Source organism: Megalops cyprinoides, chromosome 20 (genome assembly GCF_013368585.1).
Source record: "Megalops cyprinoides isolate fMegCyp1 chromosome 20, fMegCyp1.pri, whole genome shotgun sequence".
NCBI classification, from domain to species: Eukaryota; Metazoa; Chordata; class Actinopteri; order Elopiformes; family Megalopidae; genus Megalops; species Megalops cyprinoides.
In genome coordinates this window covers 26,791,809-26,935,000 of record NC_050602.1, presented here as the reverse complement: position 1 = coordinate 26,935,000, position 143,192 = coordinate 26,791,809, and the positions used below count along the sequence as shown (strand labels likewise).

General features: G+C 46.5%; 4 protein-coding genes across 4 annotated transcripts; 1 reads left to right on the top strand and 3 right to left on the bottom strand.

Annotated features, from left to right (window-relative positions):
- Positions 1-21,768: 21,768 nt before the first annotated feature.
- Positions 21,769-39,061, bottom strand: LOC118795436 (dual specificity protein phosphatase CDC14AB-like). The gene is made up of 14 exons (XM_036553898.1): positions 38,986-39,061; positions 38,129-38,204; positions 35,428-35,520; positions 33,881-33,960; positions 29,923-29,989; positions 29,083-29,145; positions 28,803-28,890; positions 27,793-28,023; positions 27,523-27,661; positions 24,737-24,899; positions 23,959-24,059; positions 23,804-23,848; positions 23,253-23,372; positions 21,769-21,862 (listed from the first exon to the last, which is right to left on the bottom strand). The coding sequence occupies exons 2-14, from the start codon at positions 38,168-38,170 to the stop codon at positions 21,811-21,813; spliced, it is 1,284 nt and encodes a 427-aa protein (XP_036409791.1). The 5' UTR covers positions 38,171-38,204; positions 38,986-39,061; the 3' UTR covers positions 21,769-21,810.
- A 7,508-nt stretch (positions 39,062-46,569) lies between these two features.
- Positions 46,570-54,141, bottom strand: LOC118795280 (hippocampus abundant transcript 1 protein-like). Its single transcript, XM_036553655.1, has 12 exons — positions 53,880-54,141; positions 53,339-53,434; positions 53,127-53,189; positions 52,600-52,727; positions 51,939-52,053; positions 50,744-50,962; positions 49,146-49,259; positions 48,642-48,713; positions 48,387-48,499; positions 47,619-47,716; positions 47,050-47,204; positions 46,570-46,791 (listed from the first exon to the last, which is right to left on the bottom strand). Exons 1-12 carry the CDS (start codon positions 53,955-53,957, stop codon positions 46,582-46,584), a joined length of 1,461 nt encoding a protein of 486 aa, XP_036409548.1. The 5' UTR covers positions 53,958-54,141; the 3' UTR covers positions 46,570-46,581.
- A 5,662-nt stretch (positions 54,142-59,803) lies between these two features.
- Positions 59,804-94,313, bottom strand: LOC118795792 (xenotropic and polytropic retrovirus receptor 1 homolog). Its single transcript, XM_036554524.1, has 15 exons — positions 93,840-94,313; positions 87,364-87,415; positions 70,669-70,770; positions 69,354-69,574; positions 69,098-69,247; positions 68,781-68,864; positions 68,503-68,584; positions 68,140-68,327; positions 67,540-67,719; positions 65,755-65,920; positions 64,969-65,163; positions 62,377-62,543; positions 60,959-61,092; positions 60,328-60,549; positions 59,804-59,933 (listed from the first exon to the last, which is right to left on the bottom strand). The coding sequence occupies exons 1-15, from the start codon at positions 93,906-93,908 to the stop codon at positions 59,873-59,875; spliced, it is 2,073 nt and encodes a 690-aa protein (XP_036410417.1). The 5' UTR covers positions 93,909-94,313; the 3' UTR covers positions 59,804-59,872.
- A 2,843-nt stretch (positions 94,314-97,156) lies between these two features.
- On the top strand, positions 97,157-107,392 carry acbd6 (acyl-CoA binding domain containing 6). The gene is made up of 8 exons (XM_036554476.1): positions 97,157-97,598; positions 99,121-99,185; positions 99,507-99,603; positions 100,851-100,927; positions 102,441-102,546; positions 103,567-103,656; positions 106,420-106,450; positions 107,069-107,392. Exons 1-8 carry the CDS (start codon positions 97,326-97,328, stop codon positions 107,221-107,223), a joined length of 894 nt encoding a protein of 297 aa, XP_036410369.1. The 5' UTR covers positions 97,157-97,325; the 3' UTR covers positions 107,224-107,392.
- The last annotated feature ends 35,800 nt before the right edge of the window (positions 107,393-143,192 follow it).

Here is a 143,192-nt window from a genome sequence, read left to right as displayed (position 1 = left end):
GAGAGAGAGAGAGAGAGAGAGAGAGAGAGAGAGAGAGAGAGAGAGAGGCGGGGCTGGCAGGTGTGGGGTCTGATGGTCAGGTCCTGCACACCGGGTATGAGGCGGGACATGCCCTGTGAGGTCAGCAGCTGATGCTGCGTGTGTCTGGAACGGTGTACCTCTCCCTGCGTCCACAGGCTCGCCTGCTTCCTGAAGACGGGGCGGGGACGGGGCGGGGAGGGGTGGGGATAGGCCAGGGGGAGGTCGGAAGAGGGTGGGGTCAGGGCAGGGAGAGGCAGGGACGGGGCGGGGACAGCGAAGGGGAAGAGACAGGGCAGAACCAGGGGAGGGTGGGGCAGACAGAGACATCAGGGAAAGAGCAGAAGAGAGTGATGGCATCAGGAGAACAAATTAAAATTCATTTCATCACCCTCTACTTGCACATGGAGTTATGCTAACATGTAACTGCAGCAGAGTGTGGTCCAGGTTTGTGACACAGACACCTCTTCTGTGAGCTCAGGCATCTTCACAGAGGAAATCAGTCTCACGAGGACCAGGACAGCTCTCTTGTTGCTGAAGTTTTGTCATTTATTAAGTCATATTTTGCTTATGTCTAATTACCGAATGATCACTGGTAGAGTTCCATATTTAGATTTTGAGGTGTTTCCCCTTTAAGCTCCTTCACCTGACTTACAAGGGGTAGAGCTGAGAGTTAGCTTGACAGGAGAGAGTTTAAGAGACTTCCTGCAGAACCTGTGTGTTCAGAGACGGAGGACTCCTAAAACATCTGAGGTGTGGATGAGCAGAAGAAGTTCAGTTCAGCTAGACAAGCTGTTGGTTGGGAGAATCGTATCATAAATGCATATTTTACAGAAAAACTAAAAGACAAGCAGAAAAAAAAATAAAAGCACCAAAGACACTTGTTCAGTGAGGTACTGATGAGATAGTTCTGTGAACAGAGAGTGAGGCCTGAGATCGTGTTTGGAAGAGATTTGAGAACGCCGAGACCTCATTCTTAGAAACAACTGGAGCAAAAAGGGGTGGAATGTTTTCAGCACAGATATGAACAATGGAAAGAGGAAATTGCAGAGTTAAAGCCCATGAGAACTCCCACCAAGTAAACTTCCTACTGCTTCCCTACACCAAATATCAGTAATATCAGGTATCACTGTCTGCGCAACGTGTTTGACACGTAATTTTTTATTCCAATCCTGCAGAGTGATATCAGATTCCTGTCTCTGCAGAGTGCTGGGACACTCCAGAAGTCCTGAATGTCACTGAACACAGAGTGTTTATCACATCTGTCTGACGTTGGCCTCGTGGGGACTGTATCTGCTGTTCTGAGACTGATGATAACCAGGGGCCCACAGCTGTGGAGCACATTAGCCATTCTGGGAGTATGCAACAGGCTGCCCCATCAACATCTGATCCTTCCCTCATTTGGTGTTTTGATGATGGTGGTGGAGAGCGCTGTCTAACATGTCAGTCCAAAATCTCTCAAAGGGACTGAGATCTGACGACTGCAAAGGCCATAGCATATGATTCACATCATTTTCATACTCATCAAACCATTCAGTGACCCCTCGTGCCCTATAAATGGGGGCATTGTCAGCCTGGAAGAGACCACTCCCATCAGGATAGAAATATTTCATCATAGGATAAAGGTGATCACTCAGAACAACTTTGTATTGATTTGCAGTGACCCATCCCTCTAAGGGGACAAGTGGACCCAAACCATGCCAGTGAAATGCCCCCAACAGCACAACAGAGCCACCGGACCCCCTCACTGTAGGGGTCAAGCATTCAGGCCTGTACCGTTCTCTTGGTGTACGCCACACATGCACTCGCCCACTCGTCGAGAATATGGTAAAGGCTGACTCATCTGATCATATCACTTTTTTCCACATCTCTGTAAACCAGTGCCTATGGTTTTTGCACCACTGAACTCTCAAATGTGCATTCATCTTTGTAATGAGGGGTTTATGCACTACAATCCTGCTATAATATCCCTCTCTATGTAATTGCTGACAGACTGTTCTTGCTGACACAGTCTGATCACGTCCTGCATTGACATTCATGATATATTTCCTCACATATCGCACTAATGCAGGAGCATCACGGTCATCAAATGCATGCTGTCAACCACAATTTCCCACCCTATTCACTGATGTCTTTCCCACAGATCTAAATGCAATGTCAGTTTAGTCACTGTTCCTACTGAAACACTAGCCAGTTGAGCAGCCTCTGTGACTGAAGCTCCTGCCATCCGTGCCCCAACAACGAACCCTCTTTCAAAGTCACTTAGATCTTTTCCTCTTGCCATCTTGACCCAAAATCGAGATCAGCTGGGCGGGCTCAGTACTTTTATACGTGCCACAGAGCATGATTGGATGTTAACTGCTTAATTGTACCATGCAGTACATCTGTGTGGAAGCATTCGGTATGTTTCTCCACTCATTTATTCAGGGTTTTCCTTTAATTTGTCACCCGTCTGTTTTTTCAGTGACTTGGCTAAAATGTATTAATGGTGCAACTTTACCCTGTTGTCCATGTTTTAGAGGTGACAGGTGACAGGGAGGAGGTTTGAGAGACTCTCTGCCATTGCTGAACGCGTGTTAGTCCTGCCACACTCCAACGCTGCTGCAGAGTGGGTATTTTCTTTGGTGGGACTGAACGGAACAAAACCCTGAAAAAGCCTGGCCCTGGAGGGAACACTGACATCTCCAACGACAATTAAGATGGCAGACTCGGAGCCATGCTTCAGGTGGGAGCCATCCCAATCAATGACCAAGGCTGCAAAATCAGCCACCAGCACTTACAACAGAGCACAGGAGAATTTGTGAACCTGTTCGGGTTAAACTTTCTGGTTGTGGGCTTTAGGGTTTTAGTGGGTTTTAGGACAGTCAACCTCAAAAAGAAATGTGAATTGGACTTTTCATGTTGTCAATACATTTAAGGAAACACTTCAGTTGTCAAATGTTTTGACATTCTCAATCAATGTAAGGGAACACTGTACACTTCTTGTGATGCAAGGTTTCTTTTTTTTGATGGCTAAGCACATCACTGTATATCAAAAATAAGTACTACTACGCGGTGCAAGAAGCCGACAAACACATTTCTGAAAGTGCACGGATGTGGCTGCTGTCACAGCAGAGCTATACGCTACGTCCGAAGTCACTAGAAAATCTCAGGCCAAAATGAGCTGACGACCCACCTACTGTAGTTCTCACATATGGCCACTAGATGTCCCACAAGATTGAGCTGTTAAATGAGTACTGATCTCTATCTGACTTAAATATCTCTATCTGCTGTCCCTTCTCTGTGATAGATATGTGTTGTTTGGAAAGCTTGTATGAACACCAGTGTGGAGATATTTCTATAATTTACTTACATTCATCTGACTTATTTAAACACATCATTAATTCAAACAAATATTCTCCCCAATTGATTTTGAGTACTTAGCCATGCAGTGGACCATACCTAAAGGATATATTTAAATGGGTGTTGCCTGGATGGATAAAATAAAATGTCAGGAATTTGCTGGTGTGCTGGCTGGGGACAGAGGATATGTCTGACGATGGTACCTTATGACACCCTATGCAGACCCACAAACCCTGCAGCAGATTCAATCGCACCCTCACCAAGACCTCGGGTGTACTGCATTGGCTTCCTGGCAGCTGAAGTTTCATTACAACCGCCTGACTCACCTGTACCTGGACTGGCACAGATTGAGGGGATCCAACATGATCCAGTCCAGTCCAGTCCAGTCCAGTCCAGCACAGCCCAGCAGAGAATTTTGGTTAAACGATTCTCTACTTTTTAAAGTTGTGACTTCAGTTGACCTTGAATTCTGTTAACTCTTGTGAGAGTTTGGTTTCATTTTAATGTGATTTCCAGTTGGCTGCTTCCAAAAGCCTTCTGAAATAGAGCATTTGTAGACAGCTCAGGAAGTTGTATTTATTTATTTATTCTGCAGATAATTGTAAGAAACATGTAGGTCCATTATCGTACACAATTAGAGGGTTAGACAACTTCTTATTTCTTCCTCATCATTAGTTTTTTTATATATTTGGATTTCATCTCAGAGATGGTTCCTTTGCATCTCCAAGCATTTCTCGTAAGCCTTTCATACACTTTCAGTCTCCTATAAGGCACTGGTAGAGATATTTAAAACACACAATCATATAAAGAGTGGGCCAGCTTAACTCGCCTGTGGATCTCCTGCCACTGACACACTGGCCTATATATGGATGTAGAGTTTTACTGCGTGTGGAGCCAGAGGAGACATATTTAGTCACGTGAAATCTTCAAAGTCAGTAATGTGTGAAAGTTTGATAAACTTGCCTTTTACATAGGAGCTCCTCACGGACCATCTCCCCTGCAGTCGGCACCCGCCCCTCCATCCGTCTTCATCTCCAGTTTTTAAATATTGGCTGCAGTCCACACACGACCGCGCCTGCGCCGTGGTTTGTTAACCCTGCATTGACTCGATGAGTTGAAGATGGAGCAGCTGTGACGGTGCGGATTCAGCGCGAACTCGTCAGTAGTTTGCGTGTTATTGCGAAAGCTACAATATGAGGTTATTTAATTGACAAGGATGACATTTATCGATTTAATTTCGTTAAATGCTTATAACACATCACAGCTTTTGTGAGGTCTGTGTTCTAAACGTTATTGTTCACTGCACTCAACCTAACCTAAAAGTTTATTCTCAGTAATTTAAATCGATTTAACTAAATTTAGCTCCGTTTTGTAATTTGAATTTTGTAACACAAGAAAGCTATAATGTAAAACGTTTAAGAGAAAGCTTTGGGATTACTTTACACTTAATTATTCAAATTGCCATCCTTGTTAATTAAACAATTTCATGCTGTAGCTTTTGCAACAGCACCCAAATTTCAGACAATCTGCGCTGTTTCTCCAGCATAATCATTTATTTTAATTACGCGACTGGTGTCGATTATTGTGTGATTTATTTGTTTTATTGTTAATCAAGCAGGATACAGGGGAACAGGTTGAAAGTAATGATAGATTTAAAGGTAGTGTTCGGGCTTCCCCTGTTTCCAGCTCACCAGCCGCCACTGCGCTCTGGATAAGAGCGTCTGCTAAATGTCAGTAATGTAAATGTAATGTTTCTTCCTGTGAAGCTGTCTCCAGTGTGGAGCCGTGCTAATGGTAACCCAGTCTGGATACCCTACATCAGCCGCGTGGCCACAATACACGTCGACTTCATATGAAAACTCATTAACGCAGTTGCTAGTTTATGACAGGCATTCGGAGTTTCCTACATAGATTCACTTTTACCTTTAGGAACCCATCAGGAACCCAAGTCCACTGTATGGAATTTTCTGCCATTTTTAATTAACTGTAAAATACTCATTTGACAAGTGTGGCACATGACAGTGCGACTTGCCTCATACAAACAAAAGAGGCATTATTACAGAGCAGTGTTACCCACTGTTTCCTATCTTATTTCAGGTACGTCTGGCTTGTAGATTGTCAGTGGTAAACACATTGTGGGGATACACCATGCACCCTGTTACCGCACCCTCACTGTGGCAGTATTTCCCACGATAGCACTACTTTTCAAGGGGATTCCATACCTGTTCAGCTAATTGCCGAACCCTACTGACTGCACTCTCGATAACTCTCGATTACTCTAATAATACCATCAACCAAATAAAAAAAAGTACGTGAAATTTTAGTATCAAGAACACAGAGTGACTTCTCTAATGTTCTGCGTGCTATGTAGCCATTAGAAAACTATGCATAATTTGCTCTTATCTTATTCATTTGTCTGTTTGGTTATCAGCTATGATTTTTGGGTATCCGTTTCTCAGCGCTGTTAAAGACCTGATGTGACCTCAGAGTAGGCTTAAAATTGCACAGTGTATCAAGCACTACCTTTGTGATTTTAAGCACAGCCTGCAGTGGGGCATTGCTTTGCAGTGGGACAGTGTTTTCAAGTGTAGCATGAAGCTGTTAAATGTGCACTTGCTAAACAATGTGTACCCAGAATGTTTTTTTTTTTTGTATAAACTAACTTTCTGCTTCCTGGGCCTTTTTGTTTTGTTGAAGCTTGGCAATGGCTGCTAGCAGTTGTATCATTTCCTTTTATTTGTTTCAGACTGGATAACAGAAGTGAGTTCAGGTTCTCTCTGCTAATCATTGGGATTGGCTTGGTCTTGCACCTTAGGTCCTTTAGCTAGTTTCTCGGCTTTATTTATGGACAGAAAATGTCTGCCAATGTTTGACAATATTCCCAAAATGGAATGGGAGAAGGATATTCCAGAAAGGTTTTAAGTGTGCATACTTAAAGAAAGATCTGAATTTACAGCAATACTAAGTTTCTTGATAGTCAAATCTGTGGGCTGTTGGAACGCTCGTCTAAATGTAGAGTGAAGTCAATGAGTCTGGAGAAAAATCTTTGCACACTTTTGCTGCCCAGTGTCAAGATCTTTGTTTTATCAGAGATTAGTAGCAGGGCATTAGAGGTCAAATTAGGTTTCTTTTAGAGGGTCCTAATGACGGCCACTATGGGGGACTCTGGAACACTGTATGACGACAAAGACAGCTTGAAAATATGAGATTTTGATTATTGTACCTTAATTCTGGTTATGTACCTCCATGGTAATGCTTTGTTTGCCTGACAGATGACACCATCTTGGCTTTGGGGTTTTAAAGCAGTTGGAAACCCCGCGTTTGGTGGAGAAAATCCTTGCTTGGAGAGAGAGACAGGATGTGGACTCCGTTTGTGAATCCAGCACCTGAATCACTGAACCTGAGAGACACCTGTACAGCAGCATGACCCCTGCTCCTCCCCTGGGCAGTACAGCCCTCTCCCATATCTGCTCTCTGCTCTACCCATGAGGGTTCACCCTCTCCTGAACCTTGGCATGGGAAACCAGGCGGGAAATTCCATCTTTTGGTAGTTATATTTGTGCTACTCTGAAATCTTGTCAAATCTGAGGGGGCTGCGTCTCTATTTATACACGTGAACAGGAAATTAAAGGAAGCAAAGCAACAATATAGCACTGGAAGTTCCAGACGATTGTTCTTTTCGAAGAAAAGTCGGTTCTGTGTCCTCCGTGTGTGGGCCCCGCATGGCTTGGCTGGACATTATATTGCAGGTCCAGGAGAACATGCTTTCCTGTCCAGAGTGACCCTAGCATGCCGTTAACAGCCTATCATCACAAACCCCAGCCTTCTGAGAGCTTGTGCAGTTAAGACTGTTTGTGTTGGCAGGGCGTTTGCACCGCTCCCCTTCTAAAAAAAGTACGCTGTTTAGAGTCGCAGGAGGAAAACTCTGATTTCAGTGTTCTCTGTGCACTTATCTATAACTGTATCAGGGTGTGCGCTACCAAAGACGAAGTTTTAAAAACATGTATTTCTGACCTCTTTGAACTGACTTCAAGCTGATTGAGTTGCCACCTGGCACTTGACATTTTGGCTTTTATTTTGGTGATGCAATCCCTTGATTCTGGATGTTACTCATGTCAAAATGAGGCCACAGTATGAAAACTAGAACACTTACAATAAAAGTTAGGACCATGGGCCAGTAAGGTATTATGTACATAACATATTCCTTAAATTAAGATTGTTTCAAAATCTCTGTCAGGACAAACATTCATTGAATTTGATTAATAAATTTGATGAACAGATTTCTTGTCAAGAAAACAGCATCATAATTTAACATCACTGGTTTACGTCAGGCTGTGATCATATATTTACAAAAGTTAACATATTCGAGACTTGTGGATGCATATACAGTTCTATCTAGAGATGATGCAAAATTACCAATTTTATGTGGAGCCAGAAGAGTTGAGGAAGATGATTATAATTACAGAGCCAGTTTCAAGCCACAGCAGTGATAAACGAAATATGCTTTGGCATAGTCTGGCATTAAAAAAAAAAACTTCTGAAATTGTTCTGAGAGGAAGTGGGGCCTGGAGCCTCCACCAGATGTTTTACCCAAAACCTGTAGGAATCAGCACAAACCACAGGGTACATTGTCCGTCTTCCCCATCCACATCCTCTCTGATTCAAATCTTACATAACAAACAGCCGCATAAGTGTGCAAAGGTTTAGCACACCACATAATATTTCAATCATTTCCTTGACAGGCCTTTTCAAAGGAGAGCACATTTTAACTGCACAGGGTCACAGCAGCAGGAAAGCAGGGCACCAGCCCAGTGGCTGGGTTATCCACACAATGGCTGATGACTGCCACTCTGGGTCGTTTTCACATGGATTGTTGTGGTGAGTCGACCGGATCCTGCTTTCTCCAGCATCACTGTTTCCATTGGTGAGGTAGACAGGACGACACCGAAGCCATTATGCACCGCAACCCTGTTCTAGAAAGCTGACCAATCACACTGTACTCATAACTCCAGCTGACCAATTTCATTGTACTCTCCAGTCAAAAAATGTAATACAATTCCATCAATTTGATTACATTGTTTTTCCTTTTCCAGCCTTATTTTCTCAGACAATTAAAAATGCATATTTTTTTACATTTTTATGAAGAGATTTCCATACCATGTTTACAGAATGGATCTTTCTGCAAACAGGAAGAATATGTTCAAGAAGGGCAGACCTACCTCCAAACCCAGCTCTGGTTCTAATCCAAACCTAATCCAACCAATTTCTAGAGACTAGGCTGAATGATTTCATGTCCATGGATGGGATTGTTTTTCATAAATTTACCTTTGCTATGAAACAGCCTCTGGTGTCAGTAGCCAGCTCCTACCGATGTCCAGACAGAACCACAAAACTCATTCATTCATTCATTCATTCATTCATTCATTCGAACCTTCATTTCCAAACACATTTCCAATAATAATTACATTACAGTCATTTAGCAGACACTCCTAGTCAGAGCAACTTACATAGATTACAATTTTTAAATGTTATCAGTTATCCTTACTGAGGGAAAGCCACCTTGCCCAAGGGAACAGCAACAGTGAGCCAGCAACCTTTCGGCTATGAGGCCTGATCCCTACCACTATACTACACTGCTGCCCAGTTAAAATTACATAGTATAATACCTTTCAACTCAAGACAGCAGTCCAGGATGCAGGCACCTAATGCCCCCCCTTTCTTAAATCTACCCGTTGTCAGATTTGACCTCAAAGGATGAAGTGACACAGAGGTGACTTTCTAACAGCTTAAGATCCCTGTGAATCTTGTGGCTGTTTTTTTGCTGTGAATGACAGCATGTATGAATGACAGCATGAATGAATGACAGGGTGTATGAATGATCTGTGGGTGACAGTGTGTACGGCACTGAGACGCTCACTCCTCTCTGAGCTGTGCTCTCCCTTTCAGCACATGTGGAGGAAAGAGATGCAGACAGCTCTGGCCCCTGCTGTGCTGTTCTGGCGGGGAAATGATCCTGCCAATTATCTGCACATTACAAAACACTTTATTGTGGAGGATTTCCTCTGATTGCCTTGTTCCTGCACACCACTCCCACACCCAGACACAGCTTTCTGCTGCCAGAGAATTATCACACATCCGATGTCTTTTTCAGATAAAAATTAACTGAATGCTTGTGTTTAACAAAGCTAGATTTAGACGAAAAACATCTACAAATGCACATACACACTACAAATACATACAGATAAATTACAACACAGCATAAAACACTTTTCAGTATCCAGCAGAGTTGACATGATATAAAGGTACTCTTACTCTTTTTACAGAATTTCTTTCAAAAATACATCTTCACAAACCTTGAACCTTGCCCCCCTATCCACACCTACTAGTGTGCATGAGATAAATTATTACCCATTTACCACACACCTGTGGAACACAGACACCTTGTCCACAGAAAACAACATCACTGACATTCATATTCTGACTAGCGTATGAAAAACTCACACATTCCTCTCTAACATTTATACTGACCCACTTTGACATGTGCGCTAAACAAGGATCCCAAACTGATCTCTGACTGGACAGATCATTTCATTAACACAACCAATTAATTATTCAATTAGTTAATTAGTTATTTCTGTCAGGCTAGTGGCGTATTTTCATAAATGACTCAACATAATGTTGTACAATTTAACAAAAGGCTTGACTCAATTTATCTTATCTGTCAGTCACAACACAACGTGCTCAACGCTGGACGAAAACTGAAATGGAGAAGACGTTAACATTCTTAAACCTGAAGATAAAGCACTTTGTGCTACGATTGAGGAGTGTTCCTTTTAGTTCCACCCATGGATGAATTTGGGGAAGCTTTTTGGGGAAATTTGGGGAAGGAAAGGAGGGAGGACACCCACCCTGCCTCACCTGCCCCTGACACAGTCTGTGACCTCAGGCTTTGGTATGACGTTTACCTGTTGAAGGTTACACTTGCCAGGGCGTGCCTGGGAGTCCTGCCACACAAGGCCACCTCCCTCCCTCCCTCTCTCTCTGATGTATTCTGTGAAGTCTCTCATACACAGATTTTGGGGGAGGAGACAGTTTGTCGTGTTGCCCTGTGCTGTGATCGTTCGGATGGGTTCTGAGTGGAAGCTGGGCAGAGCTTAGCACACCTACACTGCAGGCAGGGCGTTCATGGCCAGACTGTAAGCATCGGCTCCCTTCGACTTCCTCAGGTAACGGATGATCGCAGCAGCGGCAGCCAGCATAGTTCCTGTACCGACAGTGGGGATGACCACCTTCTTCAGGTCCAGCGTCTCGGAGGGACTGGTAGAGCTCCCTGGAAGCAGAAAAGCTTTTAAAATTGGACTACGCATTAGAACTTAAAATGGCAGATGCTCAGTCATCTGGCCAGCGAGTCAGTCATTCACCACGCAAAAGCCGCACTGTTCCCACTGTCGCACCCTCTCCTGTCCAATGGCAGATCTGAGGACATTCTGCCTGTACCCCAGTGCAGGTTCTACCCCAGCCCGGCTGCACCTCTGTGGGCGCCTGCAGTGGTACGAGCTGCATCTCTGTGGGCGCCTGCAGTGGTACGAGCCGCATCTCTGTGGGTGCCTGCAGTGGTACGAGCTGCATCTCTGTGGGCGCCCACAGTGGTACGAGCCGCATCTCTGTATTCCTCTCTCTCTGTGTTGCCTCTGTCTGTGTCACTCACCCATGACACTGAGCTCGAACTCCTCTGTGTGGAAGCCCAGTTCGTTGGAGACGTTGACCTGGTAGCGGCCAGCATCGGACAGCTGCAGGTGGATCAGGTGGAAGGTGCCGTCCAGGGAGCGGAGCTCACTGCCGTTGGCCAGCTTCTTGAGGGCGGTGATGGCCTTGGGGAAGCTCATGGTGCTGCAGGAGATGGTGACGTTCTGGCCCTCCTGCACACTCCAGGACGGGTGTGAGGTGACCGTGATGTCCCGGGGGGGTGCTGCAAGCAGGGGCGAAGGACACAGCATCGGTCAGCGGGCGGGGTTACCCAGGGTGCACTGCGTCAGCCACCGCAAACCTAACCCCATCCACGCCTGCGTTCAACACTAGCTTTGGAGCTACACACAAGAATCGTAACATGTTGGCTAACGACAAAAAAGGCTGTGTGTACGAGCCAGATTCCGCAGCAGTAGCAGGAATGTTAGTGCTCTGAAGTTTAACAGCAGCTGAGTGCAGCTTCAAGCAACACTATGAACCTGCAATGTAGCACTGAGGTGAATTCACATAGGACTGCAGGGAGAGATAGAGAATGCAGGGGTGTGCATGTATGTGAGAGCACGTGTTCCTGTACATTTACATTTACATTTACATTTATTTATTTAGCAGACGCTTTTATCCAAAGCGACTTACAAAAGTGCATACAGTAGGTACAGCGACAGTACGGGGACAGGATGTGTACAGTTCCACAATGAGACAGTTCTCAGCTGAGAGCAAGGTCTGTTTGAGGACGCAGTACTATCAGATTTTTACAATTACAGCCTAAAGGGCAACTAGTACGATATACTTTCGAACGGCAAACTTCAACAACTTCAAAACGGCACAATGAGCGTCAGGGTTAAGGCGGTAACAAGAGACAAAATTTAAAAGCACAATTTAAAAAGCACAGCAATTTTTTTCCTGTATTTTGAGTGCTGTGATTTGGGGCAGAGCTTACCGAGTACCCGAACCTGCGCGCTGGCTGTCTGATTCCCCGCCTGGTTGGCAGCCACACACTGGTACAGCCCTGAGTCTGTGAGCTGGACGGAGGGGAGTTTGTAGGTGAGGTTGGCGGGGATGTCGAGGCTGCGGTTCAGACGGGTCTCCTGCCCCTCTCTCACTCTGCGCAGCTCCAAGCTGCCGTCCACCCCCCCATGAGAGACACAGGAGATGGACACAGAGACCCCCTCCTTCACCTCCTCTGCTGGGCTCACTGTGATGGAAACGTTCCTGGGAGGAGCTGTGGGAGAAACATCTTAATACACCCCTCAGACCAGACAGGACAGAGCAGAAGGCACAGTTTAGGCAACTATGGCAGCAAACTTTGTGTGACAATGTGTGTCGGTATATTTGACTGGTATATGGGTGTGGCAGTGAGTATATTTTAGTGGTGTGTGCTTATGTTTGTGTAAGGATGTTTGAGTCCTGGCATATGTGTGTGTGTGTGTGTTTGTGCGCATGTGATAGTGTGTTATTATCTTTAAGTGGTGTATGTGTTAGTGTGTAAGTGTGTGCCAGTGTGTATCTGTGTCTACATGCATCTGTCCGTTCCTGTGTGAGTGGTTTGTGCATGTATCTGTATGTGTGTATGCAAGTATCTTTTTGTGCCAGTTTGTGTGTGTGTTTGAATGACTGTGTAGTTGCCCTAATCTTTGAGAGAGAGTGCTGTGATTTGGGGAAAAGCTTACCGAGTCCGCGAACCTGCGTGTTGGCTGTTTGATTCCCTGGCTGGTTCCCTGAGTCTGTGGGCTGGACGGAGGGGGGTTTGTAGGTGAGCGAGGTGGGGGGGCTGGACTGCAGACGGGTCTCCAGCCCCTCCCTCACACTGTTCAGCTCCAAGCTGTTGTCCGACCCCCTGTCAGAGACATGGGAGGTGGACACAGAGCCCCCCTTCACCTCCACTGCTGGGCTCACTGTGGTGGAGACGGTCCTGGGAGGAGCTGTGGGAGAAACATCATGAGTTAAGTATACTCATAGGGTGGCAGTGTAGCATAGCAGTTAAGGAGCAGGACTTGTAACCAAAAGATTGCCTGTTCAATCCTGCTGCTGCTGTACCCTTGGGCAAGGTACTTAACCCAGAATTGCAGTAAATATAAGTAAATATCTAGTAATATAGTAAATATCCAGCTGTATAAATGCATAACGTAAAAAAACTGTAAATGATGTAAGTCACTCTGGATAAGAGCATCTGTTAAATGTCAATAATGTAATGTAATAATGTAATCACCTCTGTGCTGTTGTGTGAACTTTTCAACATCTGACAAACAAGTCAAGCAAAAGGATCCACCCTGAACCAGCTCAATCATTTACTGCCTTCATTTAAGACACTCCAGTTTTTTTGTAGTCTGTTTTCCACCCTATTTCTGTATGCAGCCCTGATGCTGTGACAATCCACACAATACAGTCCAAATCAGTCCAAACCAGTCTAACTCGCTACTCCCATGCACCGCTAAGACAGAAACATGGTGCAATCATGGGCTCAGTTTGACTCAGCTGCCAAATAAAGCAGTCTTTAGTCTTTAATCTTTACACTGCATCGCTCTCTATTTAATGGTCTACCAGAGAAGCTCTGGCTTTTCTGATTGCAGTTTAGAGCATCAGCATGAAAAGGTACGTGCTTAAGTGTTGTGGGGATGGAGGTTGCTGGTGGGCACAGCGAGGTACTCAACCCAGATCACTTTTGTAAATATGCAGCTGCGTAACTGGATGATATCAAAATGAATGATATGGTCGGCAGTGTGGTGTAGTGGTAATGCGTTGGGTTCCTAAATATGCAGCTGCGTAACTGGATGATATCAAAATGAATGATATGGTCGGCAGTGTGGTGTAGTGGTAATGCGTTGGGTTCCTAAACAAAGGGTTACTGGTTCGATTCCCGGCTGGGGCACTGCCGTTCCCTTGGGCAAGTATCTAACCCAGAACTGTCTCAGATAACATCCAGATGTATAAATGGATAACATGTAAAGCAGGTAAAAGTACCTGTGTAATTTTACTTGCTTTATATCTGCTAACATACAGTAATGTAATATACCTAATATGTATCCCAAGTTGTTCTCGATAAGAGTGTGTACTAATCAAATAATATAATATGACAATGTGACTGTGGGCAATTGACTGCAAGGCTATTTAAATGGAGAATGTTGAGCTGAACAGGTGAGAGCATTGATGGACTGTATTATTAAAAGGCAGTGCTGGGCTAATCCACTGAACACTTAAAGTAACTTTTCATATTGAAGCTGATGTAATTCTCTATAGGATCATTCAAGTACATTATCACAACTGCTATATTTTCAGTGTTATTACTATATGATAAATGGATGCTATGGAAATGTTCTGCTCTCATGCAGAAAAAAAAGCTTTGTTCAATATGAACTTTAACACTCACCTTCTAAGTACACCCAAATGTCTGTTCTACAGTGGATGTTGAAACAATATAGTGTCTGTTTATAAAGTCACTCAGATACAAAATAGTCAGAATAGGACTGGACAGATGATGCAGGTAGAACTGAGATTACATAACACCCTTCCCTGTGTCCACTCCAGTGAAAGTATGATGGGTACTCACTCAACACAGTCAGAGCCACCGTGGTTTCCTTCTTTATATGTCTGCCCTTTTCTGTCTTCACATTTAGCGTGGCTCTGCAGGTGATGTTCTCCCCGTTATTTTCAGGTGGCAATGAGTAGACGGAGGACACTCCCTGAGGTTTAGCAGACCATTCTCCATCATCCGTCTTCAGAACGCTTCCTCCCTGTATCCACTCAATCTGTAGATCCTGCGCTGGGTAGACGTCACTGACCCGACAGGTAAGATCATTTTCCACACCTGGCAGTAAACGGTCGTTCCCGGAAACCACAGGGTTGTCTGGAAAAGCTGAAATTGCAAATAAACCAATTTTCTAGCTTTGGGACACTTAATAGAGCGCATTTTCGGTTAGAAGAAATCTGCATACAAGTGCAATGCCTTCACTGCAATCTTATAACCTACTGATAAATTATGTACGTGGCTATGCAGACATTTTAAACTATATGTTATTGTCTGTCACCCTTAGTTAGTGCACTTTCGAACATGCTAAACAAAGCCAGAGTAGAAGTGTAAGTTCAACAGTAAGGAAACACATGATGGGGAAAAAAAAGAACTTACAATACACCTTCACACTCGTCGATTTTTGTCGCTCTTCTGTCCCACAAGATGCTTTGCACAAAAACCTGGCTTCGTGTGCGAGCGTCACATTGCTAATAACCAAGAGGGTCACTGTTGGTGAAATGTATCTCTGCGATTCTGCGCCCAGAGGCGCGTCGCCGAGGATGCTCCAAGACACCGAGGAATCCTCGCTGCAGTCTACCAAGCTGCAGGTCAGGTTGAGTTTTTCGCCGACCTGATACTCCAGCTTTTCCGAATTCACTTCCACATGAAGTGAACACGCTGCAAGGAAATTGAAATCAATGAGTGCATATATATTGCGCCACACATCCGAAGGTTCCGCAAATTCAGACTCAGTGAATGAAAAACTGATTCAGACAAAAGAAGTGTTACCTGCAGGAAGAAAGAACATCCAGAGCATCCTCGCTGCCATTGTTTGGAAATTAAGTGGACTATAATTTTAGTATTGTGAAGAACGGTTAGCTCGCACGCTGAAATGAGCTAGCCAGTACCAGTGCCGCAAAATTTATAAGAGAGAGTGGCTTCCGCCGGTAGCTCTCCAAAAAATATCCTAGAATTCCCCCACTGAAACCCCAGTGGGCTGTTCCTATTGTACAAAGCACTTCCCAAGTTCTGTAATAACACTGTGGTGCTCAAACATTATTTGCGCCATCAGGACAGAGTGATAGAACACCAGAAAGGAGACAGTCCCCAGCAGAGATCCCGTTCATAAATCAGTATAAAATGCGAGAACATCTGTGATGCCCAGCTCTGTCTGTGGGTCTTTGGAAAGCACGATTCAAGATTAACATACACTAAAAGGCAGGAAATGTGGTGCAAAAAACAAGTAGTCTTCTATAAATGAAGTTTTATTTTCAGGCAATCACAGACTTAACCGTTCTTGGGAGGTCTGTAGTTATTTTACCAAAAGACTCTGAATGCAGGACTTGTTATCAGGTTTAATCCCTACAATCCTAAAACATACAAACCGATAAACTGTGTACAAGCAAATAAATACTGCAGATGATTTAATCTAATAATCCTAGAAAAACTAGAATCATCATTCATCTACTTGGGAAACGTATGCATGGTAATGAACCATGTATGTAAGGACTTCAGAGATGCATTGAAGTGACCTGTTTCTGTGAATGTTGGTACTCTGCAAGTATGCCTTTTAGCCGGTCTGGTTTTACAGTAACAGCAGAATTGCAGAATCTATGGAGGGATTCTTTCCTGTGGCCCCTGCTCCATTGTACTATATATGTATTATGTATTGTGGATATTCTGATCTAGTGGCATTGAGATATATGGCAGTTTATGTACATGACTTCCCATAGGTTTCTAGGCTGTCCAGTTTCAGGTTAGCAATGGTGTTGCAATGGTGTTGAATTGGTCTGGGAGAGTTGTTAGCCTGGTCTAACACTGTTACTCATTTAACTTGCTGTTGCCTTAGTGAGCAATGGCTTCACCAAAACAGGCCACCCCACCTACAGAGACACAGCCGAGGCGGGTTACATCTCCACTCTGTCATTTAACAGACCCCTTTATCCAGAGTGACTTACGAAAGCACACAGGAAAAGACTGTACTGTCAGCATGAGATGCAGTTTGTACAGGATTTACAGATGCTCTGTATTTACACCAGAGCCGTAAATGCTCACGATACATCCAGGAAGTGGATAAGGTGATCCGGACCAGGTTTGCATGGGCAGAAATGGCCAGCCCACTGCCGGGCACTGGCAAGCTTCACAGAGAAAAAGAGAGGGAAGATGAAAAACCCTCCAGGTTTAATCCATTACATTACATTACTGTTGTTTAAGAGATGCTCTTATCCACAGTGATTTCCATAGGTTACAAATTTTACATGTTATCCATTTATACAACTGGATATTTACTGAGGAAATTCTGGCTTAAGTACCTTGCCCAGGAGTACAGCAGCTGTGCCCCAGAGAGGAATCAAACCCTCAACCTTTTGGTTACGGGCTTGATCCTTACCGCTATGCAACACTGCTGTCCCCTACAAAGATCCAGGAAGACAAGCTCCTTATGTACACATTACACTGTCACCTGAATGACTGGGCTTTCTTTTCAGCAGGATTTATGAACAAGCCCACACAGAAGCGGAGCGTGTTTTAAGCTACTGCAGGTACCTTGTGTTACATTACATTACATTACAACCACTTAGCAGACGCAGACGCTCTTATCCAGAGCTGCTTCCAGCACAAAAGAACAGAAGCATATTCATTCAGCTGAAACAGCAACAATGTCAGACCAGGCTAACGACACTCCGGGACCGGGGAGTGTGGGCAAAAAAAAGCTTGTAGACTCTAGGCTGAGGAAGAGGTCTTGAAACAGGGAGGGATAGAAAAGCTTGCACTTGTCTACCTTTTAATACTGAGTGATGAAGGGCCCAGTACTGAAACCAGAGAGCTGTCGAACATCCACAGCCTGTTTCAAGAAACTACAAGACTGACAAGATTGTAGAAAAAATGGTAGATAAATTAGAATCTTCAAACAAGTGAACCCGGTGACAGAGTGAACTTGTATACCCATCGCCTTGCAGCATATCTTAGGCTGGTGTCCTGAAAACAGCATTTGGAAGGAAAACTATGAGAGTGAACAGTAGATTTCAGATTAAACGGATCGCAGCGTGGCTCCTTAGGGGAGACTGATGTCTGTAATGGTCACGAAGGGCTGCTTTTTCCTCTCCCTGCAGACCATCTATGCCGAGTCCTTATGACCTGCAGCCCTTCTCCAGAGAGGAAACGTGTGGTGTAGCCACTGCAGATCTGGAGCTGGATACATTATTACACCGTGTTGTTTCTTGCTCTCATTCTTCTTGCTAATAACAGAAAAAAAATCTGAATTAAAAAAAATGCATGCAAAACTCGGAGCACCCCCACAAACACCTCTGTTCCTTTCTAAGACAGAACCGAGGGCTTATGTTCACTCAGTCATGCATGTCTGCTGACTTGAAAGTGCATTTCTTATTTTTCTCCCAGTTTTTGCAAGTCTCCTTCCCAATGTAAATCAAACTGCCAGTTTTCAAACTAAGACCCCTACTATCTGCTTTTTTTCTGTACTTTGAACTGGTGCTATGTTTTTAGTGCATTGCTATATCGAAGTGTTTTTGAAAACTGCATTTTTATGTTGGTTTGAGTGCACTAAACTGTCAATTTAAGCTCACATTTTCTGGCCTTTGAAATAGAAACCTTTGACGCTGAAAAATGTGGATGAGATGAATAATTCCTGAAGAAGATGAGCGGCTCTAGGGAAAAGTTTGCTTTCGTGGAAGGTGGGGATTTTGCAGACCATGCTTAGATCTTGGAGCAGTTACACTGGAAACTCCCATAAAGAGAAAGAAAAACAGCAAATGACACCAAACCAAACTACACCGTCCACAGTCAGGGGCATTCCCCTGGAAATGCCACACTGTTCTGTGCTGTCCTGCCATGAGCTCTTATAAAAACAGAAATTCATCTGTTTATCTGGCTGAAAGTTGAAAGATTTAAACCGAAAGGTGATAATCATCGCAATGGTCTTATTTTCCAGCAGAAAAACACAGTACTTCAGGAAGAGATTAAGAAATACACAAAATAAATGAGGGAAAAAAGGCCGTGGGGCTTTCTCAAATGCAAACACCTGATTTCAACACACTGTGGCGTGCAGGAAGGCCTGTCTCACCATGACTGCACAGTATTCATTCTCAGTGTCTTATGCTAATTTTGCAAACCAATATCCTAAGATATTGGTTTGCAAAATTATTGCAGTGTCTTCCCTTTATTGTGATACATAGATAGACTGTGTACAAGGAAATGACTATTGTTCTGGAGAGTTCAAAGAGAGTAAAACAAACCATCTGATGAGCGCTGGCACCATCATTCATCCAGTTAGGAAACGCTCAGGCAGTTTGAAGAATGTGAGCAGGAGAGATTCCGCTGATGCACTCAAATAACCTGTTCTTTGTGAATTTCGACCCTGCAAGTATCTACTAACTTATCTGGTCTTGTTATGCATTAATGCTGCAGATGATTTAATTTTAGAGGTTGCAAGCGAGAATCTTTGAGACCCGGTTTGCTACCAGGGGGCCAACAGGAAAAGAGTGTTTCCCAGCACATAACGAATTACATTATGAGGATTACTCCTGTGGACACTGTAGTGTGCAGAAATCCATGGCCAAAAAATACATTGGATAAATAAAAAGAAAATAATGTCTATGATGCATTCATGAACAATACAATGTATATATACAGCACAAAGGGCCTCCTAATATATGCGGACTCAAATGTGTACTGTATTTTGGTACTTTTAGACCTTAGAGTAATAGTACTTACTGAATTCTGCATCTGAACAAACACAAAAATTATTTTTCAATCTAAAAACCGGTGAACACATTCAGTTTATTTCTTTTGTACTAATGCTTCCAGAAGCCTTCAAAAAGGGGCTTGTCAAAAACCGATTCAAACCAATTCACATTTCTCCAAATTATTTATCTGAATTTAGCCCAGAAATTTAAGTCAACGAAACACTGACAGCCAAAGAGATTTACTGTGTCAACTTGCAAATAAACAATGTACCCAAATCACAAGCAATGTATTTTAAACTAATTTGTGATCTACTTATGTTCTACTGCACAGAAAAAATATATAGTGCATGTGGATTTTGCTATGTATACATTCTGTATGTGTTTAAAGACAGAAGAATACTTGTCTACAGTGATATGGTTATTGTCCATGGGCAGAGAAAAAATGGATACACCAATTTTTAGATGAATTCTCTGAAGAGGTAGCACACCCTTAACAAAACAATCATGGTTTACAATTGGAAAAACAATCGCATTGTCCATATTGTAGGTAATGCTTGAGGTACAAGTCTAATCAATAAAACATTTCTTTCTCAGTCTGCATGAGTCCCTACCTTTGAAAATATGTGAAATCGACAGACAATAGGTAAAGTCCAAATAAAATTAAAATTAAAGTAACAAATGAATGACATGTTTAAGGACCTCAGTTTGTTCATTTTTGAGGCATATCAGCAATGAACTCAGAATGTGGACCATTGTCTCCTGTGGGGTCCAGCTGGGGCCACTGACTGTAAAAGGTGTTTTTCATAATTCATAATGATATGCCCTCTAAAAGTAAACATCCTAAAATAGATTTATTTTGTAAAAAAAGAAAAAATAAATGTCAACAAAGACAATACTCCCATTTCCTTGTGAGCACAAAGTTCATCTACTCCCTTGAATGTAAGAGCTTTGCTCTTTTAACGTTTTTCCGGCACTCAAAACACCACTACTGCCACCATCTCCTCTGACAGGTTCTTTACTGAAATGTATAGCCTGAAAATTTTAACAAACTTTATTTTTTTATAACATTATTTCTAGTAAGAATGTAAGTTGGAATCATTCTACCACAATCACTCCCATGGACAAGAAAGTGCATCACTGCTGCCATGGCAACACTGAATGATGCTTGTAAAAAAAAAAAAGGATGAAAACAGTTCTTTTAGAAATGAATATTACATTCTGCAACAGTCCACTGATGGGGGTGTCACAGAGTGGTGTCCAGGAGAGCACACCAGAACATGCGCCAACTAACTGCAAGAGCTGAAAATACAAAAAAAAAAACTGCCTTAGAAAATAAATTTGGTCCATCATCTTCCAGTCAATCAGAAAAAATTCCCTTCTTATAGAAAAAATACAGAACATATTCAAATGAAACCTTATTCAAACTAAAATACAAAAAATTGTACAAACTGCAGTCAAGACTTGTCCTTGCAAGAGTATGACTTACCAAACAATGACTGTAAGGTAACGGTGTCTGAGAAAGACACATCCACACACTTTCAGGGCAAAGACGTGCATTTAGACTAAGCTGATATTAATGCATTCTGCCTCTCCCATGATCAAACAGTCAAATAATGACAATCCACCTTCCCCTCCAAGCACTGTCCTAAACTTTCTTGTAATAAAATTTAGTTCTGCTTAAACAATAACTGAGAGAAAAGCGATCTGCAATCACACACACACACACACACACACGCACACGCACACACACACACACACAGGCATAAAAATTAACATCAATGAAAAATATGAATTAGTCATTTTAAACAGTTTTTCTTCATGAGCACTGATGAGGAAGAATGACACCGGACGTTTGTTTGGTGTTAACACTGGTCTGAGGACAGTGCCGTGTGGACGTCCCCAAAGCTGCAGAGCAGGACCTGGCCTTTCATCGCTCCAGTCAAACTGTACCCCCTGGAACCTGGGCGACTTGAATTTTAGTCCAGAGAATTTTAGAGAGGAAAATCCAAGGCAGGAAGAGGACGGCACACCCACTATTGTGCACCTCCCTGAGACACCCCCCCCCCCCCCCCCAAACCCCATGCCTGAATCCGGTGTGAGGACTGTTCTGGGAACGGGGTTGTACAGACACCCAGACTGTGCCCTGTGGTCCTGTTGCCTCCTCTGTGGTCGCCTCGTTTCCCTCCTTCGGGAGATGGGAGGTGGTGTCCCGGCCTGGCCGGTGGGGCGGGGCGAGGGGCGGATCTGCGGATCAGACTCCACCCATGTTGCAGGCTGGCATCAGTGCAGAAGAGCTGCTCTGGTACTGAAGGCGTTCAGACTGAAGGGACCACTGGGGACAGAGAGAGGGAAAATACGCAAAAACATCAAAAACAACCGAGATTAAAGGTGATAAATGCCGAAAGAACTCTTACACATACAGGCAAAAGGCTGGCGGTGGTCAGTAGTTACGTAGGCAGAGAGAAGCCAGCACGGACAGAATGGAATTTTCCCTGCACTCTCCCCACACCTCCTGGCTCAGGGCCTGATATCCTCCTGATTACTGTGCCAGAAGGCGGCCTGTGTGCAGCCCTCAGACAGGTCACCAGTCTGCCGCAGAGCCACCACCCACAATCCATCTCTCTGCCTAACAGCGAGGCACAGCGGGGCTTTTGTTTGATGTGGCTGAAGACTGAAACCCCACCCAACATTTTGGAGTCAGGATGTCGTATCAGAGCAGGGCTGCAGGACTGAAAGCCTGGTCCTCAGAGATGCAGGTAACGGGTCGTCCTCTGGAGGAGGCGCCAGGCAGGGGAAATCGGAGGGACAGCCAGTTCCCATGGGCCCACCCGAAATCAGTGATAAGCAAAGGGGGAATTTCCCTCCATTCTGCTGTTAAATCTCAGGAACACACACACACACACACACACACACACACACACACACACACACACACACACACACACACACGCGCGCACAAACACACACACACACACGCACAAACGCACACACACAAACGCACACACACACGCACACGCACACGCACACACAAACACAAACGCGCACGCACACACACACACACACACACACCCGCGCACACACACACACACACACACACACACACACACACACACACACACCCGCGCACACACACACACACACACACACACACACACCCGCGCACACACACACACACACACACACACACACCCACGCGCACACACACACCCGCGCGCACACACACACACACACACCCGCGCGCACACACACACACACGCACGCACGCACACACACACACACACACACACACACACACACACACACACACACACACAGACAGTGTGGTGGGTTTTATTTTTGGGTGGATTGGGCAGCGAGGAACAGAGGGAGGAAATGTGCTGTGCCCCCCCCCCCCCCCCCCCCCAATCAACCCAAAAAACACGCCGTGGTGGACATTAGCCTTATCACATCTGTTATGTTTATTTTCAGATTCGGCCCTCTCTGTGACACATGGCTGTTTAGCCATAAAACACAACAGCCCGTGTTACTTCTACCTGCCTCCGGCTGTCTGCAAAAACAGCTTACACCTGAGTGAAGAGAATTAAAGAAGGAGAGGACTGCGGACAGCGTGTGTGTTATCAGCAGAGTCATCTAATTCCACTCAAAGAGGAAGAGATGGGGTGGTGTTGGGGGGTGGGGTATAGCACCAGAGGAAGGGGGCAGAGAGGCGATAGATGGCCTACCTCCGGAGGCTGGGGGCGGAGGTGGAGGAGCGCGTCTCCCAGGGGCAGGCGTGCGGAGACGCTCGAGAGGACCTGGGGGCAGAGCTGAGCGCCTGACCGTTTCCCCCGCAGTCCGTCTGACTGGAGAGCACACGAAAACACCAGACTGCCCTTACCAGCCCACACAGGAACTGCCCCTCGGTGTGCAGACAGAGAGATAATCTGCGTGTAACTGCACTGATTACTCTGCTAGACCCCTGTCACTCCTCAGCTTTTTTACTTATTAAATGTGATTCACCTTTATAGATACGCAACAGCAAAAGCCGATAGTGTTACATTGATCTGTACAGCTGGAACAGACCACTCACAACAACCACTCAGAATCACATCAGTTTGGCCCACGGTGACTGAGTCTCATTCTGCAAGGTAAGTCACAGAGCGAGTGCTGCTTTTAGCAGCTGTATCACCAGGACCCATAGTAAGTGCACACTGGCATCCAGACAGCAGTGATTCCCCACACACACATCCATACACACAGGTGCACACCCAGAGAGGGGTACAGGTGAGATTACCTGGAGAAGACCTGGCCCCTGCTGTGCACCTTCTCCTCCTCCGGCCTGAAAGTGAACGGACGTGTGATCATTCAGCTGCTCCATCACACACTCCCAGCTGCACCCGAGCAGCACACAGCAGGTGCCCTGCGCTGAGGGCGGGGCGGTGACGGTACCTGTGGGCTCTGCTGGCCGCTGCCCTGGGCTGCCGGCTGCCCTTCAGCGCCCGCAGTTTGTCTCCCTGAGTGAGAAGCAGCCTGTCGCGCCCACTCTCATCCTGCAGGCGGCGACAGAGAGACAGAGACAGAGACAGAGAGAGACAGAGACAGAGAGACAGAGAGAGAGAGAGAGAGAGAGAGAGAGAGAGAGAGAAAGAGAGAGAGAGAGAGAGAGAGAGAGAGAGAGAGGAGGTGTCAGAAGCTGTCTGAGGATGCAGAAATCCATCAGATCCACTTATCATAATGTTATTAAACCTGGGCCATAGAGGCCCTGCCTCATTCTTAACTGTTTAAGTCAGGTCAGGTAACTCACCTGCTAGCACCTGCTGCTAGTATTACGTGTCGCTTATTAACTTGTGGTATCACTAGGTGTTACCGATACTGTGATGTTGTGACACTGAGATATACAGTAGTGCATGTACTTGACTTCCTTTAGTTCTCTGGGCTATCTAGTTTCAGGTTAGCACAAGTTAACTTGTGGTAGTGCTTGAATGGTCTTGTGCTCACACTCACTGGTCTGACACTGTTGCTCAATTAATTTGAATGAATCCACTTCTGTTCTCTTGCAGAGGAAGTTGCTCTGGATGATACTGTATGTTAAATGAATGCAATGTGATGACTTGCCTCACCTTCTATTCCAGAGACAATCAGTTGCAGAAGGTAAGGTCAGTAAACCTTGCCTAAGACCCCATTTTAGCACACCTGTCCAGCAAAGGTGCTCGGGGCGAGCCCTCACCTCCTCGGCGTGCTCCGCTCTGCGGGGCTGGCAGGTGTGGGGTCTGATAGTCAGGTCCTGCACGCCGGATACGAGGCGGGACACGCCCTGTGAGGTCAACAGCTGATGCTGTGCGTGTCTGGAACGGTGTACCTCTCCCTGCGTCCACAGGCTTGCCTGCTTCCTGAAGACGGGGCGGGTCAGGGCGGGGAGAGGCGGGGACGGGGCGGGGAGAGGGTGGAGACAGGGTGGAGATGGGGCGGGGTCAGGGCAGGGAGAGGCAGGGACGGGGCAGGAAGGGGCGGGGATAGGCCAGGGAGAGGGTGGAGACGGGGCGGGTCAGGGCGGGGAGAGGCGGGGACAGGACAAGGAGAAGGTGGAGATAGGACGGGGAGAGGCGGGGAGAGGTCGGAAGAGGGTGGAGTCAGGGCAGGGAGAAGGTGGAGACAGGGTGGAGACGGGGCAGGGACAGCGAAGGGGAAGAGACAGGGCAGAAGCAGGGGAGGGTGGGGCAGACAGAGACATCAGGGAAAGAGCAGAAGAGAGTGATGGCATCAGGAGAACAAATTAAAATTCATTTCATCACCTTCTACTTGCACATGGAGTTATGCTAACATGTAACTGCAGCAGAGTGTGGTCCAGGTTTGTGACACAGACACCTCTTCTGTGAGCTCAGGCATCTTCACAGAGGAAATCAGTCTCACGAGGACCAGGACAGCTCTCTTGTTGCTGAAGTTTTGTCATTTATTAAGTCATATTTTGCTTATGTCTAATTACCGAATGATCACTGGTAGAGTTCCATATTTAGATTTTGAGGTGTTTCCCCTTTAAGCTCCTTCACCTGACTTACAAGGGGTAGAGCTGAGAGTTAGCTTGACAGGAGAGAGTTTAAGAGCCTTCCTGCAGAACCTGTGTGTCCAGAGACGGAGGACTCCTAAAACATCTGAGGTGTGGATGAGCAGAAGAAGTTCAGTTCAGCTAGACAAGCTGTTGGTTGGGAGAATCATATCATAAGTGCATATTTTACAGAAAAACTAAAAGACGAGTGGAAAAAAAATAAAAGCACCAAAGATTTTTGTTCAGTGAGGTACTGATGAGACAGTTCTGTGAACAGAGAGTGAGGCCTGAGATCGTGTTTGGAAGAGATTTTAGAACGCTAAGGCCTCATTCTTAGAAACAACTGGAGCAAGAAGGGGTGGAATGTTTTCAGCACAGATATGAACAATGGAAAGAGGAAATTGAGTCAAAGCCCATGAGAACCAAGTAAACTTCCTACTGCTTCCCTACACCAAATATCAGTAATATCAGATATCACTGTCTGCGCAACGTGTTTGACACGTAATTTTTTATTCCAATCCTGCAGAGTGATATCAGATTCCTGTCTCTGCAGAGTGCTTAGATACTCCAGAAGTCCTGAATGTCACTGACATTTCACACCGACCGTGGTGTGAAAAGAACACGTCTTTTGGCGAAAAAGCATGTTTGTCTGCTCTCTCTACAATGAGTGGCATGAGGTGACTGAGAAGAAAAAGGACAAGCAAACACTGGAAATTCCAGCCTAAAAAAACTGCACTGAGGGGCCAAGTATGGAGCTGGTGGATGACCTAAAGGACCCAAGCCCGCAACTGGATGGAATTTAAGAACACCTTCCTCACAGATTGCTTACGCACTGACAATTTAACTGAGGGGGAAGAACAATTCAAATTCAAGGTCCAGGCTCCTGATCAAGCCTCATTTGTGAACTGTGTTCATAAACAGAGGGCTTTGTGCCTAAAACAGAAGACAGGCATCACCGAAAGCCAACCAGTGCGAACAATAATGAACAGCCGTGTACCTGGCATTTCTGTGCCGTGACTCCAACAGGCCCTTTGGCAATGCATTCATTACAAAATGTTGTACTTTGTTGACAATAGCAGGTGGTTCTGGTTTGTGCTGCACAGTGATAAGGAAAAAGGGGAAATCTGTCATGGAAAGAGGAATGAACTCCCATTTCCACAGGGCTACTGCTCCCAGTGCCAGCAGAGTCTGAGAGACCGTGCTCCTGAGGGATTTTCCCTACTGCATAAATGGAGTTGAGTGTTCAAACTATGTGGGACGGGTGTGTAGCACAGTGGGAAGGAGCTTGTATCCGAGAGGTTGCTGGTTTGATTCTCCACTGGGGCGCTGCTGCTCTGCAAGGCATGTAAAGCGTTTTTCTCACAGGAAAGAAACTGTTTCTGTTAGAAAGTAATTAAAACAAACTGTACTGTGTAGCAGAAACACAGCTTTTGGTCTCAGCATTAACAGAGGATGTGTTTCATTTTTAGCACAGAGGTTCCTGGCTGTTCACCATCGGTGCAGATGGTACCTTTGTGTGACTGCACTCTGGGGAGGACAGAGGTGTCCAGCTGAATAACAGTGCTCCCTGGGGGGCGGTCAGTTCAGGGGCTGTGGTCTCACACCCCACAGCTACCTGTGAAGTAAAACTCCCCTCTTCCCTCTTGAACACCAGGTCCATCCCTTATGAAACACGAATATCTTGTATTCCATTGATTTTGGTGTTTACCAACAGTTTCTGGTTGAAACTGCACATCATATAAAATCACAGATTTGGAAATGATTTCTCCTTTCAGCTAATTTCAATGTACAACACAAAGGCTCATTTCGTGAGATGATTTCAGTGCTGCATAATCAGGGAGGCACTGCTGCTGTGTTACGACTGGATTTACTTCTGTTCCACCTCACAGAACCAAGCCACATCCTGTCAGGCTCTCAGAGCTGCCCGACCCCTGACCCCCGTTTCAGAGCAGGGCTCTTCCTCCACTTACTCCTCCAGAAAGTTCTGCTGTGGTCCGATGATGGATCCTGGTCTGCAGATCCGTACCCAGGCAATGGCCTCCCCCGCCGAGAATCGGTAGTGCTTCATCAGGTAACAGCCAATCAGAGTCCCTGTTCGGCCCAGCCCAGCTGCTCGCACCAGAGGGAAAAACAGCGGGCACACACACATTAGCTCACACTGCCTGGACCCCCACAGCTGCTGAGTTATGAGTGAACACGGCCCTCGTGTGGCAGCCTGTGGGCACTGCGGCCGGCCTCACCTTTGCAGTGCACGGCCACCGCGCCGGCCGAACTCTCGCACACGTGCAGGAAGCGGCGGGTGATGAGCTCGCTGGGCGTGCTGCCGTCCTCGAAAAACAGGTCGTAGTGGTCGAACCCGCGCTCGGTGAAGCGCCTGGCGTCGTACACCTTCTTGTTGAGGCGGACGACGGTGGTCACGTTGTGCTTTCGAAAGTAAGGGAAGTAGGCCTCTGGGGCGTGCAGGGGGTACCCTGGAGGGAAGGGGGAGCCGTCACATTTGGGTGATTATTACATGCGCCCAAAAAGAGGAATTTAATAAAGACATCCAGGATACACACAGTGAATCAACCCTGTCCAGTGTTCTTTCTACTATCCACTGTTAGCAAAATAAACCATTTGTATTCCAATCCTGCCAACTCTAGCAGCTTCTTAGATATTCCTTTAAAATCCTGTGCAAAGCTTTTACACATTTTATTGTACAAAAATCAAGTCCTCACAACAGCAGCTCACATAATTTCCTGTTTGAGGAGCTTGAGCATCTCTCCTCTCCCAATGACCCACCCAAGCTGAAGACATTCCACTCTGGCTGACACAGCCATGATGCGACCCGTTATAGAGCCAGAAATTAAGACTGGAATCAGGGTTATAACGGCAACAAAACAGAAAAGTATAAGTGAGGACAGCCTTTATGGAACAGCTAGTGTATCAGAGACACAAGAGCAAAACAGCTGATGACTTTCAACACCGAACAGAAAACACAAACCGTATGCAGGTTCACGCATGTCAGGCAGTGACTGAGCTGCTATGCCAACATTATTAGTTTCCCAAACGCAAAACTTCTGCGAACCAACACGCAAACACTTGGCCCTGTGTGTTGTGTATCTGCAATACCCGAGCACGCTGGCACACAGCCTTCCCACAATGCAGCAGGGCTGACTGAGTAAATGCTGCACTTATTTCCCCGACAGACTTCGGCACAAAACCATACAGCCTGTCCTTATTGGCTGGAGAAACTGAAAATCTCCCTCACCGTTTTCTATTTTGCTTTTGGAATGGGGTCCACTGAAGGCCAGCAACCGCCCTGGTACGATCCAGTTAAAGTCACCATTCTCCACACGCTAAGGAATAAACACAGAGAGAGGAAACATATTAACATTTTATGTTTTGAGGATGTTTGGTAAGTATGAGGCTTTTCTCATGTAAGCCCCCTTACTTTTAAAAGATGGCCTCTTAGGCAGATCTTCGCTGAACTGGTGTGTCACCAGCAGTCTGACCGTAATTTCCACAGAACGGTTCTGTACTGCACTCACCTCGTAATGTTCATACTCGTCTACATCAAACGTCTCGAAGTCAAAGAAGCCATACTGCAGTGCCTGTGATAGAGAGGAGGAAGGGCAGGTCTGAAATGGGGGCTTTATCAAGGTATATATATATCGTACATAATATAATTTATCATATAACTATATAATATAATTTATCACATCCAAGTGTTCTTAACAGGCTTAAGTGCACAGAGATGTGCAAACTGAGCACTGTGCACAGCGTCAGAAATGACTGCAGCTTACAGCATCTCGAAGCAGGCTTCAAGCAGGGATCACAAATTTTTGCATTTCTAAAAATTTTGCCTTGGTATCTGTTGGTTGATGGCTTAGTCTTTGTCTTGTTGATGGCTTTCTCCTTGTTACCTGTGTGGTCTTGTTCTCTTTGACCTGTTTCTCTTCCTGTCAACTGGGTGGTCTGGCTGGTGTGAGGGTGGGTGTATGATGTGGGGTCTATTAAAATGAATTTAGGTGTAAGGTGGACCCTTAAACTCAAATATCTGTGACTTTGACTCCTATCTGCCAGTAGTAACTGTCTCCTACTGGCCAGCTGTGAGTCAGTGACAGACAAACCCCGTGTGTTTTTCCCTCAGAAAACATCTGTGTGGGAACAAAGTGCTTTTGCTAATGATTCCACTCATCTCCACTCAGAACTGCTCATCTCCACTAACGATGAGGGATACATACAGGAGTTTTTCCCCTCTGTGAGCAAGTTTGCCCTAGCAGACAGCCAGGTGATACAGGTGCCGCACACAAACCGCTCTACCATTTCATAACTTAAAACACAGCCAACAGGAAACGATGCCGCTTCATTGGTTCAGCATCTCTTACCTTACGGATCCCCTGTAAACAGTCCAGAATGGTCAGGTTGTATGTGCTGTTTCCAACAGAGGCATCCCTGACAGACAGAGAGGGGGACAGAGAAGGAGAGAGAGGGGGAGAGAGAGAGGGGGATGTTTGTTAGTCAGGCTTTTGCAGGGTGTCCTCGATGGCCGAGTCCCTCGCCCTGGATACACGGTCGGCTCCCATTGCTGCCTGCGTCTCGGCAGATACTTTACATTCTGTCCACACTCACACTCTCAGCTCACCCCAAAACGCCACTTACTGAATTACACGCTGCTCTCAGCGACTGCATAATGGATGGGCTTAATTAAACAAAACGAGGTCAAACACTCTCCGCTCACTTCTCCACAACCTTTCTCTCAGCTGTCTGTGATGGTGACACAAACATGACTGTGAATGTTGGACTGGACCTGTGAATCCCTCTGTAACTGTGAGACTGGCCCTGTGAATCCCTCTGTGAATGTGGGACTGGACCTGTGAATCCCTCTGTGAATGTAAGACTGGACCTGTGAATCCCTCTGTGAATGTGGGACTGGACCTGTGAATCCCTCTGTGAATGTGGGACTGGACCTGTGAATCCCTCTGTGAATGTGGGACTGGACCTGTGAATCCCTCTGTGAATGTAGGACTGGACCTGTGAATCCCTCTGTGAATGCACAACAGAGGTAGTCTCCCAGGCCGGTGAACACTCAGACATAGACAGCCGCACTCGGCCTCGTTCAGAGTCTGACAGAGACATTTCTCAGTGGCCACTAGCTGTACGGCAACATATGGACCGTTTTAAAAAGCCAAAAAGAGGTGTATTTAAAGAGGGATAGTAAAAACGATGTAGTGAGAATGACTTTAAATGACTTTAAAAAGAGCCACATTAATGCACTACAGCTTACTTCACTCCTCCTCAACAGAAAACAGATAAAAGGTGAGCAGCTTCGTTTTATTGCACAGAAATCAAAAACCAAAAAATGGTTTGACCACAGAATCCTGGCCTGATTGGAAGACGTTTTAAAACCTTTCTGCATGAGAGGTCAAATCCCGTGCCCTCTCACCACATACGCCATTCTAATGGTCACTGTTATCCGTGATTATCTGTGCAGAATGCGTGTGTCTGAGCTCCATTAAACACCACGTGTGCACTAAACCTTCAAGTTTGCTGCTCCAGATTATATCTTCTTATCCCCTACAAGACAGCTGTTGAACTCTTCCTCTGGTCTTCTTTCTAGACGCTATACAGACACATCACACATCTTCAGCAGTGGGAGGGCGCACAGATATGTGGCACATATACAGAAAGGAGGAATTTCAACAGCCAAGAGAGGGGGAAAGGATATTCCAGAAACACATGCTGCACTTCAGATGCACTGGAATCTGCCTCACTCTGCCTGGCTCAGAGCTACAGATCCTGGAGCCTGACTATTTACATTTACATTTATTTATTTAGCAGACGCTTTTATCCAAAGCGACTTACAAAAGTGCATACAGTAGGTACAGCGACAGTACGGGGACAGGATGTGTACAGTTCCACAATGAGACAGTTCTCAGCTGAGAGCAAGGTCTGTTTGAGGACGCACTACTATTTCCACCAGCCAGGTTTTTTGCTTTTTTTCCACCCATTTTAGAAATTGCCATTTCTGCATTTTAGGCCCGTCAGCACCGCAACGACAACCACTGCACCCACGTAGGAGTGGGGCGAGGTGCCTGCACTGCTCCAATGCACACGCATGCCAACCACAGCTGTATTTCACACTACAAGTCCCACAATGCACCAGGAGGCACAGCCACCCCTACCCCCTGCAGAATGAAGCAGTTTGTCCCACTGATGTGGGCTGCCGCTGAGTAACGGAAAATGACTTGGCCGTGGGGCTCAGCCTACACTGGAGCAGGAGCGCCCCCTGGGGGCCAGGCTGGCCAGTGGCTTGATGGCCCCAAACGTCTAAAAAAATAACATGTGTTGCTTACCAGGATCTTGTGGTGCAACATAGGAGGGGGAGAGAGAGAGAGAGAGAGAGGGAGAGAGAGAGAGAGGGGGGGAGGGAGAGAGAGCGAGAGAGAGAGGAGCATGGAAGGTAAGGCTTTTTTCTACTCCAGCTTGGTAAGCTAATTATTGTGTATCTTCAGCACAAGCACACTATCGGCAGTTAGCAGACATACAAATGTACTCATACATGTCTTCTGGCTTGCTTTTGTCTGTGGTTTTTTTTTGTTCTCCTATGGCACGTTGCCACAACAAAAAACCAAAACAGCAGCAAAGTGGTCATGAATATGTGTGTGTTTTAATCAGGCTGCAGAGCGAATCATTTACAGGAAGCGTTTGAGGCTGTCTGAGTGTTTCTGTCTCTCCTCAGGGATCTGGCAGTGCCACACAGACGCTCTTCAGAGCAGGGACTGGAGATGGGCCGCACAGCTGGGCTGGCCACTGTGCTGCAGGACTCACTCATCCACAAGAGCTGGATGAAAGGATCTGTTCTTCCACCCACCACGTCAGCACATCCTCTCCTCTCTCCGTCTCCCCTCCCTCTCTCCTTCATCTCTTTCTACTCCAGTCCACTCCCTTTCTCCTTCTCCCTCTCACCCCCTCTCCCTCCATCTCTCTTTCTGTTCCTCCCACCATGCCAGCACATTGTCTCCTTTCTCTCTCTCCCTCCCTCTTCTAGTCTTTCTTTCTTTTCCACTTCCTCTCTTCCTCTCTGTCTCTCTCCCTCTCTCTCTTCCTAATCTGTCTTTCTACTCTTGTGTTCCTTTTCCATTTCCACTCACACACACACATGCTACCAAAAGATTCAAGACAGACTAAGGACTGAAATCGAAGTAACATCGTGTGTCCCTAAACCATCCCCCACAAAATGTGCATGCACGCACACATGCGTGCACATATATGTGCAAGCACACACACCCACAGATGATTCAGCACAATCCCCTCACAATGCAGCACCAATATTTGAACATTTTTTTGTTTATTTTCCGAAAGCAGGCCTATCCGTTTAAGCATCTGCTGAGTCACAGAGGGGACAGGCTTTAAATGCCACCCAGTGGGCCAGGATTACGCTGGGGTCGTTTGGGGGCAGAGTCCGCCATGCCCTGTGGAAGGTGGGGCCGTGCTCGCGCAGTCAGGACAGCAGTCACAGCCTGTCCTGACAGCCAGCAGAGCGTTCTACTAACGCAGGGACAGCCAGCCTCCTGTCACCTCCTCAACCAACTGTCACATACAGCAACAGAGAGGAAGCAGGAAGCATACAACTTGCGCACTTTAAAAACAAACATCAGTAATTACACATGATTTGATTTTAAAGGCAACACGTGCTCTCATTTTCCCACTGATCACATAAACTTTATGACATCACAATGTTCAAATGAGTATATATCATTTTACAGTTCTTACACATCTCCACTCACATAAAACTCAGAGACATTTCTTACTCACATATCCCCTCTCTATTCCTAACACACGCACGCACGCGCACACGCGCACACACACACACATGCACACGCACGCACGCATGCACGCACGCGCACACACACACACACGCATACACACACACACACACACACGCACGCACACACACACATTCTGGTGAATAAAAGTACAGAATCTGAAGATACCATGACATAAGGCAGCACAGCTACACACACTGTAAACTCTAACCCAAGGGAACTATACGCAACCTCATACAGTCTGTGTACAATTTTAATTTAATATATACCCTCAACTATTTCCCTCTCTTTTTCAAAACTCATTTAATCTCCTGTTGTACGTTTAAAGATTTAGGTTAGTTTGCCGAGCTAGTCTTCACAGCTGTGCATGTGGCAGCCAGTGACTCCTGACACACAAAATGCAGACAAATCCAGGCAAAAATGCAGATAAAATCACACACTCCAATCAGACCGAACACCCTCACCTGAATATTAAACACACAGGTGTGTGAAAGGAGAAACTGTGCACCCCTCTCACCTGAACGGAGGATATGTTGAAGCTGACTCTGACATCAGAGCTCTGTTAGCTTCCTCTGGTGTTTTCTTCAGGTAGATCACCTGAAACACAGAACAGGCTTTAGAACCCCTGACAGATCCGATCAGGCCATTTGCTGACACTGACTGACATTTCAACAGAACGGTCAGTACGTTCCCTCTGTGCTACAGGAATGCTGTGTGTGTGTGTTTGTGTGTGTGTGTGTGTGTGTGTGTGTGTGTGAGTGTGCGTGTGTGTGAGTGTGTGTGTGTGTGTGTGTGTGTGTGTGTGTGTGTGTGGTGCTACCCTCTGTGGATGGGCTATGAGTCACAGACCTGCTTTAGCCTCTTAGATGCTGTGCCATTTCATCGGAACAAGGTATTTCACAACACAGGTGTGGCTAACAGCATCCGGTCTCCAATCTCTCCACCAAACCTCAGGGCCACACCCACTGTCACACCCCTGCCCCATATTTCAGGAGACAACAGTGTGACATCAGGGTTTATGGTAAGCCTTTGAAGCAAAGCACGAAATGGGCCTAATCCAGTGACTAATGACACCCTGGTGCTCAGACAGGCCCCTCCACAGTGTGAGGGAGCAGGATGAATGGATGTGTTCAGAAATGGCCGGTGGCGTTCTGCTGAAAAGGACCATTGTGACAGCACAACAGAAGCCTTTATCTGTCACCTCTTACACCACGCACTTCTGAGGGAGAGGGGGGGAGACAGAGAGAGAGAGGGAAAGAAAGAAAGAGAGAAACAGAGAAAGCAAGGGAGAGGAGGAAGGGGAGGAGAGGGAAGAGAGAGGAAGAAGAGATGAGAGCAGAGAGGGAGAGGAGCACAGAGAGAGAGAGAGAGAGAGAGAGAGAGAGGGAGCAGAGAGATGAGCGGAGAGAGAGAGCAGAGAGATGAGCGGAGAGAGAGAGATGAGTGGAGAGGTGAGTGGTATAGACAGAGGGACAGCACAAAGGAAAACGGTAAATGATTTCATACCCGCTGCCAGGCCACACGTCAAAAATCAGTTTAGCAATACTTTAGCACATTGATTAAATGGAATTCCGAAGGCATAAGCACTGTAAAAGGGAAAATGTGTCTGTCAGCACCTGTTCCTTTTCACCTATTTTGGAACGTTTGCTCCACCTCTGCAAGGAAAGCATGAGGGGGTGAGAAAAATGTGGAATTCTGGGAAGCTACATTACATTCCTTACATTATGACATCACAACACAAAATCATCACCTTTTCCCTGTTTCAACTCCGCTGCATGCTGTATGAGAGCAGTATGCTCTCTCCTTACCTACAATACAATACAATACAATACCTATCTATCTCTTTTTTCATCTCAAATTCTTATGCACAATTTTTTGGTCATTAAAGCAACTGGCAAACTTTTATTGTTGTTGCAGGAGAGTACAACTGTATTTGCTTAAGTTTGCAACTCAAAACTCAGGAAAAAAACACAAAGCACACACTGTGGTGAGACCAAAAAGAGGCCAAAGGTCCATGCAGGTCAGACAGAGGGGGAGAGATTACAGACACAGACACATACTCACCGCATAGGCACCGATTAAAAACGCAGCATTTGCTCTCTTGTGCTGATCAAAGCTGGTATAATGAACAATCCTCTTTCTCGACAGTGAAAACGACTGCAGGAAACAAGAGCAAAACTATTACTAAAGACAGTCCATGCGCAGCAGTCAAATCAACAAATAATAATTAATCCGTGTTTTAAAAATCACACACTGACACTGGTAGCATCAAAATCCATTTGCTCCCTTCTCTGGTGATGCTGACCTAGAATCAAAGGAAACACAACCACTTCCCATTTGTAGCTGTGAACACACACATCATGCCAACAGTGATTATCTAACTGGTGCAATAATGTGGAGTTAGTACTGAGGAATCTTGGCTGAATGGACACTGTTGTAGTAACCGTCAGGGCAGTAATTGACCTGTGTGCCTCAGCAAATATCCAGCTGTATAAATGGATATTCAAAGCTCTGTGTATCATGCTGGATACATGCACAATTCCGCACAAAATTATGAATTTAATAAGAATGGAGAGCCATGGATCTCAGAGCGTTTTACAGTACAGGGAGGCAGCTCACCTCAACCAGAGCACTCTCCACATAGCAGCGAGGGATTTATTTAGCCAATTAAAGCGAGGCACGATTAGACAGGCGGCTTGGGAGAGCCAGATTGGGAATTTGGCCAGGACACAAACAAACCCTCTGCTCTCAGTGAGCAGTCCGCAAACACATCCCACGAAAAATGCCATCTCCCACAGTGCCGCCACTCCACTGCTGGGTCACAGAGGAAGGCAGATGCCTGCTGAGCCACAAGGCCCACCACCAGCGGCGGCCTGGTTCCTCCAGGAGTGTCTCCCATCCACATACTAACCAACCCCCGAGCCACTTAACTTCAGCCATCACACAGGGCAGAGTTACTGGGTGGTTTGGCTGCCTGGTAAAACCCTCACCTACTTGACCGATGCTCATGGTGACATCATGCGGGTTATTATTTTCTATAATACGGTTCTTTACATCTGTATTTATTCAGGCAATTCAGGTAAGCACCTGCTGTGTGTGTAAGGCACCTCTCAAATTAGAAACTGTAGACACAGACTGCCACTTTAGTTAGGGAATTCTCACCAAATTAACAGCAAACAATCTCCAGCAGACCTCAAACCAAACAGAGGCACCGAAATCCGTTTCCAAGGGCGACTCGGCTAATCAAAGTTTAAAGGTCAACAGTGAATGCTGACGAGTGAAGGTAACCATGCACACGGACAGTGCGGACACACTGACGCGAGAATTACAAAGCCTGAAATTCACTCACAGACCAGGCTGCTTCCAGCCCCACTGCCCTCTAAACTGTCTGCACTGCTCTGTGGGCTGCTACAAGTTCAAAGGAATTCAGTCCCCATGGCAACCCACAGTAAACACTGCAGACAAGGGGGGGGGGGGTAAATAAGACATGGCTGTAGAACATTGAGCTTTTTTCGAAAAGATAAGCGCTCCGCCCTGTTCATCGCCTCCCTACAACAACAGCGACTTTGAACTTGAATGCATGAAAGAGGCTTAGAGCACAGCAGCCACACTCCAGCTTTACACACAGTCTGTGAGACTGCATAATACCTTTCCCACTTCCTCCGCACCTCAGCGCTCTGCTCCACACAACGGCAGCAGCCTCCCTGCCGAGGCTACCGCAAAACACGCTAATCGCATCCTCCACCGGCCTGTGCTACTGTAACTGCATGCTACAGGTGCTATTAAAGGAAGATAACAGGCCAGCAGTGAACACCTGAGTGTAGGACGGTCACTGCTTCTACCTGAGGTCACTCTGAACTGCCGTGGAATTAAAGCTGTCAGGTTGTGTGGTGCAGGGATCAGGTGCAAGGGCAGAAACCTATGCTGCCCTGGCTTTGACAGGGCCAAAGCAAAGAGAGATTCAAAGTAAAACCCTTCCTCTAAGCATTCATCTGATTCAATGTTATGTATTAAGTTATTTACAGGGAACTTCCCAAAACATGACCTGAAGAGTACCTCCCCAAAATGTGCAGAAGAATAACAAAGAGATGTATCCATGTAGTACAATCTACCTCAAAGAAATGTAGACACTTTTCTCAGCCAAAAACTAAAAACTAAAACACAGGCTATATGTAAAATGTTACGCTGATAACATACATGTGTGCAAACCATTAGTGCATGTTATATCAAAACCCAACTTGTGTTTTGTGTAGTACTCTTTACAGAGCACTAATAACAGACAGAATAAAAAAACAGAATGAGAATAAACAAGACAAATAAAAAATAATTCCCCTTGACCCTTGCAAAAAGTGATTGAGATAAACCCTTGGAAATAAATGTGAAATTCTGTTACATATGTGCAGTATAACTCATTCTCTCACACTTCAACAATTGCAAGGCTTCAACTGAAATGGTAAATATCCTCATTACTTCGTTAATGCAGTAAGATCTACTGAAGGGGAATACTGTTGTATTATTTACATTTATTCATTTAGCAGACGCTTTTATCCAAAGCGACTTACATAGGTTACAGTTCATTATTATTATTATTATATTATTATGTGTCATTTTAAACCTGGGCATTACGTCAAAAAGCGGTGTAATGAGGCAATCGTGAGTGGCGCTCTTTATGAACTGGTGTGACACAATAGCCCAAAAACACTCTCTTAGTGCAAGTGACTAGTGACTCTGACCGGCAAGAAAGACACAAACAGACAGAACTTACTTTGAGCTTTTTGTTGAGTTTACAGCAGTACCTGTACAACATGGCCAGGTTGAGAGGTCCAAAATCTGCATAAAAGCTGAAACACGGGAATCAAACCGGTTCAGTTAGACAAGACGGAGAACAGAGAGAGGGCTACAAAAATGATTAAATCAATGTTAATCAACACTAACAGCTCCTGCATGCAGCTGTAGAACCAAAGTGAACACATCAAAATGTTCGATTATTTGACAACATACACGACTTGTTTAATTCCTTATATTTGCATAAATAGGTAAAACGGTTAAGAAAATATCCAGCGTTCAAGATTTACAAGATAAAAACACGTGCTTAAGCACCGGGGAATCTTACTGCTCTTTCATAAGCTCTCAAAACACTCAATGTCCACTGCCCTTTAAGAAAAACCGATCACGTAAGAGCAATGTGCCTCTCTGAGCCAAACTGAGATGACTTCCTTTCACTTCGTTTTGTTAGCCAACTTCTACAGCATCTGCTGATGTTACTGCCCGACCGCGGCACAGAAACTCTTCCGAGCAGAAAGTCGCCAGCCTGCCCCACAGAAGTCGCCGAAATCGGGCTGCGAAGGAACATACTTTTGCGTGTTCCAACATTCCTGGACATTAGTTTATCAGACACACTGGTGTGATGAACACATTAACTAGATGTCTGTTTGCAGAAAGCATGTAGAGTAATGTTTTATCTAAGCAGCTAGCGAGTGACGTCTGTGAAAATGTCATCTGAACGTTTAAATGTCTCTAAAATTGCTAAATTGACAAAACTGCAGCAGCCCCCCCGGTCGCGCACGACCGAGTGTTATCGAAAAGCGGAGAAAAGTGAGGGGAGAAAGACAAGAAACTTACTTTTCATACACAAATTCGTCATCTGTGCAGAAATAATGCGTGTTTGTCGTGCTTTTTGGTTTGCTTTTCAGAGTAGTAAAGTACAATCGATCTGTAAAAAAAAAGAAAAAAAGAATTATGGGTGACAAATAACTGATAGCTAATAAAACGAGGGTAGCTACCTAGAAAAATGATCAGCTAACGGTAATTCTGTATTTATTGTCACCTGTTTATTAACTGCTTAGCCACACTCTTGAATGCGGTGCATAGACTGGCGTCTTATAGTGCTAGTTAGCGAGCTGCTGTCATTAGCTAATATCCTAGCTATCATTATCTATTTAGGAAAGGGCACGAATTTGGCACTGACTAGAAGCTTGTCATTTAAATAGCTAGTGCATCTAGCTAACTTACTGGCTAAACATTCCAGACTGGTTAGTTAATATTTACACTAGCAGGCTACCAACGGTAGCTACCATTACTGCTGTTTCGTTCAACTTACCTTTTATAAATTCGGAGGCTCCTGTCAGACTATTGTCTGACATTTTAAAAAAAGTCGACATAAGTGTGAAATGTTCTGATAGCGAATGCTATCGCGGTTCATCGACAATCGTGGGAGCTAACATAATAATATGAGCATTCCTAAAGAAACTTCCACCTTGGAGAACTGAGATAAGCCGCGGAACGCGTCTCTCCTCTCTCCACCGGCGGTGATTCATGCAGTTTTGACGAACTTCGTGTCCCTGGGGGATTTGCAAAGGCGAATCCTTCTTCTCACTTCTCACTCATGCATAAGTTCTCGGATCAAACCCGTTCCCTGCCATAGCCGCAGCGGACATCACAAAAAATCTTTAAAGGGACGTGGATTGGTAACCATGCGCCCAATCGCTACACAAGGGCACGTTGCTAAGGCTTGGGCTCTCTCCACCAATCAGTAATCCAGACGCTGTCTACAATCTAAACATTAATTCTTTGCGGCGCACATGGACAAACATCTTAATTTCCAGGCGTTTGTACGCGTGTGCAACACGTGATTACCGATACGGATTCCATTCCATTTCCGTATCATGACAGTAATCAAAAAAGATTTAGGTGCCAAATCTGGATTTCATTCCCCATGCTTGCTTTGGACAGTCGATCCGTGGTAGGCGGGGGTTACTGAAGCTCCAAGTACAAACTTTCGCATTGAAAGATTTTATGTCAAGGGTTCGATCGTGTTAACTGCCTGGCCGGTGAACCCGCGCACGATGCGAGTACCGACCTGTTTAAACAGGAAATGGTACTGCGAACCATACAGATTGTAAGAGATGCCAGTACTTTGGAGAGGGACATTCCGGCACCTGTCCCTGATGTCTCAAGCGTCACTCCACAGCTCCTGCACGTGCTCGAAAGATCCTTAACGGATCCGTTGAACAGTCATCATGACCACTGCCAAATCACGTTTCACCCAATCCCAAACACGCCTTTAACCATCTGGCAGGCAGGTGTTAATAAAATAAATAAAATAATCAAAACACACAGTCTGACATTGGAAATGGAGAGGCTCCACTTGTGCTCAAAAGTTTTACAGACCACTGACCTTTATTTTCCTCTCATTCCTTCTTTTCTGCTGAGGACATACTAACTTTGTTCTGCTCGACTCTACACTAAACTCCACCTTATATGACTCCATCATTAGTTTATTTGTTAACAGTGACTTGGAAAATTAGTTGTGAAACAAAACCACTTCCCACACATAACTATAAACCCATAAAAATTAGTAAATTGTATCCTAGTGTCCATGAATATGCATTATGCTCATAAAGTGAGATGTTGTAAACATGCTGTTCTCAGGAGTAAGAGGACAGTGAGGGGTCCTTTCTTACCTGTGAAAAGGGAGATTCTCTGGGCTAACAAGGTCAGACAGCTCTGCCCGCTACCCCTCCGCAGAACATCTGTCAAGCCTTCCTGGAGTTGTGGGTGTGGAGCCTGAAGGCAGCGGGGCTCAGGTCCTCTGGGACCTCCCTGCTCATCCCTCTGGGTTCCCATCCCCAGCAGTTCAGAGTGTGGTGTGGGTGGAGAGGATGAGCATGCTGCTCGGTGCCTCCCGGGCCCCTGGGACGGCTGCTGGCCAGGCTCGGACCGAGACGCCACTGACTCAGGTGACAGATTTGGGTTACCTCCCTGACGGACAGGCTGCTACAGGGGCGTCCGGTTACACCTCCCCTGATCAGGTAAGATAGTGATGCTTCAGGCAGTATGCACTCTGATTCACTGTGTAGCTTTAGTAATGTGTGGCTTTCTTGTTTTAGGAAACTGGTACCAGCAACAGAGCTGATATAAATTTGTTCATAGGTATGCTGCACATACAATGTGCTGTTTTAGGTCCCCCTCACTTTTGTTGACATGGTCTTCCCACCTTATCTCCTCCCCATTTCACAATTATTTCGCAGTTTTTGCATAAAACACTATTTAATTACCAAATATTGCATTATTGTTGCATGGTTATGCACTATGGACAAAGAGACTCTCTACCCGAGGTCAGAGGAGGTAAAGCTGTGTGTGTGTGTGTGTGTGTGTGTGTGTGTGTGTGTGTGTGTGTGCGTGTGTGTGTGGGGGGGGGGGGGGGGGGGGGGGGGGGGGGGGTGCTCAGAGGATTAAAGCTTGTTCCCATTTTTGTGGCCTGAAGCATCCAGTGTACACATACACCCCCTGGAGAGGGCACCAGCCCCTCATGTCCCATCACCAATCCATCTAATACTGAGTGCCAAACAGGAAGTCTCCGGGAAGACCGACGACTGAACCCACAACCTTCTGGTGTCAGGGTAGGCTTTCTAACAACACAGGCAGTCAACAAAAGATGACAGTGCCTTTATTTTGTTTATTTATTAATTTATTTATCTATCTATCTATCTATAGTTGCTTGTAATCACCAGTTAATGTTCCTGAAATCCCCATGTCATTTTTCTCATAATTTTGCACAGAGACAGAGACTAAACCAACCGGAGAACGTCCTCCACAGCAGGAAGTGTGTCTGTCCCGTAGAAGTGTCAGACCTTCTCCCAGCCCTGCTGCCTGACTGCCTGTCAGCGTGGCTATTCCTGGCTCCGAGTTGGGCTTTAATTAGCACGCTAAGCGTCTCCTGACGAAGCAGCGGAAAGCTGGCTCTCTCCTCAGCCTCTGCGCTAATCCACTCACTGACCCAGGGTCAGAGCCGGACGGTCGATCTGTGGAAGTAAGACTCGCTTAGGTGGCTTTCTCAGGTGTAACTTTTTGTGAAGTTTATTACAACACTTCAAGGCAAACTTTAAATGCTTTCACTGCCAGAGCGATAGAAAGTGTTAGCAGTGTATATAACAACAAAAGCAGATGCAGTGATGCATTCAGTGACTCGAAAACATCACGTGACCTTCCACCATCCAATCATTCTACACTACTTCATTTCATTTGCATGGTGGAAGCCATTATCCAGGACGACATCTTATTTTTATGTATCTGACATACTGTACATAACCCCGACTAATAGAGCTGGATATTTATGGGCAGTTAAGATCCGTCTGGATTTTCCATTATTTGTTTCTGTAATCTCAGACATTGGTTTTCAGACAGGTCAAGTTATATGGAAAACACCGGGACAATAGAAAAATGGACGTACTGTCCATTTTCAGTGCACTCCTTTATTCTATCACTCTACTCCTGTCGGCATTTCCCTTATGAGCAACGCACGGCCATATTTTCATTGCTCGTGTTTCAGGAAACTTTGCTTATGTAACAGAGCAGATTAGTGCTGAGATCTTACCGTGCATCTGACAGTAAGACTGAGAACAAAACCCCTGCACAGCCCTTCTCATCGGCCCCACAGCTGCCGTCCTTCTGCCTCAGTTTGAACCAAATGCAAAAGCGCACGACCCCGATGCTCCCCGTATCGAGGATGACCCGACCACACAGGCATTACGCATGTAATCTCTGCAAAGCGGCAGAATCTCCACAGCATCTCTGTTTTTCTCACCAGCCACAATGCGGATTTACAGATTCACAGACCTGCGATTGCAGTTACTCCTCTAGATAAAAATAAACCTTAACACACATATGAATGAAATGAGACTTAAGCAGACTATTTTCAGAGAATTTTTTATTATCTGCTATGCTTGCCCTTTCAACAAGGTGATGCTTACAGCTGGGGTAGCTAAGGCGGCACTCATTTCTAAAATATAATACTCCAGACATGTATTTTTCTGGTGTTGTGTTAATCAAAAATAGCAAGAGTTATTTGAGAGCTTACAGTGGAATTAAATATCTAGAAATAAGCACTAATTCCCTAATCATAGATGTTCACAACAGATGGAGGGGTAGAGAGCATAAATATTCCCAAGCGAAAATGTGATAATTCTGGTATTGCTATGGATTGAGAGGGAACACATTCTTCTGCCCAACATGTTCGCGGTGTCCTGTATTGCTGGCAGAGAAACCTGTATTCACCCTAATAAAGCTGTGATTCAATCACAAGATCACAGGCTGTGGAGGAATTAAAAACCTCACCATATTTTCCTTATGGGTAAGAATCAAAAAACCTCCTGCCTTGATGGCCCTGAGTTCCTTTTGCTGTTGATCTGAAGCTTCGGTCATGAGAAATAAACTGAAACTTTGAGAGGATGATGATTTTACAGCCTGAGGAAATGGCCCGAGCTGTAGCAGCTGGGAGGGAATGGCTCTTAATTCAAGGACGGTAGGGGTGGGTGATTTTTGAGGGTGACTTTTTGGAAAAACCTTGATTCCTCCAGCAAGTGTGGAATTGCCATCAGTCACCACATCTAAAGTCACCTGCAATCAGCAGGCTGGTCGCTGTTCTGATAAGTTAATCCCAGCCTTGGGTTTACGCTAGCACTGACCTTTCACCTAAAGATCTGACCGTATCTGGGTATGCCATTTGGGAACGTGGGTGGCAGTTTGTGGGCAGGGTGAGTGGATTCACCTGCACTCTCGTTGTACCTGGAGGTGCCCTTTGGCAGCAGCATGAGGGCGGGGTCTCCAGCTCAGGGCATTGGGTGTGCGGGCAGGTGTGTTTGGGGGTGCAGTAGGTACCCCCACATTCAGCCACTGTGTCTGAAGCCTCCCTGCATCAGCAGCTCAGACTCTGCCCCTCAGCCTCTCAGATCAGGAATGTTAGACCAGCTCAGGAACAAACGCACGGTTCAAACAGCTGATCTCAGCAGAAAGGAGCAACAACAGCTCTAACATCAAACACACCTGATCCCCCTGGAGTAATACAAGCATCAGACCAACCACCACAGCCCTGCCTCACCTGACCCCAGGGGAGCAGAGCAGGGTCAGACACGATAATCACTCCACTACACATTTACATCATGTTATTTATCATTATATTATCATATTATAAGTGGTGTTTTCATATTATATATGATTATATTATCTTTTTTTTGTTCAGCAGATTAGTTTTAATATTTTAATGCATGCATATTGATAGTTACATTTTTATGTGCTCAGACCTTTAATGGTGAGCTCACTCTTATTCACACCTGCTGCTCCTTCAGTGTTGTTTGGAGAGGACACCTAAGATGCATAAACTGTATGTACTGTACCATGTAGTCATACTGAGTGGCCAGCAGATGGCATCCTAACTTATGGACCAATGGTGTTGTACAGTGATCCTTTCAGGCAACTGGTTGAGAGGGAGAATGTATCCTAATGGTGTTAACTGCCTTTGTTCAGTGAAAAAGTTAATACGCATTAGTTCTGTTTCTTAAATCACTGCTCTACCTGCTCTCCTCAGCTCTGGAGTTTGAAAAAGGGTGAAAGGTGTCCTCGCTGCTTTCAATGTCCTGTGTGGATAGGAAATTTTTTTTTGAAAAGGAATCATTCATGTAGACTTTTCTTCAAGGTTCTTTTAGAACAGTGATCAGTGTTAAAGTGTGTTTTGGTAAGGCTGTATTTTACTTATATAGTGTGATATTTTTCAGAGCTTCAGTCCTAACAAGGACTACCATCTCAAAGGACTGCTGAATGTTCTGTGCAAAAAGGGCAAGGTTTCAACAGAACTGTGTGTACAAGCTTTTGACATTTTTTGGTCACACAATTTAAGCACCAAATGATGGCAAACTGGAACAGAGCATCACCTGAAGTTTGTGCTTGTTTAATGTGTGCAGAACCTTGAAAAGGTAAACGTGTACCGTTCCAATTAAAATATGCTCTAATATCTAATGTCTCCATACGTCATCACCTTCTGATTCTGTAGTAGTATACACTCGCTTGCAGTATTGAAAGCCATCATCAGTGGACCTGATTTAAAAGCAAGTCTGAAAGGCCGAGTCCCCCACTCCTGGTTGGTTATATGATTGTTAATTTTTAACAAAATGGAAAACATGTGTTGTGCCTGTACAGGCTGACTTGGTCTTTTCATGGTATTAAAGTCCAGAAAATGCCAGCAATCGCACCGTAAACCAAAGAAATACATGAATGTTAAAATATTTACTTTATTGAACTGCACATTTTTATACATATTTACAACAATTACAGTTGCTGCTTGAAGTTTACAACAAAAGGCAACAATGACCACAGTACAAGAGAACCGCATACAGTACTCTACAGTACACAATCAGTTTCACTATATTCTAGTGTATGAGGTATTTCGCTGACCAGCGTGTTTTTAACAGGACTTTTTTCAGTGAAAATCCTTTAAGAAGGCCTCTTGATAAAGTCAGTAATCTTCCACCTCCAAGGCAGAAAAGCTCGCTCCAGCCTCTGAGGTCTTTGATGTCAACATAAATACGATTGAAAAGGCGAAAACACTAAAAAAATCATGTCTGTAGACACCCCACATTGAGCAGACCCATAAGGCTCTGGTGCTTCACAGACAGCTTCGTACCCCTCTCCACACTGACTCAGACTGGGGGGGTCTCTGGGACGACCTAAAACTGCAGCGATGGGTTTTTCTGAAATGACGACAGGAAGTCACTCATGGGCAGCCTGAAGGCAGACCGAAGCCTGAGGAGAAGGGAAATCCGAGGGCGTTCGTCTTCATGAAGATCACATTCTGGAACCTGAAGAGTCATCAGTTAAGGCTTCTCTTTAAAAGATGGGGAGGCTTTGACTTCCTTGTCTGGGCCCTCCTGTCCCTTGTTGCTGTGCCAGCAGACAGCAGTGCAGAAACACAGGGGTTCAGTCCTGTCCCTGCGGGCCTGGGTCCCTGAATGGGCCACGCCCACGCACCATCACATCACTAGTGAAATGAAAGCCAAAAAAACAACAAAAAAGCAGACCAAATCCAATCTTAAACAACCTTAAAAGGAATACATACGAACTGCTGCAATAGTGCCTTTCGACATATCTTTAAATATATATTCATTTGCATAAAAACTGAAATAATTTCTGTACTTTCACATTTTATCCTTGTGTTGAAAATTTTAATTGTTGCTGTTACAGATACCAGATATCTCCTCGAATAAATCCTGGGAGGTGCATGGCAGCTGGCCTGGGTACTGTCCACCTCTAGCAACTGATCCTGGATCTGCTCACCCGCCCGGTAGTTAAGCCCTGCCACTGCTGGCGTGAAATGTGAATACTGGTCTGGGATCAGAGGGCAGATTCTCATTCAGACTCTGACACCCCTGAGGGTGTGTGTGTGTGTCACACGCCGGTGTCCTGCAGCAGGGGCTCTTTGGCCTCCCCGGGGGGGTGCTGGGGGCTGTGGGGGTGCTCGTGTGGCGAGTCGTGCTTCTTCCAGCTGCCGGAGCGGGGGGGCAGGTAGGGGTGGTCCGGGATGAAGAGCGCCACCAGCAGGGCGAGGAGCACGGAGCACGCTCCGAACAGGAAGGGTGGGCCCGGGATTCCTGCAGCCTGCGGGGACACAGGAAGAGGAGGAGCCTCAGCATCCTGTAACTGCACACGCAGGAACACAATGGCATCGCGGGTAAGGAGGCTCCATTCCCGGCTGGGACACCTCGAACATAACACACATTATTTTATATAACAGAAAAAAGCATAATCTACGCGAGTCACGCTATAAACAGCTGATTAACACACACTGCAGTCTGCAGCAGGAATGACGCAGTGAATGTGGGCGTGTGATTGGCCACTGGGAGAGGCGGGTCCCACCTCCTGCTGGAGCAGAGAGCGGACTGTCGTCACGGTTTCAGTGACAGGCGCTTCCTCCAGCTCCACGTGGAAGATGTAGAAGACGAAGCCGTAGAAAGCAGGACCCAGGCCGTTACAGAGGCCGCGAATCCCGGTGATCATGCCCTGTCCCACGCCTGCACACAAACATTACAGTTCATTACATTCATTCATTTAGCAGACGCTCTTATCCAGAGCGACTTCCATCACAGAGGAACAGAAGTGTATCCATCCAACTTGAATGAGCAACAGCGTCAGATCAGGCTAACATCAGTGAGTATGAGCACAACACCATTCAAGCGCTTTCACAGGTTAACTTGTGAAAACTAAGGGAAGCCTAGTCCACACACTACCATACACCACAGTCACTAGATCAGGCGTGGAAGGCGCACTTATAATAAAAGCTCAGTGACATGGACCCTGCATTGCATAGACACCCCATCTGTGAACACGCCCAACAGAGCGGAAGTGAACAGACAGCCACGCACGTTCCCAGCCAATCAGAGATCCCCGCTGCAGAGCGAGGGCAGGACGGCAGTGGGCGGGGTTACCTTGCTGATCCGGGTCTGCGGTGCGGGACACCAGCGCACTGACTGCTGGGAAGGTGATGCTGGACATGGCTGCCACCGCCCCCGCCGCCCACATCATCCTGCGGAGGGACCGCCCACCTGTCACTCAAACGGTCCGCTGCACACGCCCCTCACAGCAGGCCCACTGCGTTACTCCACCCATAACCCCCTCACCCAGAGCCACTTACACATCTCACTATTCATAAATGTTATCCAAATGTTGCCCACTCAATCTAGGCTTTAAAATCCTCAGCAATAAAAAAATCTAGGCAATAAAATCAAGCAAGCAAAACCAATGAAAAAAAAAAACACAATTAATATAATGAGATTTGCTAACTAAATTAAAATTTATAGGTGGCAGTGCAGCATAGCACTAAGGAACAGCGTTTGTAACCATAAGGTTGCTGATTCAATTCCCCGCTGGGGCACTGCTGTTGTACCCTTGGGCAGGGTACTTAACCTAGAATTACCTCAGTAAATATCCAGTTGTATAAATGGGTATCATGTAAAAACTGTAACCTATGGAAGTCACTCTGGATAAGAACGTCTGCTAAATGGCAATAATGTAATGTAATGTAATTTATACAGCCAAGGCATTTCCGGTTAAGTACTTTGCCAAAGGGAACAACAGCAGTGGCCCATCTGGGAATCAAACCAGCAACCTCTGGGTCAAAAGTCCTACTCATTAACTACTCTGCCTTACTGCTACCCCAGTCGCCCAATCAGCGCCGCTGTGAACACGCTACCCACCATGGTTCTGATCCGAAGCCGTACCAGGCCAGCTGCAGGATCTGAAAGCCCAGGCCCAGTAAAATGGTGTTCTTGTTCCCGATGGAGCGCATGAGAAAACTCAGCACCACAGTCTGCAAGAGAGCAGAGGCCCACCGAATCAGCTGTTAATCTGTAACGGATTCCCTCTGAACAAAGGAAAGGCATTCATTCAGAAATCAGAGGGACAGATCTCTGGTCTGCAGACAGGAGAGTGCCAGCAAGCCGCCGACTGACCTGAGCGACGATGGAAAGCAGCCCAAGGACAGCGATAAAAGCTGCAACACTCTCAGGGGAGAAGCCCATTATCTGCAACAAAACAAGCAACTCAGCTCACCAGAGGTACCAAGAGTGCAGGACAGGGTGTCTGGGGGACAGGGGAAGGGGATTAGGTCTGTTTCAGCACCGTGTGAACTCTACATCAGGATCACAGACAAAAACACACATCAAATCAGTGTGAGGTGCAAGCAGCCCCCCAGTGGAGTGCTGACTGGAGCGAGGCTATGATGACAGCTGCACTTGGGCGTTTCTATTGGTCAATAATCGTCAAGCAAAAACCCCAAAAAAGGAACATGAGCAACCAAGGACAAACTATTCAAGGTTTTAATCAATGCTGCAGTCATGTTGGGTACCAATGAGGTGAGAACATGCAGTACCACTCTGGAGTCTAAGTTACTCCTGGAGGGGGTGTGATGTCCAACTGTAACAACGCAGAGGGGCGTGGCCACGCAGCACACTCACCTGCCTCAGGTAGAGGAAGAAGCTGGAGTACTGGCCTGCCTCAGGCAGGTAGGACAGGAATACTGTGATGCAGATGAGAAGGACTGTGGGGTCCTGGCCGACCTTCCTCAGAGACTACGGAGAGAGACCGACAGCATCGCACAGTCAGCCACGGGCACATCAGTGGAGGACCGCTGGCTCGATATGACCGAGAGGAGGGTGGAGTGTAGGGAGGGATTACAGTAATACCAGACAGAGAAACAAAGAAAGAGTCTATATTTCAAAATCAATTCCATCATCCAAAGCCATGTTCAAATTAACACGAAAATCAGTGGAACCTGAACAGGACCGAGTTCGGTCTGTGTACCTGAAGGCAGACATCTGAGTTACTGCTACCTTATTGTACAACTGCTGCTGACACCTTAAGTATTTCCTAAGGAAATGTAAACGTTCATGCCTTTTTCCTTGTTCGCATCATGGCCCACACTCCTGCGTTCTCTTTAAAGCCGATGTTTGGCCTGCACACTCAGGCCCGTCTCTGGCCCGTCTCTGGCCCGTCTCTGGCCCGTCTCAGGCCCGTCTCAGGCCCGTCTCAGGCTCGTCAGGCGTGCCTTAGGGATGGACCCGCCCCGACAGCAGTGCAGCTGAGGTGAGGCCGGTGTGAGCACATCCAGTACAGGCCTCTGCAAGGCTGCGCCAGGTAAAACACTCAACCTAACCTGAGGCACATAGCACACGCCTTTCAGAGAGAAACCTGAGGCACATAGCACACGCCTTTCAGAGGGAAACCTGAGGCACATAGCACACGCCTTTCAGAGAGAAACCTGAGGCACATAGCACACGCCTTTCAGAGAGAAACCTGAGGCACATAGCACACGCCTTTCAGAGAGAACACCAACGGGAGCGACCTGAGAGCGAGACCAGGTGCGATCCCAGTGACACACCCTGCAGTGCGGCATGCGCAGTGAGGCTGTGAGCGCTCGGACGTGGCCAGCGTGACGGCTGTGCAAACGCGTGGAAACCGCGGCGGGTAGAGCGGCAGTGGCAGCATTACGCCACATCTGTCCCCTGCTCATTCTGCACTAAGCCTCACTGTTCCTCAAACGACACGCAACACCGCCCCCAAAACACACCACAGCCAGCAGCAGCGTGGGGCCCCAAACAGCTCAGTATGATCATCTGGATCAGCTGGTTCTGCAGGTGAGTGAACCATTACTGATCTGCCTATTAACACACCTGCTGATAACCACGCTCTAATCAAAGGTGATACATGCATGCAGCCACGGAGAATGCTTGCATGAAGAATGCATGTCTCACCACATGCAGAACAAGTGTGTACCAAACAGGGCTGCCCTCTGCGGCCTGGGCACACTAATCTCCATTAACTGCACTGCTGCGACCCATCATATCAGGGCTGGTCCGACACATGGCTGAGGCTACTTCCCAATCAGATGCACCATTCAGCTATGTATACAAATAACCCCTCCCCCTAGCTTTGACTCCTCCCCTTCCACAGCCCTGTCCCGTCCCTCTCCCACCTCTGACTCCTCCCAATCCCCTCCCCTCACAGCTCAGCTCCCCAGCCCAACACCGCCCCTGGCCCCGCCCACTGCACTCACAGCGAATGGGTCGGCCTGCTCCCAGGAGATTGGCGCGCCCCACGAGGCGGGCCTCATCTTCTCGGGCAGTGACTCGGGCACCGCCACCAGGATGAAGCAGATGTCCAGCATAGCGATGGCCGAGGCCAGCACCACCACCAGGCTGTCGCCGTACGCCCGGCCCAGGTAGGCCCCGATCGCGGGGCTCGTCACCAGGCTGCCCGCAAAGGTGGCCGAGACCTGCAGCGGCCGCCAGGGGGCCAGAGAGAGGACAGTCACTCCAGGGAAAGAGTACTAACCGCAACTGGCGCATAAACAGTGCCACACTGACTCATTATTATCAGCATTTGTTAATAAATATGATTATACACCAGCCTGTTTAGCACATGACCTTACTGAGGGCAATTTGCATTTGATCCAGGGGCAGCAGTGTGGCGTAGTGGTAAGATGAAGGGCTCGTAACCAAAAACTTGCACGTTCAATTCCCTGCTGGGACACTGCTGCTGTACCCTTGAATTTAACCCAGAGCTGCCTCAGCAAATATCCAGCTGTATAAATGGGCAACATGTAAAAATGAAACCTGTGTAACTCCCTCTAGATAAGAGCATCTGCTAAATGACACTAATGAAATGTAATATAGCTGAATACTTACTGATTCAAGTCAGGTTAAGCGCACAGGTGCAACAGCAGGGCCCCACCGGGGGACTGCACCTGCAACCTACAGGCTATCAGACCTGCTCTTTAGCCACTGTGCCACCGTGCTGCCCATGACAGACACAAGCTGCAGAGCAGACTGAGCAACCACTTCTGATGAATCAACACTTTAGAAAAACACATGATAAGAACCTGTTAGGAATGAAACTGGTCTGACAGGCACATTACAGACCCAGCAGCAAAAGTGAAAGAGAGGCACAACTCAGCAGGGTAGTTCTGAGAAACGTTACAAACCACGCTTGTTCCCTGCTTAAGTAAATAAGACATTTGTACTGGCTGGAGAAGAACGGGCTAACAAACTAAAATAGCAATCATAATTTTAAACTGTGGGCAAAGAGGAATGCTTACATCCAGACTGTGGAAAACTGCCAGCACTAACGTTTCTGAGCTTATTTTTCTGCAGTGACTTAGTTCACCATATGTGTCATGATATGCACCTTACTGTGACCCCCAAGACACATCCTGCATCATAAAGAACATTCCGGCAACAGAGAGCACATACCAGCCCATAGGCCATACTGCGCTCATGTTCCTGGGTGATGTCAGCTACGTAAGCAAACACGACCGAGAAGGTGACAGCGAAGACGCCAGACACGGAGATCACCGCAAAGTACCACCTAAAACACGGGGGGGGGGGGGGGGGGGAAGAGAGAGAGAGAGAGAGAAAGAGAGAGAGAGAGAGACGGTGTCATGCATTATGTTTCCACAGGTTAGGGCAGAACACAAGCAGGATATTCAAAGTCTTCGGGAAACACCTCCACACCCCCAGGGTCTAATCAGATGGTTCCTAAAAGGCTGCAGAGGGAGTCCTTCAGAGGGAGTCCTTCAGCAGGGAGACACAGCTAACAGAGCCAGGCTTGCGTTAATGACTCTCACTCAGGTTCCACTACAGCAATGCACATCACATGTTTATCTAGACCTGTCACTTCTCCCTGGTAAAAGGTGAGAGCCTTGTGAGTGATTATTAGTACAGTCAACCCCAGATGCCTCCGCATGCCTGGGCTGACGTGCACTTAACCAGAGTATGCATATCACAGGAGCAGATAAAGTGAGTGTGTCAGAAAGTGGCCCGGCTGCATACTCTGCATAGACACACAGGTGGAGGTCGGGCAGAGTCCGTGTGTCAGGTGTGTCAGGTGTGCCAGGTGTGCGGGCTCACTCACCAGGGGCTGATCTTCATCAGCGGAATGGGGGCGCAGGTGAAGAAGACTGTGAGCAAGAGGAAGGACTTCCGTCCCCACACGTCTGACAGAGCCCCGATTAACGGGGCACTCAGGAAGGACAGCAGACCCTGAGGACAAAACCAAAAAACATAAAAACACTCTCCCCTACAGTTCAGCTGCTCTGTCACTGACATCACGGTTTCCATTCATGTGAGCAGAGACAGTTAATGGCAGATGAGACCCCAGATTCTGTGCTTCCTCTGACAGCAGAGGAGTTCCAGGAAGAGCCTCTCTGAGGGTATTCCTACAGATGTTGGATCCAAGTGTTTGCCTTACAGATACACTTTTCCCAGGCTTGTATTTGAGGTGATCATGATCAGCACTAAACCCTCCTACTCCTCATAAAATAGGCTATTTAAATGCACCTGTGCTCATTTAAGAACTCTGGGCTCCACAGCACCGGGACACACGCAGTGCGTAACACACGCAGTGCGTAACACACGCAGTGAAATGGGTTCTGCAGTTACCTTTACTCCCTGGATGAGACCGTTCATCAGGAAGGTGTGTTTCGGGAACGTTTCATGCAAAACCTGGGCAGAAAGGTGACAAAGAAAAGCAGCGATGACGCAATCTGAGGAGGTAGGCAAACAAAACGGTGCTACATGGGAGTTTTGTTTTAGTTTTTTTTTTTTTAACCAAACGTCACGTAGGGTAGAAGATTACAAAAACGAATCCTTACCACTAAGGTAGGTGCTGTCAGCAGACCCCAGGCGAAGAATTCCAAAAATATGACGATTACAGCGTGGTAAACGCTCGGAGACCCGATGCCTTGTGGCTGCGCAGACAGAGAGATGCGCCTTTGGCTGCTTTCATGTAGCACACATAATGTCAAAGTGAATTTTGTCATTTCGAGAATGCTGTACAGCTAACCAGGTTAGTTACGATCATGTGGATAAACTGCATTGCTGTCAGCGTTTCAAAAAGGCGATTACGTGCAATTATAGTTAAGTAGCAACCTACAGCCAGCCCCTGTAAACTACAGTGTCGGGGTGCGAGCCGAGGTGACAGCTCTGCACTCATTTCCACTTAGCGTGGGGTTACCTAGCCAGCTAAAAATACACACTGACGGACCGTTAAAAGGTAAACAAGGCTTGCTAACTAACAAGCTGGCGCTTCCTGACTGCATAAGGGACACTACATTCTTTACACAGGTAACCGACCAGTGAGATATCATGCTACTTGTCAATCTCTGAGCAAAACATATTTATCCAGGCACTCACCGTTCCTCCATCCTTAATAATTATTTTTTTCACAAGCAACAGACTGCGATTCGGCCGTTTCTTTTTACCCTGTGTCATATTACCATCCTAATTCTTCTTTTTGTTAATAAATGTCAGGCGAGCTAACGTATATTATACCGACAAAGAAGTAAGGAGAAAAGAGAAGAGTAAGAAGCAAGAAAAACAGGAGAGATGAGCGGCCAGCCTGGACTTCCTGTATGCGCAGGACTCCTCTCAGCGCGCCGCGGCCATCTTTGCGTCAGCAGAGCGTCACACCGTCACCTCAGGAGCGCGTCAGCTACACACAAACCCGGCGTGGGAATGTGCAAAAAGCCATGCGTAGTTGTAATTCAGATGTAATTTGGCAATTTTTGGCCACGCAACCTTGCCTTGCACGCTACAGACTTTAAGTGGTAGGCTATTTCTGATACTGTCCTTTCTAGATTACTTAAAGATGTCAATACATTTGACCCTGTGGCATATTTCACTATTTGTGAAGGATATACAATATGGCTCTGCTCTGTGCTGTAATATTGAGATAACAGTACAACAAAATGTTATAAAATGTTATATTTTTGTTCTTATTCCTAATAAATACAGATATAAACAATTTATGATTTTCATGTGGTTATGCATGTGGTCTCCATGAAATGATTCCGTTCCTTGAACAATTGAAATAAAAACCCAGAGTCAGGTCTAGACTTTCGTAAATCACTGTGGTTTATAAAACCAAGATATAACAGGATCACCAACATGTATACACAAAGACAACTCCATCAGTAAAGTCTTAAGATTACAGCATGGTACACTTAATACACTTATGTAAAAAGGAGATTAGGCCAGTATCCCCCCCCCCCCCCCCCCCCCCCCATCTCTCTTTGCGTCTTCTTAAACACCCAGCCAAACAGGCTTCTGTTGTTTTATTAAAATAACTTATTTGAAGTATAAGCTACTATCTATAAACTAGACACAATCATTTTAGAAAAAAAGAGGAGTACATCAGAAAGAAAAACAGAGGTAATGAGCACTTAGCCTCAGGGGAATAACAACAAAATCACTTTTTCCCACCAAATGAAAATGGTGCATTAGCACGTCTGTGTAAGAAGTAAGAAATGTGCATCAATGATCTTCAGTCTGAAAGCATGTAATCTCACTCCTGGCCTCATCTGTTCAGTTAGTTTCAGCCTGCACTGATTTCCGTTTTTCTGTGTCTCTGTTTCGACCTACAAGCTTTCTGGAGGCCACTGGAGACCTGAGAAGACTGATCATCTTCCATATTTATTGCCATTTTTTGTTTAAGTAACAGTGTTTCTGCTCCAGGAAGAATTCAGGATGAACAACCAGAATGCTGCTCCTTCAAAAAAAAAAAAAAAAAAATCATGATATATACGTGTGGCAACAGAGATTACTACAGGCACATACTTATTTTTAATGACATATCCATATAATTTAAAAATACTTTAAGGTCATTACAGGTGAAAATAAAAACAGCTTGGAGACCCACATCAGTAATGGATGGGGTTATGGGCAGCAATTGGTTGTGTTTTTGGGCGGGGTGAGAGTTTGTTGAAGGCAGGAAGTGTGTGATGGGAGACAGCGTATGACAACCAGGCTGAACCGGCTTGGCCACAAAGCTAAAACGCTGCCTGACACCTCTCCCAAAGGAATGGAGGCCGACTGTCCCCTGGCACGGTACCACCATGAGACGTTAACCACAATTCCGGCAAGCAGGGCGATTGGGCAAACAGGGGAATGTTGCCTGGCAACAGCGGGCACGGTGTAGAAGACACCACTGACTACAATGGAACGCAAGAGTGAATCAGTGGATTTCCAGCGAAAGTCGGCTCCTGCTGCAGAGTCTGCTCACCCCATTCAGAGCTCTGCAGGGAGAGCAGGCTCTGCGTGTCTGCACAGGTTTACCATGCATTCAAAAATAAAACAAAAACCTCCATTTCTCAAGCAAGAGGCAAGGAACAGATACTATCTGCACACATCTCTGGTGTATGTTTGAGCAACTGGAAGAAATAAAATTTCATATTTCAAAATGCAGTACAAAATTAACCAGGAATCAAACATCTAGTTGGAACATTAAGAGGAAAAAAAACAAGTCATAGCTGATCAACAATTATTTAAACAACAGAAGGAAAATAACAATCAAACTGGAATGTGAAATTCAATGCTCTATTATTTAAAGAAAAACAAAATCAGGAGACCTATAAAGGGTCGGGTTTGTTGAGGAAGGGGAGGAGTCTGAAAGGAGCCAATGGCACTGTGCTCACACATCTCCCTCAGACTGCCATCGCCTGTCATACACACTTTCACCAGGGTGTGGCAGCAGTCACACCTCTTCAACACCTCTCATACAATTCAATGTGCACTCATTATTTTAAACAAAACATTCCAACACATGCAGACATCAGGGTTTTAGGCAGGAAATCGCCTCGGTAATGATGCGGAGGGGAGTGGTGTCCACAGCGAGGTGTGACTGCTTTTCACTTTGTCCTCCATCCACAACAGCACAGGAACATCTTCATCTGACCGCTTCCGCAGGGAACCCCCACGAAGTTCGTCCTTTCACTCAAAACGGGAAGACGGCAGAGGCCACACAGCCGCAAAGCCTTTGTGAAGGAGGAAATGCACACTGACCAACGACACACCTCCAACAAGCCGGAACGCTAAAACCATGAGGGTAACAGCCAAAACGTCCTGGGACCGCCCCGTAAAATCCACACTCAGTGATCTCCAGAGAGACGATCCTTCAGAGTCAGGGAAAGTCCTCTTCCTCCTCAGTCTCTGGTGCTGTCTGTGCTTTCTGGGAGTGAAGGGGCTGGGCTGCTGGGGTTAGGGGGGCATGACAGGTTCCGAAGAACCCCTCCAGTTTAGTCTCACACTGGATCCAGGAGCACTGCCTCCCTCACGTTACTGCGCGGGGAACACACATCCTACCCGTGTGCACGGATCAGACTGTTCTCATTAAAGAAAAATAAGCATAATATTTCTGGTGTGAGACGCCAGCATGAACCACCCCCTTCCCCTGGAAGACAGAGCCAATCACTGACAGCCTCTCATGGCAGGCAGCGTTTACTGGGGCCAATCCGTCTTTTGGGGCGGGGTTTCTTCAATGGGCCAAAATTTCACCTCTAACCTCACAATACATTACTGACACAGAGGAAGAAAATAAATGTGGTCTCTCCTTCACTGCCACACCCACCCTCTTTCAAATACACCAATGGAGCGGTTCTCTTTTTGAAGTTAAGAAGTCCATCATCAGGCCCTCTTTCACAAAGAAGCGGGGCGGGGCGGGGCGGGGCGGGGCGGGGCAGGGCGACATCACCTGTCTGTCACAGCCCATCAGCACACATGCACGGCAGATACCTCGGTTAACAAAGCCTCCAAGAACAAAGCGTAACTATAACATCTTTGTTACATAGTCATGTCATGTTTGAAAACCTGAAATCATACATTGCCAATTAATGCGATGGATGGCCACCTATGCGAGTGGCCATCCTGACTAGAGGAAAAACACTAACCTGACTCTGAATTGCATTAAATAATGAGGGTAGAAAGCCATATGGTGCATTTATCTGAGTTACAGCTGCAGTCAGCAATAAAAACCTTTTAAAATCAAATTTAAATTAAAGGTGAAGACTTCAGTGCAACATTTTACTCACATTAACAGTTGTGAATAAAATATGACTGTTAATGCATGCTAAGATTTGTTCAATACACACCTATTAAATTAATTTAAACAATTTTCTAACTACCCTCATTTTCTGAAGTGGTAGAGTGCCATATTCTTTATGTCTCTGGCAATGAGATCCGATAGCAACGTTACCTCATGGTATAAACTGACTTTGCTAACCGAGGTGTACCTGTACATTGATATGAATAATATTACAACAGCAGTGATTTACATGACCTCATTGAATAGCTTTAGAGGGTAACGACCCAAAGGAATGTCTCTGAATTCTGAGACACTGTGGTGTGTCATATCCCAACAGTGTAGCTACAGAACCCACAATCTCTCCAAAAAGGGATTCATTTATTTTTTCCTTTCATGCATTTCTGGATTTCTTTTGTCTCATGTTTATGACATCATGACCAACACACCCCCACTACACCCCAAATCGGAAAAATGAAAAAACTAAAGAGGCAGCTTAACAGGTCATAACAAACACATTTCACCCCCTGTGAACAATTAATCCAGACCAAGCAGCTGACAACAGCCAAGTCTTAAGAAAGACCACTACTGCTTAACACAAACCATATCAGTGGCTAGGAACATATCCCATTTCCCTGGCTGCCCTGTAATAACCCACCCTGAGAGCCTGCCCTGGAAGGCCACCTGTGGACCTGCTCTCCCCCCCCTCACCCCCACCACCAGGACGTTTGGTCCCAATTTAATTTGACAAACTACACTTTCAAAACACAAGATAAGAAATGCTAATACACCTGCCATCCAGACAGGTTAAAATGCCCATTGCACAGAAATATGACTCTGTCATATCCACACTTACCTGTGACAGACAGACAGACAGACAGACAGGCAGGCAGACAGACAGACGATGGCTCTTATGGTCCCGGTCACAATGCTATCTGACAGGTTTCATACACAACTAAAAAAAAAAACTCGAAGTTTACATACTCAATCAGAAAATAAGAGCTGGAGTTAAAAAAGAATGCTTCGGTTAGCAGGGAACGCCACGGGACTAAAACTCCACGGTTACACTGTGAGCAGCTGCGTACAGGGGCAGAACCAGGGAGGACCGGGCAGATCCGGGGAGAACCGGGCAGAACCAGGGAGACCCGGGCAGATCCGGGGAAGAGGCCTTCAAGTACAATCAACAAAGTCAAGGCAACTGGCAACTGATGGACCTGCAGATCCACAGCCTCCCTCACAGACATACGGAAGCGTTGGGTTTGTAACACAGTGACACACGCCAGGGCAGGGCAAGGACCAGCTCAGCGGACAAGGAGCTCGACCAGCTGACTGGGAACGTTTCACACAGGACTGTTAACAATTCAAGCATGAACCTTTTTTGTTCCACTGTACTCAACAAAGATAAAGCATTTATGCTACTGTCAATAACAAACTCAGACATTAATGACAACAATGATCAGAAAACATTGCATTTTTCATCAAAGGTTTGGCAGTACAAAGTGTCACATACTGTTGGCTATGCCCGGGTGGATTTTGGCTTCTTGATCCTGCTTTGGAAAGGAGATCTGTGTGGGAGGGGCTTCTCCTCTGCGGTTGAACCTAATCCATGCCACCCGAGATTTGTGAAATCCTTTAAAGGAGCCCAGGTTAGGAATGCAGAGACCTAACAACTTCCCAGGTGTCCAAAAAAAAAACTTCATTGCACAGACGTTCAAGCCATTCTCATCTTCATAAATAACAATGGAGAGAAACCTTTGAAACGTACATACAAAAATAAAGTTACTCACAAATAAAGAATGTGTACATATATAGCAAGGCCTGTTTACGGAATCACATAGCAAATGAAGAACATCATCAAAAACGATTCATAGGAAAATAAACCACCAGTTATAGCAGTTCCTGGTAATGGTCCATTTGGGAGTCTTTCCTCTTTGTTTGGATTATTTTTTGATCATCAGTTTTTCTTCTCCCTGCTGAGCCTGATATATACACACACGTTTGTTCAAAGTCATCTGCTTTCTGCTTGATTTCTTCTTCTTCTTCAAAAATCATGATTTAAACTCAAGATCAAATATACAAACCATAAAAAATGAAAATGTGTGAGAATAAAACATAAAGAAAACATAAAGGGTGGAAAATAACCCCAGGAGGCTGTTCTTTGTGCGCGGGCATGTGTGTGTGAGAGACTGTGAGAGTGTGCGCGCGTGAGTGTGTGTGCGCGTGTGTGTGTGTGTGCGCGTGTGCATGTATGTGTGTGTGCATGTATGCGCGTGTGCGTGTAGGCAGCTCTGTGACGGACTGTGGCTGGAAGCAGGTGAGAGGGCTCCGGGTCTCAGGTGTATGCCTCGTCGTCTGTGTCCTCGATCAGCACCTTGGTGTCCCGGGTCTTGGACCTGTGACAGAGAAGCAGACACTTCAGCCCTGAACACCTTCCAGAGAGGACAGTGTGAGAGACAGAGAGGACAGTGTGAGAGACAGAGAGGACAGTGTGTGTGTGAGAGAGCGGACAGCGTGAGAGGACAGCGTGGGAGGACAGTGTGGGAGGACAGTGTGTGTGAGAGAGAGGACAGTGTGAGTGAGAGAGAGGACAGTGTGAGTGAGAGAGAGGACAGTGTGAGAGACAGAGAGAGGACAGTGTGAGAGACAGAGAGGACAGTGTGAGAGACAGAGAGAGGACAGTGTGAGAGACAGAGAGGACAGTGTGTGTGTGAGAGAGCGGACAGCGTGAGAGGACAGCGTGGGAGGACAGCGTGGGAGGACAGCGTGGGAGGACAGCGCGGGGCGTACTGTGAGGCGAGCCGGGGCCGTCTCAGGGACATGCTGTAGCTGCGTTTCCAGCTCTTCTTGCCCTGGCGGTTCCTCACTCCGTCCTCCTGGTCCATCATCTGCTCCAGCAGGGTCTGGTCGTCGGCGTTGAGCGGAGCCACGGAGATGTCCCTCACCGCACGGAACTCACCGCAGTTATTCAGGTGCTCGTTCTCCAGCCGAAAGAAGTTCCACACAAAGCGCCTGTGGGAGGGCAGGCCATGCAGATCTCACCTCTCACACACCAGCTGTGATGACCAGCTGCACCACACGCCAGCACCCTGATAACAGCCTGGCCACACTCAGAATGACAGTCATAACTAAACCCTAAAAAGAACAAACTATCATACAAAGCCACACACAACACCATCTTTCTACTCAACAAACCTATCAATCAATTTCTTTCAAGCTCCCTGGAGCCCTCTGATGTGCTCTCATCATTTTTTAAACCAGAAATGACAAAGTGTAGCACATGCTATAATACTATAATATTGTACAAAATATGTCATTAGATCGTTCTGTTAAAACACTCTATGATTAATCCTACTGATAACTGTCCGTATCATCTGCGGTCACTTTTCCCAGTTAGGCTCCCCGGAGCTCTGGGTCTCACCTGAACACCTCCAGCGGGGCCAGGACCGTGGCCAGGATGTCGGAGGCCTTGATGTCGATGGCGCTGAGGGAGATGGGGATGGTCCAGGCGAAGCGTAGGATGGCATCCTCCACTATGGCACAGTAGTAGTAGGCCTGGAGGACAGGGACAGCAGTGAGTACGGGGGACAGCACAGGGTGGAGGGGACAGCACAGGGTGGGAGACAGCACAGAGGACAGCACAGGGTGGGAGACAGCACAGGGTGGAGGGGACAGCACAGGGTGGGAGACAGCACAGGGTGGAGGGGACAGCACAGGGGACAGCACAGGGTGGAGGGGACAGCACAGGGTGGAGGGGACAGCACAGGGGACAGCACAGGGTGGGAGACAGCACAGGGTGGAGGGGACAGCACAGGGTGGGAGACAGCACAGGGTGGAGGGGACAGCACAGGGTGGAGGGGACAGCACAGGGGACAGCACAGGGTGGGAGACAGCACAGGGTGGAGGGGACAGCACAGGGTGGAGGGGACAGCACAGGGGACAGCACAGGGTGGAGGGGGCAGCACAGGGTGGAGGGGACAGCACAGGGTAGAGGGGAGAGCACAGGGGACAGCACAGGGTGGAGGGGACAGCACAGGGGACAGCACAGGGTGGAGGGGACAGCACAGGGTGGGAGACAGCACAGGGTGGAGGGGACAGCACAGGGGACAGCACAGGGTGGAGGGGACAGCACAGGGTGGAGGGGACAGCACAGGGTGGGAGACAGCACAGGGTGGAGGGGACAGCACAGGGTGGGAGACAGCACAGGGTGGAGGGGACAGCACAGGGGACAGCACAGGGTGGGAGACAGCACAGGGTGGAGGGGACACCACAGGGGACAGCACAGGGTGGGGGACAGCACAGGGTGGAGGGGACAGCACAGGGTGGAGGGGACAGCACAGGGTGGGGGACAGCACAGGGTGGAGGGGATAAAGCTCATGATGAGCAGGGCTTGTAACCCTAAGGTTGATTCCCAGGTGGGCCAGTGCTGTGCTACCCTTGGGTAAGGTCAGGAAATATATATAAAATATATAAAATATATAAAGCGATAATATGCAGAAATGATAAGCTATGCATGATGCTATGGATAAGTAAAAGTAGAGTAACGTATTGCAATTCCCTCATTTCCTTCTGGCTCAAACTAAGAAAACTTCTGGGTTCAGATATTACAGACATTCATGTTCCTCTCTGAAAATAAACCCTCTGCTGTATTCTGTAAGCCGTTTATGTAAATTCCACTGCGAAGAGGGCTATACAGAATGAGCCACCTGCAGGGCTTGGAGAAAGGAGGAGGGAACCAGCTTGGTAGGATATGATTGGTCCAGAGGCAGCAGAGAGGTGGGTCTAGCGGTATGGCTGTGATATGATTGGTTCAGTGGCACTGAAGGGGTGGGATCTCACTTTCTGTGGGTAGACAATCTCCTCCCTCAGGAAGGTGTTCTCGCCAGCATTGCGGTCAAACAGCCCCCAGTCCATTTTCAGATCCCAGATGAGCGTATAGCACGAGCTGATCACCGAGAACGCGATCAGCAGGTAGAAGAACACCTGAGTGTCACTGTGGCTCTTGGCTGAAGAACAGAGAGAGTGACAGGCAGAGAGACAGAGAGAGAGACAGACAGGGACAAAAATAAATGCTTTAATCATTGAAACAACACTGAGTATCACCACATTCATCTTAGATGTTTGAATAATCTGAAGCTTCTTTGGGTATGAGAATAGAGAGGATCAGCTGCATCAGTCACACCTGCTCCTCCTGCACACACGAGAGGGAGACATTCTGCCACACCCGGCTCAGCAGCCTTTACTGATGACAGCAACGGGAACCAATCAGCCCGGCCTGATTTTTACTTACCGATACTATATGCCGATACTAATTAGCTCAATCCTAACTTGTAATAAATAGGTTGTCAAATGCTTGCCAAAATAAACTCAGGGCATTTGCTTTTATTAGCAGAAATGATGTTGGCAAATATAAACCCCTCCCATATGAGAGGTAAATTCCCAGCAAACAGATGGAGTCTCAGGCTAACAGTAAGGTGTTCCTCAGCTTTGTGAGGGTGTTACTGACTGTGGAAAAGCTCCTGGCATTCCGCTCCTGTCTGTCTGCCTCTCCTTCTCACACAGAGAAGAAGCACTGGCACCTTGTATCACTCACACACACACACACACACACACACACACACACACACACACACACACACACACACACACACACGGGCATGCACACACACACACACACACACACGGGAGCGCACACACACACACACACACGGGCACGCACACACACACACACAAACATGGGCACGCACATGCACACACACAGGGGTGCGCGCGTGCACACACACGCACACACACAAGCGCGCGCACACACACGCACACACACAAGCGCGCGCACACACACACACACACACAAGCGCACACACACACAAGCGCACACACACACAAGCACACACACACACAAGCACACACACACACACACACACACAAGCACACACACACACGTTCACGCACGCACACAGAGCACACTGAACAAACACATTCAGCACGCCATCCTGCCACAACGCTGGGTGTGAAACGTTGCTCTGCGCTCCAGTGTGGGCCGTTCCCTGGAGCGATCTGGATCTGTTCCTTTGTTCTTCGCTGCTCCGGCTCCCGTCAGACACGTCCAGGCACTTTATAAAGCCAACTGCCCGAGGGCGCTGCCTGGCAGTTCTGCTGGCTCTCCCGGCTCTGACTCTGAGCGTGTCGGCAAGTTCCGACCCAGCCAGTACAAGACAGCAGCGTTACCGCCACGCCACCAGCAGGAGGCAGCACGCTCTCGAACCCACAGCCCAGCCCACTGCTCACATCACACAGCTACTACAGTGATCTGAGATACTCCGCCTCCTTTCAGCGCTACACTGGCAGCCTTTATCTACCACCGTATTCATTTTTCTCTCCAACGTTTTTCTATTCGAGGTAAGCATTCAGGCACGCAGGCTAGAATACCGGCATGAAGAAGAGAACCATGCAAAAATTATTCAGTTGAAATTTGTGGGAGATTCTTAAAAATGTCCCAATCGAGTTAGTGAAGAAATACCATGAATAACACACCCACACCCCCGTGCTCACCTGCAGCCACACGCTCACCTGCAGCCACACGCTCACCTGCAGCCACACGCTCACCCACACCCCCGTGCTCACCTGCAGCCACACGCTCACCTGCAGCCACACGCTCACCTGCAGCCACACGCTCACCTGCAGCCACACGCTGAGGTGGGCTGTGGCTCCTCCCACTGTGTCTGCCTGAAGCGTCTGCTGAGCTCTGATTGGACAGGGGACTAACAGACCAAACACTGGTGGGAGCATCCACTAACACATGACGTCAACAGCAGTATTAATTTACTGCAAAGCTCCCTGAAGGGCGTGTGTGTGTGTGTGTGTGTGTGTGTGTGTGTGTGTGTGTGTGTGTAACACCATTTTAACCTCCATCAGGATGCCTGCAGGTTCACCTCTTCCTCTGACATGAGGACCATGCTGCCTCTGTGTGATCTGGGGGGCTTACAGCTAATGGGCTCAGAAAGGACCTAAAGTGGCCAGACTTTCGCAGGATGAGTGTGGGACTGTAGGCAGGAGATCAGCGTGGTGAGATCAGCGTGGTGAGATCAGCGTGGTGAGATCAGCGTGGTGAGATCAGCGTGGTGAGATCAGCGTGGGACTGTCTGCTCTACTGTTTGCTGATGTTGGAATGGTGCAGTCCTGAAGCTGCTCAGACTTAGCAATCATTTCAGGGAGCCTGAGGACCAGCTGGCTGAAGGGACTCTTATCTGAGCTTAGTAAGATAAGAAGGCCTTGTGGCGGTATGATTCAGAGCCGCGATCTTTTTAAGCATCTCCCAAACTGAATTCGCTCTTTTACATTTTTAGTTAGTAATGAGCTGGCCTACTTCTGCCCTGCTTGCGTTGTTTGCTGTTTTTCGGGGTGCAGTGTGTGCACCTCCCGCCTGCTCCTTACCTTTGTGGGTGCTGTAGAGGGCGGAGAAGGTCACCACGAAGAAGGTGGTGGAGTACTTGCCCGCGTTGACCAGGTGTGGGAACGCGCGCTTGGTGTCACGGTAACGGCGCAGGCACTGCACGAAGCGGAACCAGGCCGGCAGGCACTGGATCACCGCCCGCACACCGTACGAGTAGCTGTGGCACACCCCCTTACCTGGCGGCAAAACCAACGAACCCGTCAATCACCACAATCATTCACTAACCAATCACCACACTGTTTAACACGCTTTTCCTTCAACTCTGGAAATCTGAGCTGGAGCTTGAATTGCTCAGAAAGGTAAGGATGTGTGACTTGATTTAATTTTTTGACAGGATCAACAGAAGTCAGAGAAACCCAACAGTGAACCGTGAGGTCACACAGTGGATCTGGGGATACATATGTACTCTAACGGAGAAACTTATCATATTTCATACCAACATGTTTGTTATTGTGCTCTGCAACACTTTTCAGGGGCGACAAGAAACAGCTGAGACAGCAACAGATATGAAGCAAGAGGTCAAAGGTCAGGCTGAGATGGCATTGAAAGACATTGTGCTCAAACATCAAGCTGACAGACAGACCCAGAGTTCAGTGTTTCCTTTATCCTTCTCTGTCTCTGTCTTACTCTCATCCCCACGGATCATCCACACATCTCCATTCCATGATATATATCTGTTTATGACGTCTGTGTTTAGGTGCTTCAGCTTTGTGTTACAGGTGTGGGATATGAATATGTTTATTTTAATGTGTGTGAGTCTCACTTACTATGTTCAGGCATCAGACCCTTCTGCTCTGTCCAGTTGAGCTCGAAGCTGTAGAAACAGACCAGGTACTCCAGGTCCATCAGCACCATGCCCAAGGAGTTGAGCTGGTCAGCCAGCCAGAAGTCGGCAAACCCCACCCTGTGGAACGGAGCGGTGAAGACCCGGAACTGGAGTGGCAGACAGAGGGAGCGGGGCAGGGAGAGAGAGACAGGCATATTCACTCAGTCAGCTTCTTATGACATGTGACAGACTGAGGAGCAGGCTTTGGAGACAGAACCTGACCCCACACAGACAAATGTGTGCGCATGCATGTGCATGGGTGTGTGTGTCTGTGTGTGTGTCTGTCTCTCTGTCTGTCTGTGTGTGTGTGTGTGTGTGTGTGTGTGTGTGTGTGTGTGTGTGTGTGTGTGTGTGTGTGTGTGTGTGTGTGTGTGTGTGTGCGCGCGCATGCATGTGCATGGGTGTGTGTGTCTGTGTGTGTAGTGCAGTGCAGTGGTAAGGGGCAGGGCTTGTAACTGAAAGGTTGCTGGTTCAATTCAAGGCTGGGGCACTGCTGCTGTACCCCTTGGCAACGTACCTAACCCAGGATTGTAAATATCCAGCTGTATAAATGGATAACATTGCAAGCTATGAAAGTTGCTCTGGGCAACAACATCTGCTAAATGACAGTAATGTAATGTAATGTCATGTAATGTCATGCAATGTAATGTGTGCATTTGTTTCTGGTCAATCATGGCAGATGAAATTTGGCAACACTGTTCTGTTGCTCAAAGTACTTGAATACACCTCTGTTCTTTTCTACTGGAAGTTTCTCAGTGTAAGAGCATCTGCTAAATTAATGTAATGTGATGGGTGTGTGCATACGCGTATGTGTGTATGTGTGCGCGCGCATGTGTGTGTGAGTGTAAGTTCATTATGACTGGCTGTCAATCAGTCTTTCTATTTATGTGCCTTACCTTTACTTAAAGACACAAGAAACTCCCAGGCAATCAGCTAGGGGGCCGTGGCTGGGAGATTGCTCTGGGGGTTTGGGGAATAAGAGGCACAGGGGGAAGGACACTGCTCTGCCCCCAGCTCCATACACAGAGACAGCTGTGTCAGCAACAAAGAGAATCTAATCTAATGGAGATGAGAGAGGAACCACATCTGACTCAGAGCAATATCATAAACAGCCTGCTAAAGCAATTGAGTTCTATTTGGCCGGGTCTTGACTGGTCTGTAATTGAAATGTCATATGGGTTCGGTGGAAGCAGACTCAGGCTAAATTGCGATCTGACGCGGCAGAGGTGTGAAAGTGCGGTATTAAGAGAGCCGTATGAAAGTGTCGGCCGTCCTGAGGGAACTCTAACCTCATTCAGGGAAGGAGTCTGCAGAGCATCTCTCCCTCTATCTAATCACTTCTTCATTACTGTGGGTAACAGCAACAGAGTGACAGCAGATGTGTAGCAGCCTGTGCACCGGCGACCTCCGATGACCTCTGGCGTCCTGTGAGACTCGGCCACACTGTGGCTGCAGGCAACCGGTACCAGCTTTCACCGTGTTTAACAGGGTGTGTTTGGTCACTGCCTGGGGCAGCTGGTGGTCCCTCACCCCCGCCCCGAAAAGAATTCCTTAATCAGGACTGACTACAGCCATGTCACACTCATCCAGCTGGTACTGATATCTAGAGTGACACTATGGCTCAAAGACTCAAAGCAACACTCAGTGATGAACTTTTTAAGCATAAACACTCACTCAAAAAGGGAAAACACAGCCACTGCTCATGAGAGCTGCACCAGACTCTTACCAGCAGTTTGAGTAGCCAGAAGCGGGACTTGTAGTAGCAGGTCTTAAAGGGGTTGATGAGGAAGAGGAGCATGAACCCGTACAGGATGAGCGGATTAGCCTGCATGGGCAGCAGGATGGACTCCGAGTACAGGCAGGCCAGGATACTGACACACCACAACACCCCCAAAAACCCCGCAATCTGGAGGGAGAGAGAGAGGGAGAGAGAGAGGGAGGGAGGGGAAAGAGAGGGGGAGAGAGAGAGAGAGAGAGAGAGAGAGAGAGGAGAGAGAGAGAGAGAGAGAGAGAGAGAGAGAGAGAGACAGAGCGGAGGGAAGGAGAAAAGCAGACAGAGAGGGAGGGAACGAGGGAAGAGAGAAGGGAAGAGACAGGGGGAGAGAGCAAGGCATGGGGGGGACAAGGCAGACAAAAATAGAAATGTTAATATCATCAATGGTAAATTCTGCTGCACATGAGAAAAATGAATATGTGTGCTTTGGATTTATAAACAAAGCCACTGTTGGTCCAGAGCCTGAAGTGTCTCAGGATGCTCTTGGCCTTTCATAAAGCCCTGCTTGCTCCTGCTAATGCACTGCAGGCCCTGCCAGTGGCTGTGGCTCACCTCAAACAGATGCTGGTGGGACAGGTTGTTGCGGGGGTTCAGCTCAAAGATGAGCACGTGGTTCACGCCCGCCTGGCGCCAGCCGTATGTGTTAATGCCCAGCAGGAAGAGGAACTGGATGAGCAGGAAGCCGCCGCGATAGATCCGCACCATCGGCCACATCCTGTTCTTCTCATCCAACAGGAAGCCTGCAAAGAATCAAGCGAATGATTTTCACTGTCATCACCATTGTCCCTCAAGACACCGCATGCTGCAGGATTAAAACCCAGTATAAACATGGTGAAGGAGATGTGAAGAACTGAGTGTGATTCAGGTTAACAGCGTGGGATGACTGTCCCCAGGCCAGGGCTCTGCCGGACGTACTGCTCAGGAGGAAGGCGACGGTGAGGACGATGAAGACTCCACAGTACAGTCCCACCCGGAAAGTGGTCCAGGCCGGCGCTGGCTGGAGAATCGACAGAACAGAACAACATAAAACAAAAATATAAAACCTGACATTCAATCAATGTATCGATTAATAAGAAACCAACATTTCATTCTGAAAATAAAATCTTTATAGGCTTACCATAAATGCCCATCATTTTTGTGGACTTTAATTTAATGTGTGTAAGAGTTTCTTTGTGTGTGTGTGTGTGTCTCACCTGTGCTGCACCCAGGGGGGGCACTCTCAGTCTCTTCATGGCTTTCTGTCTGTCCCCTCCCTCCAGCTCTGTTGTCACCAGAGCCTGCAGACAGACAGACAGAGACAGACAGACAGACAGACACAGTCAGGCATGTGTGTACGGGCTGACGGTGGGCCCTGGTGGGGCGGGCCCTGGTGGGGCGGGCCCTGGTGGGGCGGGCCCTGGTGAGGCGGGCCCTGGTGGGGCGGGCCCTGGTGGGGTGGGCCCTGGTGGGGCGGGCCCTGGTGGGGTTGGCCCTGGGGCTGGTGTCTGCCAGCAGGCACTGGGCTCGGTACCTCGGTCTCAGAGATGAGCTGGGTGATCTTCTTGCAGGTGTAGAAGGGGGCCACCTCCACATGTGCCACCCGCCAGTCCGCCCCGCGGGGGGTCTCCAGGATCTTGTCATGCTTTTTCAGAATCTTCCGGAAACCGGTGAAATTCAGATTCTGGGAGAAAATCAGATTTCAGGAAATCAGATCAGCAGAAACAGAGAGAGAAAGAGAGGGAGAGAGAGAACAGAAAGGGAAAGGCAGACGGAGAGAAAGGGCTCACCTGGTAGTTCTGCAGCAGGATGAGGCTGAGGTAGAACTCGCTGTAGGCCAGCTGCAGGTCCTTGATGTTGCGGTGTTTGACGCGCTCCTCGTGCGACAGGTGGAACACCGTTTTGTGGCGTCGACGCAGGCCTGGCGCGCTGCTCTCCCGCTGCGCGTCCAGCGACGACTGCAGCTCATTCTGCAGCGTGGCGAACCGCCGCTGGGCTTCAGCCAGCTTCTCTGTGTGAGAGAAGAGAAAAAAACACTGAAGCTGGAAACCATCACAGCCAGTCAGAGTTTCCACCACAGACACAGACACTCCCATTGTCCATTAAAGCACACAGAGGCTAATTCACTGAGGCAAATGTGTATGAGTGCAGTGAGTGTGTAAGGCCTCCTCACAGCCTGGATCAGCCCGGGATCAGCCCGGGATCAGGCCCTCAGGGCTCAGTGAGGGATCAGCGCTGTGATCAGTGAGGGATCAGCCTGGGACCAGGCCCTCGGGGCTCAGTGAGGGATCAGCGCTGTGACCAGGCCCTCGGGGCTGACCGGGGCCTGTTTACCCTACGCTCTCCTGCAGAAGGACAGAGACACTCTTAAATCTGCCTGAGTCAGCACACGTTCCTGACACAAAACGCAGCACTGCAGCCAGCGCTTCTGCCTCTGCGCTGAGGGGGAACAGGGGAGGGGGAGGTTAGCGCTAATCTGGCTCAAAGCCCACGGCTCTTTTGGGGGGTGGGGAAAGGTTTACAGCCCAGTGCTCTTTTTTTGGGGATGGAGTGTTCTTCGGCTGCCTTCAGCGTTGTTCAGCCAGTTTATTTTGGTGTAGCTTGCAAACAAACTACTTGAAAGGAAAGAGGTGATTCAGTGCTGTGAGAAGCACAGATGTGAGGTGGGCTTTGGTGAAGGTAGAGTCTGCAGCACAAGGCCTGAGCCTAGAGCCACCTTCAACAGATACAAGACAATAAAAACGCTAGAGGAAAGAAATTCACTCACAGGAGGGTTTGACTTTGTACTCTTTTTATTTATTTATTTTAGAAAGAACCTTAAAAAAACATGGGTACCATAAGCTCCACTCATCAAATGTGGGCAAAAGATGACTTTCTGCACTTAATGTGTCCTTTCACAATGTGAGAAAATAACCGTCTCTTATTCAAGTTTTTTTATGACCAACTCCATGTGGTCTGTTTTTTCAGCATTAAAATGCCTTTACATAACCTTCTGTTGTGCTGGTAACAGAGGGAACTGGATGTACTACGGTACAGTACAGTAACACTGTGTACTCACTGCCTGTACACATATGCACCCAGTGTGAATTATTAGAACACACTTACCTGAATAGAATGTGTTGATTTTGGCAAGTTCCTTCTCGCATGACTGGAAGAACTTCTCCTCAAACTTGGCGTAATATCGCTTGACTGTGTCTTCATCCGTAACTGGAGAGCGATGAAGGGGGAGAGAGAGAGAGAGAGAGAGAGACAGGTCAGCCTCACATGAATTGACCAGCAGTACAGTATAACTGCTGGACATACTGTACATGAGGCAGAAGGATTCAGACTGGAGATTCCCCTGTACTGAAGCCCCAGTGGACACTGTTGCAGTGGTGTATACAAACCCTATGTTAAAAGGGTCCAGCCAGAAGCTTACCCCGGGGAGGAGAGGAGGGAATGGGCCATCTGCTTGTGGAGGAGAACTCATTAGTCACTCTAAGCTGTGTGCACTGCCACCTGCCTCACAGTCCCTGGGGAGGGGCCCCACCCCTGAGGTCCTCCAGCAGCCCAGAATTCCCCCACACTCACAACCAAGTGATTATTTCTCACAGCTCTGTATCCATGTACATCCCAACCTGTGGTGATCCTTACACTGCCATGACTCATACTCTGTAACTAGCCAAATCCCTCTGGGAAATGCTGGGGAAAAACGACCATGAAGATGGTGCTGGGGGGTGAGAGAGACAGAAAGGAAGACAGAGAAAAAGGAAGACAGAGAGGGGGAAAGAGTAAATAAGAGACAGAAAGGAAGAGAGAGGAAGAAGAGAGTAGAGAGACTGAGAGAAAGAGGGGGATGACTGCAGAGGGCCAGTGTGCTGGGTAAGCCACAAAGCACTGCAAAAAAAACCCACAATATTAAATTTAACAAAATGCACACTACAGATGCCCCCCCTAGGCTTTATTAATTTAGCATAGGAGCTTAGTAGGTGGGTGGGGGGGGGTGTGGTGGGGTGTGTGTGTGTGTGTGTGTGTGCGCGCGCGCTTGCATGTGTGTGAGTGTGTATGCTCTGTGTGTGTATCCTTTGTGGCTTTTTAAAATGCACAGCTGTGTGGATTCTGCATACCCAGCTAGCGCAGTAAGCACAGCCGAATCCCCTCGTAATGAGGCCGGTTATTAGGCCGCCTGCGTCAGCGTGGCGGTCCCAGGCGTGCCCTCCATCATGTGCTGAGTGGGACTGTGCTGATGGAGCGGGTCTGGCAGCCTCCAGCACCACGGACAGCTGAAGACTGACCCTGGGTCAGTGCAGACACAGAGATTCAGAACCCTGGACAGCTCCGTTTGGCTCTGAATGCCAGTCTGCTGGTGTTTTCTCTGTGTTGAAGAGGGGTGGCACGAGCATGTTCATATTTCCAAAGCAAACCCAACTCCACTGGGATGCATCCTGGCCAGTTCTTCCCTATGACAGGAAAACCCCCTCCACAACAGCCCACTTCCATCCCTGGTGGAAGTGTTACCCTTGCAGCTGCAGCAGGGTATGAATGCTCAGTATAATGTGCACGCCACATTTCAGCAGCTCGGAGGGAAGACTCAGATAACAGTATTTGTGTTCTCTTCATCACCCACCGACAGACTGATTTTAATCACAGCAGAGTTTCTAATCCTGACATAATTATATCCCCAGTGGGGTCTGTCTCAATCAGCCAGCTCTGTGCTGATTGGCTCCCAGGCTCATTCAGTGGCTCATTGAAAACTCCACCTTGTTTCCTTACTCTCTCTGCATCTCCCTGTTCCTCTGTGTCTCTCTCCATCTCTGTCTCTCTGCATCCCTCTCTATCCCTCATTTCTTTCTCTGCTTCACCGTTCATCACTCCAGACAACAGCTGCCCTTGTACTGCTCACCAAACGCACAGGCGGAGACTGAGAGACACAGGGAGAGAAAGTGAGTGAGAGAGAGAGAGGGCAGAGAGAACACGAGGCAGAGACATGGTGAGCCGCCAAAGCGACAGAGCCTCACTGCTGTCCTCAAACTGAAAGGGTTTGCTGAGGGAGACGGACGGGGACCGTCTGTGAGAGTGAGAAATACAGCGAGGGCATCAGAGGCAGTTACAGACACAGGGAGGGAATTAAGGGCAGCATGTAGGTGAGAATCAGAAGAAGGCACCAGCCTTACTCAGAGACTGAGAGGAGAGACTGTGTCACACGTAACTCCAAGCATCCACCACAGATCTGATTTTTAATGAGAGCAAGGGAAAAGACCACAACGAGCTGGTAGTAAGAGTATGGAGTTGTCACTGTGGTGTTTAGAGAGGCCGTACTCTCTGCCGTATTGAGCCAGACCCTGCTGTGTCCTTCCTGTGGACCCGGGACCCTGGGCCTCTGCATTCTCAGCTGCTCTGACTGCAGGACAGTACACACACAACTGCAGGCGTTCTGTAATCAGGGGTTTGGTTTGGGAAAGACCCTCAGCTGTTAGAGGTGAATCCTCTGTGAGTCGCCCACGTGACAGTGGCCTGCCTTTGAGACAGCAGCCTTTCTATCCAGGTGTCAATACGGACCGTTTTCTCCTGTGCTGTGCAGCCATGACGGCAAACCCTACTTCCTTTACAGCAGGGCTTGCTCATTCATGCCAATGAACTGTGTGTGTGTGTGTGTGTGTGTGTGTGTGTGTGTGTGTGTATGTGCGTGCATATGTGTGTGTGTTTATGCGTGTGTGTGTGTGTATGTGTGTGTATATGTGTGTGTGCATGTGTGTGCGTGTGTGTATGTGTGTGTGTATGTGCGTGCATATGTGTGTGTGTGTCCGTACGTGTATGTGCGTGTGTGTGTTCGTATGTGCGTGTGCGTGTGTGTGTGTGTTCGTACGTGTATGTGCGTGTGTGTGTGTATGTGTGCGTGTGCGTGTGTGTGTGTGTTCGTACGTGTATGTGCGTGTGTGTATGTGCGTGTGTGTATGTGTGTTCGTGCGTGTATGTGCGTGTGTGTGTGTGTGTGTTCGTATGTGTGTGTGTGTGTGTTCGTATGTGCGTGTGTATGTGTGTTCGTACGTGTACGTGCGTGTGTGTGTGTGTATTCGTACGTGTATGTGCGTGTGTGTGTGTGTGTGTTCGTATGTGCGTGTGTATGTGTGTTCGTACGTGTACGTGCGTGCGTGTGTGTTTGCGAGGCCCATGTAACCATTTTTCCATTTGTGATCTCCTATGGAAAACATAACAAGCCGCAGCGGATCTGTTAATTACAGTGTAATATAAAGCTGCACTCAGAGCTCTGAAGCCTCCTGCTGTGTGCCAGCGCTAACGGCCACACTGCACACCATGACCCAGAGCAGCGCTATCAATACCGCTCTAATCAGAGGCCCAGCCACACAATCAATGCTGACCTCTTTCACGTGGCTCTGATTACAGACGGTGCCAGAGCAGCGCTCAGAACCGGCCGCACCCTAAAATAACACCCACAGCCGATAACAGACACAGGCACGCTATTGTTGGTTGTTTGTTTTATTTATCGTTTCATATTTTGAACAAAAACTAAGCTGAGCTTTTTATTAGACACACCACACTTAAACAGTTATGCACATTTAGTGGAACAATCTACAGTGCAGAGTGTCTGGCACTGAGCTGAGTTGTGCTGTGCTACAGCCATGGTCGGGGGGGGGGGTACGGACGGACGAGCGCTCTCAACTCCCCACTCCTCGTTCACAGCACACTCCTCACAGCTGTCCTGTAACACCAGCACACCACTGAGGGGTCACTGACACACATTACACAACAGGGCAGAAACCCTGCTGTGAAGGATGTGTGGGTTCAAACTCCACAGGACACAACGCTGAAATCAATAACTCCATAACCCACAGAACGCTGAGTGTGAGGCAGGCACCCACATCTCCACCTCAGCCTCACATCCACAGCCCTGCCAGCACATGCCATCTTGTAGTGAAACAAGTGAGAAAGTGAGCTTTGCAATTGTGTTGTATGGAGAGGATTTATTGTAAATGTAAATGTAAATGTAAATGTAATGTAATGTAATGTAATGTAATGTAATGTAAATGTAATGTAATGTAAATGTAATGTAAATGTAATGTAATGTAATGTAATGTAATGTAATGTAAATGTAATGTAATGTAATGTAATGTAATGTAATGTAATGTAAATGTAATGTAATGTAAATGTAATGTAATGTAATGTAATGTAAATGTAATGTAATGTAAATGTAATGTAATGTAATGTAATGTAATGTAATGTAAATGTAATGTAATGTAAATGTAAATGTAATGTAAATGTAATGTAAATGTAATGTAATGTAAATGTAATGTAATGTAATGTAAATGTATTGTTCTGGGCTCCTTTCACTCCTTTTCCCTCCTCTATTCTGTGTTAACAGGAAGATCAGACACACCAGATGACTTTGGTATGTTGCCAGGAAACAACATTTATGAATACATACTGCCACTTCACAGGTGTTTAATTTTAAAGAATCAGTAGTTGACAAGAAAATCCTCTGCACTTCAGTGGAGAAAGGGCAGAATCTCCAGTCATCACAGTGATGGGCCTGAGAGGGAGTGTCTGCCAGTGACTCAGGCAGATGGCCTAACAGGCTTTGTTTCGATTTGTCATCTGAAATCACTTACACCAACTATTCTTAGGTTAAAGTCACATTCGAGTGCAATTTTACACCTGTTTTGCTGGCTAAAATATTGGAATGGTGTTCACTTGAAAGCAATATATGGATTCTTGCTGAAAAATGAGTACACTGTAAACCAAAAAAAGCTTTTAAAAAGCTTCTGGCTTAAAATATTAACCGTCACATAATGCTGTAAGAATATTAGGTCTCTGTACATTCTCGTGGAGAGTACAGCGGGCATAACAGTTTGGTTCTGTCACAGCGGGGGTGAATGGGGTGGATGTGAGGGAGAGGGTGGGTATCAGACACAGGCAGGCTGCTGAAATGCCCTATCCTTTCATTCATCTTTATCTCTAACTGTTTTAGCTTGTTTTATTCAGAGAAATTGTGACAAGGAATCGCTGAAGATGATTTGATTTATTTGGTCTTGTCTGAAACAGATGCCTGTGATAAGACTCTAAAGTGCCCAGGCACATCACTCCTGTGGTCTCACATCAACACCCACCAATATTGTGAGGTCTATTTTCATGCATTATTAAAAAATAACGGAATGCTAACCCTCCAATATATTTAAGAGGGCATACCCAAAAAATGTATCGGATCAAAACGTTTGATTTTCACTGGAGTCTGGCTTTAAGAGGCAATTCTTCCATTTTTGGAGTTCCCCTGTGAATCAATTTGTCTGCACACTAATTCATTTCTTTAAATGAGCTCATCTCACATCCCACTGATCTGGTCATGCTGTGGTCAGTCATTTTTTTACAGCTAGATGTACAGGGTCTGAGACCATGATTTCCTGAATGATCTGAGCATTTTCAACATTCACAGAGAGTACCATGTACCATGGGTTTGAGTGCCATATTGCTTTAGTAAAATGGATCCATACTTGGCTGAACTCTACATAACCCTACTTAATGACACAGCCAGACAAGAGTGTATGCTAGATGACTAACAAACTAAGAGAGACCAGAATTAAAGAATTGTATTGATTACTTGAAACCACAAAACAAAGTAATCTCTAGCTTGTTACTATACTTTTCTGACAATATCTAAATGCTGCTGCGGCATTTGCTAGCTAGCCAGTGAACAACCTAACAAGCTGGCTTTTGACACAGCTTTGCTTATTTCATATTAATGCTACACAATACACTTCAGGTGCCGACATATTAAAAGAACTACGTCTCGAAAGACACGGCAAATGTTTCCATCTTCTGTAACTTAACTTTGAGTGCCAAGACCTGGATCCGTTACAATATTAACGTTTAGCAGTGCAAAATAATATTAAAACAATGCATTAGAATTCCATTTACCTGTAGTACATTGGTGAATTCTGTCACAAATGGACTGCAAACTGACCAATGAAACAATGGATCACAACTAATTGTTTCATAAAGTACTCCCTGTGACAGCACTGCTGAGTAATGGGAATGAGTACTGAGAATGGACAGAAACAAAAATTCCCATGACAGGATATTTTTGGGGAAAAAAACGATTCTCATTTTTGCGAAATCTGAAATTGTGATATTTTGTCTCACGCCTGGCACACACTGTTACAGTGTAATGTTATGCTCTCAGCAATGTTCTGCTTGGAGGCAAATTCTTTGAACAGAAGTGATGTCACGGTTTTTCCCCACTGTGAGCAACTCTACTGGGGTCAGCGGGCTTAGGGAACAGGGGGCAGAGTGACCTCTGAGCTGGGGTCAGCAGTGTGACCTCTGAGCTGGGGTCAGCAGTGTGACCTCTGAGCTGGGGTCAGCAGTGTGACCTCTGAGCTGGGGTCAGCAGGTTTAGGGAACAGGGGGCAGAGTGACCTCTGAGCTGGGGTCAGCAGGTGAAGGCAGAGTGACCTCTGAGCTGGGGTCAGCAGTGTGACCTCTGAGCTGGGGTCAGCAGTGTGAAGGCAGTGTGACCTCTGAGCTGGGGTCAGCAGTGTGAAGGCAGTGTGACCTCTGAGCTGGGGTCAGCAGGTGAAGGCAGTGTGACCTCTGAGCTGGGGTCAGCAGTGTGACCTCTGAGCTGGGGTCAGCAGGTGAAGGCAGAGTGACCTCTGAGCTGGGGTCAGCAGTGTGACCTCTGAGCTGGGGTCAGCAGTGTGAAGGCAGTGTGACCTCTGAGCTGGGGTCAGCAGTGTGAAGGCAGTGTGACCTCTGAGCTGGGGTCAGCAGGTGAAGGCAGTGTGACCTCTGAGCTGGGGTCAGCAGTGTGACCTCTGAGCTGGGGTCAGCAGGCTTAGGGAACAGGGGGCAGTGTGACGTGTCTCCCGGCTCCTGTGATTATGATCCAGTGCTGCTGGCCGGCAGCATCCTGTGACCTGCTCACAGGGCGTGTGACAGGTGACAAACATAACATCAATCACAGTTACAGAGCTCATATACAACATTCTGAACTCACACATGCAAACATAACATCAATCACAGTTACAGAGCTCATATACAACATTCTGAACTCACACATGCAAACCTAAACAACCAGACCCAGCCAACGCCGCACCCAAACAAAGCCAGGCCTACCCAGCACTGTGGCCTCTCTGCAGAGACACCCCGGCAGCTGGGCCAGGTCTGCACGACAGAGTGTCTGACTGCACTCAAGACACTCAGATAAGTGCCTAATTATACCACAGTGACCACGGTAGTGACCTCATAGCTCATTCTGACAGTTCCCCCAGATTTAAACGCTGGGAGTCGTGACAGGAGAGCCCTAAAACCACACACAAACGGAGCAACACTGACACAAACACGCTATAAGAAGCAGAGCAACCGTCCACTTCATTCTGAAACATTAAAAAGAGATAAAAGAAACCTCGAATAGAATAACAGATAAAATGAAAACGCTCTCTCTCTCTCACACATGCCCCGCTGTGCTCTCTCTCTCCAAATGCTAAAGCAGAACAGAGCACGGCTACAGGGTAAGGCCACAGCGACAGCGTAACAGAGAAGCAGCCAATGAACAGACAATAGATAGAGGGGAACAGAGATAAAGGGTAGGGTACAGCTGAACCCGCAAAGCAGAGCTTCTGTGAGCCATCTGGCAGCAGATATAGCAAAATCATGTGGCAGTCAAAGGAGCATACCAGGAGCTGAAGCCATGAAACGTGTCACACTTTGGCAGAGTTTGGCACTGGAGCCATTAAATGTGTCACACTTTGGCAGAGTTTGGCACTGGAGCCATGAAACGTGTCACACTTTGGCAGAGTTTGGCACTGGAGCCATTAAATGTGTCATACTTTCTCAGAGTTTGGTACTGGAGCCATTTTGTCTGGTTTCATGTGTCCCTTCAGAGCACTGCACTGCACTGTACACAGTGTGTCCCACAGAGACAGAGTTTTTTCACCTAACAATCCCAGGCTGGTCTTCTCTTTCATGTGACCGTAGCTGTTCTGAGCAAGTGGCACTCAGACCGGCAGCAGACATTAACAGGACACCAGCAGATCCGTGCCAAGGTTTCCACAGGGACACAAACAGCGCATGACTCAGTGTCTGAGACTCTGTGAGTCAGAACCACACACCCGACTCTGTGGCACCCAGTCTCAAGTGAATCTGTGTGACAATTTATGAATAAGGAGTGTTACAATTTACTCATTTCTGACATAGACCATCTGAACATTTCACAGCAAGTGACCACTATTAGACAGAAAGCGCTAATATTCACAATTTATTTTCAAAAACGCAATGTCTGGCTCTGTACACCGGGTGGCCACTACAGCCTGAAATCTGCAAGAAATCCCTGCAAATGTAGAAGCCCTCGCTGCAGTGTCACGGGTAAAAATCTGCATTTACTGTGAGCCAAAAAGGTGGAGAGAGAGGTGTAGTGCAAAAGACAGGGGGTCCATGTTTCACTCATCACCGGGGGTGCTCCCGTCACCACATCATCTGCCCATTAATCCCCGCATGGATTTATTCATCCATTAATCTATGCAGTCCGCAGTGCTGTCAGCTCATCCATCAGCTCTCCTGCCACCTGAGATGCAGATAGCTCATCGCATTACATTTCTCCACAGGCTGGCTCTCTGGGCTCGGGAGGCCCGTCCACACAGGTAGGGAAGCAGATGGAAGCATCTCCAGCTGTCTCACGCTCCCACCCTGACAGCACGCTGTTCCAGGGACGTCCCTGCACAGCACAGGGAGCACCTGCACTTCACAGATCTGCAGATTCACTACGGAAACAACAAGAGCAACTGAAATCCTCAGGTCACACCTGGCTGTGTTCAGATTGCTTTCCTCCCAGTCTGGGACGGAGTGTGAAAGGGCCCTTCTGACATGGTGTGAGACTGGGGACGATGGGCTGGGCTGCGTTCAGAGCAGGTGTGACATGCAGCTTTTAATAAACCCGCATTAGAGGTTTTTAAACTGCAATAACTGCATGCCAGAGCTGGGTCTGATCACTTCCCCTGAACCCAAGATGACAGGGGATGGATCATAAAGGTTGTTAAATGCAATCTGCAGGAGGTTTAAAACCAGCAGTGAAGCAGGAAAACGCACTCCGGTTATTACCCTGCAGAAAGCAGAGGGAGTTCTTCCTGCTGCAGCCACACGACAGGCAGGAAATGTGCTGTAACTGCTGCAGACAGTACAGCCTCCAGCTGCCCTCTCCAGCCAAGGCCTGCTCATTCACCCTTTCACTCACTCATTCTTACACGCAGACATATCCGCAGATACTGCTCCTACACTCGGCCTCACAGACAGTGGATGATTCTAATGTGTCCCTGTAATCCTGAGGGTAAAAGGAGGAGGCGCAGATGCAGTCCCTCACTCCTGCAGGTGGCCCAGTCAATCGCTTCACTTGTGCGCTACCAGACTCAGACAGCAGGGGGAGCACTCTCGGATCCTGTCTCTCAGGATCACAGTGAGGGCAATATACACAGGTGCACACATACACAGGTGCACACACACCTCAGCTGGCCTGTGTGCAGGATATACTCAGATGAGGGAGCTTCCTCACAGACTGCGGTATCATTAGGCCTCCTCAACCAAAAATCAGCCTTAAGAGGTTAGGGGGCGTCGATCAAACTTACAGCAATGCCAAACATAATATGTAACTGAAGTCTGAAGAGAAACCCTTTTTAACTGAAGCATGAAAAGAACTTTAAAAACATTATCCTATCTGTCATAATACACTACAGAACTCGTGCTACTGACACAGCATGGAAACTTCTTTTTACAGCATCTCTCTTATGAAGAGAGATTAAAATTTCCATGAGTAATGTTTTATTCACCTTCCAAAGCACAGAAATAGAATCCTAATCATGAAACACTCGCTGTTCTAATCCCTGTGAGCATGGCATGCATGTGTGTTCACACACACACACACACACACACACACACACACACACACACACACACACTTTTCCACAGGAATCCAATCGCCAGTGTGGCTCAGCTCCACAGACTCCTGTGTCACACAGCAGCGGAAACATGGAATTATGATATAATAATCACGCACAGCACACACATGGACATGCTGCTGCCTGAATCTCACCCGCGGAGACACCCCAGCACCCACTCCTTCACTCACACCTTCCCCAGGGACACGCCAGCACCCACCCCTTCACTCACACCTTCCCCAGGGACACCCCAACACCCACTCCTTCACTCACACCTTCCCCAGGGACACCCCAACACCCACTCCTTCACTCACACCTTCCCCAGGGACACCCCAACACCCACTCCTTCACTCACACCTTCCCCAGGGACACCCCAACACCCACTCCTTCACTCACACCTTCCCCAGGGACACGCCAGCACCCACACATGACAGCTAATCAGAGGGTAAATTAGCTGGAAAACTGGAAATAGCTGGAAGGGGAAGAGGGAGCACATCCATAAATAGCCGTGAGACTTCTCCTTCAGCTGAGGGCATTTATGGACTCGGAGTTCCACTTTCCAGCTCTACCTCCTGATGACTTACCCCATGATTGGCTTATCTCCTTCAGTGACTTCTCATTCATATCCGTATGGAAAGAGGCCAATGAATCACACACTCTACCTCTGCCAGCATTACCAAAGACCGCGACTCCACATACTCTTCAGAGCACCTCACAAATGAGCATGCTAATAACTCTAATAACATAACTAATAACTGGTAACTAATAACCATCAATACCAGGTCCAAAATAAAATGTGTGTAAATCTTAACATGCCTGAAGGTATGATCTAAATGAAAGGCTAGCTGCACTTGTCTTATGAAGGTAGCAAAATTAAGTAGCAGCTCGATTAACTGTCACAAGGGAAGACAATACAGATGAATTAGCTTAATCAGAACTGCACCATGACATTGCTACAGTCGGCTCGATCAAGCATCAGAGAGCAACAACAACCATGGGGGGAGGGTGGCTTCCTAAGCCGAGTACACACAGCGAGGAGCGGGCGTGAGATTTGGCAGGGGGGAAGAGAGGGGCGCACTGTGGCCTGTCCTGTCTGTCAGGAGGAACCTCTGCTCCTCACACATGCTACCCAGATAAAGCCGCTCATTCATGTGGAGGGGAAAACCGCGCTGGAAGGAAGGTGTGAGCCTGGTGGCACATACATTCGAACCCGCTCCTGACAGAGGGGGAGAGAGAGGGTGGGACTGACAGGGCCTCAGCGGTGAGGTCTACGCTATGGCTCAGGGCTGCAGTGAGGGAGAGCCAGCAAGCTGCCTGTGTTAATCCTGTCTGTATATATGATCCTGATCCTCTCAGCCAGGACTGTGTGGCATTAAACAGCTGCTGACAGGCAGCTGGCTGTGTGTGTCACTGCTGTGGGGACGGAGAGGCAGACCACAGAGCAGAAGAAACAGGCATCAGTCCCGCTCAAGGGAGGGCTCTCTGGTCCCGTTCAGGGGACGGCTCTCCGGTCCCGCTCAGGGGCCACTCAGGGGACGGCTCTCTGGTCCCGCTCAGGGGCCGGCTCTCTGGTCCCGCTCAGGGGACGGCTCTCTGGTCCCGCTCAGGGGCCGCTCAGGGGACGGCTCTCTGGTCCCACTCAGGGGCCGGCTCTCTGGTCCCCCTCAGGGGACACTCAGGGGCCACTCAGGGGACGGCTCTCTGGTCCCGCTCAGGGGACGGCTCTCTGGTCCCGCTCAGGGGACGGCTCTCTGGTCCCGCTCAGGGGACGGCTCTCTGGTCCCGCTCAGGGGACGGCTCTCTGGTCCCGCTCAGGGGACGGCTCTCCGGGCCCGCTCAGGGGCCGCTCAGGGGACGGCTCTCCGGTCCCGCTCAGGGGCCGCTCAGGCACAAGAGGTGCGGAGGGAAGGGGAGAGGGGGGTGAAGCTGTTTACTGACAGAGAGCTGAGAAGGAAGCGGGCAGGATGTGGGTGGGGATGGACTGGCTTCTGTAGCCCACACTAACAGAGAGAAAGAAAGAGAGAGAGGGAGAGAGAGAGAGAGAGAGAGAGGGATAGGAATGGGCTGCTAACCCAAAACTGTGGTGTGACAAACCCCAGAGGGCTTGTCAAAGGCGGTCCCGATTTCTGGGTGGGCGCACTTGCCATCCATGAAATTTGATACTGAACGGGAATGGATCCCACCCCATGGTTGTGGGCCAGTCGCTCCCAGCGAATCATATCAGTTTGAGCGTGCCAAACTGTGTATTTTTGCGCTTAATTACCTCTCCTGTTGCATTCTGCCAGCTAGCCTTCCCCTAGCAATCATCTCTGCTTAGCACCTGTACATCAGGGAATGGAGGCTTAACTCTGGAGCCACAGACAGTGTGAATCATATCATCTGAGGTGAAGCAGGTTATACAGCGGGAGGAGGAGGCAGACGTTTAGCAGTGATTATTATCCATCTCAGATCTGCTAATTCAGCTGCTTCGCAGGTAGCATTTGAGCCTGTTCAGACTGGAGAGAAGGGACGTGAAGAAGCGTCAGCAGGGAGAATGATAGAGGCCTGCTACTTCTGTGCTGAGGATGCCACATACTCACTGCACTGAGGAAATGCTCACTTTGCTGCACAAATATGGGCTGCTCTTTCCTTCCTTCCTAAGCTCATCTAGACTAATATTTAGGGGAAAACACTGTTTTTAGTGCTGAATATAAACACAGGCTGTACAATACATCAGTAGCTCCGCATGTGGCTGACTGATCATTAAACTTTAGTTACCCCCTCAGCACGTGGTCAGAGCTCCGCAGTGGATTACAGGAGACAGTATCTCCACTCACTGCTACTGGAGGAGCTGCTTTATGTGGCTGGAAAAAGCAAGCAGGGGGGTCCCAGGTGGCTCAGTCTGCAAGGTGCTCAGTCTGTGCACTGTGGCCAGGGTTCCAAACCCACGGTGTCACCGGCACACACCAACCGAGAGCCGACACCAGTGAGACAAACTGTCTCCGTTTCACCAATTAGGCCTTTCTGCTTTCAAACTATGCTGTACCAACTGGCCAATCGATCTACGGTACCATCACCAGAAAATGAACTGCAAAGTAAAACGTTGTAAAACAGCCATAATGGGAGAATGGATCATGAAGCAGGCCTACGGCACAGGCAGCACAGGCAGTGAGAGGAATGGGGATTCAACCAGGAAACCTAAGTGAAGTTGGCCCCACGTGGGTTATGAGCAGGAATATTCACAATGAATACATTAATCAGGCTGTACATGGCATGAAATATGCACAGCCAGATGACCAATGGCTTCTACAAAGCGTCCAGGATTTGGGCAGCGAGACTGCCCTGGTGCAACCTGATCATGTGGATATAAAGGACTGTCTTGCAAACGGATAGGCAATGATTATTCATTCATCTGATTTCAATACCCCTCAGCCAAACCCTTTGTCTGCTGGGAACACGGCTTTGAACCAAATCACGCAGGCAGTAATCACTGGCAGCTACTGTCTCCTTGGTGACCGTGCCTATTATAATATCAATGAAAAGTATATCAGTGGGAGACTCCTCCCCCCAGAGAATAAGGCCAGCCAATAAGCAGCCAGCCTGGTGGGATTTGTAACAGGAGGACTGTGAAGGACAGCAATCCATCTGTTCACAGCGCTACACACTGCAGCTGGTACCATCATATGGCAATACCATAAAACACCGCCCTCCACTTCCCCATTCCAGTAACACACAGCCACATGCTGCTTAATTCCTTTCCAATGTCTGTAAATGAGGGCCACAGTTATGACTATCATCCACTTCCAAACCATGAACACATTACAGCAGCTAATATTCTTGGCCAAGAGTCCATGACACTCTGCTTCAAAACCAGTTTTGTTAATCCTGAAAATAATCTGACTGGACAATCTGCACCTGTACAGAACGGGGGATAAATATATCAATGATTTCACAGATCTTGAGAAAATGAGAAGGTCTGGAAATGTCTCAACAGATGGCATCTACAGCAGCAAGCTAACACCCCTCCCCTCTGTGAGACCATTCCCAGCATCGATCATTTAATCTGTGGGGGAAAATCACAGGATTATGAAAACCTTGAATGAGTAAAACGTGACTTCCTTCGCCCTCAGCTCCCTGTTACTGCCACAGCACATACACGCCTGGACTTTTTACACTAACACGTTCTAATACCAAGGATTCACTGAAGAAACATGACACTTGCTTTATGGTGCATTGCTTCATGGGCCTGCTTGCCTTTTGCCTGGTTAGGCGTAAAGAAAAAACTGACGTGAACTCAGCACGTCCAAATCTCCCCAGGTGAATTTATCTGGAAAAATTTGAGTCGGGCAACATAGCAACCCATGCACCTGACATAGCCTGACCCACACATACCGTACACTTCTTTAATATTTAAAGTTTTTCACTGTTCTCATTTTGGGATAACTGCTGATGAAATACACTGCTGTAAGACAGACCAACAGACTCTAGGGGAAACTGTCCATTAAAACCCTCTTTCTCAAAGACCACACTTCAATAAAACATTGATTAAGCAAGACTGAATTCAGTGTGACTGAGAGTAACCTGCACCACCTCTGTCATCCAAAACAAAGAGACAAGCCTTGCTCCAGTTACTTCCCCTTCCTCTGTCCAAGAAACTAATAAAAGCTCAAAGGTCAGAGGTCAAAGGTGAGAGATACATAAATTCCATTAGAAAGGCCTGCTGAGCCAGCAGTGTTTTCTTTTCGAAAAAAGGCCTTGACCTTTCACCCCTAATGTTACACAACCCCTGCTCATTTGCTTAACAGATGCTCTTCTCCAGCTTTAATACAGCTGGATATTTTAAAGGAAGCGAGGTGCAGAATCTCACTGGTTGAGCAACGATGCCTGACGGCTGAGTGGGCGGGGCCTGGGAGTGGCCACAGAGCGACGGCAGAATGACCTCACGTCTGAAGCAATTCCATGCAGACGCACAGCGCCTGCTCGTACAGGCCAAAAAACACCTTCTCTTGTAAATTATGAAAATTCCCTCAGCGATAGAGAATTTCAATTTTAGTGTGAAACACACAAACGGTTCTGTACACCCCCCCCCCCCCCCAACAGCGGGCAAACTTTGCCCTTTTTATAATGCAAGAGATGAAAAGCAGGGAGCATTCAGGACCCATGGTTCCCTCAGACACACATACAAATCACTGCACACATTACACATACACCGCCTCAATACCTATTGCTGGAAGAAAAAATATATTATATATATATATATATATATATGTGTGTGTGTGTGTGTGTGTGTAAAACCATCCCTGGCCAACAAAGACTGATTCTATTCCTGATTCTAAACTCAAGGAAACACTGAAATGGCAACCATCTCAGAGTGGTACAGGAATTCCAGTTCTCTCTTGCGATTTATCAATTTTCACCTTATCATCATCTCAGCAAACCCACTGCAGATATGAGTACCACCTGTCACTCGGCTGCAGAACGTGTGTGTGTGTGTGTGTGTGTGTGTGTGTGCGCGCGGACGCTGTGCACATGCAGTACACGCCTTCAAAATGCCAGAAGGGCGTTTATGACCATTTGTATTGCGATGCAATATGATGCCCGGCTGTGTTTGCTCATTTGCATATTTCACGCCCCCGCCTGAGAAAGCGGCCGATGGGCTGACACACGCCGGCCGGCTGTTTGGAACCAAACACAGGAGCCTTTCCAGGGACACACCAAGTACTCAAAAATGCTCCATTTATCAGCCGTTATTGTTTCTAAATCTCTCCTAATCACTGGATTTATGTATTTTAATCTAACTGAATTTTCCCAGAGAGCCTTTCGGGGCCTGCAGAGCCAGCAGGTGCTTCCTGCTCCAGCTCCCAGCTTCACACTAAATTCTCTTTTAATGAAAGCTGAGGTGGGGAAACAAAAGGCCTTCATGTGCGGTTAAGCATCATGGGAGAGGCAGCGGGGGGGGGGCTGTTGTGTGTAATCAGAGCAGGCATGATTAATGGGATTTCTCCCTGTGAGCCATTACATGCCGACTTTAAAATGGAAGACTGAATCAAGGACAATTAAGATGTTTTTGGCAAATTCTTCTACCATAATTTTTGAAAAGACCCCAAACAGTGGCTTTTTGGGATACAGCTGAGAAACACCCCACCTAAAGGCAAACTCGGCTGCAGGTGGACTTTTCCCACCCTTCCAAGACACAAACAGTCAGGGCAGAAAAACATGAAAACTTTCTGTAGAAAACAAACTCCCAGTGAATGATTAAGACCTGCTGTGTGTGACACACCCACGGTGTGCAGTCTCTGGATCTGCAGTGTGCTTCTCCTGCCACCCACATCTCCATCGGGAGCTTGAACACCGCAGATCAGTACGCTCAGCTGGGATCGGCACCGACCTCGCCTTGCAGGCCACTCTAAACCACACTGATGCACATCACACCACTGGCTGTCTGTGTGATGAGCACTTCCGCTGGGTCGGCTGACCCCTGGGTATGTGTGCAGGCCTGAGTACTCCTGCTGACTGCAGAGTCCTGCACCTGGCCTCTGGATTGCAGCACTCCACCAGGACGAGACCAGAGAATGGGACACCCAGCAAGACACAGTAATGACCACATGAATGACCCCTTTGGGTGAATACCAAACCGTCCCCCCAGCCACCACTGCCAGCTGCTCCTGCAAACTTCACCATCCTACTCCTGTAAAAGGGATCTCATAGTGGCTGTGACCACTCTGCTGGCACTTTCTCTCCTGGTGTTTCGAGTGGTACAATGTTAAAGCAGCAGACCCAGTCAGATGCTCAGTGAATGAGGGATGGCCCTGACCATTTCCAGGCCTGGGTTTTCCGGCGGCAGATGACAGTAAATGGCAGCAGTGTGGTTGTTGATATGCGAGCAGGAGATCAGTCTCACCTTCTGTGGATGGAGCCTGGTCCTGAGCAGCGTACAGCATCTCCTTAAACGCCTGCAGCGGAGAGAGACATACAGAGTTTGCACACTTTCACTGGACAGACAGAGACATCATCATCTTCTCCATGACAAACATCTCAGGGGGCTCCCTGATCTCATTTAAAGACCCCCTGGGGTGCGTTTCTGGATATGTCAAAGGGGTGAAGTCGTGTCATTTTCCCACGGACAGAGCATACTGGCTCCGCCCTGCAGGGCCCGCCCACTTGGCATGTGCTTGGTGTGTCTTACCAAACATGTTCCCCGAACTGTAATTTCAGGAAGAGCTTTGCTGGCCCAGCAATAGTCTGTATGACACAACATACAGAACACCTAAGTCACTAAAACTGCAGTGCAGCACCAAGACGCTTGAGAGGAAAGGGAACATTTGCCTTCTAACATGTTCCTTTTCTATGCAAATTAATTTAGAGTTGCTGAATAATTCATATTTTAATCCAACATTTATAATCAAAGCAGCCCTGCAGCAATCAGGCAGGAAGGTCGGGGAAAAAAGACAAATTAGAAAAACAAAGTAAAACAGAAAGCATCTGGCAGAGAGAGAGAGAGAGAGAGAGAGAGAGAGAGAGAGAGAGAGAGAGAGAGAGAGAGAGAGAGAGAGAGAGAGAGGGAGAGGGAGGGAGAGAGAGAGAGAGAGAGAGAGAGAGAGATAGAGTGAGAGAGAGAGAGTGAGAGAGAGAGAGAGAGAGAGAGAGAGAGAGAGAGACAGAGAGAGAGAGAGAGAGGGAGACAGAGAGAGAGAGAGAGAGAGAGAGAGAGAGAGAGAGATTGCTCTGTAAGAGGCAGACAGCAGCGATGGGAACAGTGCAGCGCGTTCACCTGAAGCCCTGCTGACCTTCACACCGCCGTGCAACAACCTTCCCGTACATCCCTCACAATGACCTCACTCAGTTACACAAGTATCGTTTAAAATAAAGACTCCAGCAGGTAGGCCCTGAGACCTGAGGCTTGTCAGCAGAGTCTTTAGGCCTGTTTCATCATATGGCTGCAATATTTTACATTATAACTCACAGAAATCCCTAATTTATCATAACACAACATGGTTTTATATTCTGTGGGAAGTGGATAATTCTTGCAAAGATAGCTTCTGTGGGAATAATTATGATAGGATGCAACCTTCCTCTATCCTTTCATTACCAATGTGGGGACAGGTGAACAGAGTCAGAAGAGCGAGAGCCCCCACACAGGAAACCCTAACCCTAACCCCAGCCAGTCTCCCCACATTATTCTGCTCTGTGTGTGTGTGCGTCTAGCCTATGCATTTACACATGTCTAGGTGTTTCAGTGTGTTTGCCTGTTAAGCACTTCTTCAGATCAATAGATTCATTCAGCTGTTGGATGCGTCACAAGCAGGAACACTTCCAATTCAGAATGCTCTTACGAGCACCAGCAGGGAGGTCACTATGCCACTCAGAGTAACAATTACTCACATGGCAACATCTAATTAAGTATTTTAAGATGCACAAGACATGGAGTAAAACTCCTTAAAGTAAACACAGCTGCCTTCAGAGAGCAGATGCAGCAATAAGGGGAAGGACACTCCAGCCCCCGCTGCAGACCGCCTGCCTCTCCTCCCGGTGGCCCGCAGTAAGGGCTGTGATTTTACACTGCTGCGGGGCCAGCCCCCGGCCCCTCGGTCATGGGAGAGAGGAGTCACGGGCGCTGCACAGTGCACGGTCCAGCGGCTTCACCCCACACGTCCCGTCTGACTGCAGCCAGACGCAGAGAGGGAGCGTGCAGAGAGGACACGCAGAGCGGTGAAGCACGGCGGGATAACGCGGCTCGGGAGGGGGGCTGCGGGATGGGGGAGCACGGCTCATGCAGGTGCGCTTATTCTCAGGGGCTCGCCCTCGTTCCCACACTCAGCACTGTGTTTCCAAAACAAGCGCTTGGGGAAGAGCAGCTGCTCCAAAATCACGCTTTCCCTTTTTTCTTCACCCGTTTCGTAGCGTCTCTGCCGGCAGGACTCATGGGTGAAGCAGGGACTCTCCGCCGTAAACACGAGATCCGCCCTGTGAACAGAAACACCGCGTTCCCTCTCCTGACCTCGCTCACCGTGTCTGCTCGGCTGGAGGCCCAACACCCCAACACACTGAGACTGATACTTAAATATGAGCCCCACATCAATGCCATCCACAAAAGCTATTGCTGAACGTTAGTCTGTACAATCCAAACATTTGATGGCTGCTACACACGGGAGGAAAACCACACAGATGACTGTAACTGTCCCACCCAGGCAAGCACACCAGCGCCAGTGGCCCCCTCTGTTCCTCAGGCCTTTCACCCCAGCGCAGGCCTAAAATACACACCCCAAAACCTGCCATACATCACCACGCTGCCCTTCAAAGGCACTGGGTGCGGTCACTCAGAGGGAGGGTTCTTCAGCGGAGCCCAGAATGACAGCTGGAATAGAGCAGCTGGCTAATGATCACACTCCATGCTTACACCATGCAGCCCACTGCTGCTGTCCTAACTCTGAGCTGCTGAACTGCAATAATCTCCAGGAAGGGGGCATTCAAACGCCCGCAGACCCTGACATGCACAGGAGGAGTAAACTGAGCCCATTCCATGCTGGGGAAGTCCAGCTCCTGCTTTTCCACACAGCTCTCACCACTCTGCAAACACCCACAGGAGCTGCAGTAACACTGCGTCTATGGTGCATGTTAGCAGCTGATTAGTCAGTGAGTGAGGGGCGGTGTAGGAGATCTGGATTTTTCCCTCCTGCTAACACTGAGTTCTTAAAGCACTGCTGACACATAGCAGCACTCAGTGAAACTCAGAGAAACATTCCCTCCACCAATAAACCGCCTGCAGGGGCGGGCAGTGACCGCCACTCTTCTTTGCATCCATTACAGGAGGATTCATATCCAGCTCAGCCGCTGAGTGCACTGCGATTACCTGTGCGTCACCCCGCTGTGTAGACAGTATGAGCCCCCTTACAGCAGCACACAGCCACCCGGCCACCCGCTCACCCGGCAACACGGCCCCATGCCTGCAGATACCTGTGCTCTGAGATACTGCCCACACCGTGCAGCCTATGATCTGCCAAAACTTCACTCAGCAGCTTCTACCCAATATGTGAGGGACATGTGACTAAAACGCTCCTCACAGTGCCTGCACCTCACTGCTCTCACACACAGAATGTGGCTCCCGATTCCTGGCCGGGGTGGAGAAAACTCCCCCTTCCACTGCAGTCATGGACTCGGCTCAGACCGGGCTGTGTCACGCTGTACAGCACGAGGTCCTGAAGGTTTCTGCTTTGTCTAGTGCATGTAAAGTAACCAAGAGTATGCATTTTCTGTAGCACCACTTCTCATTTCAACTTGCTTTGTGACGCTTACGCTTTTACAGATGGACAAAGTCATCTTCATGACACTCACGCAAAGGACTCACTCTGTGAGTCAAACAATCCGCCATGACTCAGCTTTGGGGTCCTACTCATGATCACGGTCAACCAAGTCAACCTGATATTTTAATATCATAAGTTCTTCTAATTCAGTCACATGTGATAGTGCACTCCAGTCAACAGCACTTCCGGCTTTCTTAAATCCCCTTGCATCAGCGACTTCAGAGCTCTGTTGCAAAACAACAGATTGCAGCTTCTTTTTTTCACTTAAGTTGTGGTTTACCGACAGAGTCAATGACAAAACCCAGTCCAATGAAAGCACATACCCTTGCTCTTCCTCCAAATCTGTGTCTAAATAAAGGTTTTGTCCACTGAATCAGCAAATGATAGCCTGACCGTCAGTGTGCTGCAGCTTTGGTTTAAAACACAATGGAAGGTGAGCTGAGAGGAGCCAGCCGAGGCCTGAGCCATGGTAAACACTCGGGCAGCACAGGTGTGATGAAACCAACTTACTAGCTGAAACCAGGTAATTGTACATGCCCTAAACTTGTCTTTTCTTAAGCAGGCACATTATCAAAACTATTCACAAAGCCCAGGCCCCGTTTTTACACATTACGTGGATGAGAGTCTCCTGTTTTCATTCTGGATGTCTCTACAGTTAAGCCACTGACCACACATCAGTGGGTTTAGTCGTCTCCGCCCATAGCTCAAAGAGTCATGGGTCATCAGGTTCACCCCCTTGCTGCAAGGCCAGCACTTTTGCAGACTCATCCAGAGGGGGCAGTTTGGGGGGAACAAACCCTCTCACCTCTTACAGAACTGGGACAGTCTCAGTATGATGGCTGAAACGGTCCTGTGCGAGGCCAGTGTGAGGATGAGGGTGTAAGAGACAACCTGGAACACAGCCAGGAAAAGCAGCCCTTCTGAAGCTCTGTCACTTCTGAGCCCCAGTACCATGGGGACCCTGTGCAGCCCTGAGCACAATCACATACAGACTCCAACAAGCACGGCCCTTTATATTCCTATAGCTCTTCATTTTCTGCCAGAGAGACTGCAGTCTGCGTCTGACTGCTCTACAAGACTACAACACCTTTTAAAACATGTCAGATTCATAAGACCCCGTTTGACTAACTGTTATCATAGCATTGATTTTCTGCAAGTCTGCACACACAGACATGCAGGCATGCACGCTGTATGCTCAACCACACACACATTCATTTCGTAGGGGAACAGCCTCACCCTGTTCTGTTGCTGCAATCAAAGGAGAGTCTGGCCTAATATTAAAACTGTATTAAACTGTAAGGCCAATAAACCTTGGAAAGACGATTCAGTCCTACAGTTATGTGTTTCAATTAAACAGCCTCGTTTTCTAGCCTGAATAGAAGGGAAATGTTTGGGCATAGAGCCATTAGAACCCACTCTAGTTAAGGATGACAGATTGTAATGTAAATTACATTTTGCTGTAAACTACATTCTCGAAGTACAATGGACAACAACTAGAATGTTAAAGTACAACATAATATCTAGTCATATCATTGAAATGCACCATTTATACTTTATTTGCACTGCTGGGTGAGCTATTATATGATATGGTGAGGTAGGTTTTGAAGTCCTTCCTGCTTCCTACTGCAGGAGGAAAAGCACAGTAGGCTGGGTCTGGTAGGCATTGCATGGTAAGCTGGAAAGTGTATGTACAGGAAGTGGACAGATTCTTCCCATTGTCGTTAGCCTGGTATTGGATCAGTATCTGCAAACAGATTGGGCTTTATTAATAAAGACAGGTAAACTGACCTTAGATTGTTGTCAGGTTCAGGGTAAAAAAACACTATCGTTGTATTAACCAAAAATTAATCACTTATAAAATTTGTTTTAAAGTCTCCGTTAGGCTTACAACATTTTTTCAGGTTGCATCTTGTCATTGCAATGATTCATTCAACCTGTTCTGACCTGCTCTTAATCAACAAAAGGGATATTTGGAGCTGTTCCCTCGAAGAAAGCAGACGAAAAACATTAATTTAGGTTCATCATAATGAAAAATGATAATTAAAGATACAAAAAATGTTTGCCATCATAATTACTACTCATACTACTCATTTCAGAGAAGCCCGTCTCTTTTAAACAACGGGGATGCTAATATCATGCCTGCACCCTGAACAATGGCCAACGGTATAGGCACACTAAAAGCGTACGTTCACAAAGTAAAAATAGTAACATTATGATTAATATCGAAAAATTAACAGAGGAGGCTAATATCCTCCTGCAGTTGTGTACATAATGGCTATCAATATGATATTGATATTTGGGCAAAATATCATCCACCGTCACTACGATGGACAAAAACACTTATCTTCCGACAAGCTTTAACAATCAAGCTAGCTGACATTAGCTGGTCCCTTCCGCTGCCTGTCCTCTCGGCACACCGTGATCTCCCCGAGAAGGACTTCAGGGCAAAGCAAAGCGCGTTGGTGCCGCAGTGTTATTGGTAAATGATACAATATTTAATAATGTCTTGGTTCAGAAATGAAGTGCAGATAACTGATCATGAAGAAAAATATCGCTGGTCCTTCTTCTACTGCTGGTTCTCAACTCCCTACATTGAAAATACTGTTGGCTAACAGCTAGCTAATTAAACTATTGACCGTGAAACTGGCCAGCTGGCAAAGTCACCGCTGGCGACTGTTCTGAGATCGCGTTTACTGTAAACCTGAGAAATTAAGCAGCAGCAAGACCTGGCACATCCCAGTGCCCTGGAGAGAGCTAGCCAGTTACCTAGATCAGCTACTGTACTGCAGGTAGCAGGGTTACTTAGCTAGCTAGCCAGGCGCATCACAGCTAGCAAGACAGCTAGCTACACTCCATCACCTCCTTCGGCTGTCCTGTAACACTATTACTCGTAACCAGCTATTCAGCCCTCCTATCTGGCGGTCTTCACATTAAACTGAATAGCTAACTACGAGTGATAACTATCGAACTATTTAAAATTTTGGCAGTTATCTTTCTAGCCAGGTTCCCTGTGCGCATCGGCCGCTGCGCTGCTGCTGGTTCCCCATTAACTTTCACTGTAAACCGTGTAATTTACCTCATACTGAATGTACTGTTTCCTCCACTCCGGAGTGATGTGAGCCGAAAGGTGCTCCGTAAATTTCATCCTCAGCAGCCTCCCCTCCTCCTAAATTTCAGCCAGTTCGTTTCGTCTTGACTCTTTGTCACCTTGTGGCTGCTGTAGCTAAGCCCGCAGGCGCGGTGTAGCCGCAGGCACGGCGCTCTGCTAGCCAGCCGGCTAACGTTAGCTTTGCGGGTGAGAGTCCGCACTGTCTTCTGCCTGGTCCCGACGATCGCTGCGCTGCGAAGATCCGCCGTCCCGCATATTACTGCCCGGAGAGGGGACGGCATTCACCGCACACACACGCCGACTGACCCCCCCTCCCTGGGTCCGAGTGACTCAATTATGTTAGCTGTGCCGTTAACGAAGCAGCGGTTAGCAACGGACGTCTCGGGCTCCTTTCCCTTCTTCGTTTCGGATCGGTTCTGAGAGTTGCTCCAACCGCCATAACGCTCGGTAAACAACGCTGTGACGTCACCACGTAACAAAAGACGGTCCCTCGCGGTGACGTCACTGCGCATCAGCAGCCGGCGCGCTCGGGGTCTGGATCGCAGAGATAACCCATCAGAGACGCAGCAGGGGACCGACTGATAGATAAATACACCACAGCAACACTGAGGAACACGTCCACACGAAGTGCACTTACAGTGACTCGCATCGGGAGCCTTCAAACAAACGCTATACTTTTATTAAATCTACCTTCGGTTAATTTCAGATCAGGGAGTAGGTATAATTAGCATGAAGTAGCCTAATTGGAAAATCAGTTCGTTCGTTTAGTCTATATCCTGATAGACGCGTATAACACCAGAATTCTGTTGTTTTCATGTATAAATACCCCGGGTTTCCTGCTGACATTTTTGGACTGATGGAAATTCCCGAGGGAGTGAAGATGCAGATATAATTCATTAAACGGTTGCGTCACGTGCTCTGAATGCATTTGTTTTTATAATGCACACATTCTTGGTGAACCAAAGTTAGAAACACACGAGTTACGTTCCAAACAGTCAGAGACCACCAGAGATAAGTCTGACGTCGCAATTACTACCGCAAATTTGACTTGCTATAGCGGCAAACAACCAGAGCGCACTTTTATTCGACTCGAACAGTCACGGCGTGAAACGGCCTGGAAAATCACGTGATCTTCTGACGCTCGCGTTTAAATGACTCATAATTGTAGGCTTACGTTGTGTCCATTATGATGACAAACGGATAGTCTTGCTGACTGAGAAATATACATTAGTAAAAAAATATAAATCGTCATTTTTTCCATTTTAAATAGATTATTATGTTTATCGGAATTCAGTTTTCATACTAATTGTCTTAGTAGTGTTCGTCCCCATACACCATTGCGTGTACCCTCCCTCTAAAAAGACACACAACCGCAGCAACAACAGCCTTATTGTTGTGCTTTATTTATGAAATTGGATCAGTATAACTGACCTATTTCACAGTGTGTCCATATCTGAACTGTTCGTGTTTATCTGTCTCACGACAACTGTCATCAGAGCTCATCCTACGACTTTAGTACTCAGTGTTTTCGACGCTTATCATGGTCTGAACTCTTGGCTGTACTGTCACAGCGTGGAGCAGTAACAGACCTACAACGAAGGCCTTTTTTGAGACAGAAAGCACGAATGACTGCCGATTACCTCTGATTCAATTGCACAATGACCTGGTTTTTGCGTCACTACTCTTTGCAGTTGTTTTTGTTTTCCTCCATCTCCATTGTTCTCTGGTTCGTTTACATCTTGTTCCTTGTGTTTCCAGTATATGCAGACTGATACTTCACTTTGGTGTTCAGAAGCTCCATCTGCCATTCTGATGAAGCTGTGACAGAAATGCTAAAGCAGAGATGTGCTAGTCCTTGTATTCACAAACGTGTTGCCGGTGGCGTGCTCGTGCCAGCGAATGAGCAAACATCGGTCTGTCCTGACTGACACTCTGTGTGAGACTCGCACAAACTCGCTATGCCAGGCAATCTTTGGTACACTGTCAGACTGCAGTGTTGTATTTAACAACAGGGCTTCAGTGTTTCTAAGGGCCCCAGTCTATTTAACACCGGGCCACCATGGATAACAACGCCTGCAAAAAGCATTCCAGCATTATGAAACAACACTGAAAAGTTATAAATGCTTCATGATCCCGAGTCTAAATCATTGTCACTCACCCAAATTGAGATTGTTATGATTATTATTATATTCTCAATAACAGTCAACTGTATGATTGATTATAGTTTTCCATGCACTGAATTTTAGTCAGTTTATTTACTCTGCATATTAAGAGAAACATTTGTATCATCGATTGATATAAGGCCTGTGTGTCAGGCATATAGTTATATTTGTAGTGCTGTAGTATTTTGGTAATGACTACCACTTAGTAAAGAAGCCTTTAGTCATGAGAAAGACAGCCATTATGAATAAGTAATGGACATTATGTCTAACAATATGAAATAAACATACAATATACATTTTCCATATATGCATGAAATGTGTAATACTGCTACAACATAGGCTTGGGGGTTAACATACTTGCATTTATTAACATGTATAAAAATGCCATGTGTAAAAATGCCAAATGTTTCACTCCACAGTACGGCATGCGTGCTTATAATATTGTAAATATTATAAATTTAGGTCTTTTAATTAAATTTTAATGATTAATGTTAGCCTATATTTAATCGTCACGCACACTATAGTTCCCAGCCCATAGGAGCTTATAAAACACGATTATACAGCAGTACATTCAGTTTTGTTTGATGTTGTCCTACATAATCATTATTTTTTTCGGACCAGATATTACAGGTGTATTCTTTTTAGTAGCAGCAAAACAAATTCACCCACAACGGTCCCAGTCAGCATTTTGTTACTTCGTAAATATTGCCCCCTGCTGGAACATCTTAAAATTAAAATGAAAGAGAAACGATAAATGGTAAAGATACCTTTACTGTCGTCATCTCAAGTTAGCTGGTTAAATGTTGCTTTAATAATGACACTGACCCACGCAAAATTTGTGTCACATAAATAAATTCTTTAAAATACCAAAATAAATGAATAATTTCCACTTTCATACATTTCATAATATTTCTACATTTGGAAATGTATTGTAGTGTCTTATATGCTACAATATATTTCGTGATGTGATTATTACGGGATGAAGTTGTATTTTTACTTTTAGTTTTAAACGATAAGCTTTAAAAGTCAAAATGTATTCCAAACTGTAGTATGGTTACTATCGGAACCATTCTCTTCCAGGCGTGGTTTCGACTAATGCGTTTTATAGCAGCGTACCAAGGACGGACCATATTTACAACGCGTCCGACTGTAACGCGGAACATTACATCCCCTCGATGACAGTTCGGGGACTGTCTGTTTGTGAGATATCGTGTAAAGCAATCTACCAAGGCACCTCTGAGAGGAGCAAGATCGAGCAACCACTTTATATACACTCATCAAAGTACTAAATATGGCGTCCCGATCTCCATCGTCTTCCCCTGACTCTGCCACCGGCTCAGGTACAGACCCAGCTCGGCCCGACACAGGAGAGCCGCTCGGTGGATCGGATTCCGATTCGGATTTAGGTCTGCGGGGTATGGATTGCGGGGCTGTGGATTTGGGACATCGACTTGAAGGGGCTGAGCTGGAAGCTGAGTTCGAGGCTGCGGCCGATCGGGTCCCTAGTCTGGTCCAGACGGCCAGTAGAGAACAGTTGCTGTACCTGTACGCCAGGTATAAACAGGTAACCAGATACACGGACGCATTTTTCATTGATTGTTTCAAAGGTGCACGGACTTGTCGGTTTGATTCACTACAACGTTTACTCAGCAGCTAGCTAGCAATGTGCCATAACGTTAGCGAGCTAGCTGGTTACCTAGCCACCTAGCTACTTGACCACCGTGAGGCTAGTGTTAGTGTTAAAACGGCCCAAGGGGCCCTCTGGAACAGACTCTTGTCAACTTCCTCAATTCCACAGCCTCCTAGATGGCTATCTAGTTATAGATAACTACCCAGGGAGGGTGTCATAGTACACAGTATCTTAGGTAGTGCATATTTTGGTCTCTCACATAGTTACCTATCACTGATTTATTTATTTATTTATTTTTCACATTGATCGCTATAGTTAGTGAGCTGTGTCATGACGCATATCTCAAAGAACAGCACGCGCAATTCTGGAGAGGGTAAGATGAGCTGCTCGCTGAATTAGTCCTAGTATAGTTAAAGAAATTATTCACTGTCCACAAAATGTGTACGATGTGGACAATGCAACCAACAGCATGTCCGTTGCAGTCTTCTGCAAACGGTATGTAGTTAGAGTTACTTGGTGACTTGTCAAGAATCTTAAAAAATCTTAGTAAACCCAGTCAAATTCGACTCCATTCCCACATCGTGTACGCTCTTTCCTCTGATTGGTGTAAATCCGGTGTTCTCCTCGTCAATCATAGGCGAGAGGGCGTGGAACACAAATGCACAATCAGAACGCCTACTCCGAAATTAGAGCGATGATCCAGCGAGAAAGTGGTGACCAGTTACAGTTATTGTTTGTTTTTCGATAATATTTAACAGTGGTCAGTAGTCAAGAGGGCTCTGTACCGCTTGTCAGTGACAGTACATAGCCCACCGGTCCGCAGATCTGTTCGTGGCTTGACAATTACTAAAATACATGTTATTTGTTATTAGTGAAAATAGAAAAAATAAAGTGATACATTTTAACATTATGTTGGTAGACGAGGAGATTTATGAAACATGTTAGTATGTAAGTACATATGCACAGGACCAACAACACTAAACAGAAACACTACAAAATAAAATAAATATTACAAAAAATATAATAATACACATAACCAAGCAATCTTAGAGTTTTGTGGTTTTCCATCTTGAGGATTATGTTCATGCGTAACTTAATTTTTCTGCCTTTGTTGACATGAGCTTTAAAAAAATGAGCACCACTGATTGTCATAATAAACAAAATATTGCATGCAGGCTTTAAATCTTTCAGAGTAAAGAGCTGAAGACATATCAGTCACAGCTCAGTCCTTTCCATTTCTGTATGGCTTTGCCTTTTCCTGGGCACTGTCTCTTAATAGTCCCAGTGTAGTCAGTATTAACATGCAGGGCCATTCTGAAGCCACTTCCTGAGAAAAAAGATATGTTGTACCCATTACTGTCATATGTATCCGTTTGGCTCAAAGGTGTGTTTGTCAAATACTGATAACAGGCTGATTTTATAGGAGCAACAGAGTTTCACTCATCTTTTCTTCCAGGTGAAGGTTGGAAAGTGCAACACGCCAAAGCCTGGATTTTTTGACTTTGAAGGTCAGAGGAAATGGTACGTATTCAGGCATCTTCAGTTTCAAACTATACCCTCACAAATTCTTTTGAACGTGAAAAACGTTCTTTATGATAGGAAAATAACACAAATCGGAATGTACAATAGCTAAGATATTGGCTTGTAAAACGAGGTCAAGATGTCTGTAGTCAAGTGTATAATCAGAAAGCCCTCGAGTTGCCATGGGTGGTTTACAGCAAAGTACATCTTTGTGTTTGCACCATCTGGATCCAACTAGGGAGTGATTTCTGCCGGGATGTCAAAATGCATTGAATGGAGCAGGTCTGTGCAGCTGTGATGGTGGTGTGTGCTCTGTCACAGGCAGGCCTGGAGGCAGCTGGGGGACATGAGTGCAGAGCAGGCCATGCAGGAGTATGTATCCTGTGTCCACGCCCTGGACCCAGAAGGCAGCCAGAAGGTAAATCTGCCTCTGCCGGTGGGGTCAGAAGTCATGTTTTAAAGGCAACAACTCAAATTTTAATTGATACCTTCACCAGGAGTCAACATTTACATGTTTAAACCATTGTTTATTGTTTATTGCATTCTGTAAGAAATGGATTGATGGATTGATGATTGATGGATTTCCCACTCAGAACTTCCCTTTGATTTGCAGTAACTCCAGATTTGGTTCATGAGCGGTTTAGGACAAACTTTTCGGGACCTACAGAGAAATTAGCTATGTTTACATAAATGCTACTGTAAAGGAAGACTTAACACTGAGTATTTTACTGGTGTAAAAAAAGTATCACCCGCTTCCTTATGTCCTTCCTTTCTGTGAACACACATCACTGAATATGGCAAATAGAGCATTTGTTGACATGCAAAGTCATGATTGAAGATCTCCTTTAAAAGAGAGCTTCCCCGTGTCAGTCTGTTTCCCGAAAAGAGTCGAGAGTACTGTCTCAACCAGCCGACTCCACCCTTCTCAGTGTAAGATCTGTGTGATTCTCATCACACACAAACCTTCAGGCCCTCTGTACCCCTCTGTGGCCGCTGTGTCATGCTGCTAATGCTGCTAATGCTGACACGGCCTGAAACTGCACAGAAGGGTGGGGGAGGGGCAGACCTTTACCGTGTAAACAGAAACGTTTGCGTAACACAGCGCTTTGTCACAACTGTGAGCAGATCCCAGACAGAACAAGGACAAACATAATAGTGAGCTGCTTGACCTCTTGTGAGTGAATTGTTAGGCTTATCGGCAGCCCTTTGATAACAGGAAGTGCATCAGCAAACCTTCAGCTTAAGTTAGAAACTCTAAACGGAATTATGAAACTGTACCTTGCCAGTTTTTCCTCTGCTGTGATGCATGTTCGAAAGCAGGCCTTTTTCAGTGGCTTCACAGGGTATTATAAAGATGGTGCCTGAACTTAAGGAGCGTTTTAAACTCCTTCTCATCTAGGCTGTTCACGCTGTTACAAAATTTTGAGAAAATGATTTTAACTGAGAAAATTTCCTCAATACACTTTTAACAAGGCAACATTCAGCTAAAAAACAAAAAACAAAAAAACAGGCAACTTTCTGAATGAACAGCTGTGGTCCAGGACTAAAGCACTCGGTGGGACAGGGTGTCTTCTGGGTGTGTTGTTTGATCCTGCATGTGTTAAATGACGGACAGTCTGATGGTTTATCATGAATGATGGCTTTTGTTGTGGTCTCCTGTTGCAGCTCTCCGACAGAAGGGGGCGTCGGACGGGGTTTGGAGGTGCGGCAGTCAGCTCTCTCTTCCAGGAGGAGACCATCAGGTGACAGATGATAGATATTTATCATAAAGCTTTGATAATAAGGAAATGTAGTATCGCAGCCGTGAAATTTTCTTAGTAGAAAATGTTTGTTGAAGAGTTTTGAACAGTTATGCAAGTGGTAGTGTTCTGTCTTCAGGTAAGTTGAAGAGAACATCTTGCCTGCTATTTTTGAGAATCTAACAAAAGCAGAATTGCCAAGGTTTCCATAATTATACACAGTTATGGGCTCCCTAGTGGCTCAGTCAGTAAAAGTGCCTGATGTTCTTGTCGCCACCTTTACCCTGACGCTCATTGCGCCGTTTGAAAGTGTATCGTATTAGTTGCCCTATACGCTGTAGTTGTACAAACCTGATAGTACTGCGTCCTCAAACAGACCTTGCTCTCAGCTGAGAACTGTCTCATTGTGGAACTGTACACATCCTGTCCCCATACTGTTGCTATACTTACTGTATGCACTTTGGATAAAAGCGTCTGCTAAATAAATAAATGTAAATTAAAAATGTAAAATGTTCAAGTGGAAGGCTGAGTCCTACGGCCCGGGTTTATCAGCTGATGATGACCCTAACCCACAGTGACGCAACAAAACTGCCGCTGTTCCACTAGATAGAGGCAAGGGTAGGTGGGCCAGGGGCTTGTCTGTGTCATTGCTCATTAGCGACCCCTGCTGGTCGCTCAGGTGCCCGCAGTCTGCCTGCATAAAGCCACGTATGAAGAGTCCTCCTCATGCCTGTCCATGCTTGGCATGAGGACTGTTGTGTGTGTAGAAATGGTGGCGACATCATGTGTTTTGGAGCAGAGCACGTGCTTGTCTCACTCTGTCGGTGTGGGTTGCATCTGCGAAGCGCCTTCTGTGACACAGCTGGTCATTCCAGACTGAGAGAAAATGGGGAACGAGCATTAGGCATCCCATATTAAAAATATGGATCATCATTATGTGCATGCTGCAGGAGAGGATTTCTGTTAAGGTGCTGGGATTTACTGACTTTTCAGTGGACAAACTAAAACATACTGGGAACCATGTAAGTCATAGCTCTTCCTGTCTCACTCACCCTCTTGTTAATTGCTGTTGTGTTCCTGTTCTGAGCTCTTCAGCAGTGAGAGCTCCTCCCTGTCTCTCCTCCCTCCTCTTCTCCTCTCTTGCCCTCTCCTCCCCTCTCCTCCTCTCTTCTCCTCTCTCCTCCTCTCCTTCCTGCTCCTGTGTGACACAAGGGAAACTTTTTCCACAACACAAGTCCAGACCTCTTCACTGCTAGACGGATAAGAGTACTGAATACTCCTGTCTAAAGCACTGGTTTCACTGAGGTCAATGCTGATAACTGTTACAATGAAAATAAGAACATTGCTCAATCAAATGAACAGAGCGAGTCTCACCACAATCCTGACTACAAGAATGACCCTGTACGACAGCAGTAACCGTAAGAGACAGGAAGCTGTGGAGCGTCAGCCTCCTGTCTGCTGTGTCGTGTATCGACTGCTCGCGTCACTCCAGTGTCGCTTTTCCCTCATTCTCAAGGGAAGAGGACAAGAACATATTCGACTACTGCAGAGAGAACAACATCGAGCACGTCACCAAGGCCATCGACTCAAAGAAGGTGGACGTGAATCTGAAGGACGAGGAGGTACGCTCAGCTTCACAAAACACGTGCAGTTACACAAGCACAACACCTCAGCCCAATGCAGCTGTGAAGGGCTCTTACGACAGCCAAGGTTTCTGCTAGGACACGTTTTCATTCATCACAATGGCCGAAGGGGCTGAAAATTTTCTGCCATCATGAAATTTTGCCCATTGTTGTTATGTTATTAGTAGGCCTATCAAATAAAGTACTACCAGGTGAACGACGTGATACAGATGTATTTTACAATCGTTGGTAATTCCTCTAAATTGGCACACATTATGGCTCTAAAATGCATGAAACAATAAATCAACAACAATAAATGAATTGAAAAAAATTCATTTTGAACATCAATACTTGAATAGTAATACAACTTTAAAAAGAAACACTAATGGTTTGGAAAGTTGGGATTTTGTCTGACAGATGACTCGTGAACATGGATACAGACCTATAGTACACTGGGCCCACAGTCAGCCCATCCACACACCATTCAGATCAGCGAACCTGCTGAGAATATTCAGCAGGATAGTGCTTTCAGACACAACCAGCAAAATTAGATTTCCTCTTTGTTTTGACTCATCGTTATTTTAATCAAAGCGCTCGTGTGTCATTGCAGCCCCTTGTCTGTGTCAGCAGGCATTTCCTGATGGTTTATTAATTATACTATTCATGCACAGGAAAGCAGTATTTCCATGTTTCTCTCTGTAGAGCCCCATTTCACTTGTTTGTTCATATTTTGTAAATATGCACCCCTGGGATGTGGACATGCTTAGGTGTTTATGCATGTTGGTCACATGCAGGATCACATGCAAGTGTGATCTTTTGTAAACTGTGATCTTTCACTCCCCTTATGTATAATTATGCATATGGAATTGTGCAGGGGCACAGTGTGGCCGGTCTGTGCAGACTGACTCCAGTTTTCGGGGCAGGGGCACAGTGTGGCCGGTCTGTGCAGACTGACTCCAGTTTTCGGGGCAGGGGCACAGTGTGGCCGGTCTGTCAGTGTGTATGCGGCGTGTGTTTCAGGGACGGGCCCTGCTGCACTGGGCGTGTGATCGGGGGCACAAGGAGCTGGTGTCCGTACTGCTGCAGAACAACGCCGACATCAACAGCCAGGTGAGTCACAGGCCACGCCCACATTGCCCAGGTCAGAGGTCAGGGAATGACTGAGCAAGAGTCAGAGAGAGCTGCCTTGTAGTGTGTGCATTTACCGTGTGTGAATCTCCAGGGACCAGACTTGACTCCTGCACTTTAATTTCATTTAGCCAGGGCGCAAAGCCTGTCTATACTCATGAATATTAAATGCAGATTGATGTACAACAATAAGCCAGAACTGATTATCAGACTCCTGCAGATAGACTCCCAGGGTGTTTGTGTCTGGAGGTCTTTGAGGGCTAAACCACAGGTGTGTTCATCAGGGCTTCATTAAGGGATTTGTCTACGAGGAAACACCCAGCAGATGGACAAATCAGGGGAAGCCATTTCAGTCAAAATCACTCAAACAACATTACTGCCATTAAAAATGTACAAATGATGGTGTATGAAGAGTACTTTTGGGAGTGTAAGACTCTGTATACCAAGATCAGGGTACACAGTAGGTTCCTCTTTCCACAGATCACCTTAGAGACGTTAAGTCGCCTTTTCTGTTTGCATTTCTTAGTGTATGCCCATTTTCTGTATGTGAGTGTGTGTGTGTGAGCGTGTGTGAGCGTGTGTGAGTGTGAGTGTGTGTGTGAGAGTGTGTGTGTGTGTGTGTGAGTGTGAGTGTGTGTGTGAGTGTGAGTGTGTGTGAGTGTGTGTGAGTGTGTGTGAGTGTGTGTGAGTGTGTGTGTGTGAGTGTGTGTGTGTGTGTGTGTGTGAGTGTGTGTGTGTGAGTGTGTGTGTGTGAGTGTGTGTGTGAGTGTGTGTGTGAGTGTGTGTGAGTGTGTGTGAGCGTGTGTGAGCGTGTGTGAGTGTGTGTGAGTGTGTGTGCTGCTGTGTATGCAGTGGATCTATTCCCCGTGTGTTGTGTTGCTAGACGGTGTTGTTTCAGTTGCTATGCTGTGTGCAGTTTGTGCTGGTGAACTCCTGTCTTTGTTCCTCTTCCTTGTGGTTCTCGTGCACCGTGTTCACCCTGGCCTCCCACGTTACTGAGAGGAGACTAAAAGCACTGAGCCCTCGCTCTTTTCCATTATCCCCATACGTTTGTGTGCATGAAACACCTGCCCTCCACCATTTCATCAGACACTTCAGTTATGAAATTATATTTCTGGAAGCCTTACACGCAGCAGCCGATGTTGCTGCTCTGGGGCCGTCTGTGGCGTGGCGGTGAAAGAACTGGGCTTATAATCATGAGGTCTCGGGTTCGATTCGCTGGTGTGGTTGCTGTGCCCTCACATGGTTATAAGGTCCGACTCGATTCACAGCTGCCAGAAAGAGGAGCCAAAGATCAGCCCAGGTGTGGGCGTTTCTGCTGCTTTGATCATAATACTCTCCATTCTTCAAAGAGAATGAGGTCCGCATGGGTTGGATCAGTGTGGTGTGTAATGGGTAGGTCTATTATGAGTTTTTAATAAGTATAAAGAACCGTCGCTATGACTAATGATATTTCGTAACTGACATTTTACGGTAGTTCACACTGTGGCTGGTGACTGGCAGCTTTGCCTGTCTGTAATGATTACTGGGGCCAAATATAATATCTACCTGAAGATGTATCAGTCATAAACCTCCCCCACCCCACACCCCAGAGCGTGCAGGAGCATGCACAGGGCCTCCACGCTATAGCCTGCTGAAGTTAAAAATCAGGCAGTACTAACAGACCAGCCTGAAATCCCTTCCATTACATGATTCAGGTAAGACTGGACAGGGAAAATCTCAGCTGTGGCTAAATGAATTGTTGCATGCAAAGCTTGGAAGAATCTAAGGAAGAAACGTTGGACACGCCATTGGCCAGGGTCTTAAATTGAGTTTTTCCTCATATGTCTGTTGTCGCAGACTCTGTGCCTGAATGTTTTTGTCTGTTGTTGTCCCTGTGTGGGTCATGTTGGCTCCTTTTGCATGACTGACACAGTGTGGTGAGGTAAAAATGGTGATAGTGCATTATGCATACTGTTTGCTTACAGCTGGGGTTTAAAAACATAGATCCCATCAGCCCCCCCACCCCGCCCCCACGATGCTGATTTCCTTCAGGAAGCAGATGATATCTGATTTAAATGGATACTGACCTGAATAATGCATTATGTGACTGACAAGAATCTCATAAACACTCTGAGATATAGATAATAAATGTCAGAGTAAAGGAACAGTGTGCAGGTTTGTGAAACTGCACCTTCACTGTGTAGCAGTCTGAGCCATTCCACTTCTTACCAGGAGCTGTTTAGTGTACCTCCAACAGGCAGGTTCCCCTCTACACAAGTAAAACCCGGAACAGGTCACACCACTATGCACTGGGAGTGCTATTTCTGTCCCTGGGTGCTGACTGTACATCTGTACCCTGCTGTCATCAGTCAGATGCTAATGGATGGAGCCATGTTTGCTTAAATGTCCGACACAGCAGTTGTGAGGTTTGACTGGCAGCAAATGAATGGCATCCAAATGTCAACCCTTCCGGAGGGGAGGAAGATAATCCTAATTCAGCTTCCCTTTCTTTCCTCCCATGGCGAATGACTGATGTCTCAGAACAGGCTGCCGATAATCTACTGTAATTGCCAACAATAATGTCATTGTTCCCCTGTAGCAGAGTGGAGATGAGTCATTAAGTAGGACTGAAATGTTTGTGCTGCTCTTTTTTTAATGTATACTTAAAAATGAAGGATTTTTTATATACAGGAATGTCTATTCTCAGACTATGGAGAAATGTTTTGTTTATTTATTTGGTTCTTTTTTTGTTCTTTCTGGCAGGATGATGAAGGTCAGACAGCATTACACTACGGTAAGACTGGTTTTAATGATTATTCTAGAGTATTGTTTCATGAGCTATTCTACAGAATGATTTACACCACCAGTGTGTATTTGTTCTGGAGTTGTCATTGAGCTGCACCCCAAAGTTTCCAGAATTTAAAACTTAGAGCCAGCATTATGGGTTCCAGCAACCTATATTAAGAGTACATAGAGCTACTTAAAGCAGTCATAGAGCTACATAAAGCAGTTGCAAGGCTTCATAAAGCAGTCACAAGGCTACATTAAGCAGCCTCAGAGCTACATAGTGATTGCAGAGCTTCATAAAGCAGTTGCAGAGCTACGCTAAGCACTCCCAAAATGTTGAGAGCTACAGGACGTGGTTACAAAGAGAACATGCCCCTGAGATGTGACCTGTTCCTTCACCCGCAGTGTAGCATAGTGGTAAGGTGCAGGGTTTGTAAACAAAAGGTTGCCGCTTTGATTCCCTGCTGGGGCACTGCTTGGGCAAGGTACTTAACCCACCATTGGCTCAGTAAATGTCCAGCTGTATAAATGGATAACATGTAACAACTGTAATCTATGTAAGTCACTTGATAAGACCATCTGCTAAATGACAATATATTTTTTTAATTACTCTCATCTCGTACAGCTTCGGCCTGTGAGTTCGCGGACATAGTGGAGCTGCTCCTACAGGCAGGAGCTGACCCCTCCATCAAGGACCAGGAGGGCTCTCTCCCTGAGGAGGTCACAGAATCAGGAGACATCTCCTCTCTCCTGTGCCAGTACGCAGCCTCCAAAGGCTAGGCCCCGCCCCCAACACCAGCCCCTCCCCCTTCCCTGAACTCACTGCAGCAACAGCAACGAGACCATCATCCACACCATCGGCTGATCTTTATATTAATTATATACATAAATATATATATGAACCAGAAGCCCATTATAAACGTCAGGAAGACGTAGACAGTATGACCCCCCCCCCCCCTTCTCTCGTGAGCCTGTGTATTGTCACATTCCATGGAATGCATTTGTTATTCTTATTAAAAAGTAAAAAAGGAGAGAAGTATAGTCCGTCCTTTTCCATGCACTGCTGCGGTGCTTCAGAATACTGTGTGCTCACAGATCAGCTCCTGAAGTGCAGTGATATTTATTTAGATACACACATATATAATATATAGGTTTAATTTTTAATATGTTTTGTTTTTTTTTTTTTTTTGTCCTTTCCTGTCAGCTTTCAGCTTCTGCTTCTATGGTTTATGAGACACCTGACAGGTGTTAACGTTTAAGGATTACTCTTGATTTTTTTTTTGTGTAGTTGGTATATTTCGTTTAAGGTTTTCAAGTTTTCAAAGGGATTTAGGTTTTCAAATGGAGGGACAGAATTGAGTGAGACAGACACTAATGCTCAAGTGGTCTCTAAACCGAAGCGTGATCAGTGCATCATCCTGTGTGAATCTTGGTGGCTCCATTGCATGCAGCTTAGCATTCTTCGCTATGCGGAATAAAAAGAGTTGATGTTACATCCTGTTTCGCATAGAGCTTGTGAGTGGGCATTCCCTTCGTCTGCTGAAACTGTAAGGGAAGACCAGGTAAGTCAAGGAGAATTTTGAGTTCGTAACACTCCTGAAGAGTGCCAGTTTGGCGTTTACCCCCAAACACATACACACACACACATATCACATAGTGTCCATTTCTTTAAAGAATACAAAAATGACAACATGTATATCAACAGATATAATATGAATCAGCAGAAATGTGAGGAGTGAATTTTTATGTGACCTTTAAAAAGGTGGTGGTGGTGTGCAGGTATGAGTGGTTGTAGGTGGGTGTGGTTGTGTATGTGTGTGTGAGTGTGAGTGCGTGGGTGAGTGTAGGTGGGGGGTGGGGGTGGTCCTAATCCTCTTCCCCACTGATTCTCTGAGCACGGCCTCTCTGCTGTGGAAGACAGGTGTGGAAGATGCATCATGCACCCCTCAGGTGTGCCAACCTGTGGCCTGCAGAACAGGGCGTGGCTCACCTCCCCCAACCAGGAGGCGGAGCTGCTGCTGAAGGTGAGTGCCCCCAATCGCCAGCCCAGAGAATTGCCCAAAATACACGCTTTCCTAGATTTCCTAGATCTATTGTGGTTTCTGTTGCAAAGGAACAAAAGGTCAAGAAAGGACGGCAGGAGAGGCAACTCTCTTGTTAAATAAAGTGCACGTTCCCCACCCACGAGATACACCTGTCAGCATGGCGCGACGGTCGGCATACTTCAGACACGTAGAGCCGGCACCTGCACAACGCGTCGAAAATCGACGTTTCTCTGTGGGGCATATGCAAATAGTGCATTAATGTCGGCGGGGAAATGTTACAACGAGAAGTTATCAAATATTTATAAAAATTAGCTGCAGGACTAACTGCAGCACTGAGCAGTAGAAATACGCTTTGTGCAAAATAATCTTTGCACAATGTTTTCCCTTTAATAAAGCAACATCGGTCTGGGGGCGTTTTTGCAGCAATGATTTCTTTAATAGCTTTATCCTATAAGTTATAATAATAGGCTAGATTTTACCTTTTCGGTGTAATTATGTATATATACAGAATACTTCGTAGAGCTAGGTACGTTCACGACATATCTTAGATAACCCGTGGTAGCAGGGGGAGCCACCTGCGAAAATGTCGGAGCATAAACGGCCGAGTTTCACTCGAGCTATTTACGTCTCAGTTCGTCCTCCCGTTTCCCCGTTTTGAATACTTAAAAAATTAGGCTCGTAGCTATTTGAAAGAGGGTTATGATATATTGTGCATTACATCGGCAATCGTATGTAAATAAAAATGAGGAATTCTAAATGCAGGATTTGATGAGGTGCGCCTTCTACTCAGAGCGATTTTATCAATTAACACTGCAAACCGCCATAACGATATCATCCCCAACAACACCATTACTCTCGGACAGTTTAGTGATTATGCAAATTAACATAGTTACAGTAATCATAGTTTGCCATAATTTGGTCATACAACCTCTCGTGAATGTTGTTTTTAACTGCAAATTGATATCTTACACAATATAACACAGTAGCGTAGATCAGTGGAGCCCACTGGGTACCGTGGTTGTCATGCAAGCCGGGTTCTCTTACTTAGGTTTGACTGGGCTGTTAGTTTAACGTTGGTCTTGGAAGTGGGGAAAAATGCAAATGGGAAAAAAAAAACGCTCTCACAGTTGTTAGTACAAATATGAACAAGAAAATTTGTTTAACAATACATTTGCCCCTTGAATGAATTCGGTACAGCTGCTCAATTAAGTATAATTAGTTGTACTTTCTTGTCCTCGGCCCTTTTGAACTCAAAATTAATAATTTAATTAATCAAAGATAAATACTTGTGTGCATTACTAATTTGTTTAAAGAACTCCTACGAATAGAAACAAATTTATTTCTAATAACACTGTAACAGAAGACTGCCATCAGAATTCGCTGAAGTCAAAAAGAGATCAGTACTCATTTTTCATGCCTATACGAAGATATGAACGTGGTGGACGTTCTTCATGTTTATTTCTACGTAATATGCACATTTCTCTAACCTCAAATCAAGAAGGATTTAAAACGGCATATGACTATGTGCAATTTGAAAATCATGCATGGAGGCTCGTGTATTCTATACAAATTTAAAACGGCGGGTATCAAGTAAAAGATTATGCTAGAAATTTAAAGACCGTTTCTCGCTGATGACTTAATAACGACTAAAATAATGTAACTTGTATGAAGTGCAAAAGTTAATTATACTCATTGATATAAAATATGTTGGTACTGGACAGTATTTCAATAGTAGTATATAATATAAATCGAATCACGAATTCATATTGGAAGAGCGAGAGATGCAAATATATGATTATGACTAATGAGTAATGAGTAAATTAGGGCTTAAAAAGAATGTTTTTTTTTTTTTATACCAAATATGCAAGATAAAAAATGAACATGCTGTAGGGTTACCATGACGTCACCACGTGCAGAAATTCCGCCAGTGAAATCCACAGAGCCACTAACAGGTGTATCACGTGAAAAAGTCTGCAGCTAAATCAGTTTTGAAGAGATGTTGGAGCTTAGATAACTACCTTAGCAAGACGTATTATCCATGGATCCATATGTATTTCAAGGCTTGCTTACTTGCTCTGTTCCCACAGATCTCTGAAACAAATTAATTTAACACATCGTTTATTCAATATTCGTTATTTTGTCCACATTGGTCTGGAAAAATAGAAATTACACACTTGGCAAAGTTTGTAAGTGCCTCATAAATGATTGCATTATCTTGTTCTCTCTCTCTCTCTCTCTCTCTCTCTCTCTCTCACACACACACACTCACACACACACACACAGACAGACTTCATGTCATATTAACAATGCCTTTGTATGCCATTATAACAAAACCACAAATACACCTCAGCCACAATACCCGAGAAGAAATACGTTTCTCTCCCCATGCAAAAGAATCAAACACACAAAAGTTTTTCATTCTGTTACCTCCGTTCATTTGTCTCCCTGTGCACTAACGCAGGGATGTTTGTGCGTCTTTACATTTTTGTTAACGGCATTTGTAGACTGGTTTACCTTGCTTCCCAAATCTCTCTCCACGGTATAATGCGTGTCATTGAGTGGGTATTTTTCCGTTTTCTTTCCACCACATCTTAATGGCTAAGGAGGCCAAGGAGATCCGCGTAAAACCGACATGGCGCATTTTTAACTTAAAAATGTTCCTTCATACAAAGGGTTGTTGTCAGAAATAAAAATGCTGACTGTATGTATGCATGGCTTCATGGAAATTGGTCACATTATCTGAAACGATATTAACAAGTCACTCAGTCTACGTTAAGGTTCACATTACACGTGTGCAGTCCGTAACCTGTCTCCATAACTCCATAATCTCCATAACTCCATAATCTCCATAACTCATGTTACTCGGGTGACTTGGGCAGCAGGTCTTTCCCGCTCTGCGTTTACGGGGCAGCACTGAAATCCGGCACCAGAGGAGAAAGACAGCGCCATACAGTCTAATTTCTCTGTTTGCAATCCCCTCCCTTTCTCTCAATGAACATTTAAGTTTCATTCATTCAGAAATAACAGGGTGGGGTGTCACAAAGCCTTCATCCATTGTCTATTAAGAAAAAACGCCATGTTTGCTTAATCATTTCAAAATTTTAAACACAGAATGTCAATTCATATTAATTAGCACAGAATTAAGGTCTAGAAATTCCAGGAATTAAAGCAAAGATTCACCAGTAATGGACATCCTTCTACTCAACAAGACAAAATAAACTAGAATACATTACAATAGAGAAACTGCCATGCTAGAAAATGGACCAAATATCTGCATAACAAATCATACAAAACAAGACACGCAACAAACAAACAATACCATCACGACAGTGTATGAAACACTGTGTGTTTCCTTCTCTGTTTCTCCCTCTGCACCTCTCTCCTCTCTCTAACCCCCTCTCTGGCTCTCTCACTGACACCCCCCTCCCCTTCTTTGTGAGACAGTGCTCCTCTCATTTGAGAAGCTAACTGTCTGTGCCTCAATGAGCCGGATATGAATCATCACTCATTATTCTCAGCCTCCCTGATCCCCAGTTGTACACCCCTGGGAGTAATCTGCAGGGGGGAGGGCAACAGGCACTCACCTCTTCAACTTCTCTCTCTCTCTCTCTGTCTCTCTTTCCCCCCTCTCCCTCTTTCTCTCTCCCTCTCCCCCTCTCTCCTCTCTCTCTCTCTCTCTCTCTCTCTCTCTGTTCTCTGTCTCTCTGACCACTGAGAAATTAAGCTGATTTAATTCCAAATATCTTGCGTGAGATAAGAGAAACTGACATCATAATCACAATACAATGAGTTTTAATGCAGTTAGTCTATATACGGTATGTGCTAATTATTGTGGGTAGAAGAAGGTGTACTGGTTACAGGGTGGGATGGCTGGAGTTATGTACAGGAAAGAGGAGTCAGAGAGGATGGGGATATGGTGTGTGTGTGTGTGTGTGTGTGTGTGTGTGTGAGGGGGCGATTAAATAGCAAAACTAGACATCAATCATTTCCTTCCTTAAGATGTTCCTGGAAATCAGCTGAACTACTTCAATTTCCTGTCTCGTCACAATCCCCGCAGCGGTGATTGGCTATATCCACTCTAAGCATACAAGTATGGACCAATCATTTTTGCAGCCACTAGGATAACTTCCCATCATTGCTCCTCTAGCCTGCTAATATGTTGAGTCACCCCTACTTCCTCACAGTTGACCACAGACCCCCATAACTCTGCTACTGAACCTGCTTCTCCCATCTGCATATGGTGCTACACCTTAAACAGGCTTGGATATGGTAGCCCACCCTTAACTTTCATAATTACTGAACTTGCCAAACTGCACATCAAAAGAGATTCTTCAATTTAGTTGTGACTCCACATTAAGGACAAATGTTGATTGGATCTAGGGGTTGATGTGTGCCACCTGATGCTGAAAACAACTAGGACATTCTGAAGGTTTTTTTTTTTCATAGATGCTGTAGATGAGGATGGCACTTAACACCCATTTAAACATCCTGCAATTATAAGCCTGAAGAGCTTTACATAATTTACCAGGTCTCTACTGCATATTTATTCAAATTCAATTATGTTTGCATCTGGGTGAATGCACAAGGAAGTATTTCCCCTCAGTGTTGATCACTGGTGATTTTAGACTCTTTTTTGGGGTGCTCAAGCACACCTAAATTTCATCTCAGCACCCCTAAATAATAATAATAATAATAATAATAATAATTATTATTATTATTATTATTATTATTTTCTGAAATTATTTTTATCTCTCTAACGTTAGATTTTGCAAGCTTGTCTGTTAGAGACGGGACAAACAATTACAGGTTCAAACGGCTTTATTTAAACAGGTTTAATGTCCAGTATTCTTTATAAAGTCATTATGTTACACACTCTGGCAGGGGCGATTCTAGGATCAGACCTTTAGGGGGGCTCAGCCCCTAATGAGAATGTGACATGCATACATTGCCTTGCAAAAGTGTACCATCTCCAGCTACGTTCTTATCCAAAACAAAAGACGTGTGCAACCTGGAGGTAAAAGTAAGGTTATACTAGAGAAACAAGCCAAATGGAGGCTGACACAGGAAAGGGGCCAGATCTGACCCTGTGTGTTCCTCCATGCGAAGGCTCAGTCTCAGTTGACAGGCTGAGGTCTCAGAGCAGCAGCGGTGTTCTGTGCCCCAGGCAGATCCTCTTCCTGCAGCCATGCTCTGACTGCCACACCGCAGGGCTCAGGAAACTATGCGCCGCTCACTCTGTGGGAACGCTTTCAGACACTGCTCTCCCCAGCCCTGCTGCCCCCTGCTTCATTTATTTGCTCTGTTAATTGGAGCGCTTAGAGAAGAGAGCAGAGGTTTGCTCAGCCGCAGCCAAACGGACAGCCCTAGACACCTCCTGTACTCCCCGGAAACAAGGGCCATACCTCCATTTGACCACCATGTGTCGGGAAGTGCTAAAAAGGGGACCCACCAAACTACTTGCTGCTGTTCTTGTTTTACGGGTTATGATTCTAAACTATGCCGCACTTTGCTTGCTTCATATCGGCCCCTCATCTCTGTGGGTTGATCCCTCTGCTATTTGCAACCAATCGTAATTCTCCCTGTGTACTATAATGACCTACAGCAACATCATTCTGTACTGCTGCTGTGGGAGAATGACCTACAGCAACATCATTCTGTATCATACTGTGGGAGAATGACCTACAGCAACATCATTCTGTATCATACTGTGGGAGAATGACCTACAGCAACATCATTCAATATCATTTAACTTAGGCAAAAAAGAAAAAAATTATCAATAAGACTACTTACTCCCCTCTCTTCCTGGAATTCCTCTCTCTCTCTCTCTCTCTCTCTCGCTCTCTCTCTCGCTCTCTCTCTCGCTCTCTCCTTCTCTCTCTCTCTCAAGAAGGGGTAACATATTTCCAAGACCAGACAGTTTGTTCAAACTATTTTCCACACAAATCACACTGTACACTATGTGGGGTGGGGGTAATGAGAATTGGTACTATACCCACTTAGTACAACTACTATACCAGACAGTGAAAGAGGACCTGACATCAACTCAATAATTATGTCTTATTTAAAAAAAATGCACATAAAACCAAGCACAGACAGACAGTATCAATAACTTTCAAAAATTCATGTATGGGGTACAGATAAGGATTCAAAACTGTGTCATCAGATAATTGAATCTGAATTGGTTTGCATTTGTATTGCATAAATGAATGATTGAATCTGAATCAGAAATGAAATGACTGAATTTCATGACTGAGTGACAACTGGACATATGGAGTTAACTGCATATACAGTGGGCAAGAAAGGGGCTGTTGATGGTGTGATTAAGGACCAGCCTAGACACCCCTCACAGGTGAAACTGAGTAAATTAGAGACTGACCATTCAGATCATTACAACATGACAACTAGTTCAAATTAATTCAAATACAGCATGCTATGTAAACAAGCCATTAGAAACGATACCCCTTAGTACAGCAATTGGGGCATTTCTTGACACCCTACGACCACATGTGACAGGTATGGAGTGTTATGCAGCGCCCCTCCTCACGCGCAAACAATCAGTAGTCCTGTTTAAAAAGCACATCCCCGGGCGCGCTGCGCCAGTCCCTGTTAGGGACGAAATGTGCGTTTAGTTACCTATGCGGAGCCCAATCGTACACGCCCAACGGGAGTCCACGTACTAACAGGCTGCTGTGCTAACGTTATCCGTTCCCCTAAATAGAAACTAAGTAGGACAGCCCCAGGAAAATCTCACAACCAACAGATCAGACTACAGTAAGCACAGTTTTGCTCTACGCAAACATCATTACAAGTATCAGTGTAATCAAGCCATCTGTCATCCACCTCGTGCCGTGTAGGCTTAGTGTCCCGCAACCAGCTGTCTTTCCCTGCCCACTGTTCACTGAGTGGGCCTTCGTCACCATTGTACACTGCAGGGCTCGGCGATCGCAACATTCACACGTGCCATTTCAGTGACATTCCTCAAGTGGACCACCGCTGTTCCAACCACACCTACAGTGAAGCAGCCTGACCACCAATTTCAGGATGGAGAGAAACCACACAAGCGCGCGGAACCCGAAGAAAGAAACGAAACTCGGCAGGGCACGATAAAGTGGCTTACATTTGTGTTTGAGGGCATCATGCCGCAGTGTTGCTGCAAAGACTCCTTACAGTGTTTAGATGTAGATCGGATGGCACAGTGGGCACCCTGGACAGTGCGCCATCGCAATTAAGCAGAGGTGGACACCCCGGCTTAAGAAAGTAAAAGTCCTACCATGTATTTATTCTAGGCATTCACTAAACAAAGTGATTTCACTAATTAGCTCCTCTACCTGGCTGAAGAGTTGTGCTAATTAAATTCAGCTGGTGTAGTGCATGGGTAGAACAAATACGTGGCAGGACTTTTACTTTCTGAAGCCGGGGTGTCCACCTCTGCGATTAAGTGGCCGGTGAATCTGCGCAAAAGATGCATTTGATACCGCTTTAACACGGCATCATAACTGCAGGAGCAGAGTGATAACCTTAAATTTGTGCATGGAACTAAAACTATGAACGTCTCATAGACTTACGCCGCAAAACACAAAATGCTATACAGTCCTGTACTACAGTACACTACGGGAGAAAATCTGCTAAGAAGGGTCCACAAACTCAACCATACTGATTATACGATTTGTCGCCCTCCCCTGTCTGTCGTAAAAATAACCGTTTTGGCTACTTGTTAGCTGCCACTTACCTATTAACACATGTAGGCTACACCTGCCCTTATGAGTAAAGTATAAGATGACACACCCCTAAATACCCAAAGTAGAATTAGAAGTAAAATAGAATATATATGGACATTTCCAGAAATATTTATCAAAAACGTCAGTTCCGGTATGCCTATTTACTCTCAAATTAAACTGATTGTATTTGCTTAAGGTCTCTCTAAAATGAGCGGGGAATGGGGAGTGAGAAATGGGGATGGGAGGGGCAGGGGCGCTTTTTGGGAAAGGGACATCACTCGAATCTTTTATATCTTGTTAAGTGGTCAGAAACATGCATTTACATACCGCACTCTGTATAAAACGCAGCGTGACCGGCCACGGGCAACAGGTGCTCGCATTACCGCGGCCGGTACTATTGCTGCCAAAGGATGAAATTACTATAAATTTGGTTATGCCATTATGTGTATTTCTTTCTTTTCAAAATTGGGATTTTAAGTTTACCTTCCCCTTTTAAACAACCGAATAGAAAATACTTAATTGCGAATTCCATTCACCAGGAGAGCGAGGGAGAGAGAGAAAGTCTGATCTCCATCCGTATAATGGGCGTAAGCTTCAAGTCTGACAGTGTTGGCGCTGCGTTGAGGAATGATATTTTCTAGTCTGATATCAGAAGGGAACAGCTCCCGGTTAAACGATAATTCGTATCCCTGCCGGTAATGACTCCGCATTGTACTGCATCAGAAATCGGAAAAATACCGTCCTAAGTAGGGTTTTCATTTGTCACACTCGGGCTGGTAAATAATTTAGCGAGCCTGTTTAGCTTGAGCTGATTACCGCTGCGACTCCTTGGCTTTCGACCACCCGCTGGTGTGCTGCGGCTAACCTGTCTGCCTCTGGCTGTCTCTCTCTCCGCGCCCGTCTCCGGCTGCCCGCACGTCCATCTCCGCACTTCACCCTACGGACAGGAAAAAAGGAAGTAAAGAGTGTCACTTCTGAGCGATAAAGAGTGGAAAGCATGGAAATCGAAACCTTTACAGGTAAAAATCAAGGAACTCTGTGTTTTTCCCCCCCAGGCGTTGTGTTCTTTAAACTGAACCGTTTCACTGCCTGCAGTTTGAGATGTGTGTGGATGGCGAATGAGCGCTATTTTGTGTTTGTGATTGTAAGTAGCCGTATAAGTTAACATTACGTCTAATTATCACCCAGGTTCAGACATAATCTTTCTTCGAAAAAACACTGCCTAACAAACTGGAGACGTTTCCATTAGTCATATGCGATGGTGTAACACAGAGCAATGATCTGCCGTTTGCTCTCATTGTGGAGAAAGTCGGCAGATACTTTGTTTTTGCATAGAACCTGCAGAGTGCAGAAAGTGCAGTCGCAACACAAGGACGCGGGGCATGGACTGGTAGAAAGAACTAAAACATTAGAACACATATTTCTTTTAATCGCTGCTGTTGTTGTGTAACGTACCTTTTCTTACTGAAACAATTGTGCACAACCCCACGATCTAACCGTCATGTTTGCAGGCACCCTTGGAAATTAACGTGATTGCAGTGCGCTATGTGATTGGTATATCCGAGCTAATTGCGCTGACACGCCTCCATATACGACACGGCGACACGAGCTTTCTTTGTGCAACATAAGTAGAGCGCTAGAGTTATAAATATTGTCACGGTTTGCTTGTTTGCCCGACTGAATATTTACAGAAACAGCAGGCCATTTTGTTCCCAATGACTCTGAAGGCACGGTGTAATCGAGAGTAGAACGGTTTTGTGATGAATTCAACATGTCATTTTCAATCTTAACACTTTAACTTAAAAATGTTCTAAATTTATATTGAATGTAAATGAAAGGTCGAACTGCTCATCGCGTCTTGACCACATATCTTAAGTACAGGTTTGGTATAATAAGCATAGTTTGGCAATTTAATTCACAAACACTGTTTTTCAGTATATTTTCAATGTTGAGGGTTTTCCAGTGGTGTAGAGGGTGGCATTTTTCTATCAGTGTAAGCATTTACATTTCAGTTTTATCAGCCTCTCAGTGCCAGGAGTGTGCAGTGTGATGCAGGGTGAGTGTGGGGTGTGAGGCAGGATCTTTACACTGTAATACTGCCACTGTAAAGTCTAGTGTGACGTTGGGTCTGTCTGGTGTGTTGTGTTGTCTACGCAGTAGGACTTCTGATGTTGGGTCTGCAGCTTGTGATGTTGGGTCTGCACAGTAGGACGTTGGGTCTGCACGCTGCGTAATGAGGATTGCACAACTCACACTGATCCATCGCACCCAAACACTTGTGTTCTGGCTGGCCTGAGAGTGGAGCTATGCTGACATCACATATGTCTGATGTTAAACTGCAGTGAGTGGTGGAGCGCAGAAGTAGGACTTTTAACAAAGGAAATATTTGACCAAGAATACATGCATTAGTCTTACTTTAAATCAGGATGGAAATTTTCATTTGGATAAGCACAAAATGTGCTGTTGCAGACAGTTCAGAACCCCCCCCCCCATTAAAGATCAGACTTGCAGCTGGAAATATGTCTGTATTCCACACAGAGGCCCTTTAAATGTAGCCTACCTTTTAAAATCTCCAAACTTGGGCCATAATTTATCAATTCTGTATTTGATTGCGAATATTTGCTTTCACACAGTGCTTGGATTTTGCAAATGTTCAAAAGTGTTTGCAGGTGTCAGTCTGTATGACTCAGATACGCAAGGTTTTAGTGTCCACGATGATACTGAATTTTCCCGCTGATGTGCACATGTGTGAATATTCTTTGACGTTCGTAAATATGGCTCTGAATAAGCCATTTTTGGTAGAAACAATAGTGGTTTAATCTTGTAAATATCTTATAGAATGTATCTCTACAAGCTCTGAATCCGCATCGCCTGAGGGAAAGATGGAGCAATCAAGGATAAAGGCAAAATCTGACCACCACCAGTGTGGAGATAATTGTGTCCATGCTGAACAACAAAAAACATAATTATATGAATGCATCCTAGTGAACAGAATTTCAAATTTAGCAAAAAAAATTCTTCTTAGCAACACATGACATATTCAGCTACTTCTGAAATGTGAACCTTAGAGGATAACTGTCAAAACTATAATGGTTATACATTAATATAACTAATCATATCCATCAGAGCATTGTGGAATGAATCCAAACATGCAGTGTTTGGGGTACATTCCATTAGATATTGAGATTTACATTTACATTTATTCATTTGGCAGATGCTTTTATCCAAAGCGACTTACAAGTGAGGTACAATACAACACAAGAGTCAACAATATTAGAAGTACTGCATGAAATGTAATGGTTTGGCTGTAATATTGAGATGTGAAATTAATTAGACAAATTTTTGTCAAAGGATTCCTAATTTTATTGTAGACTAAATAATTTGTCCTCCTTGACAATTGAGCAGTGACCTTATCCTTCAAGTTGGAACTATTACAGGCCAAAGGATCATTTTTGAATTAGATTTTTTCTGACATGGTGTTTTGTCCATTACCGCATGTCATGTGATAAATGACATGGCTCTCCAACAAGCAGACCGTATATAGCCCTCATCAGATCTAATGTGGGTCGTCTAGCCCCCCTGCTGTTCCGTTATTCAACCACATGGAAACGCTCACATGCATGGTCAGGAGCAGAGCGGAGAGTCGGTGTACGGCCCGGCAGCCGCTTGTCTTGAAAAAATCACATTTTCCGTGACAGTGAGCACACTTTTCGGCTTACTGTCCTGTCATGCAGACAGTTAATAAACAAGGCCCCTGATGCCAGTGTTTTCGTCAGGGTCAAATGAAATGGAAGCTATTGTGAAATGTGAGGACAAAACGTCTGCTGTTGATATCCTAGTTTCAGATGCAATTGGGGCAAAAAAAAAAAAAATGATGTACAGACTGATAAGGTAAAATGAACTTTTCCCCCAATCACAAACAGGGAAGGAACACTTGTTTGTTGTCATGGAGATGAATGTGAAAGGAACTGCATGTCGCGGTGGCCTCTGTCTTTATGGTCTGTTTGCCTTCTGTCTTTATTTTGCGGGAGCCGGTCTCTGCCACGGCCTTCTGGCTGACACGCTGAGGCAGGAACCGGCTGCGGTGATTGGCTGACGGGGGCGCGTCAGCAGTGCGCAGGTTCGGGTTTGGAGAGTCCTGTAGAGAGTGAGTCACCTGCTCCCTCTCCCTGCTCTCCGGCGAGCGACTCTCGGCTGCCGCTCAATGGGAATGGCCTTGTTCATTGCCGCTGTCTCACAGTCTTCTCAAGTGCTTTCACCAAGAAAACCTCCATTTTACCCACTGGCTCTGCAGAGTGCATTATAATGAGGAGAAAGGCTGGGCCAGAAAGCTTTCCCTGCAGTATCAATAACCAGGTGGGATTCAGCAGCACCGGCGGTGCTGGGTGCATTAAAGATAGGCGTACATATTAGTTTGAAGAACTTCCAGTTCAGTCAAGACAACTTCATCAACATTGCAAATGCGTAATTGCACAGTGCAAAAAGACGTGCATGAAGCTTATTTTTGAACAGGCACACAAAAGGTCTGCTGTGATTCATCAGAGCATTGGATTGAGTTTGCAATTCAGCTTCTAAGTCGAAAATCCAGAGTCTTTGAACAATGGCTGCTTCATGCCTGCTGTAAAATGACTGTCCTTCATTCTACACAGTAGAAATATTGCGGCTTTATGGCATTTGCAAAGACTTTTTTTTTTTTTTTAATTTTTGCACCATGTGCACAAAATCTACCATGAGGAGGGTCCTCTGCAGTGAATTTGTGAGTGGATGGGATTCCACTCAGTCTACACCAGCGGAATATGACATGACTTCCAGCACAGTCCCGTTTGCGCTTTATTGGGGTGAACTCACAGACTGATGGCGTTTTAATTGGTAAGGAAACTCAGGCCCCGCCCCCTGTTGTTAAGGCATCCACCGGCATGGGGGTCGGCCAGAAGGCGCGGCTCGCAGGGCCGTGGAGCGTAGGAGCGCTGGCTGGAGAGAGGTCACTGACGAGCAGTGCGTTTAGCACTGTGATTACCCTCTGATTAGCGCCGCGGCGCGCTTCTGCTCTTAATATAGCGGCTAAAACACTGAGAGCCCCACGGCTTTTCTTTCTTCCGCAACGTTTTAAAGCTCTTTAATTTCCTTAAAGCGCTCCCGCGTATATATTTCACTCCTCGCTGTGGGTGGATGAGGGCAGGGAGCTGTGTGCTGAGAAGAGGCTGCGCTGATGAGGGAGGTCAGCCTTCAGTTCAGTCTCGCTGCTCAGATTCGTCCCAAAATCGCGGTTTAGTTCCAATTACTCATCAGTGAAACATTAACGATGCAGCGCAGCTCCAGGGGACCGGGCTGAACGCTCTGCCTCACTCTCTCTCTCCAGCCCTGAGAGTGCTGGAACAGGAGGAGGGCTCTCTGCAGGGTTCTGCAGGGTTCTGCAGGTTGCACTGACTGCTACAGCAGCTGCAGGCCGATGGTGCAGTATGAAGGTGCACTGGGTGCAAGCCGAGCCCTGCAGCAAACTCATAGCCAGGATTTAGAGTAAAACTTGCAGGACCTGATGTCATGAAATCCTCTGAATTTGATCTGACGTGTCTACAACCACACACACACCATTGCACCCTGCATGTGAAACGGGAAGGTATCACACTGTGTGTCAGCTGTCTCCCGGTGCAGGTGTTCATCACAGTATTGATTCCGCATGTCACAGTCTGTCACATGTCACTGTTTCTGAGGAACATGCATGTCCTCTGCTGAAGCCTGTCCTTGTCCCACAGGCCCTGGGATGTCAGCGTTTCTGTTCTTAAGTGCTCTGTGAGGCAGGATGCACACTCAGACACAGTGTGGTACTCATCCGCATCTCCCACGCAGAGGAATTCTATTCTTCTGAGTGTCTCTTTCATACTCTATTCCATTGAATAGCATGTTTCAGTTGTTAGCCATTCTGATTTCAGCGAACTGATGATAGATTCAGCTTTGAACGATCAATGCTTTTTCCCAGTACCCTCTCTATTCTCTGCCTGAGCTCAGATCATAAGCACAACATCTATAGTGTGTTTGGTTATAAACTCCTCTGAACACTGAGCTTTTAATTATCTCTCTCTCCTCTCTGGGCTGAACACGCTTTCCTAGTTAAATTACTGTTTTGTAGAAGAAAAACAACCAAATGGGGTTGTGTAGGATAAATGAGGAGACGGGGACTGCGTAATTCTTCCTTAAATTGGAAGAGTCTTTATTTTCACCCTGAGTTTGGAATTGCCAGCTGTGTTTTAAGCTTGTCCAGCTGCATGTTGCCAGATGTGCTGATGTGTGGTGGTGGGGGGGGGGGGGGTGGTCCTGGCTGGTCCTGGCTGGTGTAACATAACCCACCTGTGGCAGAATGAGGCCAGCGATGTTCTGCTGCTGTAAACTCCTGGTCATTGTTGGCGAATGACACGACTTCCCAACACTTCCTCACACTGCTTCGGGCTGTAGGGCCTGACCTGCAAGCGGAACAGTGCTCTGGAGCCCCTCATAAACTCATAAATAGACATCTGTGTTTTGTGTTTTTGATAATTCTGACCATACTGTTGGCTAAGAATGGCCTGGGAAATCCCATAAATATGTCAATGGAGCATGTATGAAATGGCATCACCAAAGTCCTCTGAAGCTGTTTGGTGGCCACCGGAGAACGAGTCGCTGGGTCTGGTCCCTCCTGGCTGTCGTTTATGGCAGTGAAGCTGCACTGAATGACTGCTGTTCTGGGCTGAATGTTTCCTCCTCTGGGCTGAATGACTGCTGTTCTGGGCTGAGTGGCTGCTGTTCTGGGCTGAATGACTGCTGTTCTGGGCTGAATGTTTCCTCCTCTGGGCTGAATGACTGCTGTTCTGGGCTGAGTGGCTGCTGTTCTGGATTGAATGGCTGCTGTTCTGGGCTGAATGGCTGCTGTTCTGGGCTGAATGGCTGCTGTTCTGGGCTGAATGGCTGGTGCTTTGAGCTGACAGGCTGGTGTCCTTGGCCCGCCAGTCACCTGGCAGGGTGTGTAAACGCAGTATAATCCATCAGCTCACTCCCCTGCATGCATTAACAGCTGAGCTGCCCCTTTAAATACAGCAAACACGCCTAAAACCCTGACCACACCTTGCGTATGCCAGTTCTGATTCTGCTGTCATTCCGCGATCTCAGAAAGAGTTAAAGGAGGAGGAGTGATGAGGCAGACTTTGTCTGTTCTTAATGGTCTTCTGATTGTCCTCACTGTCATGTAGATGTTTGAGTCAGGTTTCATGTAGGAGGCTGTGCAAGAGGCTGTGTAATATGCTGTGTTAATTGGGTATTGCACAGAGGTGGGAACCACATTTGTTTTTAATGCATGTGTTTGTCAGGATGCTTAAATGCAAAGAATTTATGAATGTTTTGATTTTACAGTTATTCAGATAACATTTCAACGTCTGGAGCTTTCTTTCCCCTCTCTGCACAGGTCTTAATTATGTGCTATAAATTAGGCTAAAGTGTTTCCTACTCTTATTTACTCAATTGGTAAATGAAGGGGATCTCCCATTCGACAACCAGATCCCCAGACAGTGTATGTGTGGAGTAGCACTATCAGACGGAGCTTCCCAGCCACCTTCTGTACTGGCTTAATCTCATCTCAGTATTTCTGATACTCCTAGGTCAATGTACAAGGAAATGGGCTTCATCATTACTTAAACCTGTGCCAAATACCTGACTAAAGCTGGTAGGATAGCAGGTAGCAGAGCAGTTTCAGCTGTGATGTCACTTCCTGAGATGTAGGTAGTGTCGCCTGTGGAGCTAGGCACAAATTGCCCTTCCCTCAGCTGGTAACGATGTTGGTGATTAGAGTGAGCTGTGCTTGAGAGAAGAGGGTTGGATCTCACTCAGGAGGTGTGGACATCTTTCCCGTTCATTACATATGGTCTGAAAAAAGGCTTTACAAATCTGGCCTGTGTGTGAAGTTAGGTGTGTGAGATTAAATCAGTGTTTCATGATATCGTGTGTGTGCGCGTGTGCGTGTGTGCGTGTGCACGTGCATGTGTGTGTGTGTGTTCACTAAGGCTGGAAATGGGAAACCAGTGAATAACAGCACAGCTCTTTCCCTTATGCAGATATGTACTAACCAATGTAAAAGTGCAGCTAAATTGGTTTGCTTATTCCTGTGATCATGGAAGCCTTTTTTGCCCCAATCAAAGCAGTATGGCTGCAAATCTTCACATGGCTGCACTGTGGTGTTTCTTTCTTTCAAGCATGCACCGCAGATCAAAGCAACTCTTTTTCTTTAAAAAAAAAAAAACTTTCAAACCGTTTGTTGGAAGACTTATTCGTTCTTGTGTTATTAGAACATTCCAACACAATGGTGCAAAGGTTGTTTTTCTGAACAGTTGAAAGGCAGTTTTTCTCTGTAATAGTACTTTTTTCTTCACTGTTTTTCAGCATGGCAAACCTAGTTATTACTCTGACCACTTTCCTTGAAATGTATTAAGCTTTTGTGATGGTGCAGGGGTTACTTTTTGGAAGCAGTCACTTCCACTAAATGCCAAATGTTCCAGCCAAACCTGTTCTCATACAGATGCATACTTACCCTAAAATGACCTGAAATGTGCAAAGCGTCATGTGGAGGCACCTGCTGGTAATGCTTCACAGGAAACGTTTCCTTGTCCTGCAGCCTGGCTGCTATGTGACATGACTAATGCAGAGGACACTTTTTAAAACACAGCACCAAAATATATTTGTTAGAGTTGGATAAATTGTGCACTGGTTATCTGTTTGATTTAGATAAAGGATATTATAAACAAGTTTTGATCTATGATGTGGTACTGGAACTCTTTATAATTAAGTGTTTGTTAAATTTATAGCCATAACACAGAGTGATCTCACCTAGTGATGTCAGAGATCTGAATGACAGCATATTCATTCATCAGTGTTGGATTTACAGGAGAGAGAGCGGACCGACAACAGAACCACCTCCTCCAGGCTAATTATAACATTCTAATATCAACTCACACGTACAGGGGAGTTCTCCTCACTCTCTTTCAGACGTTAAATATTACCCTTCTCAGAAATGCACTACTCACTACTTCACACATAATTCTCTTAAAAAACAGCTTATACCATCTTGTCTTTATTTTATAGCAGCCTGACATTTTCCGACGTGACCTGGAAATATGGGAGGAAACAGATTTATCTCTAAAACGCTGAAGTGTTGTTTTTTACTCTCTCTGAGAGAAAATACATTTGAGATCCCTCTCCATATGGACCGTGCTATGACTCATTGCAAAGACTGCCACTGCTAGCTGAGAGGAAACTTTTACTTCACTTGAGCACGTACACTCTATTTTGGCTCTTCTGTTCACTGTTGCACTGTCTCCACCCTGGTAAGACTCATTCACCCCAAAGAACTAGTGCTGTGACCTTTCCCACTGGTGAGAGCAGGTCATTTGAAGCAAATGAGCTAAATATCATCTCTGAAAGTAGGGAGAGCAGGCTCATTGACTGGCATGTAGCACAGTGGAAATAAGGCTAAGCTAGCATCAGCAGTGCTTTGTGGGCATTAATCAGAGGGCCGTACCAACCCTCCCTTCCTGTCCATGTTTCAGTTGTCTAAAAAAGAAGTGCTGACTCTGACTGTGGCCCTTGGAGTTATGTAGTTACTTCTGGGATTATTTCAGATTTTACCTTGTGAATCCCTGGAGTGAAAATTGTGTGGTTTCTCCTTTTTTAATGTGGTTTCTTCATTAAACCGTAAAGAGCTACGGGTTGGCCGAATGCCTGGGTGTCTGTTAAGGCTGTTAACGTGGCAGATGTGATGGTCTTTGTGACAGTGCTGACATGAACAGACCATGTCTAAAAGCACTTTACTTCATTACACCAACAGCAGCAGCATGACATTCCCCCGGCTGCCATGGGAACAGTTTATTCCCCCCCTGTAAACCTGACATTACGTAAACAGTGGAATTTCAGCCTTTTCGTTTTTCTGTGTTTTTGAATTGCAGAGCGCTTTAGGTTCACTCATTCGTCCTTGACTCCAGCCTTTTTCTCCATCACAGTTTTACTCCGTAGCTTGAATGAAAGGGGAAGGTAATGTTTTAGCTTTCGTGTATAGGGTGACTCCGCCCGTGTTTGGTCCGCATACATGATCAGCATAATGATTGGAGTGGGTGAGGACTCCCACTGATCACGGGTCTCTCAGGTGTTCCCCTGTCTCAGGATGCTCTCGCTAGCCCACCCCATCAAGCACTGTATGTTTACGTCATTTTGACATCCTTTGGTGAAATGGTGGTTGACACGTACAGTGCACAGATTCATCACTGTTGTTCCCCTTGACTGGAACAGACCTGCCTGTTCCACTGTGTGTCATTCAGCCTGGTGTATGCTGTGCACTCAGTACAGAAACCTGTACTGTCCATGCCAAGGATCCCTGGCCATCGCTGCATTCCCATGCGTCACGCAGTCACCCCTGTGACAGTGAGTAAACAGCTGCGGCCTAGCCTAATAAAGGCGGAGAGAAGGAGAGGGAGAGAAGGAGAGGGAGAGAAGGAGAGAGAGAGAGAGAGTAGGAGAGAGAGGGAGAGAGAGGGAGAGTGACAGAGAAGGAGAGTGAGAGAGAGAAGGAGAATGAGAGTGAGAGAGAGAGAGGGGAGAGAGGGAAAGAGAGGAGAAAAAGGATCTGGAGCTGCAGTCTCTGAGCCAGGGAGTTTCGCCTCAGCATCCGCACCTGTGACACGCAGCATGGCAGGTAGGAGGGGGGGGTGTGTGGCATGTGTGGCCGCAGTGGGCGGTGGGCGTGCTGCACTCCTGTCCTGAGGTCAGTCTGCAGTGATGCTCCAGTGAGTGAAGCCAGGCGGATGGCCAGGCAGCAGAATAATGAGCTGTTTTGGGGGGAGTTTTAATTTGGAGCGTGTTTTTTTGGGGGGGGTGTCAGGGTCTGCCTGCGCCCTGCCTGCCTGCCGCCTGTGTTTTCCATCGCAGACGCGGAGTGAGTCATGTGAACATGAAAGAGCAGAGTGCAGCGTGTTTGGCCTTAAAGTGCTTCTTGTAAACTGTGATAATCACCCTGTCAGACAGAAAACTGGCAGCGTGGGCCGTGCCAAGAAACAGGAAGTGCAGCTTCTGACAAATAAAGCCGAGGAAAGCGTGCAGCGGACGACAGGAAGATGGATGCAGTGCGCTGCCCTGAGCGGCTCGCGCTGATCTCAGGGGGTTTTCTGGGGGTGCTCATCCAACACAGGGTCTTTACCTCAATACACCTCTTCTACGCCGTGCAGAGAGGCTGGGCACTGAACCCACAACCTACCGGATTAAAAGTGGAGCCTCTTAGCATACGGGCAGAGAAGCAGTCTCATAACAGCAGGTTCATGGAATTACCCACGCTTCAGTTTTTTTGCAGCTTTGTTGACGCAAATATCATCTTAATTACAATAACATTTCTTGTTTCCTAACAGACATCCAGGGAAGAGGAAGCAGAGATTATATTTATACTCATTTAAACAGTGGGATAGTTACTAAATCGGTGCAGGATAAGTGGCTTATTTCGGTGATTAACGGCAGAGCTCTACCTTTGATTTCAGTGTGTTGTCTCCTGGGAACACTAACATTCCCTAACCACGTCATTACACTCCTGCCTCATCCTCTCAGCCACATACTGTACCAGGCCCAGGTGTACTGGAGCTGGCCTGTCTTTATCACATACTCTTTAATCTGCGTAATGCTTAATAATAATTTGCTTCAGATTCAGTGAATTATTTCATTATTGAAGGGTTTGAAGGTTCATTCGTGCTGGTTTTAAATGGCTGAGATGGAGGCTGTAAATATTGGATTTTATCCTTGTAAAGTACACTAAGGAAGGACACGCAGAGAAAAATGGAGCAATATTAGCGTGGGCAGCAGGTATACAGGAGAGATTCTGCACCTGAGAGGAGCGTCTCCTTCAGCTGGGTTGCTGCAGTTCACACCCATCACCCTGTCAGGCCGAGCCGCAGGGGACTGGCACACAGGGGGCTCCTAACACCAGATCCAGAAATCAACTGTACGATCTATAATGTGCAGTGTAATGTGTCAGAGCAGAATGTGCCTGTTCAATGTAATGTGCATGTGCAGTGTAATGTGTGCACAGTGTAATGTGCATGTGCAGTGTAATGTGTGTACAGTGTAATGTGCATGTGCAGTGTAATGTGTGCACAGTGTAATGTGCATGTGCAGTGTAATGTGTGTACAGTGTAATGTGCATGTGCAGTGTAATGTGTGTACAGTGTAATGTGCATGTGCAGTGTAATGTGTGCACAGTGTAATGTGTGCACAGTGTAATGTGTGCACAGTGTAATGTGCATGTGCAGTGTAATGTGTGCACAGTGTAATGTGTTTAGAGAGTAATGTGTTGGCGCAGTGTAATGTGTCAGTGTGATGGAATGTGTCGATGTGATGTTATGTGTGCACAGTGTAATGTGTTGATGCAGTGTAATGTATGTAGAGTGGAATCTGTGTGCAGTGTAATGTGTGTAAAGTGTAATGTGTGCAGAGTGATGTGTGCACAGTGTAATGTGTGCAGTGTAATGTCTCCGTGCTGTACCCTTGGATCGGCATTACCTTGCTGTGCTGCTCCGGCCTCATATCCCAGCTTTACCCAGCATTGCACTGCGTACACTGTTTGCGTCAAGACCAGGAGAATTGGGCCTACAGTCAGAAATGAGTCATCAATCCGGCACTTCAACCGAGAGGACACATTACTGCAAAAACGTGGCATGTTCAGTTGCACCATTCAGTGTTTTGGTATTGTATCTGCCTTTATGTGTTGATTTTGGTGACGGTAAAACTAATTGAAATGTAATTACAATTTTCTGTTGATGTGTGCTGGCTGTCTGAGCAACCGAAAAGTGATTACAGGATTAAGTGGGAAATGCTGGGTTTCAGTGAATACCTTAAATGCATGCATACCTTGATAGGCTGCAAAGCCATGCAGTGAGTTTGCGTGTATTTGCGGCTGCGGTGAGTTAAATTCCTCCGGATTGCTTGCCTCTCTCTGCTGAACCTCAGAAGTGATCATTTTGTACTGGTCTGGCGTCAGACCTTATGCGCTTGTTTAATAAAGTGAGATATTCCCGCACCTGTTTGCACAGCCTCACCTGTGGATCTAAGCTGAACAAACAGCCTGCATGGCTGCTGCCGGAGACGCGCCCCTCAGACCGGAGCACGGCCCCTGCGTTTGCCAGGCACTCTGTTAACAGCTCTCAGATAGAGGATGGTGCTGGTAGAGGAGATTCCGGGGCTTGATCCATTAGGTTTTAAAGGTGTTTCAGAGGTATACTTGCAGCACAGGGTTAAGGCAGTACGGCAGCACAGCCATGATACAGGTGCTCCGCTGTGGCTCGTGTTGCAGTTGTAGTTATTAAATATTATTATTTTGCAGAAACACAGCCATTACGTAATGGTCTTAATCCACCTCAAGCCGAACAGTTAGTCTTGGGTCGAGTAAATATAATTAGACTGTAATGAGTAAGAATACTCATAGCACATTCACTCCACTTAACCCCCTCTCTCACCACGAAAGAAGGTGTAGAAGAGCTGTCTGTCCCTGTCCCTGAATGTCCGATGTTCCCTCCTGTTTTGAGATCAGATCAGTGTAGACAGGGCAGCAGGTAGATGAGCAGCGGGTGCTGTTACTAACCGCACTGCCTCGGTGCACAAAGCCCCACTTTGCTCTTGATTTAGCTGCAGCTGCTTTGAATGTGCTTTTCTGTAGTGCCGTGCAGGTGGTATTGATTTTGTGTGCCGGTCTGTGAATGCAAAACGATTCTGCAGGAAGGAGCATGAATTAATAATTTTCCCCTCCTGCTGTGTGGTCACATGACCCAGTGTGAGTACGTGACGGGGATACTGAGGTCAGACGGGGTCATGTTGCGAGGCGCTCACCTCCTCTGTCCTCTCCCCCCCCAGGACCATGGTGAGCTGCAGGCGTCAGGATGCCGGAGCTGAGCACCTGCTCAAACACACCTCAGAGCCCTGTGGACCACGATGCACTGGGAGTGCCTCAGCTGGGCGTGGGCCTGGATGTGGGCGTGGCCAGGGGCGGGGACAGCGCTCTGCACCGCCTCGCCCTCCCGCCCCCCGAATCGGAGATCTGGCGGAAGCACCGTCCCAGCCTGGCCCCGGGGGATCGGCCCTGCCCCCCCGCGGGTCCTCTGTTCTCCCGCGCAGCCAGCTTCAGCGACCTGCTGGAGCCCCGCCCGGCCGACGGCGCTGCCTCCCTGGAGGGGGGCGTGTCTTCTGAGCTGGCTACCGCAGGGCTGGACCTCGACGCGCCTGTCAGCCCCCACGTGATGATGCGCCGGCGGGGGGGGCTGATTGAGCAGCGGGACATCATCCGGGCTCACGAGGCACACAAGATCCAGAGTACCCCCCAGGCCCGCCGAAAAGAGTGGGAGTGAGTACAGCACCAGCGCCATGTACTGAGTATTACAGATCCACAGTCAGACATGGACACCAGCCCCATCTTACCATTATAGATCTGCATTCATTTACATTACGTGACATTAGTGTCATGTAGCGGACGCTCTTATCCAGAACAATTTAGACAGGTTACAGCTTGTTTACATGTGATCCATTTAAACAGCTGGATATGTACCGAGGCAGTTCTGGGTTAAGCACCTTACCCAGGAGCTGTGCCCCAGTGAGGGACCAAACTAGCAACCTTTCGGTTACAAGCCCTGCTCCCTACCACTATGCCACACTGCAGACAGGGCCATCATATACAGATGTCTGGACCAGCCTTTGTGTGTGGTCAACCCTAAAAAATACATTTCAAATATTCTAAAGAATTTTCTGATGGTGGCAGACCTCTTCTTTGGTTTGTATAGTTAAAGATCGATTTGCAAATATGAATGTGTCAGATTTTAAAAGTGGAAGAAAGTAAAAAAAAAAGGTATTTTTCTAGCAGGTTCCTTTTCTCTGAAACACATTTTGTTTTGTATTGTGTGAGTATGTTTCTGTTTGAAGGTGGTTTCTTCTAAATTAAGAAAGAAAAGACTTGTTGGAGTAAAATGGGAACTTCATTTGAAAGTTCTTCTTGTGGTAAGAGTGTACTTAGGAAAATGGATCTTTTATCTTTTCCTTGGTCAGCGCATCACAATGAAAGAAGGGTTTTTAGCCCTCGCAAGAGTCCAAATTCTCTTCCTGGCGGTTCTGAGGAGGTGTATGTTAGGCAGCTCTTGGAAAGCTGACCAAATTGTTAAGCAGATTAATGAAAGTGTGCTTTGTGGAAAGGCTGGTTTTGTTTGAATCGCTCTCCATTGTGACAGACTCTTCTTTTATTCTGCTCAGTATCTCTCAGCCCAGCATAGTTACCCGACAGCTATATTAATGTGTTCATTATGCATAAAACAGAAATCATGAATGAGATGTTTGACAGTACATCAGAAAAGCCTTTGTTTCTGACCTGAATGATAGTTTAGCAATTCAGCCCAGAGAGGGCTGTTAAATTACAGCTTTCTCTCATTTGTCTCCTGTCTGACTGAATTTAGTGGGTTTAATATGTGCTTTTTACATTGCTGCCCCTGCAGCCCCTGAAAGCGTCGCTCTGACGGCTGGCACATCAGGACACAAACTCACATGCATTTGCAATCAGCGCTGTTTTACTGTGAGTCACAGAAACAGAGGCGCTTTCCCCATGGCGTCATTAGACAGACACAACAGACAGTGATAATTGTGAGAAGCAGGCAGGCGTCGGACGTAGCCCTGTTTGGAAATAATGCTTTCCTTTTGTGGCAGCCAGGTTGATTAAGCGATGCAGAGCTCTATAATCGGCACAGCGAGGGAGAGGGAGAGCACAGCTGTGACTCGCACCACAGGGGCTGAATGCTGGCATTGGCGCACTGAATTAATTACACAGTGCATTGGAGACTGTATGGTGACAGTGCATGGTGCTGTGACTCGGTCTGCAGCTGCTGTGACTCGCTCTGTAGCTGCTGTGACTCGCTCTGCAGGGGGTATAATGACAAAAGGGCATGGTGCTGTGACTCGCTCTGTAGCTGCTGTGACTCGCTCTATAGCTGCTGTGACTTGCTCTGCAGGGGGTATAATGACAATAGGGTATGGTGCTGTGACTCGCTCTGCAAGTACTGTGACTTGCTCTGCAGGGGGTATAATGACAATAGGGCATGGTGCTGTGACTCGCTCTGTAGCTGCTGTGACTCACTCTGCAGCTGCTGTGACTCGCTCTATAGCTGCTGTGACTTGCTCTGCAGGGGGTATAATGACAATAGGGCATGGTGCTGTGACTCGCTCTGTAGCTGCTGTGACTCACTCTGCAGCTGCTGTGACTCGCTCTTCAGGGGGTATAATGACAATAGGGAATGGTGCTGTGACTCTGCAGCAGTGGGAAACTCCAGGTGACAAGTGTACTTTACTGCCTTCACTGTGTGAACACCATACAGATTTTTTGATAAAATGTTTTTGTTCCTTTTGTTGTTGTTTCTGTTTCTTTTACCTTTGTATCTTCCCCCTCTCTGTCTGAGACCTGTGGTTTTATGCCTGTCTGTCTTTGGCCTTTGATTCCTTTGAGAAGAAGGAAAGTTTTCTGACAGTGAATCACTGGCTGACAGGAGGCGTCACAGTGAACGTGTGAGTGAGGAGCTTCTGAAAGGAGAGTGCTCCGAGCTGGTGCCCGCCTCCTCAAAACTCTCTCCCTGTCGGCTGCTCTGTGGGCTTCACTGCAAAAAAAGTTTCAAATACCCCTACAAAACCGAAATGCCATCTGAAAGTGCCAGTTTCAGACAGCGAGGAGACTGAGGTTTTGTGAATGTGTTGGTGTTTGGAAGGGAAGACAGAGCCCTGCTACAGCTTCTCGCACAGATCTGACCTCCTTGGCTGCTCTCCCCGTTCATCATTGGATTAAATTACCGTGTGTGCGCTTTCTTCGGCGGGATTACTGTTATTGATCCCGGCACCCCGGCGGGGGAAGTTTGAGGAAGGTGGAAACGCTGTTCGGCCGTCGTGTTGCTGGCTCCGCCGTAGCGGCGTCTCCTGGGAGCGGCAGACTGCACCGGCACCGTGCTGGCAGCACTGCCAGGGAAAGCTCACTCTGATCAGAGGAGGCTTTTTAAACCTGTTAGACATGGTGGGGTTCTCCAGCACCTTCTGTTGGGGTACAGTCTGAGCCGCCGGGCGAGCCAAAGTCCGTTACAGAATGCAGACAAAACTCCCTCTGATTCTCAAAAGCACACAAATCCACTTCAAACACAGAGGGTAAATAATGTTTGATAAGAGAATTGTGCATTTCATTAAAAAGCTTAATTCTACATCAAACAGTCTGCTAATATAGGCCTAATCTGTAAAGTGAAATTAAAAATGAAAGGGTAAAATATAATATATAATCACAATATAATGTGCAAGAATGGACGTTTTTTACATTAGGATTTTGCCTGTTTGATATGTATGTGTATTGTAAGACTTCTTCAGGCACTTCTATGCTGTAAAATTTGTATTTGTACTGCTCCTCATTTACAATACCTGGGTTTGCCTTTGTGCATTCTCACCTTAAAATGTTTTTGTACCTTTGATTAAATGTGGAAAAAAGAATTCAAAAGAAGAAATGCTAGTGTAGAATCAGTGTTTGCGAATGTATAAATGATACATGAAAACATGACTAACGTAGCACAAAGCAACAGCATGTTTTAGAAATAACTGTGTTTTTAAGTGCGCACACAGTCCAGTTTACGCACACCTCATTATCAACACACTCTAATGTGTGTCATTATGATATTGTGTGTTGTGCAATTATGTCATTGAACAGAGGTGGAAGAGCTGAAGTGCTTTGGAGTGGATACATTGTGTGTCCTTTAACTGGAAATATATCAACGAGCTGTGATGACAGCTGTTTTTCAAGGGTGACACTGAATGCTTCCAGAACATTTTAAAGTGGAATGTCAGAATCCCCCCCCCCCCTTTGGTACCTGTCTTACTAAGGGGTGAAAGGGTTAGAGTTAGGGTTAGGGTGAGTGGGGGTGAAAGGGTGACAGGATGACTGATGGGACAGGATGGGGAATAAAGAGGTACAGGTGTTCAGGCTGTCACCTGGCCCTCAGTGCCCTGCCCAACCCTAACCTCAGCTCTGGTGAGCCAATCAGAATGTGTGCAGCTTGTTAGGAGTCTCACTGCATGGCAACATGCCTTTCGCCTACTGGTGGATTTGCAGCTAGTTGTGCGTGTGTATTTCCATAAAAGGACGTGCTTGCGATGGCGTGTTCCCTTTACAGTTCAGCGTTACAGGGTTTATTTCCTCCTCCAAAGCATTATAGTCTCAATATGTGCGTAATGTATGCTGTGTGGTGTGGATATCTGCCTTTCGTCTGGACAGCTGGATAGTCCAATGAAGAGGCTCTGGTTCAGTGGCAGGATGGCACAGGGAATTAAACCTGTTACCATCTGGTTCTGAATCTGGTGCCTTCTCCACTGCGGCCCTCTGCTGCCTGACGTGGTGAGTACACGCTACGGATGCAGGAGAGGGCAGGAATTGGGCCGCAGTGCCTGCTGGGGGGGGCGTGCGTACATGTGCGCGGTGGGCGGAGTGGAGGGAGAGAGAGCGCCCCCACCTGGCACGGACGCAGCGGTGCCAGCATGCCAAAGCGTGGCATTCCTCAGACTGTGAGTGGGTATCCTCTCCAACGTCCATCTGTCCACCGTCCCCCCACGCACCCCCCATGAGACGGTCCTGTCAGTCAGAGACACGCCGGTGCCCAGCGCCCCCCCCCCCCCCACCACCCCACCCCCGCCCTGTCAGCTGAATGCTCTGTGCCAGTCATTAACACTGCCTGCAGGAACCGCCAGCCCAGCCACGGACACGGAGCTCGGCCCAGATTAGCTCAGCAAACGGAGAAAAGCACGTTTTCGCTGCCTGCCGAGGGTGCGATTGCTCTGAAAATTCAATGAAAATTTACCCTAAATTACACACTGACTGACAAAACGTTCCATATTACCATGATTATCATCAAGTGCAAACTATTTTTCTGTCTCTAGAAGTTGTGCACTATGTTATTTTGACAGCTGTTGACTGTGTTTGGTTTTCTTCTCTTTTGCGTGGCTGTTGGTGGATTTTAGTGAATGCTCCCAGTAACGATGTGCTGAATCATTCAGGGATGCTACAATCACCGCTTTTCAACATATTAAATGAAAGCAGTAATTGTGTCTGACAGGGTATGAATGTTTCTGGCTGGAGACATATTTTTCCAGCACTAGTCGTCGTGGGTGTGCACTGTTTCTCCACTAGAGAGAGCTGCAGCACAGTTGGAAATCTCAACCGTGAGAAGAATTGTGGACTGTTCGATAGAATGACATACATGATTGGTAGAAAACTTAAAGGTAATTTTTAACTCTGCAACCATAATAATATTTTTATGATAATCCTATTAGAGCAAATGCTGTTGAAAAAAATACTCAGCTTTTGACAGTAAGCGTAGTTTTTATCCGCCCTGTTTTGGAATTTCTGGTTTTTATATTAATGTTCTGTAATATTCTGATTGTAAAAAGTGCTATACCAAATAAAATAGTTTTAGTTGTTAGACTCATCTCACTGTGACAGCCTGTGCTGTAGTGCAGCCGTGCTGAGGTGAGAACAGTGCGATCCTCTGATACATAATTCACACGGCACCTTAGAGTGGAGTGCGTGCTCATTGGAGGATCGGAGCCTCTCCACTGATGTCATATGAGCAGCTCACAGGGTCCTGATGAATCATAGGGTGCCTGTGAGCGGTGAGATGAGGAAACCAGGCTGACCTTCCCACCGCTGTCCCCAGCAGAGCAAAGCCAGTTTGTTTCACCATTTTGGACTTTGTTCAAACTCAGTAAGGCTTGACCTCTACTCAAGAGGAGTGCCTCGCTGAAAGAGCTACTTCAGAGTGATACAGATATGACTTCTAACCGGTGTTAAAATGTAGGTCAGAATGACGTATCCCTGACTGTAAGTGATAGGCACGCCACACTGTGTTTGTCTTCAAAGTGTACAGTCTAAGTACATTTTAAATAGCATCATATTTTCAGAGCCAGCCACCATTCACATATATCCACAGCTGTACATTTATAATGTAAAATTGCTGTGTACAGTGTCAGTGTCATCTGTTATCACAGTATTTCACCTGCCAAACAGGTGAAAACAGGAAAAACACCTACACAAATTCACTGTTGTCTGTCATTTAGAAGAAGTATGGAGATGGTGGGACAAAAGAAATACCTCAGCGCCTATCCACATACAATCACTGTCAGTTTTGCAAAATTCTGGATGGTTCTGTTGAGATCCTGGTGCTCATGTCTTTCCAACACCTGTCTGTTCAACACTTGACAGATGCGGAGTTCTGATCTTTCATTCTGTCTCAGGATGCAGCTTTAGCCCATTCGTGTACATTCACATTGGCTCCAGGTGCCGACAGAAGTCACTACAATAAGTCACAGACAATGCACCTTCAGGATTACAGTATTAAGAGCATCTCCGCTAATAGCAGACCACGCCCCTTGGTACCCCTGCCCCCTGCCTCTGGGCCAGGGATGACCTGTAGAGAACTCCATCAGTACCTACCCTCCAGTTGGGTCCCACTTCAGTGTAGAGCTCTGTGTAAAATTGCCAGTGTGTGTGAGTGTATCGGAGGATTGCCTTCGTCGTGCTTCAGCTCTTCTGCACGTGTGCAGAGATTGCTTTTGTGAGATAAACAGGGATTCCAAAACAGTGTTACATAAAGGGGGAAAAGGCATTAGAAAGTCCCCTTTGGAGGTGTCTGTAACGCATGACAGATCCTTGAGCAAACAGAGTAACGTTTAGTCAGTGGTCCACCATGTCTGTGTTGCTCTGATAAATGGCGCTTTGAAAGGCAAATTGCAGTTTTTCACCTTTTCTGTGAAACTGAAATACTGTAGCTTGTTTCACAGGTTCTGGTATATCCTGAGCTATTTCTGACTGAAAACACAGAAATCTAATTTTAATGACTGACCAGTTTCACTTGTCTTCATGTGATAGGGTTTGGCCATTTAAAAAGTCAGAAACCCATGTAATAGAACTTACCAACTTGTTGATGTTCCAGTAGCTCTAAGCTAGTGAATGAATGAGTGAATGAAGGAATGAATGAAGGAATGAATGAGTGAGTGAGTGAGTGAATGAATGAATGAATGAATGAATGAATGAATGAGTGAATGAATGAATGAATGAGTGAATGAGTGAATGAATGAATGAATGAATGCCAGACAGGTGGAATGAAAAGGAAGGGTTTCAGTTTCCTCCTGCTTATATGCAGATTCCCAGGTGCTGTGTGTGCAGTGTAGCTGTCTGAGGCGTTCGAGATTCACCACAACCATGGAAAAGCTGCAGTGTTTTACAGGGCCTCTGATTAATATCTGTGCTTATATAAGCTCCAGTGATGGTTAGGGCCAAGCGAGCAGAGCACAGAATGCAGAGAGTCTGTTGCTAGGTAACCAAGCAAAGAAAACGCTAAAACCACTCCAATCAGAGCTGTGACAATTACATAAATGTGTTCTGTCTCTCCCCCCCTCGGAGCTCTGCTGATAAGTACACTGATACAGTAAACCTTCTACCTACCTGGGACCATGGCAGTGCTGGTGTTTCCAGTGTAATCATCAGGAGGGTGCTGTTAGCGTGCTCGCTTGTGTGCGTCGATGCTGAGAACATGGTCGATTTTCGATCAATCAATAAATGGTTTTGTAGTTAACGGAAAAAGAACATTGAGAAGGCTGCCCGCTGCTCTGAATCTACTGTAACCCTGCCGAAACCTTAACCTACCCTCACTCTGTTTTAGCCTCCCCCTAACCCTCTCTCACCTGACCTGCCCTCACCTCTCTGTGTTGGTATCAGCCGTGCCTGTAAAATGCGCTATATTAAATAAATGTTGTTAATCTGTCCCTTGAAAACATTTGAGGCAGCTGCCTCAAATTAAGGTTAACCGGTGGTTCCACTAATTGTTCTGGAATAATTACTATTAATAAAGCTGCATAATTGTCTGCATTATTGAAGGAAAGGAAATAACTTGCAGAAGCAGCATTATTTTTTGTTTGTCTTTTAGAACAATCACACTTTCAACGGCCCATATCTATTACTAAGTATAAACATCCGAGGCTAGAGAAGTTATTTCAAATCCAGATCAGTATTCAATTAACGTCTTGGTCTAATTAAAACCTAATTAATAGAGAGCACATCTGGAACACAGTGTGCCCCATAGGACCTGGGGGGAGAAACCCGGCCCTAACCGCCTCTCTCCCCACTGCCTGTACCCCAATCCTTACAGCCCCCACGTCGCCATCTACCTGCGGCTGTGGTGCACTGCGCTTCCTTTTGCTGCTGCAGATTCCCACACCCGGCAGGAGGGGTCTGCCCGGCTCTGCACTGCAGGGCCGCTGAACCCCGGTCCCAGAGAGCCGCAGCGTCTGCAGGCTGTCATTCCAACCCCGCACTTGATTCCACTAATCGTCGTCCTGATCGAACCAATTTAGCTTCCCTCTCCACTCCTGAGAGCGTTAGTGGCTTGGAGAGAGGCAGGAACGCTGCTGGTTGGATAGCCGTTGCGCTCCAGGCTTTGACCCTGAACGCAGACCCTGCCGCTCGAGCGCTGGGCTCGGTGGTCAGAACCACACGCAGCCAAACGCCGGCAGAATAGAACAATGGCCACTTCATATCATAATGGAGGGTTTTCAGCACAGAAATATAGCGTTGAAGTGATGTTAGAGGCAGCGTGCTTACAGGTGACTGTGCACTGAGGCAAAGTCAGCGCACACCTACAGCTTTAACACTCATGATCCTGATCGGTTAATGCACAAGCTGACTGCTCAAAAACACGATTACGCCTGGAGGATCATACTTACAGGTGACCATTTCCTTCTGCCCTTCATCCGCATGGAATTTAAATTATGTTATTTAGACTGTGTAAAGTATACATACATATATATATATATATGCGCATGTATAATATATAAGTCTGATAATACTGTCATGCTAGCACTCGGAACAAGCCCTGACAACAGCCAGATATATATCAATTGCTGAATTCTAAATCAGCGAGGGTTTGTGTGCGCTGGTGAATGGAGTATGAGGGGGACAGAGGGTGGGGGGTGGGGGGGGGGGGGGGTGAAATGTTCTTGGCAGAGTTTGGGATCATGTTGGTTCTGCCTGCAGGCCACTCCACAGTGGGAGAAGTTCCAGAGAGGGAGAGGGAGAAGCACAGCCACATGGCGGGCGCTTCCACAGAGAGCAAGACCTGCATGTTCGTATCCGCGCTGCTAGCGGCAACCAATGCTACACAGCCCAGGGAGACATGATCGGTCTCTTCTTGTGCAAGAGCCCTGGTGCATTTTAAAGGAATAAAAACTAGCAGCGGATTAGAGAAAGGCGCGGGGAAAGCAGGAGTTTTAGCCTCCGGGTAGAACAGCCTGCCCGCTGTTTTCCTGAATCCGCATACTTAATGGAAGCGGTTTGAGGAGGAGAGTGAGGCTGAAATAAAGTGAATGCTCTGGGTGTTGGATCCTGGCCGGGCTGGCACAGGGGGACCTGGCACACGAGATGGAAGGTTCCGGCTGGCTGGCGGTGGGCGTCTCGTGGTGGCTGGTGCCAGCGGCAGATTCTGTTTGTGACGTTCTTCCCCCGTTCTGTCAGGATGTGGCGATGGCCCCGCAACGCACAGCCGCGTTTGCACAAGCGGCTCCACTCCAGACCGGCCCCTGATCAAGCCGTTTATTAGCTACAGTAATGTGGTCGTGGCGATCCGCGAGGCGAAGGCAAATTAATTACAGGCTGAACATGAAGAGGGCAGACGGCACACGGTGTCTTACACATGAATGGGGAGTCAGTGCGCAGTCAGAGTAAGTCAGAGAGGAAGGAGAGTCGGTACTCACCATTTACCCCACTAAGACACGCCTGATGTTACTGACAGCTGCACGTGTCAGTGCTGTGTGGCACACCGGTGCAGGCTGTTGTTTGAAACCATTTCCAGAATAAAGAATGATTTTGAAAAATTGGGAGAGTAATTCTTACACAGTCATTGTTTCTCCTCAATCAGTTTAACGGACTTGTCAGTCTAAGAGAGGAGGCCCTTGGTTCTTTCAAAGGAACCCAAAAGAAAATCACTTGTGTCCAGAATGCTAAGGATTTGAGACACATTTTACAGTCTGAAGGGTTGCACATGGTGCCATGGTGCCGCAGATCTAGGCTGGATTTTAATCATAATTCTGATATTGTTGTGTAAAAGAGGTGAGTAATTTGAGTATACTGGGGTCCTCAGAAATATTTTTTAAAAACCTTTGATGTGCATAAATGCATGCTTCTGAATTTCACCATAATATGTTCAAAACAGTATGTTATTATAAGTAGGCCATACATATCAAGTGTCGAGTGTCACTTGTTGCGTTTTAGCATGTGTCTTTAATTAACATCATTTCTGTACTGCACGCACACACACACACACAGCATCCCTTAACCTTGTGACTGTACTGGCCGGTGTTTCTTCCTCGGGAGGGAGAGAGGAGAAGTCATCGGTTGGGCTCTTTGTCTCTGTCTGTCGGGAGGGGCGGAGACCTTGACACTTTGTGCTCAGGCGAGCCGCTTTCTCCACAAACAGGGTGCTCTGCCTATTGTGCACCCGCGCTTTGTGATGGCAAATCCAAAGGAGCAGAAATTCTAGTGTGCATTGTTGCTATGGAAACTAGCATTAAGCGTACAAAAAAAGGAAAAGACATGTTAAAAAAGGAGAAACATTTTTTTGCTCAACACTTCTGGAGTTGCGTTCTCCGTGAGCTTATGTAAGCGGGTTTACATAAAATGTGGGTTTAAAAAGCTGGGAAGGACAGGGTTAAGTCAGACTGTTGACCCACGGCTGAATTGCTGGGATGGAGCCCCTGGTCAATGGCGGCTCCATCGCCAGGTGCTGGTGAGAGGAATGTGAGGAGGCCTTTGGGCTGAGTCCCTGCCCTGTGGCTCACTGTGGCGGACTCATCAGGGTGAGCAGTACCAGATGGCACAGCTCTGTCTGGGAGAGTGTCTGCTACATGCACCTCACCTCTGTGCAAAGTGGAGTTAATCAAACCCTTTCATTACAAAAACACACTGTGTTAGCCAGGAGGATGACTGGATGTCACCACAGAAGGACACAACCAAGCTAAATATCATGTGTGTACTGTATCGGAAAGGCAATGACCTGCTAACTGAAGACGGTAGTAAATGTTTTTAATGCATGAGGCAATTTGTAAATAAACCTTGTTAATTGCAAAAAAATGGTTGTTATGGTTTCTTAGAAATTAGGGAGCATAATCTCACGCAGTCTCAGTTTAAGAATGTTTTCCTTGATTTCTCTTTGCAGAGAATGTATTATGTATGATATTATCTTTGTGCTGTTCGGCTAGAACTACGACCACGGTGTGTGACATGGTTTCAGTTCTGTTCTGTCAGAGTAGTTTATTCCCAGTGGCCGTTATGTTGATAAAAGGACGGGTCAGAGGTGTTCTGAGAGAAACTCAGTCAGTTTAATCATGGTTATGTGACATTTCTGCAGTGAAGAAACATACCTGTACAGTGGTGTGAAATTCTGGAAAAACTGATGTATTAGTAAGCAAACAAATGGATGGAGATTTTAGTCATCTGCTGTAGATCCTACAGGTCTGAATGTTGCGTTGTTGCTCTATAGTAAGTCACTCTGTGATCTTTATACTATTATGACTTCCTCTACCCCAGTGGACTTCTCAGAATCCGGACACCTGAAGTGAGAAATGATGTGCATCATCTTTTCTGGTATTTTCATGGCATTTTTACTGTAGAATTAAGAGGAAGAGAAGATGGCTGGATGACTTCACCTGTACATCTATTCTGTATTCATTACCAATAGTCACTCTTAACCCATCGTGTGCAAAACACTAGTGTAATTATTCTGCCTAAAGGAAACACTGAGAAATAGTTTTGGGTGGATCAGTGCGAGGCTCTGCAATATTTCTTGATGGAGAAAATAGATTCTGCAGTTAGTGTTAGTCATAAGTGCGCAGGCTTGGAGTCGAGCGCTCAGGGACTTCACACATACTGGAATGCAAGCAGGTCATTGTAACCAAACTCAAGAGGCCCACCATCTGTTCTTTAAGAGAGAAAAATCTGACTGTAACCATCATTCATCACAGGAAGAAAAGGGAAAAAAACATGGAGAGAATGGTTACTGAAACCTCAAACATCTTTCCCCAGAGTGCGAACCCCGAATCGGGGCGGCTGCGCCTCCCCCGCACGCTCCTGCTGTAGCACACTCGTCCCCGGGGAGCGGGGTGGGGGGGCGCTTGTATGTTAGCGCGGGATGTGCAATGCCCTCATTCTTCCACCGGCGGCCCTCTGTAAGCGAGGCTGCGAGCGAGCTCCGACAGAGCCAGCGCCCGGCCAAAAGCGGAGCAGCTGCGATTTGTCTCCTGTTTTGCCCCAAAGAGAGTAGTCTTAAGATCTATTTCATGTCCTATTTTTGAGTCTGACATGTTGTGCTAATATTAGCAGAGTGACCTGAATTTGAGACGATCCATCATTCGATCTTCACTGGGGCTTCGTTATCATTTCAGTTTTACTACGAACGTTTTCTCCTTCAGAGTGCAACAGTTTAGAATTTGATACTACAACCACAGTCCCCCAGATCATAAGAGTAACATACTAGTTTTTCTTCCATTTAAAGTGTTTCAGTCAGTATGTCATAAACACGCCTTGCTATACTGACGGCATGCTTTGTGCATTCTTTTCGTTTTTCCTTCTCGTTGCAGGTTAATTTTTGTTTAATACAAATACTGACATATTGTCTTTAAATTCTTAAATTTCAATAACAGCAGATACGATTAGGATGTAGTTGTGGATGGAGCAAAAGGCACAAGACGTAAGGATCAAAATACCGCCGGGTTTGTCGGTGCCCCTTTGGGAGACGGTGTGCCAGTTATTCGAATGATTTTTCCTGCCTTTAGATGGCACTGAGTTTGCGGGTGCACCGTTCGATCGCTGCCGCGAATAGTGTGAGTATTTGGGCTCCCCGAT

What these genes read in the sequence shown, in the direction of transcription:
- LOC118795436 (XM_036553898.1), bottom strand. Translation starts at nt 38,170, where the DNA reads ATGTTGTACAGGTACTGCTGTAAACTCAACAAAAAGCTCAAA. An exon ending in ACGAGTATGAACATTACGAG is followed by an intron (nt 28,891 to 29,082) that starts GTGAGTGCAGTA and finishes TTTATTCCTTAG; the next exon opens with CGTGTGGAGAATGGTGACTT. An exon ending in TCCGCCCCCAGCCTCCGGAG is followed by an intron (nt 21,863 to 23,252) that starts GTAGGCCATCTA and finishes CTCTGTCCCCAG; the next exon opens with TGGTCCCTTCAGTCTGAACG.
- LOC118795280 (XM_036553655.1), bottom strand. Translation starts at nt 53,957, where the DNA reads ATGACACAGGGTAAAAAGAAACGGCCGAATCGCAGTCTGTTGCTTGTG. An exon ending in GCAGTATGGCCTATGGGCTG is followed by an intron (nt 50,963 to 51,938) that starts GTATGTGCTCTC and finishes CGGCCGCTGCAG; the next exon opens with GTCTCGGCCACCTTTGCGGG. An exon ending in GGCTTCGGATCAGAACCATG is followed by an intron (nt 47,717 to 48,386) that starts GTGGGTAGCGTG and finishes GTCCCTCCGCAG; the next exon opens with GATGATGTGGGCGGCGGGGG.
- LOC118795792 (XM_036554524.1), bottom strand. Translation starts at nt 93,908, where the DNA reads ATGAAATTTACGGAGCACCTTTCGGCTCACATCACTCCGGAGTGGAGG. An exon ending in CGTCGCCTTCCTCCTGAGCA is followed by an intron (nt 68,328 to 68,502) that starts GTACGTCCGGCA and finishes GATTCTTTGCAG; the next exon opens with GCTTCCTGTTGGATGAGAAG. An exon ending in TCTGGCTACTCAAACTGCTG is followed by an intron (nt 65,921 to 67,539) that starts GTAAGAGTCTGG and finishes CTGCCACTCCAG; the next exon opens with TTCCGGGTCTTCACCGCTCC.
- acbd6 (XM_036554476.1), top strand. Translation starts at nt 97,326, where the DNA reads ATGGCGTCCCGATCTCCATCGTCTTCCCCTGACTCTGCCACCGGCTCA. An exon ending in TGTACGCCAGGTATAAACAG is followed by an intron (nt 97,599 to 99,120) that starts GTAACCAGATAC and finishes CTTTTCTTCCAG; the next exon opens with GTGAAGGTTGGAAAGTGCAA. An exon ending in TTCCAGGAGGAGACCATCAG is followed by an intron (nt 100,928 to 102,440) that starts GTGACAGATGAT and finishes CTCATTCTCAAG; the next exon opens with GGAAGAGGACAAGAACATAT.